The following is a 144179-nucleotide window of genomic DNA, read 5'->3' on the forward strand; positions in this document are numbered from 1 at the left end:
AATGTTATTTTACATCTCCACCCAAGGCAAGGGGTCGAGAGGGAACACGCTGGTTTAATATTGGCATGAACACCACGAAGTAGGAATGCCTCTTTAGGAAACCCTTTGTTCCCTGTAGAGATAGCTGAAATTTGTTGAGAAATATAGCAAGTAATAAGAAGACTGGGGACACGGGCTTAAGTGCATATAGTATCCCCTACAGCTCACATGAGACTAACCTCTCAAAACATTCCAACACTGGGTGATATAAATGACACTAATATCACTGATGTGCAAGAGAAAGCATAAGCCACCACGCAGCCAATTCTAAAGCAGCATATACAAGATTCATGCTAAAATCACAAATCAAACAGAAGAAAGCCTTAGGAAAATAGCACTGTTTGCAAACTGAGATGCTGATTGCCAGCGTTTTGTAACATTTTCCCTTACAAATTCAAGCATAATTTAAAAATAAAAACATAAAACCCCAAAGCTTCTCACTGATTCTATACTCACCACTAGGCCAGCTCTTAAGAATCACATATGTCTATAAAAAATGGTGAGTCAAGTAGCAACTTAGGAAAACTCAGCGTTAGATTGGATATAATTTCATAAAAGACAGAACTCAAAATTAAAGCACTTTTTTTCAGAAAGATTTTTTAAAAAAAAAGGTCTAGTCAAAGTAACTTAACCAGAATTATAAAACCCTGATTTTTAAATTCTCGTGTGTTGGAGGGGGGAGGGTAGGAGGAGGTGTGGTGTGTTGGCATGTGGCCTGTGTGTGCACATACGGAGGCCAAGGATCAACTTCAGTTACCTTGATTATGTCTCTCTACCTTAATTTTTTTGAGACAAGGTCCTTCACTGACTAGAGCTTGCTGTTATGATTCGATGGCCATCAAGCCCTCAGAATCACCTTGTCACCATGCTCCACCTACTAATGCTGGGATTTCAGGTGTGCATCATCATACCCAGTTTTTGGATGGCTGCTGAGGATAAGAACTGGAACAATTGTGATTCTTGATTATATAACTACAGGTCCATGATTTATAACTTTTATACTCAGGTTCTCATCTTAAGCAAGAAAAAAAAAACTGTACATCAGAAACTCAAGCCAAATTCCACAGTTAAATTTGCCATTTCCAGCAGATTTTTGAGAGTAAAATGGAATGCTGTGACTGTTCAAAGCAACACCAAGAGAGTAAAAAGGGAAATCCATGTCTGGCCATTGAGTGACCATTACTTTTTTCTCACTTGCTCCTGCTCTGTGTCACCTGATACTGATGTTTGATATTTTTATTTATTTATTTATTTATTTATTTATTTGTTTGTTTATTTATTGTATGCTACTATAACATTCTTTGTGTCTGCATGGGTATTGCAGTGAACATATGAAGTGCTGTTGTAAGTCACACCTGATTTACACTAAACATCCACTTAACGAACTTCACTGAAGTGGAACAAAACTCACTTCACAGAGTCGCTGGAAAGATTTAATGCGATGATGATCTTGAGATGTTCTTAGGCACAGGATCACACTACATAGTGAGTCCCATGGTTTCATGGCATGGTGGGAGTCTGTTACTAAAGCATTTGCGAAGGTAACTGACGGAAACAAAAGTGAGTATGTTAATCCTGAATGAGATTACCCAGGAAGAAAGATTAATGCCTGAAGATATGTAACTAGAAAACACGCTTTTGAAAATACTGTATTTCAGGTCATAAAAAAAAAAGGCAGACTTTTATGAATGAATGCATCCATCTTTCAGAAAATTAGGAAGACAGGCCTGAGCATTTGTCTTATGTATCTTTGGTAAAGGTTATTATTTTTTCCCTTTAAAGGAAAATATTTAACTAAGTTCTATAATGGCAATCTTTTGTAGTATTGAGAAACATAAAAGGTGATTAATTAACAATGAATAATGATCCAGTAAAAGTCCTCTTTCCTCCATGTTGTAAGACGCTAAGTGGCACCAGGACACTGGTCATTACCTTGACTGATAAGGAAGCCCAAAATAAGGACTTACCTATGAATCCTTGCATCCCAGGACTTCCATAGTGTGAAAAACAAAACTTAAAAGAAGGAGGGGAAGAAGATTTAAACACTTACTTGGTTACAGATAATAACAGCTCAATGAGGGAGTTAATCTTTCCCTTCTTCCAAAAGAGAAGGGACTCTCACCTCACTAAGTGTTCCCCTCCCATGATGCCAGCATTGGGTTTGAGATTTCTTTTTTTTTTTTAACTTAAAAATCACAAGTGGCCTCTTTTTTATTCAGGACAATGCACAACAGAGTGTACTACATCGTTGGTGACAGGATGGTGTGTTGTTAGTGCAAGGGAAAAGATCCTCTGTGTTTATAGGATTTTAAATGATGTCATGGTCCCTCCAGAACCTCATTTATGTTATAAGACTCAAGAGTAGAAGTCTTCTGAGCTCAAGGAGTGATTCAACACTTATTACACAACGGTTCAATAAGGAAGATAATCCCTAGAGAAATTGACAAAGAGTGTGTGAACCCCTTGTGACCACCCCACTTTCTCTTCTGTGTAAATGCCTCATTGGACCACCTGTTCCCAGGGAACCTCTGCAAGTTGCTATGCCAAATCTATTGTTTTTCAAGTTTGCATCATTCCCTAATCTCTTGTGGCCTCTAATTTCCTTTGGATTTTGACTTGTTATTGATATCATAACAGTTCTAGGACAGGCTAGTAATGTTAAAATAGATAGCTGTGGACTTGGCCCCACTTAGGTTTTCTTTCATTATAACTCTCAATCTTGAAAGCATATATACATGAAGCTTTATACAGACTGAGCAGACTGTATTTATGTATTTAGGGACATATATGAATATACATATAAGCATATATATTTATATGCATGTACTAACAATGAAAAAGAAGCCATGAATTTGAAAGAGGGTGGTTCACAGGATAATGACATATTATAAATGGTGACTGAAGTTTATTTTCTGCTGTTTTTATCTTTTTCCTGATACACAGAGAAGGGGTGCCTTAGTACAAACATTTACATTTGTTTTTTCAAACCATTATAGATCCTCACACTTCAAGTCCCCTTACCATCTATGTACATGCTATGTGAAATTAGACATACAATTTAAAAGAGAAAAATTAAAGGAGAACACACAAATTAAAAGAATGGTCAGGATGCCCATGGTAACAAAGTTTCTACACTCTGAATGAGCTACTTCCCCAAAATGTCTGCTCCGTTATTATTATCACAGATACAGACCAAGAACCACTTGAAGGAGACTCTTCAAAACTCAGCTGTCTTGCAGTTTTCTTTTCCTTAGAGATAATACATTTGGGGGAGCAGACAGCAGAAGAGATTTGTTCAAGTCCTCTATTTTTGGATAGCAGCCCAAATTCACTGTTTACAATATAAGACTTGTAACCTTATACCCCACTGAAACAGAGTGACCTCTAGTTAAGCAAAGCTGCCTTGTACATCTTGGCTTACACCAGCTGCCTGCAGGCAGTGCCTGGACCCTAGATCTGCCTGCCATTCTAACTGAAACCTGCTGTACTACCCTTGTTTTAGTCAGTGTCCTATCACTGTGAAAAAAAAAGCCACCATGGTAACAACAACTCTTATATAGGAAAGCATTTAATTGGGGCTTGCTTACAGTTTCAGAGGCTTAGTCCATTATCATTGTTATTGATGACATATAGATGAAATTAACTTGTATTAAATAGAAAATGAGATTATCTCTAAACAACATTGAACATGGAATTAATGGACTAACTACTGGGAGATGTGGTAAGGCTTATATCCATCAGTGGGGAAACTGAGATCTTCTGCTTTTATTTTTTTTCTACCTGACTGTCTTAGCAAAAAAATTAAGAATTATTGTGCTTAGCTAGAAAGTGGTGATACACACTGTAATCCCAGTACTCAGGAGGCAGAGACTGGTTGATCTTCGTGAGTTCAAGACCAGCCTAATTTACAGAGCAAGTACCAAGACAGATTCCAAAGCACAGAGAAACTCTCTAGAAAAACCAACCCCTCTCAAAAAAGTAATATTGAGCTTAATTCTACCAGATGCTGTTCTGGGAACTTACCTGGCTTTAGCTTATTTGTTTCAAATTTCTATTATCTAAGGTAGGTTCTACTCTTGTTGCTATTAGTGTATTATTAATAATACTATTCAGTGTATTAGTGACTTTCCTACTGCTGTGATAAAGCACCACGAGTAATCTGTGGAAGAAAGAATTTATTTAGGGTGTATGGTTTCAGAGGGTGAGAGTACAGGAGGCCGAAACAGAGCTAGCGAGCAGCAGATGGCTGCAGAAGCAGTTGAAGACTCACATCTCAGACAGGATGCAGAGATAAGATTCAAAATAGGTATCAGTAGTTTAGACCTCAAATTCCAGCTCAGTGACTTGTTTCCTTCAGCAAATCTTTGTCTTCCAATTTTCCCCAAAGAGCCACCAACTGGGTACCAACTATTCAAATGCCCAAGACTTATTGTGGATCACATATTCCAATACATTGTGGTACAGAATGTGCGTTATTATTCCAAAAGAAAGGAATGGGGATATAGTGAGGAATACTGGACCAAAGGAAGATTGAAAACAGCTGGGCAGATTCCATTTCTAGTAAATGTAACCACAAGCAAGTTCTTAGGAGGGTAGAAAGCAGCTATAACCTTTGATGAAATATTACAATGGGGTGGTCTCCATCCAAATATTAATATTGTTCTCCTCTGATACCACTTGTTCTGGGCCTCCATATTCCACATAGCTCAAAGCACTACGGTCTTCCAAGATCCTGGTATATGTTGAGTTAAGCATTTATAACTTAATTCTTACAGCATTCAACCATATTTTAAACCCAAAGTCACAAAATCTACATTTCTTTAAAAAAAAAGATATCTGTCACGGCAATAGCCCACTTCCTGGAACCAACTTCTGTATTAGTAACTTTTTCATTGCTGAAATAAAACACCATGCTCAAGGCAGTATAGAAAACAAAGCATTTGTTTGGAGCTCACAGTTCCAGAGAGTGAGAATCCAAGATGGCAGAGCAGAAGTAGCAGTTGCCTGGAGTAGTAGCTGAGAGCTCAGACCTCAAACCACAAACAAGAAGCAAAGAGTGGGCTCAAACTCATGCTAGTCTTATGAAATTTCAAATTTTGTTGTTAATGATGTACTTCCCCCAGCAAGATTGCTCCTTCCAATCTTCCCCCAAACAGTCACCAAATGAGAACCAAGTAATCAAATTACTGAGATTTATGGGAGACATTAAAACTACCATAGCGGTCTATACATGGAAATTCTGAAGCTTTTGGATGATTAGCACTGTGGCTGCATCAGTCAGCACCGAGTTAGATTCAATGCTAGTAAAACCTGTCTCCAGAGCCTCCAAAACAACTCTATTCTTTCTTTTTATAGTAGAAGATATAGACTTAAGAAAGTTATTGAAGTCAGGAATGGAAAACCAGGAATGAGAAACATGTGTTTATTTCAAGTATCTTCAAACCAAATTCCAAATATTAAGGGCATTCATTGACTCTTTTAATATTTGTGGGAAAAATTGTTCAGTACAAGACAGGTACCAAATCATGAAGAACAAATGTTGAATTATTCAAATGTGAAACGCGATAAATTGACCTGAGGACTTTTTTATTGAAAATAAGTTTTTCATAGAGTATATAGATCCCTTTTATCATTTCCTCCTCAAACATCCTACTTTTGTTTTCTTTGTATCTCTCTTTAGGAAGAAAAAAGGGAAACAAAATAAGAACCAGAATAAAACAAAACAAACAGAATAAAAAGAAGCATGGAAAACATAAGAAACATGTGCACGAAGAGACATACATTCACACATACACAAAATCATTAAAAAACCCAAATCAGAAAATACAGTATATGTATGAAAAGATCAGTAAAAATTAAAAATATCCAACTAGAGCATTGTGAGATGAAAATAAAAATTCTCTAAAACTACTATTGTGTTTGTTTTGTGTTGGCCAACTACTGCTGGACATGTGGCCTGCCCTTAACTATGGTTTGTAGACTCTGTGAGACTTCTCTAGAAAAAACTGTTTTTTGCTTTTGTTTTTTGTGAGCAATTGAAAATTGGAGAAAGCTTCTATGTCACAGATGGATGCTCGTGTCCACTTCTCCCCTCAGTACTGGGAATCCATCTGGCTTAGATCTGTGAAGACTCTGTGAATGCTGCCGTGGTTTCTGAAAGTTTGTATGTCCATCAGTCCCATTGTGTCTGAAGGCAATGTTTTCTTGGTGCCATCTGATCCCACCAGCTCTTGCAATCTTTTTGTCTCCTCTTTCACATAACGCCCTGAAGCACCATGGAAAGGACTTGTAGAGACATGCCATTTAGGATTGAATGTTCGAAGGTCTCTCACTTTCTGCACATTGTACAATCCTGGGTCCCTGCATTAATTTCCACCTCCTGTAGATAGAATTTTCTCTGATGATGGCTGAAAAGGACACAGATTTATGTAAAAGACTATTAGTAGTCATTTCATTGCTACCTTTCTTTAGCAATTTGATTTTCCCTCAGATCCACGTTCCCTCTAGTCTCAGATATTTGGCCAAAAGAGCAGTGTCAAGAGTGCGTTTCATCTACTGATCAGATAGTAGTTGGTTATTCCTATAACATTTGTGTTACTCCTATACATTACAGGAATGTATCACACACAAAGGTAATTACTGAATATCAAAAAGGTTTGCAGCTTGATTGGTATTTACAATTCTCCTCTGATAGCTAGCAGAGTTGCTTCCAATACCACGAATATTAGTCTGTACTTAAGAAGTTAGGCACTGGCAGGACTTCTCCAAGATCAGTTAGATATGTAGATGTTGTCTTCAGAAACAGGGACTTACTATCAATAAATACGAAGTCAATAAATAATATTGGCAATAACCCGAATTGTTTGGGGGTGTCCATGGAGCCTCTTTGGCAAACAATAAAATTAGATAGAACCCATTCCTGGCACTAGAAGTTTACTTGGTGTTGAGATATGTACTGCTGGAGCTTTGTTGTCCTCAATATTTGGTGATTTCATGTAGTTTTATTCCACAGATGTGTATATTTCAAGGAGCTTGTATTGTAGCAGGTTTCCATATAACCTCACAGATGGTGCTTAGTTTTAGTTTTCCCTCTCTTTATTCCCTTCATCATTCGGCTTCTGGCCCCTTGTTTCTTTAATCCTTTTATTTTGGTGCCCCTCCTGTCTCTTCATAAGTATACATTCTATTTCTCCTTCTTTGAGCGATACTTCCCTCCCCCATCTTCCCTTTCTTTGTACCTCACCTCTGTGGGCATGTGGATTATAGCATGCCTACCAAAGCCTTAAAGGTTATTATTCATATAAAATGTAATTTATACAATATTTGCCTTTTGGCATCGTGATTACCTCATTCCATATGATTTTTTTTTCTTAGAACCAACCATTTACGTGGGATTTTATGATTTCAGTATGTTTGGTTTTTCTTAAACAGATGAATAATATTTCATTGTGTAAATGCAGTATATTTTATTACCAATTCATGTTGTTTATAGTATCTGACTGTTATATTTTTAATATGTTGATTCCATTAATCCATGGGTATAAGAGATCTTCTCATCTTCTGATATCTTCTCCAATTTTGGCGTTTAAAGACTTGATGATTTACTATACAAGTTTTTCACTTGCTTAGAGTTACCACAAGGTATTTTATATTATTTGAGGCTATTGTAAAGGGTTTTGTTTCCCTGATTTCTTTCTTAGTCCATTTGTCATTTGTATATAGGACGGCTTCTGATTTTATTTATTTAATTTTTAGTTAAACTTGTATCTAACCATTTTGATGAAAGTGTTTATCAGCTATATGAGTTCCCCACTGGAATTTCTAGTGTCACTCATGCATACAAAAGCAATCTCCAGATAAAGGAAATCCCCATCAAAATTCCAACACATTTTTTTTTTACATTCCTTGAAAGGACAATTCTTAACTTCATATGAAAAAACAAAGAACCCAATCCTGAACAATAAAAGAACTGCTGGAGGTATCATGATCCCTGATTTGTAGTTGTACTACAGAGCTATAAAAATAAAACTCACAGAGTATTGACATGAAAAAGAACATGTTGGCAAATGGAATCTAATTGAAAGGCCAGACATAAATCCGTATACCAATAGAGACATGGCTTTTGATAAAGAGGCCAGTAACATACACTGGACAAAAAGGAAAGAGAAGAACAATTCCACAGGCACTAATATCAAAATTAATAAATGAAACTCATGAGACAATTAATAAATGGGACCTCAGAAAACTGAAAATCATCTATAAAGCAAAGGACAGTGCCAATTGGAAAGAGACGACCTTTGGAATGGGAAAAGATTTTGACCAACTCCATATCTGGAGGTCTAATATCCAAAATATATAAATAATTCAAGAAACTAGATATTAAAAACCAAATAATCTAATTAAAAATGGAATACAGATCTAAGGAATAGTTAAACAGAGGAATATCAAATCACTGAGAAACAGAGAAATGTTCAACATCCTTAGCCATCAGGGAAATGAAAATTAGAACTATCTTTAAGATTCTACCTTAAACCTGTCAGAATGGCTAAGATCAATAACATAAGTGACAGCTTGTGTTGAAAAGAATGTAGAGCAAGGGAAATTGGGGCATCTCATTGAAGACGGTGAGGAACAACTGTAAGATTTAAAGGGGATGAAGGGCACCAAGGAAACATGGCCGTACTGAATCAACTAAGCAATGCTCACATGGGCTCACAAAGGCGGAACCTGCAAGCCGAGGGACTGCAATGTTCTGCAGTTGGTCGTCTAGGTATATGTTATGGCTGATAGCTTGGTGTTTTTGTGGGACTCCTATCAGTGGGAAAGGGTGTGTCTCTGGCTTTTTTGTCTATTCTTCAGATTGTTTTCCTCCTATTGGATTGACTTGTCCAGCCTTGATAAGAGAGTTTTTTACTTGTATTGTATCTTGATTTGATCTTTTGGGCTGCTATCTCTTGGAGTTCTGTCCCTTTCTGAAGAGGGAAACAGAAGAGGAATTGATCTGGGAGCGGAAAGAAGGAGTGGAGGGAAGGAAAACTCTGATTGGAATGTATTTTAAGAGAGAATAATCTATTTTAAATTTGAAAGGGGGTCTTAATATACTTTTTTTCTCTAGCCACTGCCAGGAAAGGAGACTTTCATATATAGTGAATGAGAATGATTAGAAACAATACCTGGGAAACACATATGTACAAATGCTTCATGACTATGTTAAAATGATACCCTGAACTGATAGAGGAAAAATAAAGAATATGCTTGCATTTACAGGCACAGCAAAGGACTTTCTGAACAGGGCCCTGGCACCAAGGAATTAAAATGTGTCAAATGGGACCAAAAGAAACTAAAAAGCATTGATAAAGCAAAGGATGCGATCATTTAAGTTAAGAGGCAGTGTCTCAGTTGAAGTTTCCACTGCTGAGATGAAACAAAACGACCAACAGAAACCTGGGGAGGGAAGGGTTTATTGCACTTACACTCCCATCCCACCTTTAAAACTAGAGACAGACAGGGCAGGGACTCCAGCAGGGCAGGAACTTGGAGATAGGGGTTGATGCAAGGTCAGAGAGGATAGCTGCTTTCTGGCTTTTGGCCATAGCTTGCTGAAACTGCTATTATGTGGCAATAGAAGTCACCACTCTGGGGCTGACAGCACCCAAGACTGTCAGGGCCCTCATACATCAATCACTAATAAACAGCAAACCTCTAGGCTTGCCTAAGCTGAGGAAGGCATTTTCTCAAATGAGATTCTCTCCCCTCAGATGTCTCTAGCTTGTGTTGAAGTTAACATAAAAACTAGCCAACACAGGCATCATGAGAAAAATGAAAACACTTTAGCAATTCTACCGCTGAGAGAGGATTAGTATCAAGAACATACTTAGAATTAAAATCATTGCCTAAACATCAATAAAACAAATGAAAAACAAAAGAACGTAACTAAATAATGAGGCATAGAATTATACAGAGAGGCCCCAAGGCTTGAAATACAAATGGCTGAAAATTATTTTTTAAAATACTCAGTCATCAGGGAAATACAAATTTGAACTTTTTACAATGATTAACTCAGTAAGAATGATGTAAAATATAAACAAATGAAACAAAACAACAGCAAAAATCCCAAAACAACATGAACAAAATGATTAAAAATGCTAATTCAGTTGTGAGGGAAGAGGACATTTACCCATTGCTATTGGTGCAGCCACTGTGGCAGCCAGTGTTGAGGTTTCTCACAAGTAGAAATAGATCTAGCACAGGAGCAACCTATAGCATTCTTGAACATATACCCAAAGGACTCTGTGTCCTACAACAGGGACACTTGCTCATCCATGCTTATTACAGCTTTTTTTCACAAGAAAGAGGGATAGCCTAGATATCTGTCATTGAATGAATAATGGAAAGTAAGATGTGATACATTGAAAACAATGAAGAATTATTCAGATATTTAAAAGTTATAAAATTAGCAGTTAAATAAAAATATCTCGTAACAATTATTCAGTGAGAGATAATTCAAACACAGAAAGAAGATTGCCATGTTTTCTCTCATCTGTGAATGTTAGCTTTGAGTCTTTAGATAGGTATGTAGGATGTATGCTAGAAAATTCATAAGGGGTCATGAGTGGGGACTTTCAAGGGAGAGAAAAAAGAAAACAGTGGAATAAAGGGGAAAGGGGAAATAATGGATCAAGAAAAAGTCAAGTGCAATAGGGGCGGGATTTACAGGGTAAAAGAGGGAATGCAAGGAGGGTTAACTAACACTAATACAGGCCTATTCTAATGATTGCTTAGCTGCTTGATTTTCCCAACTGACCTCACAGTTATCAAACACCAGGACTTCTTTAACCTTTCTCTTTCTAGTTAAGCATGAAGTTACTTATCAAATGGCATCTCTCTGAGTTTATTCTTTTAAAGAAGCAAGACCCCATCTTTTATTCCTTTTTATTTTATTTAATTTAACATTTCTCATTCATTTCACATCCTGATGGCAGTTTCCCTTCCCTTCTCTCCTTCCATCCCCTCCCCGTACTTTATAGTTTCCCCTCCCCATCTACTCCTTCTTCGTCTTTATTCAGAAAGAGGCAGGCCTCCCATGTGCTTGAACAAAGCATGACACATCAAACTGTGGCAGGACCAGGCTCCTCCCCTTGCATCATAGATTGTTATGACTGTCTGAGCAGCTAAGACTAGACATTGGAGAAATGGAAGAGCAGATCCTGAGAACATTGAGGTCGGCTTGCCATGGACTAAACAAATAATATGAAACCTCTTTAGTCTCTTGTTTATTTGAAAACAGCATTAAAAGAGAGTGTTAAGGAGCTTGAGATTAGGACCCTGCAAAAGCTGCTCTGCTTTCCGGGAACTCTTGCCAAAGTAGCTTCAAGGTCTTCAAACAAAGATAGAGTTGCTGGATTAGCCTGGTAGGTTCTGTGCCTATTCTCTGACTCTGACAGAAGCAAGCAGAAGACAATTGTCTCTCTGTGCTCCTTTGTCTTCTGTCACCTTCTTACCTGTGTTTTTCTCTTTTCTTTGCCATTGTTAGAATGAGCAACACAGCTGCTTTATTCCCATTGCATATAATCAAGTTGCTAATGAATTCAGTCATACAACTAGTAGCTTGTTAGACCGAATAGCATATGTCTCATTAGCAGTTCATTTTATCTGAAAACAAAATTAAAATGCTAGATGGTAGACCAAAGTCAACCCCTAAGTCCAAGTAGGTACAAGCTGAAAAGTATAGAAGTGATACTTTCCTTGATTTTAACCATAAGGTTTGCTTAACCATTCCTTTAAGCCCTGTTTTAATGCAATGTCATTTGGTTCAATGTAACATGATTACTGACAAATAAAATCACTTCTCTCAACCTTTAGTAGCCCTTAAGTGAATAAATTGATTAAATATCTAATGCTATTCAAAAGTAGGATGGAAAGAAAAGTGGACAAGTGGCAGGCTCACATTGTTCTGTCTACAGAAGGAGTGCTCACTCTCACCTGCAATGTTCACTTGAGAATACAGGTAGATCTGAGTCAGGTACCTGGTCCTGGAGGGTTAATTCACCACATCTCTCTAGATGCCAATTCTTTGCAACTTAGTCTGTAATCGTGTAAATTTAAGATAGTAATATCCATGTTCTTAAACACAAAATAGTTTCAAGTAGTCTCTAAATCTATTCCATTAAAGCTGAAGGATACCTAAGTACTCACTACTGATGTTTCTTTACAATTGTTCAGGTATGAAGCACCGTGGGTGTAAAAGAGTCCACAGTGATGATTTTACCTCCTTATTCCGGAGGCTGTAGATCAATGGATTTAGCATAGGGGTGACCAGGTTGTTTAGGACCTGAATGGTTGCATCCAGCCAAGGGCTTGGTGTTGGCCTTAGATATATAAAAATCACTGGCATGTAAAAGAGCAAGATGGCAGTGAGGTGAGCACAGCAGGTGGAGAAGGCTCTGTGTCGGCCCTCAGTGGAGCGGATCTGTAGGATGGAGCAGACTATACAGCTGTAGGAGGTGAGGATGAAGAAGAAGCAACTAAGGGGCATGAGACCCACACTGATGAATCCCACCATCTCCAGGGCTGATGTGTCTGCACAAGCCAATTTCATCACCACAGGGATATCACAGAAATAATAGTCCACCTCTTTGGGGCCACAATAGGGTAGCTGGAAGGTGAGAATAGTTAGAAATGTTGAATGAATACAGCCAAAAATTGATGTTCCCATAGCCAGAAAGGCACATACTCTGTTGCTCATAATGATTGAGTAGCGTAGAGGGTAGCATATGGCAACAAAGCGGTCATAGGCCATCACAGTGTATAAGAAACACTCAGTGCCACCCAGGAAATGGTAGAAGAAGAGCTGGGAAGCACAGCCTGCATAGGAGATGACTCGGCTATTTCCTGAAAGGTAAAATAGCATCTTGGGAGAACTCACAGAAGGGAAAAATATGTCACACACAGAGAGCTGGCAGAGGAAGAAGTACATGGGAGTGTGAAGCCGAGTGGAGAAGGCAATTGCAAGGAGTATGAGTAGATTCCCCACCAGGGTGAAGATGTAGAAAGACAAAAACAGGACAAAGAGTATGGTCTCCAGACCCTCTGTGTGTGGGATGCCAAGAAGGATAAACTGAGTCACCACTGAAAGGTTCTTCATACTTTGAGAATGTTTGACCTTGTAAAGATTAAAAGTCAGCAGTCTGGTCATTGATATCCATTAAGAAACTGTTTCTTATGAGAGCTTTGAGTATGCTTTAAGAAGCAGCAAATTGTTTTCTACTGATGTGCAAAAACAAGATTTCTATAAAAGTACCAGTTACTATAGATTCATATTTGAAAGTTGATCTACCAAGCCTTTAGAAGAGATGCTTCATGAATATCAATGATTGTCTTCTATTCCAAGAGCTGAAGTTACAAAACCTGGTCAAATATTCTCAAATTAGACACTGCTTTACGTAAGTCTATATTCTGAGAACATGTCTGTTGAATCTTGATGGTGTGTGTAAGTAACCTGCTGTCACTATTCATTATCCTCTGCAAAGCAATAAGAAAAAATTGTTTGAGAAATTATGACATTTAATAGGAATCCTGACTTTGATTCTTCTTAGCTGTAGTAACTGAGACAGTTTACACAATGTGTTTTACAGTCATTTACAAAGTATAAGACATACATAGTCTAATAGCAATATGTCAACATCAATGTGTTCTTATATGATGATAAAATTTCTAAATTGTCTGAAAGTTCCCAGAAAACTATTATTAAACTTTAAGGTAAGGTCATCCTTAACTTTATGAAGCTACACCTTCTGGGAATGTTAAGAAAGAAGAGATGGGATGAAAAAAACCCTCTTTACAAATGTTGAGTGTGGCTGCCTCCCATGTACACAGCAGAGGGACTGTCTCTAAGGCAAGCTCTTTCTTGTGTTAAAGAAGGTCAGCATGAGCCCCAGTAATAACAAGAAATGTGACATACCTGAGGATGAGATATCGACTGTAGATAACCCCAAATTCCACCACTAGGGTACTTGTTTTTAAATATTCATTGTCAATCTTCTCCAAAGAGATAAGAGGTACAAAATTCAAAAGGAAGGGGACTGAAAAATCCCCAAGCTTCTTGTAATTCATTTTCATGCATTGGTCATTAAATAAGAATTAAATATCTAAACATGGCTTAAAACTAAGAACTAAGATAAGCCTATGACAGTGTCTGTATACTGGTCGTAGCTGTAAAGTATAAAACTGATAACAGAACATGTAAATAGCTGTTCCTTCCAGACCCAAAGATAAGAGAGAAAGAGGGAAAGCTGACAGCAATAAATGTGGTTATTCTTTTCAGTCACATATACTTCCTAAGTTCTGGACCACACAAAATAACTCAAAGCTGACTACAAACTCAAACAAGAGAATATTAATGTTAAATATTTCTCTCAAGAAACATGAAAGGATGAGTATTGCTTTCTTGACCAAAGCCCATACCACTGTGGAAAAAAGGCAATTTTGTATCTCCTACAATAAAAACCGTAAATAAAAAAGGCCCTGAGCACCCAGTTCTTACTCTCCTGATCTGCTCACCTTGTCTTTTTGTTATGCTTCTTCTTACTTTAATTCTCCTTTAATGAAAGTGAAACTTTTTATTAACCCTTCTTTGATTCTCTCTCTCTCTCCCTCCCTCCCTCCCTTTCTCCCTCCCTCCCTCCCTCTCTTTCTCCCTCCCTCCCTCTCTCTATCCACACCTTTCTCTCTCACTCTCTCTTCCTCAATAAATGGTCTTAAAGTTCTCCTCAGTGTCCATTAATATTTTCTTTTGTCAATGAGAGCAAAAACTTGTCAGGGTGACTGTTCTGAATGGGATACAATTTAGTTTTTAAGTGTTTTCCATTAGTACTGGTTTTCTATAATTATTTGCAAACTTTGTTTTTTACCAACTTAGGTCTTTTCTTTTCAAGAAAAACAAAGGAATGCCAAACAAGATCCTATATAAATAATAATTAAATGATATCGACAAATTCAAATATAAAAACCTAGTAGCTCTGTTTAGTATGCATAAACTATAAATAAAAAGAGAATCCCAAGGCTCCCATATTACTAACTTATTAAATCAATTGCTTTGTACAGATACTATGAATAAGACAAAATACTCATCAACTCAGTGGCAATTCATATGCTTTCAAAACTCAAATCTTCTTGTAAAATATTTTTTTGAATTCTATTGTTGCACTGTAATGCACTGGATTCTTGTTGCAGATGTACACACGATGCTATTGACTAACTTTAGAGAAAGAAGGTAGATATATAGGACAGAATATCCACTAGCTTTTCTAATTGTTTCATGTTAGATATGAACAAGAATTCATTTTTTATCTGTATCCTCAAGGCAGGATCTCACTACATAGCCCTGGTTGACTTGACTCTTATGTAGTTAAGTTTCGTCTCAGACTCACAGGGATCCTTTTACTTTTGTCCCTTGAATGCTGACATTAAAGGCAAACATTGTCATGCCCAAACCCTTATCCATTTTAAAATGACAATTATTGGAATTGCTACAGAAGAAAGGATAATTTAATATAATGCATGGGATATGTTTCTCTCTAATTTATATTTATTCCTCTGAAAGGTCAAACTTGGTAGCTAGTGCCACCACTGTTGGCAATACACCTTTTTATTATTTCTCTTATTTTTAAATCATAATATAATAGCATCATTTCCCTTTCCCCCTTTCTCCTCCAAAACCATCCCATTAACCCCTCTTTGCTCTAATTCAAATTCATAGCATCTTTTTTACATTGTTGTTTCATGCATATATGTATACACATACAAAATACAAAGTATTCATTCTATATCATGTTACACGTATGTGCTTTCAGAGCTGACTGTTTGGTACTAGATAGCCATATGGTGTGTTCTTCCCCAAGGAAGTCTATTTCTTCCACTCTCTACTCATTCCTTAATTTTACTATATAAAAGGAGTATGTGTACTTATATCACCTCCTCCTTAAATTACGTCACTGCAGATTTGAAAACTAGAGTGCTGAGAGAAGGTCCCCAGACCTAACAGAACTTCTGTGCTCTTTACTCTTGGCCTTTATCTGTTCTAAATGGAAATAAGGCAACTCAAGTATTACCCAAAGATAGAGTAAAAGCAAGATACATATAAAAGGTAAGGTACTGTGTTGAAATGGATAATACAATGCTTTGTGTTAAGTAAAGACACGGGACAGACTGGCAGGAGAGAGTAATGTAAGTCAAAATCAGAGTAGACAACTTAGGAGACTGAGAACCTTTCCACTCACTACGCCATTAGTAATGAAAGTAACAACACTGGTCATTGCATATGCAGTCACATACCATGTCGTAGATACTTACTGTTTTCCAAGGACTGGTAAGTCATTAATAAAACCTGATTATTTTAAAAAATATTTACCCATAAATATTTCTATTGTAAACCAGATCTGCAGATAGAAAGTTGACTTTCAAATACACCAAATATAGCCCTTTTATTTTTTTATTCCATATCTGTTCTTGTAATCTTTAGTAAGATCTGTTCTCTTTTTGTCTCTGCTTCCTGAGAAAGCCTTTTCTATCACTTGGAATTGAAGCACTTCCTATAGGACTTTTATGGTCGCCTTATACAAAAGTGAAGAAGACTTTATGTCTCATTCTTCCCCAGTAATTTTCAGCATTTTTATTTTAAAATCGTGTGCCTATGTGTGTATGTGCATGCATGTGTGCATGTGTTGTGTGTGTTTGCATGTACACACACACATGCACATATGCATGCACCTACCATGGTGCCATGTGTTGATCAAAGGACAATTTATTGGAGTTATCTTTCTCTCTCTCCACTCTATTGTTTTCAGGGATTGAATTCAGGTGATCAGGTAGGCATCTTTACTGGCTGATTCACTGCCGTGGTCCTCATTTTCTATCTTAATTTTAGATTAAACTGAAAAGTTGTTTCAACTTAGAAATCACATAATATACATTTTTTCCTTTCAAACATTATATCTTGATATAAACTCAAACACAGGAACTTTTGATCTAAAGTTCATAAAAATTCTAGACAGGCTGAAAGCAGAGCTGCTAAAAGAATATCACTAAAGATAGGAGCCAGACTAACAAGGATCAACACATTCCACTGAGTAAAATTTAGACTGTAAGGAGAGACACAGTAACATTCTGAAGAGAGGCTGAGGGCACTTATCTTTCACAAATGCTATTCATATCGAAAAAGTTCCAATTCCAGTGACCCCTCCAAATCCTTCCTTGGCTAAGGAAAGACCTTCAAAGTTTCTGGTCTTTATTTATGCTCAGAGACCATGATGTTCTGTGACTCCATAGGCTCATTGGATTTTCCTATTGATTTAAGGGAAATGCATTCCCAAAGGATCAGGAAGTGTTGTGTGTTACCTGTTAGTGTGAAAAGCAAAGGCTGATATTGAGACCTTGGCAAAAGTTCAAGTACTTGTTCTGTAAACCTGGAAGCATGATGCCATTTTACTAAGTGCAATGACTAGAACTTACATTTTCTATTTATGATCAGAACAGTGAACTCGAGTCAAGGAGCTTCTGTACCCAATTATGAATCAGGTCTCCTGAGGCTTATGCAATCAATATCAGAATACTCACCCTAGATTGCGAGCTCATAGTGTTCTTTTTTCTTTAAAAAAAAAACACTTAAGTCTTATGTGGAGTTCAGGGATAGCTCTGAGGGAACAATTAGTTTGTCAACTCTATTCGTCATGTGTACATGAAATTATCGTGATGATATCATTGTAAACAGATGTTCCAAAATGGGAAACGTGGTCTTCCAATATTATTTACACTGTAAATAACATTCCAAAATTTTAAGAGTAAAGGTAATGACTTTAGATTATAGAAAGGATTTTACATTGAAATGGTCTTCTATGGAAAAAGGTTGTTCCAAAATGGAAATAAAGATTAGGATACAATCAAAATGTTAAAGTATGTCACAAAAAATGTTTGTAGAGGCTAAAACTTTAAAAAAGTATATTTATAAAAGTCTTCTTAAACAGAAAGGATTTTTTCCTTTTACCAGAACAATTGCTTATTGTCTCTCCTGAGTTTCTAGTTAGGAAACTTAGTCTCAACAGAGGCAAGGATCATTTCCAATTTGTCCTTGTTGGGCTTCAGCTAAGTGTTACACATCAGCTAAATTTTAAACCACACGTTATTATTCAATTCTGGTGTAACTGACCTTCTGGGTGTTTGACAATCACATTTGATTGTTGAAAAGCCAAAATCAATGAGCATCTACTGTGAAAAGTCAATGTTTTAGGAGTTGCCCCTACAGCAGCTAGATTTCAGGGAAAGATGAGACATCTTCGAATATAGCCTGAAACTGTGAGAAGTCACCTTCTCAAAAAAATGTCTTGATCAGAGAGGCCATATAGACCCCAGAAATAGGACTTTACTCTGCGCAAATTCCTCAAAGGTCTAGAGGGTGAATATAGAAGCAAGTATCTTTAGTGCTTCCAAGGGAAGCAGCATTGTTGACAAGACCCTGATTCACCCCACCCAGTTGATGGCCTAATTTGGAGAAGTAGTGTGAGTAACAAGAGGCAGCCACAACTGACTTTAGGAACAAAAGGGATGTAGTTAAGATATCAAAAACAACCTGGCCTCAATGAATGAATGGAGAGCCAACAGCACAATGATGTCTAGTAACACTTACCAATAACAATCTGAAAACCCCAAAACTAGACTAGACTTGAGAAAGGGAGGATAAATGACACAATGAATCAGAGCTTACAGACATTCTTACAAAACTCTTAGTATAGGCTACTGATAAGCACACAAGGCAATCACAGCCACACCAAATGTAACATAAAGATAAATTCCATTATTTAAGTTGTCAGAGGCTATAAACTTAGTTTATATTTTATGTTCTTTTTTCCTTTGGGGGATACTCTTGTTACTTAATGGTTATAACCTCATACTATCTCATTTTAATATATTCCTGTTGACAGAGGTTTCTGTCATGCCCGGTCCCGCAGCTGTTTAGTCCCAAAGAAAACACAAAGGCCTACATTAATTAAGAAACTGGTTGGCCTATTACCTATGCTTTCTTATTAACTAAATCTTTCATCTTAAATTAACCTATAATTCTTGCCAGTGTTAATCATGTGGTTTGGTACCTTTTATCAGTGAGGCATTCTCATCTTGCTTCCTTCACATCTGGGTGAGGACTGTAAACTGAACCTTTCCTCTTCCTAGAATTCCTGTTCTGGTTGCTCTGCCTATACATCCTGCCTGGCTACTGTCCAATCAGCATTTTATTAAACCAATACAAGTGACAAATCTTTACAGAGTACAAGACCATTGTCCCACAGCATATTCCATCATTGAATTTTACCTCAAAATCATTCACTTTTATGCTACTATACTCTTTTTTTGCTATAACAGTTTAATAAAGCACATAATGAATTTGATCATTTTCATTTTCTCCCAGCTATCCCGTTCTCTCTTGCTGAAACTCTTCCTCTCAGCAGTCCTCTTCTTCCTACTTTTATATTACTTTTTTGTGTGACCCACTAAATTTAACTATGGCTGCTTGCATCAGCATATGTGGAAGGTGATTCTTTGTGTTCATACAGCAATAGACAACAGTGACTACAGAACTGAAGAAAACCATGCCTTATTTCCTATGACCCATTGACTATTCATAGTCCCTTAGGTAAGTGTAAGACCTCATGAAATTTCCCATATTCATGATTTAATGTTGAAAAGTACAGTCTTGTACAAATATCAAGTTCTAATGAGTTCATGAGTGTCAGGTTATATTGAGAAGATATGTTTTACAGTATTCCTTCCCATCTTATGAGTATTATATATTTTCTGTTTCTTCTTCTGAAGTGTTCACTGAGCTTTATTGAGGATGATCCAGAGGGCCTGCATATGGCCCAACACTCATTTTTATCCTCAGACCTTTAGCTACATGAAATCTCTGCATTACATACCATTCACAGTCAAAAGAACACCTGATTTTTGACAAAGAATCTAAAATTATACAATGGAAGAATGGAATCATCTTCAACAACTAGTGCTGGAATAACTGGATGACAACATGTAGAAGAATGAAAATAGACCCATATCTATCCTCATACACAAAACTCAAGTCCAAATGGATTAAAGACCTCAATATAAATATAACCACACTGAACCTGATAGAAGAGAAAGTAGGAAGTAGCCTTCAATGCATGGACACAGGAGACCACTTCCTAAATATAACCCCAGTAGCACAGACACTGAGAGCAACAATAAATAAATGGGACCTCTTGAAACTGAGGTAAAGCAAAGAAAAGAGTCAGTAAGACAAAAAGGCAGCCTACTGAACGGGAAAAGATTTTCACCAACCTCACATCAGACAGAGGACTGAACTCCAAAAAATATAAAGAACTCAAGAAATTAGACATTAAAATATCAAATAATCTAATTTAAAAAAATAGGGTACAGATCTAAACAAAGAATTTTCAATAGAAGAAACTCAAATGTCTGAAAGACCACTTAAGGAAATGTTCAATATCTTTAGCCATCAGGGAAATGCAAATCAAAACGACTCTGAGATTCCATCTTACATCTATCAGAATATCTAAAATCAAAACACCAATGATAGCTTATGCTGAAGAGGATAAAGAACAAGGGGAATGCACCTTGTGGCAAGTCAGTATGGTGGTTTCTCAGAAAATTGGGAATTAAAGGACCTCAAGCACAGCATATACCCAAAAGATGCTCAATCATACTACAAGGACATTTGCTAACTATGTTCATAGAAATATTTTTTATAATAGCCAAAACATGGAAACAATCTAGATGCCCCTGTCTGAAGAATGGATAAAGAAAATGGGATACATTTACACAATGGAGTACTACTCAGTGGTAAAAATCACTGACATCTTGAAATTTGTATGCAAATGGATGGAACTAGAAAAAAAATTCTGAGTGAGGCAACCCAGAAAGATGAGCACGGTATGTAATTACTAATATGTGGATACCAGCTGTAAAGCAAAAGATAATGAGCCTAGAGATTACAACCACAGAGAAACTCAGTAACAAGGAGAACCCTTAGAGAAACATATATAGATTCCCTCTGGGAAGGGGAAATAAACAAGTCCTCTTGAGAAAAATGGGAGCATGTAGGTAGGGGGAGAATGGAGTACAGAAAGGACAGAAGATGGGAGAAGGGGACGGGGAGAAGATCTTGAAGAAATGGGATAGTGATGATGAGGGAAGAACAAAGATGGAGAGCAAAGGAAGAGATATCTTTGTGAGGGAGCCATATGAGGTTAGCAAGAAACTTAGCACTAGAGAAATTCACAAGAATCCACAAGAATGACCCTAAGCAATGGTGGAGGGGTACCCACACTGGCCTTGCCCTGCATTCAGATAGACAAATATATTAAATGTCATCATAGAACCTTTATTCAGCAACTGATAGAAGCAGAGGCAGAGATCCACAGCAGAGCACTGGGTAGAGCTCCAAAACTCCAGTCGAAGAGTGGGAGAAATGAGATTATGATCAAAGAGTCAAGACCATTATAGGGATACACACTGAAACAGCTCACCACTGCAGCCTGACAGTGAAGGAACCAGCATAGGACCAAACTAGGCCCTCTGAATATGGGTGATAGTTGCATGGCTGAGGCAGACTGCCGGGCCACTGGCAATGGGAGCAGGATTTATCCCTACTGCTTTTACTGACGTTTTGGAAGCCATTCTCTTTGGAGATATAGTAGACAGGGCCTTGGTCCTTCCTCAGAGCAACGTGCTTGAGTTTGTTGACTTCCCATGGGAAGCCTTACTCTCTCTGAGGAGTAGATGTGGGGGAAGGTGTAAGATGTAAAAGGAGGAGAGGGAGTGGGAACTGGCATTGGTATGTAAAAGGAGAAAAGATAGATTTTTTAAAAAATATAATATAAAGATTTAAAAAAAGACAAGATGGTCAGCCCTTGTCTCACAGTTGACTCCTGTCCTCCAAGACGCCTTGTCCAAGAGCAGTCTAGGCTCCTGAGGCTGAGACAAACACAGAAAAAGGAAGAAAAGAAAACAGCTACGGGTACTAAGAACAATGAACATGAGAGAATAGTTATATTGTAAATCATTTTCTATCAGGGTTACTATTCTTTAGCCCATGATATAAAAATTCCAGAAGTGTGAAGGAGACACTGGAAGCTCTTTGATATAATGGTCTCCTGGGAACATTTGGATCAGGAACTATACCCTAACATTCATCACGGCCTCTCAGGTCCTTCCTATCAGATATTGTAAACACCTAAGTTGATGATGTTTTTCTGTCTATCTGATACTTTGAATTTGATTTTTTACTTACCATTCTCAACCACGGGGCGGCTGTGTTGTGCCTAGGAATCTAGGTCAGGAACTCTGGTAGGCCTCATCAACTAGGCTCACCTAGTCACATCTGAGGAACATTGTAAGTTCCAGATTTGATGATATTTTGCTGCCTACCTGCTGTCTGCTAACTTTTCCTTTACTTTCACCTCTTGAAGACTTACTAAATTCATTCATTTGCAATCTACAGCACAGCTATCATAAATAACTGCTAAGGAAAGAATGGAAATCTCCTTCTATCACTTCCACCTTACTTGGGAGACAGTTTCTGTAACACAAAAAATAAAAACCCAGAGAAAAATATTGAGGTTCAAGTTGGAGATCAGAAAAGCAAAGCAGTCAAGCCAATAGAGAGGTCTCACCTCTACAAATACTCAGACCAAAGGAGTAATCCACCAAACCTCCTACTGCACTGCTCTCCCAAAAGAACTGAGACTGAAACCCTGAGATTCTGTCATCCCATCGTCTATTCCTTTCTAATGCTGGGATTAAAAGTGTGCCCCACCACCTCCTGGCCTATATGGCTGACTAGTGTGGCTTGCTTTGCACTCTGATATTTATGCAAACTTTATTTTAATAAACACAAATAATATACCATTATAAGGTTCTCACTGAGCTTGGAGATTACCCATTATCTAGACAGGCTGGCCAGTGAGCTTCAGGAATATTCTCTCTGAGTCTGTAAATGCAGAGATTAGAGGCAGATCTACCATATCCATTTTATTATATAGACTCCAAGAATCTACATTCGGGTCCTCAGATTTTCATGTTTGTAATTTACCCAGCAGGTCATCCCCCATCCAAAATCTTTTCTACCATGAGTTAATTTTCTCAAATATTTTGTCACAGTGACAAAGAAGAAGAAAGAACACTTATTGGCATGATAATTTTAAATCCTAGCTATTCTTTATTTTCAACCATAGCAAATGTTCTTTTCTAACACTTGCCTTGAGCCTGGCTAGGAATCTCATAGCACAGTCTAACTCTGAGGACTCACAGCCAACTTACAAGGTGTTTAGAGTTTATGTAGAAACACTAATCTCATAGTATTAGTTAAACCAAAATACTTAGGAAACAGAAATAAAGACATGTAATATAGTCGAAAACATAAACGAAATCAATTCACAATCTTCATTGCAGTTCTGAAATGGGCAATATATGACTTTGGTCTGTCTCTTTGTTATATTGCTGTATTTGTTGTATTGATATTGATTTTCAACTTTCATCCAATTCCTGCTCTTGTGAACATAAACGTTACTACTATGATCCTCAATAATAAAAGAACAAAACTGAGTGGATAACAATAATGCAGATTATTAATTTAAGCATTGCCCAGAATTAATGCTACAGGGCTACTCAAGACTATGCCACCTATTTAATTGTAATTTCTCTGGAAAAATTCAAATGTCATTCTGCATATGAATAAAATAAAAGATGTATTGAAGAAAACATGTTAGGGGACCATAATAACTTCTCGCAGAGTAAGGGATGAGGGCAGAAGATCAGATCCAAAGGTGCTTGAAATAGATAAGCAAGGTTGTGGGGAAGTCCTTTAATGTTATGGCAAGAAAAAAGAAGGTAAAAATAGAACCCAAAGCTATCTCAGCCAAAGAGAAAGTGAGGGAATTGGTAGTAGCTAGGAAACATGCTTGATCATGGGTGGCATCCTCAGAAGCCAAAGACAGCTGGGGTCACAGGTAACTTCAGGAGATTACTGCCAGCTTGCACGAGCATCGGGATGGAGGAACCTGTGAGGAGGGGAAACAAGAGTCAGATCTACGGGACAGGAAAGAGAGGGTTTTCTTCAGCTTTCCTTAACTATTCCTTTAATCCCCTTCAGCCCTGATTTACCTTCCTGCACTACCCCTGGCCTTTCCCCTTTCTTGTTCTGATTCTCCTTTAGTCTATCCTGTCCACAGGAACAGGGCAATAAGGATACAATAAACATCCAGGAATACTGGTTATATCTGTAGGGTTAATTTTGCTTGGCTAAGTATGTACATCTATGTTCCTTCCCTTTGCTCAGCTTGTTCCATCCACTAAATACATATTTCATCCTAATCTTGAAAAGGAAGGATTATCACAGGGAACAGACAATGCTCTAAGATAGGATGGTAGGGGCAACAATGTGGTCTCTCTAGCACTCACCCTCTGCTACACATACAGACATAGTTCTTAAGACACATCTGGGAAAGAGGGGAAAGTTAGGAGGGGGATGTGCTCCTACCTGCATGGTCATGAAGCCAGGCCACAGCCTTCTTTTCCAGAAGCTCCCACTCACACTTCAAGTCCTTGCCATTGCCATGCAGCCAGAGGACAGCCAGTACTGTGGCCCACACTGATGGGTCTCCATCCTTCAAAAGAGACAGAAACTTTTGTAATGCTCCAGGCATTATAGCAATCCACTCAAGAGAAAGTAGATTTACTATCAACTTCCTCATCAATTTAATCTGATATATATAATTCCCTACCCCCTCCTTACCACACAGACTAATAAAGCCTCAGGATTACATTCCATACCACTTAGAAAAGTACTAGGTGTGTGGTGTTTCTGTATCTGTCTTAGTCACCCTGCCTCTCTCTCTTCATGTGTGTGTGTGTGTGTGTGTGTGCGCGCGCACGCGTATGCGTGTGTTGATAGGACGATATCAAAACCATGGTAATGCATTCTAGACTACTGCTACAACCTGCTCTTTGAGACATTTCAAACACTTATTATTTTACTCTACACAGTCTCATTACATGTCAATTTTCCCACTTGCTTTAACCTGTTTCATAAGAAAAACACTTAAGCCAGGGGCATAAAACTTCAAAAATATGTTTCTAAGGACTAGATGCAAAAATCATACTGATTTTTAAAATATATTTTCTTTTTTCCCCCAACATAATATTTATATTTATTATTTGGGTTTTTTTTTTACATATACACCTCTGATGTGGCATTCCCCTCAGTATGTTGTGAATATCATTGGTTAATAAAGGACTGTCTTGGGCCTGGGCAGGGCAGAATAGAAGTAGGCAGAGAAAACTAAACTGAATACTGGAAAAAAGAAGGCAGAGTCAAAGGGATGCCATGTAGCTGTCGCCTACAACAGACTAGCCCGAAACTCCTGGCAAACCATAGTCATGTGGTGATACACAGATTAATAGAAATGGGTTAAGTTAAGAAGTAAGAGCCAACAAATAAGAAGCTAGAGATAGTAGGCCAAGCAGTTATTTAATTAATACAGTTCCTGTATGGATATTTTAGGGCTGAGCAGCTGGGAATAAACAAGCAGCCTCCTATCACATTAACTTCAAAATCCTCCCATGTCTGCTCTCCCACTCTTGTGATATCACCACCAAAAGAAAATAAAGAAGTCCAATTCCTGTTGCCTGTATACTCACTGGAACACGGTTCCATTTCCAGTGGCTAGTCCTTTAAAGAAAACTGAGTCCTTTCCCACTGCCACTGTCAGAAGCCATCAATTATGGAGAGCTACACATCAGCCTCCTTATTACAATTTTTTCTTATTCTTTTTTATTTTTACTTTTAAAACAACCTTATTTTATAAGCCAATCCCAGTTCCCCCTCTCTCCAGTTCTCCTACTCCTCTCACCTTCTCTCCACGCACTCCCATCTACTCCTCAGAGACAGTAATTCCTCATTTGGAGAGTCAACAAAGTCTGTCACATCACTAGAAGAAGAACCAAGGTATCTAAGCTGAGCAAGGTATCCCTTCTTCGGGAATGGGCTCCAAGGAACCAGTTGATGCACTAAAGATAAGTACTGGTTCCAGTGCTAGTGGTTCCACAAACAGTTCTTCTCAATGGCATCCTGTCAAAGCTGTTTCTTTTTGTTTGGGTTGGGGGAGGAAGAGACTTTGTCACAGAAGTTTTCTGTGTTTTTCATTCTCAACTGTGAGTCTGCAGTAATCAATACCACTGTAAAAGGAGCTCCTTTGCCCTTTACAGTCAGCTGGAGCATAAGGCATGGATTTCCACATGATTTCTGGTGACAGCACCAACCACTGACATTCACATGGTCTCAGACTTTAGAAGGTGCCACAGACTTCAGTGTGGATATCAATATGGCCTCAGGGAAAGATGGGCCACAGACACTAATATGGCCCCTGGAGGCAACCATACCCATGGACATCAGAATTGATTTAGGTGGCAGCACAAACCATGGATATCCACATGGCCTTCAGTGGTAACATGGGCCACAGATTTCAACAGGACCCCCTGCAGGACCAAGGAACCCAACCTGACCTTAAACACACTGGCACCAGAAAAACCTCCCTCAACAGAACACAAACCATGTGGGCACTAAAACTGGAAATTAAAAAAATGGGATCTCCTGATACTGAAAAGCTTCTGTAAGGCAAAGGACACTGTAAATAAGACAAAACAGCAGCCTATGGAATAGGAAAAGATCTTTCCCAGCCTCATATCTGACAAAGGGTAGATTTCCAAAATATATAAAGAACTCAAGAAATGAGAAATCAACAAACAAAATAATCCATTTAAAAAATAGGTACAGATCTGAATAGAGAATTCTCAACACAGGAATTTCAAATGGCTGAGAAACACTTTTAAAATGTTCAACATCCCTAGCCACCATGGTAAAACAAATCAAAACTGCTCGGAGATTCCAACTTATACATGTTAGAATGGCTAAGACCAAAAACACAAGTGACAGCTTATGCTAAAGAGGATGTGGACCAAGGGAAATACTCCACCATTACTGATGAGAGTGCAAAACTGTACAGCCACTTTGGAAGTCAATATGGCATTTTCTCAGAAAAAGAATGGGAATCGATCTACCTCAAGATCCAGCTATACCACTCTTTGCATATATGCAGAGGATGCTGCATACCATAGTGATACTTGCTCAGCTATGATCATAGCAGCTTTATTCATAATAACAAGAAACTGGAAATGACCTAGATGACCCTCAAGCAAAGAATGGATAAAGAAAGTGTACATTTACACTATGGAGTATTATTTAGCTGTTAAAAACAATCACATCAAGAAACTTGCTGGCAAATGGATTGAACTAGGAAAAAAAATCATCTGGTGTGAGGCAACCCAGACCCAGAAAGACAAATAGGATTTGTACTCACTCATAAGTGGATATTAGATATAATGAAAAGAAAAACCATTATATAACTCATGGACTCAGAGATGCTAAGTATCTGGGGACACTTTGGTCTCCCTGGGAAGGGGAAATAGAATAGATTATTTCATAGGTGTACTGGGGGCAGGTGGGAGTGAGAACAAGAAGGAACAGGAGGGATATGGTATGGGTAGAGGGGAAAAGTACTAAAAGGGATTACTGAAAAGGGGGAGCATTTTGGAGTCAGGTCAAAACTTGGTACAAGAGAAATTCCCAGGAATCTACAAGGGTAACCCTAGCTAAGACTCCTAGCAATAAGGGATATGTAGCCTGAACTGTAACCAGTCAAAACTTCCGGTGGATGGATTGTGACACCACACAACCTTCAACCTACTGTTTGTCCTGCCTACAAGATATGCTAGAGCAAAGGTGGCACTGAAATTGTGGGAGTGGCCAACGAATGACTGATACAGCCTGAGACCAATGCCATGAGTGTGATCTCACCCCTGACACTGCCTGGAATGCCAGGACCCAGAGTCAAACTACCCGAAGACCTAGGATAGAACCAAACAGGACTGGAAAAAAAGACAATGTAATGATGCCTAATGATATTCTGCTATGCTCACAGATTGGTGACTTCCCCAATTGTCATCAGAGAGGCTTCATCCAGCAACTGATGAAAATAGGTGCAGAGATAAACAGCCATATATTAGACAGAGCTTGGAGAATCCTTCCAAAGACTGGAAAGAAGATTTTTTTTTTTTGAGTCAAAGGAGTCAAACCCACAGAATTAACTAACCTGTCCCCACCAGTCCCCGGGTACACCCACACACTGAGACAATAGGGATGTTCTATCGGGAACTCACCAAGGCCAGCTGGCCTGGGTCTGAAAAGGCCTGGGATAAAACCGGACTCGTTGAACACAGCGGACAATGAGGACTACTGAGAACTCAAAAACAGTGGCAATGGGTTTTTGATCCTACTGCACGTACTGGCTTTGTGGGAGCCTAGGCAGTTTGGATGCTCACCTTACTAGATCTGGATGGAGGTGGGTGGTCCTTGGACTTCCCACAGGGCAGGGAACCCTGATTGCTCTTTGGGCTGACAAGGGATGGGGACTTGATTGGGGGAGGGGGAGGGAAATGGGAGGAGGTGGCGGGGAGGAGACAGAAATCTTTAATAAATAAATAAATAAAAGAATCAACTAACCTGGAATCATAGGAGCTTACAGAGACTGAACTGACATCTAGGGAGCCAGCATGGGATTGATTGACATAGGACTACAAGCTAATATATGTGACAGTTATATAGCTTGATCTTCAGTGGGAGCAGAGGCTGTCTCTGGTTCTTTTGCCAGCTCTTAGGGCCCTATTTCTCATACTGATTTGTCATATGAAGCCTTAATAGGATGGGAGGTGCCTAAGTCTTATTACAACTTGATATGCCATATTTTCTCTAAATAGAAACTGAGGAGGAGTGGATGGAGAGGGTCAGAGGAGAGGAAGGGGAAGAACTGGGATCAAGGAGGGAGGAGATTCAGTGGCCAGAGTGTAAAATAGTAAAAATAATAAAAAATAGAAATCATTTTCAAATTTTCAATTGAACTTTAGATAACATGTGATATTTTCCTACTTTACTATATGATTTTATTGAATTGAATTCATGGCCTCCTGTATGCTTGAACTGAGTTTTTCTTAGTGATCTACTTATCTAAGTATTAGAAGATTTTTTATTGTTAAAACAGACATCATTTTGACAAGAAGTTAGCATGAAATAATTTTGAAGAAATATTCCTATATTTTTACACTAAATATTTAAGTCAGTTTGTATTTTCCAGCATAGATGCCTCTATTGAACAACAAATTCATATCTCATTTGTATTATCTATATTTCATAGACTCGATAGCCATCTATGACTAAAAGATAGTGTACAAGTAGTATGTCCATAGAATGTGTGAAGTTTAATTAATTGCGTTTCATACTTTAATAATTCAGAAGTATATTTATTTTTTTATTGCTTGGCATCTGCCTTTTATCGAGGAGATTTTTTTTCAAATAGTATTAGAAGATCCAGAGGGCAATCTTAAAATTCTAAAGAAGGAGTACTTTATCCAGCTTATTTGAGAACACAAATACAACAATATTATATTAGGGCTGTTATTGGAATCTCCAAAGAGAGGGCATTTTAACATTGACTCTAGTTCTGCACTCACTGGTGCAGAGAGAGTTCAGCTTCTTAATGTTCGATTTCTTCATCTATACATAGCTTCAAAATTAGAACCTGCCTTAATTAACTGCAATAAGGAAAAATAAGTATAATAATAATAATGAGTGTTTAAAAACTGTCTGGTATAGTGTGAAGATAAAAATGTTTATTTTTCAACTATGTCTCGGGGAATATGATTAACACAGAAGACCATTTACTTTCCCTTTGACATCATGAGTCTGACCATGCCTTCCTGCAGCTAGGCCATTAATTCCATGTTTCTTATGCTCTGGCTTAAGTGGAAATAATTGCATCTTCTATATATCACACATTCATTTCAATTTGCATTATCTGTATTGTTTATTTCTTATTTTGCAGCCTGACCCTCGTTAATTCTGATCCCTATTATGATCCTACCATCCCAAAGCTCAAACTGTTTCTTTTGTTCCACTTTGCATCTCACCTTGGCAGGGTTTGCAGCCTGGATGTCTTCCAAATTAGTGCCCAAAATCTTGGTCAAATTCTCGCCCAGCTCCCAGGAGCCATTTGCCTTTTGAAGTGAAATCAGCTGCAGAACAACACTTTCTTCAAAACCTTTGTAAAAGAAATGAAAGAGAGATGGCATGGGGACTTATGGATCACAGCCCACTGGAGGAAGTCTCCGGAAATAAGAGGCTGTAGAGAGATTTCTGCAAGAAGTCCACCAAGTATTTCTAATCTGTGATGGGTGGCTGGTTGATCTGGGTTCTAAACACAATGGTAGCAGAATCTGTTGGGGTCTGGCCCTGATGACTGGTGGACTGTGTAGGCAGAGATTGCCAAGGGGACACAAAGAGGTTGCTTGACTACAGAACGTTTAAAGCTATGGAATGTTATTGTAAATTAATGAAGCTAGGTTCTTTCTGGCAAAAATATGGCAATATCATATCTCATGTCCCGCATGCTGCCTCTAATAAGTCACCCCCTATGTAAAGAAAGTTCCAGAATGAAGAGCACCTTCAGGAACACAATCTGAGGAGATTTGAACAGTAGTTTTCTTGGTAGAAGAATATGAATTTTTCATCATTCTGGCAGAACCTTCACTGATCTCGAATGATAGACAAGATCCATAATCTGTGACAAAAAAAAATTACAGAGAAGAAAGAAACTCCATCAAACTGTAGAAGTATCTAATAAATCACCCCCTAGGTAAAGAAAGTTTCAGAATGAAGGGCACCTTGAGGGAGACAGTCTGAAGACATTTCAAAGATAGTTTCCCTGGTAGAACATGACTTAAACCTCATTTCGGCAGGATTTTTAAGACTCAAGAATCGTCGACAAAATGCAGGAACTGTGACAAACAAATATTACAGAGAATTTTTTTCAAGAAAGAAATTCCATCAAACTGTAGAAGTGTATCTTCATAGAACTCTAGGGATGCTAACCATTCAGTCCAAGTCGTCGATGTGAGGCTTTTGATGTACCCAGGTCAGGTAGACCGAAACCTAAAATACACAAAGCACAATGGAGACTGAAACATCCGCTGTGTTTTCCAGCAAGCAAATTTTGTAAAAAGAAAAATGTATTTCAGACATATACCCTTCTCTCCATATCAGTCTCACTCACTAACCTCAATGAGCCATTCTCCTGTGTGGTCTCCTCCAATTCAGACAGACACTCACCCTCAGAGCCCTCTTTGTACTTCCTATTGAGTTTCTGAAACCCCTTATTTGTATGTCATACCTTCAATGCTGAAGGATTCTTCCAGATATTCCTCAATTTGAAAAGATCTTTTTCTGTATCACAAAGCTATTTTACATCTGTCTCTTTCAAAATAAGCACAACTGTTCCCTAAGCGTCCAGGTTCAAGATTAGATTGCAAATCTTCTCAGCTCAAGAATATTGTCTTCTCTCTCACCTTGGTTATCTTCTACATGTCCTCACTACTATCAACTCTTGACTACTAAGTCACCTCCTACCAGTACCCAAAGTACCCAAAGACACACTATGTGCTGACAGTGCACTCCAAGCTCTTCCATAAATGTGAAAACTTTAATCTTATGTAGTAGCCTATGCAACATCTTAATGCATAGATCTTGCCTTCCTCATATTCAGTGATTATGGCTCTAATAGAACCCCCCTCTCTCTCTTGCCCTCGAGTCATTGGTAGCATTCAGAATTATTTTCTATCAGAAATATTTTAATCTTACTTTTAAAATATAACACCCATGTTTATAGTGCTTTGACTTGGGGTTTCTTGTTTTAAAACCATTCTTTTTGGCAGGACCTGCACTTTCTAAGTCCCCAATTCTTCATTTTGTTCAAATACATCAGCATCCTTCAAACTTTATATTTCATTTAACTTAATCTTCAATCAAGCAAATTCTTCCATCATAAATATCTGCAATCACACCCATAATTTCTAATCATGAGAAATATATCAAAATCCTACATTAGAAATCACTTCAACCCTCTACCTACTTCATTCTTAAGCCAATGTTGATGAACCTGCTGCAAATTATTCAAAAAACCCAATATTCTAATTCAGAGCGTCTGCCTGCTGAAAAAAGGCACCAAATGCAACTGGACCCTCTGCAATCCCAGAAAAATGATGCTATAATTTTGTGTATTTTGCTTTGTTGTTTTGCATTTCCTAAAAATCCCCTTTATCTCCTTCAGATCTCCTCCTTTCTTAAATCCCCTCTTCTACCACTAATATCATCAGATGCAATATAGTCACTCTCTGTGTGGCTACTCACTAACCATCAAAACAGAAGTCAGATTCAAATTAAAAGATTTGATTATTCAATATTTATGATGTTTCTGCATTGTAACATGTTCTGATATTCTTCCGCATGTCTATTGTAAATCTCTGTCCCAGTTGGACACAATCTATTTCTCTAGAATATTTAAGGCAGTGTAAATCCTAGGTGTAGAAGGAAGAAGAAAACAACAAATTTAAGAAATGTTATTAAATTTAAATGTATGAGTTTCTAAAACTTATCCTTGTTTCTATAATGTACTTTTATATCTGATAATCATTATAAATGAGTTTAAATTTGGGTAAAACTTACGAGACCTAACTGTACATCCCATTGTAGGCAAAGAATCACACAAACCTGGTGTTGGAATCACTCTGGGAGACAGAGGCCCCTGCACTGGCTGATTGAGCTCCTTGTTTATGGCAATGAAAGCTGTGAAGGAGCTGAGGACCCCAGACTGAATGCTGATATTCACCACATCCTTCTCTTCTCCTTTTGAAGTCTTATGGGAGCCCAAGTCCTTGATCTGAATCAATGATTTTGCAGCCAACCGATGAATGGTGAAACTGAAAGAAGACACTGGAGAAAATTAAAGAAAAGCAACTGCAAATCAAGTACTAAGGACTCTTAATAGCTAGTGACTGTATATAGCAGGGATGGCTAGAAGATTTCAGATGAAGGAATGAGGAAGACAAGAGCTTAGAGGATACAGAAGACTTCAGTGAGAGGAGTGACAGAAACATCATGAATGGCAGAGAAAAAAAATAAAGCGAGTATGGTGGTTTGAATAGAAATGACCCCATAGACTCAGGTGTTTGAATGCTTGGCCAATAGGGAGGTGTGGTCTTCTTGTTGGTGTGGCTTTGCTGGTGGAAGTGTGTCACTATGTTTGTGGTCTTTGAGCTCTCAGATGCTCAAGACCATGTAAGCAACCTATGCAACATCTTATTTAATCCAGTGTGGCATTCATTCCCTGCTGCCTCAGATCAAGATGTAAAAGTCTTGGCTCTTCCAACTCCATGTCTGCCTTCATGCCACCATGCTTCCTGTTATGACAATAACAGGCTAAACCTCTGAACTGTAAGACAGAACTATTAAATGTTTTCCTTTATAAGAAAAGCTAGGACATCATGCCATGATCAAGGTCCCTTCACCACAATAGAAAATCTAATCAAGTCAGTACATGAAAGGAGAAGAAGAGAAGAGAAGGGAGAGGTGGGGATGTATTGAGATTGAGAAGCAAAGCTTAATTCTTACCTAGTATTTGCCTTGGGCTGTAGGGAAAATGTCACCCTGTTTTTAAGAACCTTGCCTTGAAGGGTATACTTGAGGCATACTTCTCCTGAGCTCTCCACTTTCTACAAATAAGAGACAAGCAGGAGTGACAAAACAGACATACAATCAGGAAAATGGTGAGCACTAGGAAAGCTTCTAAGCTCAAAGCAATGCCACACTAAGAATCAAGCAGTACAGGGGATAATATAGACTTGGCATGAAGGAGACAATGAGACACTGGCTGCCTGCAAACTGATATTGCTTGCTAAAACCTCAAGCAATCATTGGTGTTAATAAAACTGCTGACATAGTGTTTCACTTAGTAAAGGAATGAACAAGAATAGTTACTCACAGGCATTGTCCCAGTCAATTGGGCATAGATGATTAACCTCTGACCCCTAAAGATGACAGTCTGCTTTGGGGAAAGCATGTTAGCTGACAGGCCAGCTGGCAAATCCCATTTTAGAGAGATGTCGTTCACTGAAGAGTTTAGAGCAAACTTCAGAGACCCAAGAGCCTGTTGGAAGACAGAGGAGTCAGAATTATACACAAGAAAGATAATAATGGTGGTCATCCATTGAGTATTTAGCAGGATCAGGATGTCTTATCAAGTCACAAGTGGTGAAAGAAAAATGCAATTCTTTCTCTAATTATATGTATGGTAAAGTAACATTTGAGAGATATAAAAGTGTAAGTGGAAATGAGGGCAACAATTAAGAAAGAAGACTTCTGCAAAAGTCAGTCAGAAGAGGGATAGGAACAACATGGAAAGAGAAGCTTAGAAATATCAGAAATATAGTGCTTTTCATATACTAACCAAGGAATGTGAACTTATACCTTTGAGTCTATCACTCTCACACCTGCCTATCTTTTCCTTTCTGTCTTTTTCTTTTTTTAATTCTTTTTTTATTTTTTAATTTATTTATTAAAGATTTCTGTCACTTCCCTGCCACCGCCTCCCATTTCCCTCCCCCTCCCCCAATCAAGTCCCCCTGCTCCTCAGCCCAAAGAGCAATCAGGGTTCCCTGCCCTGTGGGAAGTCAAAGGAACCCCCACCTCCATCCAGGTCTAGTAAGGTGAGCATCCAAACTGCCTAGGCTCCTACAAAGCCAGTACGTGCAGTAGGGTCAGAAACCCATTGCCATTGTTCTTGAGTTCTCAGTAGTCCTCATCGTCCACTATGTGCAGCGAGTCCGGTTTTATCCCAGGCTTTTTCAGACCCAGGCCAGCTGGCCTTGGTGAGTTCCCAATAGAACATCCCCATTGTCTCAGTGTGTGGGTGCACCCCTTGCGGTCCTGAGTTCCTTGCTCATGCTCTCTCTCCTTCTGCTCCTGATTTGGACCTTGAGATTTCTGTCCGGTGCTCCAATATGGGTCTCTGTCTCTGTCTCCTTTCATCGCCTGATGAAGGTTAATATTCAGGAGGATGCCTATATGTTTTTCTTTGGGTTCTCCTTATTTAGCTTCTCTAGGATCACTAACTATAGGCTCAATGTCCTTTGTTTATGGCTAGAAACCAAATATGAGTGAGTACATCCCATGCTCCTCTTTTTGGGTCTGGCTTACCTCACTCAGGATAGTGTTTTCTATTTCCATCCATTTGCATGCAAAATTCAAGAAGCCCTTGTTTTTTACTGCTGAGTAGTACTCTAATATGTATATATTCCATACTTACTTCATCCATTCTTCCATTGAAGGGCATCTAGGTTGTTTCCAGGTTCTGGCTATTACAAACAATGCTGCTATGAACATAGTAGAACATATATTTTTGTTGTATGATAAGGCCTCTCTTGGGTATATTCCCAAGAGTGGTATTGCTGGGTCTAGAGGTAAGTTGATCCCGAATTTCCTGAGAAACCGCCGCCACACTGCTTTCCAAAGTGGTTGCACAAGTTTGCATTCCCACCAGCAATGGATGAGTGTACAACCTCTCCAGCAAAGGCTATCATTGGTGTTTTTTATTTTAGCCGTTCTGACAGGTGTAAGATGTTATCTTAAAGTTGTCTTGATTTGCATTTCCCTGATCACTAAGGAAGTTGAGCATGACCTTAAGTGTCTTTTGGCCATTTGAACTTCTTCTGTTGAGAATTCTCTGTTCAGTTCAGTGCCCCATTTTATAATTGGGTTGATTTTCTGTCTTTTCCATGGAGAATAAATTTCTACCTGATCTATTCAGAGTATAGACTACAGACTCAGGCAGAGCAGCCAAAGCTTCCACCTTCTCTTTCTAGTCTTGAAAAGAAAAACCACAAACTCTTTATTTATCTTGTCTCTGGCTTTCCAGCTACCACAGTTAGATGCCAGTCTTTAGATGTTGTAATGAACCCTTTCTACCAAAGTACCAAGTAGATTCACTAGTGGATAGCCCCGAACTTATGAAAGTGTGTCCTCCAGAAGAGTGGAGCATCTGCCCTTGCAACAGGGTTCCTGTTGCGCCTCATACTCACTCTGGACATGCAACTCTGGACACTTGGCCAACTCTCACCTTGGTCTGCATCCTGTCCTTGCCTGTGATAAACTGTGCAGTGCCCCCTGATACCCGGGCAATGCTTTTGATTAAACTGGTGGAGGCTCCTTCTCCAATACCAAAAGAGAAACATCTGCAACATTGAAATGATGGTTAGAGACAGGTTTTCCATGGTAGAATTACCAGTTAACATGGACAAAAACTCAAGAAGACTAAAGATACTTACCTGAAAGTCAGTGCAAAGGCATATTTAGAAATCAGATCCTCTTTCTATGGGTTTTAATAAATGCTTAAATGAGTTATATAATTTAAAGTCACAAGTCTACTATGAAGAAAGGTTCTATTTCATTTGTTAATGAAGATCTGGAACTCAAAAACTTTGCAAAATCTGTCCTAAATCCTATTTATTTATCTTTTTAATCTATAAATTTCCTCTAGTAAAATATATAGTAGTCAAATAAATAAATGAAAATGTAAACATTTTAGAAAATATAAATAGTCAAGTAATGCACAGACACATTGGCTGATGCATTCAGTATCTGTGTGATTTTCTTTAATATCAGCCATCAGCCCCAAATTTCATGACATGGGGCATTAAAATTAGTGTTTTCAATATGTAAGCATGAGGGTCAAAGTTTATATTGTAGTTTTATTTCCTCTCAATAACTTATAATGCTGTCACTATTGGTTTTAGCATTTTTAATTTAATTGGTAAAATAGACAGATTAGTGGAATTTCCAAACATTTGTCACATGGAAGACCTAGAGGTGAAATATGTGGCTTCTTAAGAGATTCTGACATTAACGAACTCAGATACAAGGATCAAGTAAAAACATTGTGAATTATACTCACAGAAATACTAGACTAGGTTATTCAAGCCAGAGCGAACTAGAGACCTATAAACAGTAATTTTAAAAATTCATGTAGAAGCAGACAACTACCAAGACAGTAGCTCCAATTGCTGGTAAGAGAATATGAACTTATGAACCGCGACTTTGAAATGGAGAAAAGAAAAGGGAAATGAGTCTGTTTATGCTGTCCACTTACTAATCGAAGCATGTGGCAAGTGTGGATGGCTGAACACCTAAGCAGTTTCAGAGAAGGTACAAAATAGTAGAGTTTTGAACTTTGCCAGTAGAAGGTATTCTTGAAAACACCTGAGAACTTTTCATAGAACAATGCAGAAATACTAAAACTAAAGAGGTAGAGATATGCAAGAAATGGCCCAGGTATGAAATTCATCATACTCAATCAGGATTAAGTTTGTTGATTCTTTGTCTGAGCACCCATAGAAATCAAAGAGGAAGACCTATCAGAGGAAAATACCATTTAAATACCAAGAGTCCTAAAACATCTACTAAGTCCACTATGTCTGAATAGCAAGCACATTGTCCGTTTCTAATAATAAATTAAGACAGAAAATTTTCATAAGATAAGAAAAGTGGAGGTTTTCTATCTCATTTTTTTGATCCTAGAAGTACATGGGTAGAAAAACCTCACAATATAATTTGAAGTTCATGAGATTTCTTCTCATTGATAAATATTCAATGTCCCAAGCTACACAGGTCAAATGAATTCCAGAAGATGTGGCAAATATTGTTCATTAATAATGAGATGGGTTTGCCCAAAATTGCAAGGTGGTACTAAGATGTAACCATATTCACCGTTTCCACATAAAATAATAAAGAATAAAACCACCACCTACCTCAACATGTGGATAAAATTCATTTGTTGAATTCAATCATCATTTATTACTCAAATATACACACTCCATTAGTACATACATGTGCATAGTGAAATCATGACTAAGAAGAAAAGAATGGAAGGAAAGAAGGGAGAAAGGGAGGGAGGGAGAGTGAATGGACAGAAGGAAGAAAGGAAATCTTGATTATGAGCAGAATAGATGTTCTAGTGCACTGGAAATTAAGAATTACCAGAGAGATGATTAATTCACATGGTGTAGTCTTCGAATACATTCAGTGACAAAAAAAGAAAAAAACAATATAAGATTACCAAATATCTGTAGCAAAATAAACTGGAAGTATATTTTAGACACTCTAAAAGGAAGAAATTATAGATGCCAGTAGGTAATCCTAGATTATTGGGACTTAAACCAGGAAAAGTGGAAGTTCAAATCTTGTTTGGCAATAAAGAGTTCGAGGTAAGACTCTATCTCAACCTAGATGCTCTTCAATGGAAGAATGGATGAAGAAAGTGTGGAATATATACACATTAGAGTACTACTCAGCGGTAAAAAACAATGACATCTTGAATTTTGCTTCCAAATGGATGGAAATAGAAAACACTATCCTGAGTGTGGTAACCCAGACCCCAAAAGATGAACATGGGATGTACTCACTCATAATTGGTTTCTAGCCATAAATAAAGGACATTGAACCTATAATTTGTGATCCTAGAGAAGCTAAATAAGAAGGTGAACCCAAAGAAAAACATATAGTCATCCTCCTGGATATTGGAAGTAGACAAGACTGCCAGGCAAAAATGGGGACTTGGGGGTGGGGTGGGATGGGGGTAAGGGGAAATGGGGAGAGAAAAGTGAGCAGGGGAGGATGGGGAGAGCTTGGGAAATGGGATGATTGGGATAAAGGAAGGGTGGATATGGGAGCAGGGAAGTATATATCCTAATTAAGGGAGCCATCTTAGGGTTGGAAAGAGACTTGACTCTAGAGGGGCTCCCAGGTGTCCAGCGAAATGTCCCCAGTTAGTTCCTTGGGCAGCTGAGAAGAGGGATCCTGAAATGGCCCTATTGTATAGCCATACTGATGAATATCTTGTATATCACCATAGAAATTTCATCTGGTGATGGACAGAAATAGAGACAGAGACCCACATTAGAGCACCGGAATGAGCTCCCAAGGTCCAAATGAGGAGCAGAAGGAGGGAGAACGTGAGCAAGGAAGTCGGGACCAGGAGGGGTGTATCCACCCACTGAGATGGTGGGGCTGATCTATTGGGAGCTCACCAAGGCCAGCTGGACTGGAACTGAAAAAGCATGGGATAAAACCAGACTCTCTGTATATGGTGGACAATGAGGGCTGATGAGAAGCCAAGGACAATGGCACTGGGTTTTGATCCTACTGCATGTACTGGCTTTGTGGGAGCCTAGTCTGTTTGGATGCTCACCTTCCTAGACCTGAATGGAGGGGGGGGGGACCTTGGACTTCCCACAGGGCAGGGAACCCTGACTGCTTTTTGGACTGGAGAGGGAGGGTGAGAGGAGAGGGGGGAGGGTGAAAGAAATGGGAGGTGGGAAGGAGGCAGACATTTTTCATAAATAAATAAATAAAAATAAAATAAAACAAAATACAAACAGAGTTGAGTGCTGGGACAGAGCTCAGTACTGCAGGTGAATCTGATGCTGAGTTTCTTAATTTAAAACTGGAAGGGAGATAGTCTATGTGTCAGAAAAAGCTTCTCTTTGAAACTATGGGTTACTAAACAAAACCTGAAAGCTGAGAAATGTATAACTACTCATGAATTGTTGTTCAAGGAGGCCCAGACAACAGAAGAGAGTCTTGCCATTGCTCATGGTTGTCTACCTAAGACCCTAATGTTGAAGCCACCATACACCTTGGTTGTATGATATAGAGAAATCAAAAGATACTATAAAAGTTGCTGAGCCCTATGAACTATAATATTATTTGTCAGGACAATATACTCACTAAAGCAATAGTTGTATGACCTCTATGGGAATAACATCCTAAGTATCAGTGAGAGGGGTATTCATAGCCTTCATTTGTATATCCAAGGGTAAACCTGCCAGGATTCAATGGACAGCCCCAATCCAGTGGTAGTAGAGATGGCAATGATTAAACAAAATTGGTCACACTATAAAACAAAAAGACATAAACTAAAAAAAAAGAACAGGTAGAAAAGGGAAGATTGATGGAGATGTGGAGGAGATGGGAAAGGGAGAGAAGAGAGAGTAACTAGAATGTGTATTACATGTGTGGAACTAACAAAGAACCAAAATATAGAGTAAAATCATTTGAAAGGAAAGGTAAACTATCTACATAACTTGAATAGAAAAAAAAATAACTTTACAGAGCACATGCAAAATTCATAACTCCAAAGAGAAACTTAAGGGAATACAAATTAAAATGGCAATTATTTGAGTAAGGTGTGGTACCAGAAAATTAATTGAGTAAGGCTGCAACCCGAGAATTCTAGAAGAAAAGACAGGTGAAAACACACCCACTGAGGCCAGACTGATCTTACTAAAGACCAGTCAGAACTGCATAGGGAAGCCTCTTAGAAAACAAAGTAGAGGAATGGTCTTAATAGTGAAAATGTAAGCTACAGAGTAAGAAAATAGTCATTAATATATTCAACTATAAAATCAAATACATCTCAGTAAAAAAAAAGAAAATTTACTAGAGAAAATAATAACAGTAATATGGAGATTCAAAAGAATACCAAAATGACACTCTAAATATGAAATATTAAAAGTTGAATGAAGTAGAACTATCAGAAAAATAAAACTTTAAACCCTGAGCAACTTTAATTCCCATGCACAAAACTGGGTAAATTTTAAGAAAATAAACACTCAAATTGTGAGGTAATGAAGCAACTGGAATCCATTTGTAAAGCTGATTTGACTTAAATTACTACAGCATGTGAAATTGCCTTTCCACAAAAATTGGACAACTCTGTCTACTTAAAGAACAGTACAGTTCATGTGACTCTGCTTTGCTTTCTGTAGAGTTGGAGTCTAAGATCCCTTCTAAATACACAGTATCACGTGTCTTTAGCTAACTCATATTTTCCCATACAAATTAAATCTCCAGTTGATGGCTCATGATAGGTAATTCAGTCACTACAGAGACCAAAGAAAGTCCATCATTATGAGAATCAATATGAAATATTCTGAGCTACTTCATGGAAAAACACACTTATGTAACTTGAATATGATTGTGTGTACATATAAACAAACTGGTGAGATAAAGAAAGAAGAAGGTGAGGAATATGGAAAAACACACAAACCACAAAACTCAGTAGGATAGCAAATCAAGGAAATTTCACCTAATCCATACAAATTTTATTTGAGCTAGGTTTAAACAAGTGATTTGTGGAAAGAGCAAGAGAAGATTGATAACTGCCTAGCTCCAGACCTGTGATGGATGCACAGGGAGCACACTGTGATAACTAATCTGCCCAGATAACAATGATTTGAGTAACTTTCTATGTTCAATCACCAGTATCTTTATAATGAAAATGCAATCAATATATCCTTTAGAGATTTGCAAAAATGAGGAACACTGACATTGTGGTATCAGTGTTAAGTGGAAAACGTCTTTTTAAAATTTTATAGAAATTAAAGGATCAGCTAGTTAACTGGAAAGCCCTTGAGTCACTTGTCCCTTTAGAAGCATGAGATCCCATGATATCATGTGGAACATGCTATATATGGTGCTGCTTATGGTCCAGTCAGAAACTTAGAAACCACACTCTCCCCATACCTGTGCTTCTTGCTGTTTAACTGAACTGTTTTAATGACACTAAATGTGTCGTTAACTTCTCCATCTGTGAAGACAAAGAGCTGAAAAACAAAGAAAAAGATGCATTCATCAAGTTTCTGTTGAGTTCATCAGAGGACAACAGCATTGGTCCTCATGGTCCACAACTATTTCCAGTCCTTGTAACTTCTTCACACGGGGCTGGGGACCCTAGTGCTCCACTGTCATTTACATGTGGCCACAGACACTCTTTACTGGGAAGAGTTTCAAACCCTGGAAAGTTTCACATCCTCCCCATGGACTTTGCATCTTAAACTTTCGGGGTACCACAAAAGACTGTAGACTCCATGCCCTCAAGGAATAGAGGAAGAACACTGCCTCTGATCTGTTTTCTCTTCATTCTATGGCAGACGGTTTAAATTTACACACTATTTACACAATTATATTGGGAGAACTGGTTAGTGGAAAATTTCACAGTTTTTTCCTCTCAGCTTGGTTCTAAAGCTCACCTGTAAGGGATGTCCAGGAATGGAGGGAGCTTTGTAAATAGCGCAGAGTGGTTTCAAGATTTCAGTGCCTCCTAGGTTTGCTTTTAAATGCTTCACCCTTTGAACTGCCTCCTCCATTGTTTCCTGAGTGTACTTCACACTCTCCCTTAGAGAAACAAGCATGTCTAGTCACATGGCAATAGTGCACATTGCTATTCCTATTGCAAAATTACTATCACAAAAATTGTTCCTGAAACCCCCAGTGTTGAGAACTACTCTGCACTAGTCAGATTAAAATTATAGCCCCTCCTTTAATGTACACTATTTCACAATCCATAGTCTTCCCACAAACTTACGGAAAGAATTTTTCATAGGAAGATCCAAATCCATAGATGTTGAAATAACAACCCATAGGCAAACTCTTCAGCAACAGCAGCAGAGTTTCCTGAGTGTGAGAGAAGATGAGGAGATGGAGTGAGAGAAAGCTCTACCAAACATCCAAACCATGGTCTGATTCCTAATGGTATAAAAAGACATCATCTTTTGTCACCTTTCATTTCAAGGCTGAGATTAGAGTAGTCATGCTTGTTACTGCTCAGATGAAGAATGGACCTACAGCTATGACTTGACCATACACATGCCCTTTCCAACCATCCTCACATGGCACTGCTGAACAATGAACAATGAAGATTCTGGCTTTACCTTGGCAGCCTCTATGCGTAGCTGAGAATTTTGGTTGCTCATGGGACATCCCATACTTCCTGAGCAGTCCATGAGGAACACAAATTCTCCACAGGCCTTTGAGAGCTCCACTTCTGGGATGTCTGGGTAGAAGCTCACCATTGCAGAAGGAGCTCCCATCAAACTATCTGTATAGAAAGGAGAAAACCCTATGAGGTACAAGAAAATTCAGGTGCTCTAAAGTCTCCAAGAACCTTTTCATCAATTCAATACAGAACTGATAAAACTCACATACAAAGTTTATTCTTTTTGTGTACTGTGCAAGAGTAGCGTTATTTTGAATATGTAAAGAGCATTTCTCCCCACACTGAGAGACAGGTGGTTTTCATGACACTAGCATTCTTCTGAGAAGCCAGATGCTCGTGAGAATGATGGGAATGGATGTCCACACTATTTAGAACAGGGCTATGTAGGCAGTAGATAGTTCTCCATTTATAATGTAGGCTAGTTCTTTCAAACCAATCCAAATGGTTTCACTTCATAAGTCAGAGCTTCCTTGTTTATAATTGAGCACCTCTGCTTCTTGTCCCCAGTTTCATCTTCTGAAACAACAGGGTAGTAATTAGTACTATAGGGTTGTTGTAAGTTTGGTTGATACAATATGCTTACAGAATTCAAGGTAGGGCTTAACTGACACTGAGCTGTTAATTATAATTTTATACATTTTTCTTCTTTTAAATTTGTGCAATTTAATACCTTAAGTTTATCATATTATTTAGTTTAGAGTGCTATGTCTCATGTTGGTATCATATTAATGGTTTTACTGAGCCAAGCTGCCTCTTAAGCTTCTCTTGTATTTCCAAAGGGTATGAGAACAGGAATATACCTGGCAAAATACAAGCCCTGGGAAACAAGGTTTAGAAATCACAGATAGAAGAGATTATCAAGACTAAAATATGACCTGTTATGTCCCATGATAGCCTGTCTGGATACCGTATCACAGAAAAGAGTTGAAAAATCTTTATGAGACCAAGGGGATGGCAGCTATTAGATAGTAAGTCACAGAATCATGAGGTTCAATATCGTGGATTAAAACATTCCTGACTGAAGACCAACTCTGAGTTTAAATACTTCATGAGAATCCAAAACAGAGACCAAGAAAATCAACAGCAACAGATAGAGAAGAGCTACAGGGAGATGAGGAAGTTACAAAAATCCCAGGGAAGCTGGAATTCCCCTCAGTGACCTCAGAGAGATTTGGCCAAATAATGAGGGAAGTAGAAAAAGCCCCTATGTGTGGTTCAGTGTGAGGTCACCTTTACAAATATTGAAAATGTTATATGTTCAGTGGTTGGCTATGGAAACTCAGCTTCTTGGTAAAGTCCTCACAGGGCTTTGACAATTACAGCAGCATAAGCCCAAGCCCAGCTGTCACACTGTAAACACAACTGGCCCCCAATGAACTTCTATATATCCAACCTGCAAATAAAGATTTGCAGCAACTTTGTTGGGTTGTATGATGATGCCTGCACCCCAGTGCAGAATGGGTTAGAAAAATCAAAGAGATAAAACACCTACGTGGGCTGTGCCAGCTTTAATAAAAGATAAGTGCACTTATAAGGAAATGTTGTAAGTGACAAACACTAGATGTACATAAGAAACAAAACTCACTGACAAGCTAAATTAGGTCTATGAAAAATTCAAGAATGCCAAAAGAAAGAGTTTGAGCTGGATTCTTGTAATTTTTGCTTTTCAAAGTTCAATTTCTACTGGACACAGAGGACCTAAAAATAACTCTGTGTTTAATTTGATCATTCCTCTTATTACTAAGACAAAAATGAAAGAACTGGCAGCAAGATTACATCCAGGTGTGGTGAACTAAAGAATAAAACATAATTACTTAAAGTGAAATTATTATTTGTCTATGAAGAACTACCATTTGCATATTTTCTGCATTATAATACTGCTATTTTCCTAATCTAACTATTATTTTATAGTAATATTAGTCTTGAAAGCTACTTTCCTATCCCATTATTTTGAGACCTTCTATGTAAATTTTTCAATCTAAAGCTTTTGTTGTACATTATCATAGTAATGACATTATAACTCATTATATAATGGGTGGGATGACACAAGTAGTGACTGAATTACATTTTTCATCACTTAGTAATGTTGAATATAATATGATTATAATATCAGTCAATATCACCTGCATGTCAGATAGACATCTACATTTATTTGAGAAGAAATATTGTAAATATTAGAATTATCAAAATGAATATTATTATTTGCACACTAATTGTTTCAAATCAGTTGGAACAAACGGATTTGTTTCAATACCATTTGACACTGTAAACTCACCACAAAATGTAAAGCATGAGACTTCATGAGATTTGGACATCACTGATTCTCACATATGAGAAGTAGTCAAGAGATTATATTTATTTGTCATTTGTGTAAGAGCAGTCATTGCCACAGGGTAATAATGGGTTTTGTGTATTTTCTTGTGAATTATTTAGTCATATTTCCCTCTAGTTATCTAGTAATCTATGCAAATTAGCCTATGGTCCATAATCACCTGATTACCTGTGAAGCCCAATCATTATTCCATGTGAGAGAGAAAAGTCAATTATCTTAATGACTATATTCTGATCTTTCATAGAGGTAGAAAAACCCAGGCTAACTTGGAGTTACATCATAGAAAGGGACCAAAGTGGGAGACAGAAAATACCTGGCTTCATGTCCTGCATCCCCATCTCCACAGCTACACTGGGGCTGTGCACTTCATTGTAGTAAATCAGGAGTTCCACATCCCGGTCAAACTTGTGTCCTTCAGCCAAGGAAACCTGAGAAGGAGACCAGCAGAGAAGCCATGTTAGAACTGCCACTGGTCACTTCCTGAGATAAGGTTAGAATTTGGGCTACTTCCATCGGGAGCACAATCAGAAGTAACAGGAAAGACTGTGTGGAAAAGGGTCTACACTTTACCCAGAGCAGGGAAGGTAGATATTGCGTCTCTCCAAGCATGGTCAGAAGATGCAAGGAAGATGTGGGAAGAATGAATGATGACCAAGTCAACAATGAAGACAGAGGGGACTGACAATAGTGTTCTCTCTCTGTTCACCTGAGCAGACGTCTTGTCATCAGCCAGGTACTGCAAAGGATTCAAGGAACAGTTGGACTGGACCCTCTCAATGCCATGCTGGGAAGTGATGGTGGAAACCATGCTGAGTGTGTAGGGAATGTCCTCCAAAGGGACCATGGGAGTCTTTATATTCAAGCAACTCTCCACTGACTGTTCTATAAAAAAGTAGATTAAGTTTCCCAAGACAACAATTTCCAAGACAAACATAATTTTGTATATTCCCCCAGCCTTTCTATGTCTAGTTTTCAAAGGCAGAAATGACTTACCAGAGAGCTGGTATCTTGGATTCAAGATGGCTGGGAGCACATAGCGCAGGGCCCCATCTGTCTCCAGAGGCAGCTCCTGCACATACCTCAGGGTCACTGCCACTTTGGCCCCAGGCTGGAGGTTCCCCACATTGCAAGAAAAGACATCCCTGGAGTAGTCATCCTCTTCCAATAAGTAAGCTTGGTAGCCCTGGGAGAGGGCATCCTCATAGATGCTATGGGCCTAGAGCAAGGGCAAGGTAAGTTGAAATAAAATCACTAGGGTTCAAGAAAATACTAATTGTTCAGAGGGAGTGTCATGGATTCTATGCACTATGCACAATTTTTTTAGTAGCTTCTACCCGATTGTCTCTGTCTTATTGATTTAGACAAATCATAATTAGACATGATAGAAAGACAGAACAGTCAACATCAGTACTTATGAATTGTTTATAAAGATAGTAGTAGAAAAAAGATAATAGTAGAATGCAATTTGAAAGATGGAAGAGAAGAGATAACAAACTCATCCTTCAGACCTCCATCTTTTCCTGCAATTCAGCCACAATTTTCTTCCCATCCACCAAGGCTTCAAAGCTGTAGACAGCAGAGTCTTCATCCATGGGGAACACAAAGATTGCCTCCAAGGGGACTTTCTCCTCATTCTCATAATTTAAGGTTGCAGAGACACTAGCCACAAAGTCATTGATGGACAGGGTTACTGAGATGCTCTTCAGTGGCACTGAGGAAGATACAAATGTATAGGAGATCAGCAAACTTTACTATACTGGCACCATAGATGAGGAGTTTTGCTGGGTCCAGTGACCTCATCACTACGAGTCAGGCTTACCTGGTTCCTTGTTGCCAGTGATTAGACCACAGTGCTGCTCCATTGTGACTGCCTGTGTCTGTGGAAATGACACATCTTTAAGAGAATTTTGATAGAGTTACAGCAACAATAATACAGCTTCTGTTCTCTCTTGTAGGAGCAGCTTCAAATTCTTAGTGTTGGAATAAGGATACATGGAGGGGAGATTCTTGTGGTGACTCTCCTGATTAATGTTTCTCAGGTGGGGAGGCTCTAAGTGTCCACTAACAGGAAATCACCAAAATCACCTCAAATCACCTTATAGTGCTACAAACACCATTCTATATTTACAAACAGTGTTAAGTGAACTGTCCACAGGAACCTGGACAGGTCCGATAATTTAACCTCAGCATTCTTAATCCAGTATAAGAGGCATTTCTAATATTTTATTTACTCTTATGTTGTATGTAAGAGTGTTTTCCTGCACTTCTGTGCATCATGCGCAGGAAGATACTCTTACACATAACATATTACACAAAGCAGAGGTCAGAAGAAGATATTGAATCCTTGCAGACTGGATTTACAGATGGTTATGAGCTGGCATGTAGAACCTAGGAGCTGCAGTTTGGTTCTACAGACGAGAAAACAGAGCTCTTAAAGACGGAGTAATCTCTTCAGTACCCATTCCCTGTCCTTCCCATGAATAACTGTGTGATCCAAACGGCACTCTATATTATGCTTCTCTTAGTCACTTTTCTTTAAGTCTTAGTAGTGAAACTAACCACTCTTTTGTTTTTTAGTCCAACACAGAGAGTAAATAAGTGGCATGGTGTCATCTGTATCATCCTTTCTGCCCCCCAACACCTTTCACATTGCAACCAGTGCTCAGAGAACAGGGAGAAGTTTCAGTAAGTTTCTAAGAGCCCAAGGTCAAGGAGGACTACTGCAAGTTGGTGTCTTCTGCCCATGACAGGGCCACTGTAATCATAAACTCAAAGCAGGTTTTCTTACCTGCATAAGACATATACCATCAATCCAGTGAATATTTCTGCAGAGATCTGGGAGGGGTGCATGCAATCCAGTCCTTACCTGAAGAGGTTTGTGTTTGATACTACTTGGAATGGGGCAGTCATTTTTCTCCAGGGACTTGGTCCATGGTAGGTAGCCCATACTCCAGTTGATGACCCTGCACTCATGTACATATTGGGAACATTATGGGATTCAATAGGTTGAGAAAAATAAAAGAATAGGATTTTGGAAGAGGGACTTTTTACTGGTCAGGAGAAGCCGGAAGGTGAGACTCAAGGGGATATAAAAAAATATATTGTATACACCTATAAAATTTTCAAAAGATAAATGGAAAATATTCATTTTAAAAGATATTCTAAGATATAAAAAGAACATATGTACAATATTTTTCTCTCTTTTAAAACAGACTTTCCTAAATATTTTTCATGAATTATGGTTTTATACAAATCTTGAATTCAATATGAAGAAAAAGAGATGGATTAATTTTACCAGGTTATGATTTACACGATTATTTTATCCACAGAGTCTAGAGATTGGGATAATCTGAATTATAGTCCAAAATAAATCTGGAAGCTGTTATGGGCCTTTCTAAACCTGGCCCCTTGCTAGTTTGATTCTCCCTGTTGTCACTGTATGTGACCACAGTGGCCAACAGTAAGAAGGGTGGTTTCCCCTGGAAATTTGTCCTAAGGACCCTAAATGCACAACAAGGAGCACACATCATTCTTGTTCAGATGCCAAGGACGAGTCCCCTAGAACTCCAGGCTTCTCTTTCAGATCTACAGGCTGGAAAACTTTCTGGAAGGATTAACTTTCCATCCCTGGTAATCCCAATCAGCAATTCTGAAAGATGTGCAGGGCTGTTGCTAGGTCCTTCAGGTTGAGCCTAATGACTATTTAAGTCTCTCAATCTGTGGTTATGGTTCAGTGCAAAAGAAAATTGTCAGCTTGTACAACATCCTGAGTTCCATAGCTAAGCCTTAGGTCAGGCTGAAGGCTCGGGACACCTCCTTAGTCTCTCTATAAACTAACCCTCTGATATCAGAGGTGTTTCCTAGAGATTTCCTATATACTTCAGTCAAAGAATGGGCTGTTTTCTACATCTGCTATTTTGAGCTATTGGAAGTGTCTGACCGCATTAGAAAGGCTCAGATCTGGTCATTAGTACAGAGGCAGCAGCTAAGCAAGAAAGAGGAGGACAGCAAGCCCTGGGAAGTACTTTCCCTGGGAACCTGTAGGTGGGCCTGGAGCAGGGGGAGAAGAATTTCTACTGACAGCAGCAGGAAGCTTACAACAGGACACTCACTGAGAAGCAGCTCAGCTTCAGGATGGACTGTGTCTGAGAGCAGAGATCTCAGGCTGGCAGTGACCTCTAGAGGAGACCGAGAGGGGAGAGAGGAGGACCAGGGTCCCCTACAATGAAACACTGATTTCCGAATCCAACCTCAGAACAAATTTCCCTCTCTGAGTCTTTCACCCTCTCCCAACCATTTCCTTCGTCTGCAAATTGTGGCAAGTGTTCCAAGGCCTTGAGAAAAAGAAAGACAGGCTCCAGAGGTGACTAAAGCTACAGTTCTAAACTAGGTGCCTCTATAGAGCTCAGTCAGTACCAGCTCAAGTACAGGCAGGGGTGAGTCACCCGGCCACACCCTGCATATTCTGACTGTTTACTGCTTTTGGGAGTGAGGAAATTTGTGCTTTAAATCCAGAAAACTGATTACCGTAGCCTCTCTATCCAGGCCTTCTGTGACAGATATTCACAAAAGGCACACGTTCCACCACTTGGATGTGAATAGAGAAGGTTCATGGCCTGCAATGCATCGGGTGGGTGGAGAAGGAAAGCTCCACATCCTTAGGACAAACATACCTAAAACTGAGAAGAAAAACAAAAACAAACAAACAGACAGACAACAAAGACCTATTTTGTGAGGTAGAGGAAGAGGGATTAAGGGAGAAGAGAAAGAAAGAGATGCAGTGGAGGGCGTGAATCTGAAATTAAGATCATTTATATGTTATCAACTTAGAAAAATCTCCAGGTATCACAAAGCAGGATGAGTTTCTGGAAGGCATTTACAGTTCTTTGTGGGGTTGCCTAGAATACGAGGCTCTTACCTTGTAGATGCAGCAGGTAGGGTTCTCTCCAGAGAGCAGAGCAGAGTCTGCACCCACTTCCTCAAATCTCCTCTGCTTATAGCAGCTTGTAAAAGAAAGTGAAAGCAGCTACTGTCAAACTTCCAGGAAGACCTGCCCCCTTCTAGGGACTAGCTATAAAGTTTCAATTGTACGATAAAGGGATGGACTGAAAATTCTCAGCCTAGTATTAGGTTTCTGCTTCTGTGTTGATGAAAGTGTTTTGCTGAAAATTTAGGGAAATTGCTTCAAACTAGTATCAATCAGAAGAGATGGAGAGGCACATTTTTTTTTTATCTATACAAAGATCGTGTTTATTCTCACTCTGTGACAGTTTCTCGTGATCCTGTGCTGTACAAGAAGGCTGTGTCTGACGACAACAACAAATGGGAACCAAAAACGATAGGAGGGAAAGAGCTGGCCGTCCGCTAGTGAGAACAGTGATTCTAATGATGGAAGAGAGGCACATTTTATACTCATAAGAGGAACAATTCATCAGGATGAAGTCTCAATCCTGAATATCTATGCCCCTAATATAAAAGCGCCCACTTATGTAAAAGAAACATTACTAAAACTCAAGGCAGTCATCAAACCACACACACTAATAGTAGGAAATTTCAACACTCCTCTCTAACCAATGGACAGGTCAATCAGACAGAAACCTAACAGAGAAATAAGAAAATTAAGGGATGCAATGAATCAAATGGACTTAACAGACATCTATAGATCATTCCACCCAAGTAGGAAAGAGTATACCTTCTTCTCTGCAGCTCATGGAACCTTCTCGAAAATTGACCACATACTCAGTAACAAAGCAAACTTACACAGTTACAAAAAAAATTATTAACCACATGTGTCTTATCAGATCACCATGGATTAAAGTTAGAATTCAACAACAATGCTACCCCCAGAAAGCCTACAAACTCATGGAACTGAACAGTCAACTACTGAACCACACCTGGATCAAGGAAGAAATAAAGAAAGAAATTAACGTCTTCCTTGAATTCAATGAAAATAGACTCAACATACTCAAACCTATGGGACACTATGAAAGCAGTGCTAAGAGGAAAGTTCATAGCACTAATGCCCACTTAAGAAAACGCAGAGAGCACAAGTTGGAGACTTAACAGCCCACCTGAAAGCTCTAGAAAAAAAAGAAGCAGACTCACCTAGGAGGAGTAGAAGACTGGAAATAATCAAACTAAGGGCTGAAATCAACAAAATAGAAACAACAGAAAACAATCCAAAGAATCAATGAAACAAAAAGCTGGTTCCTGGAGAAAATCAACAAGATTGATAAACCCCTATCGAAGCTAATGAAACGGCAGAGAGAGAATATACAAATTAATAAGATCAGAAATGAAAAGGGGGACATAAGCACAGACACAGGGGAAATTCAGGGAATCATTATATCTTACTACAAAAGCCTGTATGCTACAAAATTGGAAAATGTAAAAGAAATGGACACTTTTTTAGATAAATACCATATACCAAAGTTAAACCAAAACCAGGTGAACAATCTAAACAGACCTGTCAGTCGCGAAGAATTAGAAGCTGTTATCAAAAATCTCCCTACCAAAAATATCCCAGGACCAGATGGTTTCAATGCAGAATTCTACCAGAACTTTCAGAAAGACATACTCCTTAATGTATTTCACAATATAGAAACAGAAGAGTCATTGCCAATTACTTTTATGGAGCTACAGTTACCCTGATACTAAAACCACACAAAGAGTCAACCAAGAAAGAGAATTACAGGCCAATCTCACTCATGAACATCGAGGCAAAAAACCTCAGTAAAATACTGGCAAACCAAATCCAAGAACACATCCAAAAAATTATCCATTATGATCAAGTAGGCTTCATCCCAGAGAGGCAGGGCTGGTTCAACACATGAAAATCTATCAATGTAGTTAAATTTTAAAACTGAAAACAGAATTTGCAATTGTTCTTATAACACCTTCTGTGATTTTGTTGATATTTAATATGAAAGATGGTGTTTCATTCATTGCCAAGACAAAATCTTAGGGATTATTTGGTCAATGATTACCAAAATTCATAACAGAAGTAGGGAGACTTGAGAAATGGGAATCCAGAAAGGATTTATGTAACAAGTCACATCGTGTAGGACTCAACTTTGAAATGTTTTCAAAGTCTCAGTCCATGCATATATTGATTAATAATTTATAATTCAATTTCAAATATAACTTTCTGACATTATAAAGCAAAACAGTGTTAACTTATAATCCAATGCATATAAACTACCCTCTTAAAAATTTAATTTCATGAATTCAAAAAATACCCAGTATTTACTTTTCACCAGATAGTATTTTATATTCCATGAGCAAAAAAACTGTGAACTTACCCAGACAAATTGTTGAACAATGTTACATTGACATTTGAAACATAAAAAGTATTAAGCAAAAATACAGAATGTTATACAAATTTATTACTGTGATAGGTAGTTCAGTCAGTACATTGTGTCCTGTACATATGGAATTGATTCATTTTTTTTTGTGTTCAGTAATCACAGAAAACATAAACTCTATGAGGATGAGTAATAATGATGCCAACAATGTTAGAATTTCAATTGACACCTGTGAGAAAGTATATTCTGATGAATGTCATTCTTTGTACCTGTTTCTTTATCAAAAAGAGTTCAAAGATCATTACATTATAAATGATTCATTGAAAACCAAAAAAAAAGAAAATCTATCAATGTAATCCATCATATAAATAAACTGAAAGAAAAAAATATGATCATCTAATTAGATGCTGAAAAAGCATTTGACAAAATTCAACACCCCTTTGTGAAAAAGGTATTGGAGAGATTAGGGATACAGGGTCATACCTAAATTTAATAAAAGCTATTTACAGCAAGCCTACAGCTAACATCAAATTAAACAGAGAGAAACTCAAAGCCATCCCACTAAAATCAGGAACATGACAACGCTGTCCACTCTCTCCATACCTCTTCAATATAGTGCTTGAAGTTCTAGCAATAGCAATAAGACAACATGAGGGGATCAAGGGGATTCGAATTGGAAAGGAAGAAGTTAAACTTTCATTATTTCCAGATGATATGATAGTGTACATATGCGACCCCAAAAACTCCACCAAAGAACTCCTACAGCTGATAAACACCTTTAGTAACATGGCAGGATACAAGATCAACTTCAAAAAATCAGTTGCCCTCCTATACACAAAGGATAAGGAAGCAGAAAGGGAAATCAGAGAAGCATCACCTTTCACAATAGCCACAAATAGAATAAAATATCTTGGGGTAACTCTAACCAAGAAAGAGAAGGATCTATTTGACAAGAACTTTAAGTCTTTGAAGAAAGAAATCGAAGAGGAAATCAGAAAATGGAAGGATCTCACTTGCTCTTGGATTGGGAAGACTAACATAATAAAAATGGCAATTCTACCAAAGGAAATTTATAGATTCAATGCAATCCCATCAAGGTCCCATAAAATTCTTCACAGATCTTAAGAGGACAATAATCAACTTTATACTGAAAAACAATAACCCAGGATAGCCAAAACAATCTTATACAATAAAGGAACTTCTGGAGGCATTACCACCCCTGATATCAAACTCTATTACAGAGGTACAGTATTGAAAACAGCATTGTATTGTCATAAAAACAAAGAAGTCAACCAATGGAATCGAATAGAAGATTTAAACTTACATACTATGAACACATGATTTTCGATAAAGGAGCTAAAAGTATACAATGGAAGAAAGAGAGCATCTTCAACAAATGGTGCTGGTACAACTGGATGTCAACCTGTAGAAAAATGAAAATAAATGATATCTATCACCATGCACAAAACTCAAGTGCAAATGGATCAACGACCTCCATATCAATCTGAACACACTGAACCTGATAGAAGAGAAAGTGGGAAGTACTCTACAACATACGAGCACAGGAAATCGCTTCCTATGTATAACCCCAGCAGCACAGACAATAATGGCAACATTGAATAAATGGGACCTCCTGAAACTGAGAAGGTTCTGTAAAGCAAAGGACACTGTCATTAAGACAAAAAGGCAACCCACTGACTAGGATAAGATCTTCACCAACCCCGCAACTGACATAAGTCTGATCTCCAAAATATATAGAGAACTCAAGAAACTGGACTTTAAAAGGCTAATTAATCCAATTAAAAAATGGGGCTCTGATCTGAACAGAGATTTCTCAACAGAAGAAGTTCAAATGGCCAAAAGACACTTACGGTCATGCTCAACCTCCTTAGCCATCAGGGAAATGCAAATCAAAACAACTTTGAGATATCATCTTACACCTGTCACATTGGCTAAAATCAAAAATACCAATGATATCCTTGCTGCAGAGGTTGTGGAATAAGGTGTACACTCATCCATTGCTGGTAAGAATGCAAACTTGTGCAACCACGTTGGAAATCAGTATGGCGCTTTCTCAGGATATTCAGGATCAACCTACACCAGGACCCAGCAATACAACTCTTCAGAATATACCCAAGAAATGCCCTATCATATTACAAAACATTTGTTCAACCATGTTCATAGCAGCATTATTTGTAATAGCCAAAACCTGGAGACAACCTAGATGCCCTTCAATGGAAGAATGGATGAAAAAAGTGTGGAATATATACATATTAGAGTCCAACTCAGCGGTAAAAAACATCTTGAACTTTGCATGCAAATGGATGGAAATAGAAAACATTATCCTGAGTGAGATAACCCAGACCCAAAAAGATGAATATGGGATGTACTCACTCATAATTGGTTTCTAGCCATAAATAAAGGAAATTGAGCCTATAATTTGTGATACTAGAGAAGCTAAATAAGAAAGTGAACCCAAAGAAAAACATTTCGTTATCCTCCCATATATTGGAAGTAGACAAGATTTCTGGGCAAAAATTGGGATCTTGGGGATGGGGTGGAAAGGTGGTAAGGAAAGATGGGGAGAGAAAAGTGAGAAGCAGAGGATAGGGGGCACTTGGGGGAATGGGATGGTTGGGATAAAGAAAGGGTGGATAAGGGAGCAGGGAAGCATATATCCTAATTAAGGGAGCCATCTTAGGGTTGGCAAGAGACTTGACCCTAGAGGGGCTCGCAAGTGTCCAGGGAGATGTCCCCAGTTAGTTCCTTGGGCAGCTGAGAAGAGGGAGCCTGAAATGGCCCTATCTTATAGCCATACTGATGAATATTTTGCATATCACCATAGAACCTTCATCTGGCGATTGATGGATATAGAGACAGAGACCGACATTGGGGTACCGGACTGAGCTCCCAATGTCCTAATGAGGAACAGAAGGAGGGAGAACATGAGCAAGGAAGTCAGGACCACAAGGGGTGTGTCCACCCACTGAGAAGGTGGGGTTGATCTATTGGGAGTTCACCAAGGCCAGCTGGACTAGGACTGAAAAAGCATGGGATAAAACTGGACTCTCTGTACATGGTGGACAATGAGGGCTGCTGAGAAGCCAAGAAAAATGGCACTGGGTTTTGATCCTACTGCCTGTACTGACTTTGTGGGAGCCCAACCAGTTTGGATGCTCACCTTCCTAAACCTGGGTGGGGGAGAGGGACCTTGGACTTCCCACAGGGCAGGGAACCCTGACTGCTCTTCTGAGAGGAGTAGGGAGAAAGGATGGGGGAAGGTGAGGGAAATGGGAGGCTGAGAGGAGGTGGAAATTTTTTTCAATTAAAAAAAATTTTAAAAATTAAAAACAAGAAACCCATGAAACGGTTACACCATCAAACATGGCAGCTCATGTGTTTCTCTCTTGCAGCTCACACAGCAGTGTAGAGAGTAAATAAATGACTGTGGTGTGATTATCTTAGTGACCCCTGTATCATCCTGTCTGCCACCCAACACCTATCACATTGCAACCAATGCTCACAGAACAGAGAAAAGTGTCTGAGAGTTTCTAAGAGCCAGAGGTCAGGGAGGACTACTGTAAGTCGGTGTCTTCTGTCCATAACAAAGCCACTGTAATCATGAACTCAAAGCAGGTTTTGTTACCTGTACAAGACATGCACCATCAATCCAGTCAATATTTCAGCACAGATCTGGAAGGGGCACATACAGTACAACCCATACCTGAACAGCTCTGCAATTGAAAGTCACTTAAAGCGGGAGAGTCATTTTTCATCAGGGAAATGGTCCCTGGTAGATTGCCCATGCTCCAAAATATGACCCTGAATCTATGCAACAAATATCTATTTTTGTGAGGAAGGTGAGAAGAAGAGGGAGAGGGAAGAAGGGAGAGAGAGAGAAAGAGAGAGAGAGGGAGAGAGAATCTGAACCTGAAATAGAGATCATTTATGAACTTTTAACCTAGAGAAATCTTCAGGCATCACACACCAGGACCATTTCCCACCATTACCACCCCAGACTCTAGGGCTTCCAGCTAAAATGCATTTAAATTCCTTGTGGGCTTGGCTATAATAAGGAGCTCTTACCCTTTATATGCAGCAGGTAGGGTTCTTCCCAGAAAGACGAACAGAGTCTTCACCTACTTCCTCAAGTCCTCTCTACTTATAGCAGCTGGAAAAAAAAAAAAAAAAGGCAGCTACAGTCAAACTTCCAGAAAGACCCGCCCCCTTCTAGAAACCAGTTGTAAAGTTACTATTGTGTCAGGAAGGGATGGAATTTCTCTTTTTTTCCCTCTGCAGGGTCTACCCAGATAAATACCTGAAGATAGTCAGAGGCAGTGAATTTGTTTTTTTGAAATTGATTACTACAACTGTACTATCTAAAAATGATGTAAAATGCTATGCAGGTTTGTAACAAGCTTACTCAGTTTCCCACAGGTCAGGGAACCCTGATTGCTCTTCGAGCAGATGAGGGAGGGGGAATTGATCGGGGGAGGGGGAGGGAAATGGGAAGCGGTTGTGGGGACGAGGCAGAAATCCTTAATAAATAAATAAATTTAAAAAAAAAAAGAAAAAGACAAAAAAAAAAAAAAGAAATAGCATCCTCATTGCTAAACCTGATTTTTGTTCTTGTGTCTATACAATTAGGGTAAAGTTATAAGTACCTCCTGGACTGTATTAAGTTATAATAGATTAAAATGGATATGAAGCTTACACACACATGTGCAAATATATAGTACAGCTCAGTGTGAACATAGATTCTCTTTTATAAGCAATGGAAATGTGTTTCTGTGTCAGTCTGATTGTAAAAGAGAAGGACTCTGTGTAGCAGTCTTACCCTGTGCTGTTCCCTCTCTTCACTCTAACTGATCTCTGTTGTCTGCTGTATCTGTGTACTGAAGTCAGATGGTAGCAAGGCTGGCAGAGCACATACTCTGGTTTGGTGGAATCAAAGTTTAGAACTTGAAGTTGACTGCAGAGCAGATATGAAGGTTTGCTTGGAACCCAGAGAATTAGGAAACACATCTAGGATTCTAGTTAAGGATAATGACATAAAATAAAAGTCTACATGAAATTATGAGAACTTTTACATTTATTAAAGCATGAACCAATTTTATTCTTGTGCTTATTTGTGTTGATTTTTATGGTGTTCATTGTGAAAACAAAGTTTAATCTCTTCCTATAAAATACTTGATAAGTTAAATAATCAAGGGTTTTGTGGAGAAACATGCAATTCATTCTTTGGTGATGTATTTGGCAGTGAAACTGGATAGAAAAGAACAAGCTCTTGGTTTCTTAACCATGGACCTCTTCCAAGAAGCAGCAATTATTTGCACAGAAGCAAATGGTATTCATTATATCAACCACTTAAATTCAGCTCTTGGTGCAATCAAAAGACATAGTAACACAAGGGGAATCAAACCAGTGTTGGAGAATCTTTTTCTCATTTAAAGTATTTCTTCTTCTAGACATGCTTCATAGTTAGAGCAATATCACTATGGAAATGAGGTGGATGTCTGGCTGTAGCTGTCTCCTCAGAGGGAACACATGCTATATGTAGTACTCATGTATGGTATTAGTCATGTAGGTACTAGAGGCAAATTACTTTTACATAAATCTTCATTTTTTGAATAATTATTTTATGGGTGATAAATCATCAGTTTTTAAAGATTATTAGTTCATAGATATTGCTTTTTGATGGACATATATATTTTGAACATGAAAACGGCTACACTAAATCCTTGTTAATGATATTGTACAGCTTTTTACTCATTGTTTAAGTCTTAAGTTTCTTTTTAAAAGCTTTAATTGACACAAATCAGAACTAGCATTGTTACAGTTGTTTTCCTGAAGACCTGCCCAATCAAGGTGCATATTCCATTGTCTAGTTGGTCTTACTGTTGCCTACATTTGTAATATTCTAAAGACTGATGATTCTATACTATTAATTCCCACAGCAACATTTTTTACTGAAATCAGCATTAAATATTTTAGTATTGGTTCACGTTCATAACAAATAATACCTTTTTATCACCATATACATATTCATTGTTACTTTTCATATCTTTCAGATTAACCTCTAGAATTGTCTAGCCCAAGTAACTCACAGAATGCTTTGATTCAAGGCAAGAAGAAACACAAATTGCCATGGGTTTCTAAAGCTATGACTGACTAGTTAAGATTCTCCCTAAGTTCACATATTTTTGAGGCATTATTTTCTATTTTCAAATACAGTGAAATATTTTATCATGTATCTGCAAAAGACTTAGGAAATTTTTTTCAAGATAATGTGGTCTGTCCATTTGTTTAATACTCTAGTATAAATGTGATGAAACAAATGTTCTTGATTGATATTATAATTCCCATGGCAATTTTGAATTGTCACCACACTTTTAATAACTGGCATAATTTTCTTTTATATAAAGAAAATCTTCTAATTTCAAACAAAGTAAATGAAACTGAGTGAATCTTGAGTTTAAAAAAGGCAGTCCCAAATGTACAAATCCCAAATGAGTCTACTTATAGAATAGAAGGATTTTAAAAGAGTTAAGTCCATGGAAGAAAAAAAAAACAAAAACAAACAAAAAAAAGCAACCCAGCAATGGTTACTAAAGTGGGAATTTAATAGAGACAAAGTGGAGTTCTTCAATTGGTCTTTAGCAATGTTGATTGGTAAGCAAGGGATATATTCTGTACATTATGGTGCATATAAGGAAAGATGTGATACTGCTCACTAAGAGCTTTAGAAGGCAGATCTCATGTTAAACATTCTGTTAAGAAAACAAAGGGACATAAGAAAAACTTGAGAAGTGATACATGTACTAACTATGTTAATCTTGATGGTATTGTCATGAGTGTTTATATATATCTATTTCCAAACTGCTCAAATTACATTTCATTAAATATATGGAACTCACCTTACAGCTATTGTACTTCATAAAAAGCACCAACAACTAAAAACTTCATTCTGTAATCATTTTGGTATTTTACTGATGACTCGTCATCTCTAGTGTGGGTTAGACAAAGCTCAGACAGCTGAAAGGGGAAAGGTTGCTTGGAATTCTAGAAAAAGGTCAAAGGCATGCAAATATAAAGGTGGCTAGAACAGGAAGCAGTAGTATTTCAAAGTATTTGTCAGAATCAGACTTCAGGAGATGACATTGGTCATGTAAGGTAGGTCAGGGCTTCACCAGTGTTGGCAAAGCCACAATGACTAAGCAAGAGAAAAGAGCTTTACTGATAAGAACCAGTGTTCTTGATATAGCCAGTGATATAAAAGAAAAGCAGAGTAAATGGTCACCTGGCCAGTAAAGAGTCAAAAATACTAGAGGGTATGTATGTTAGGTTTTTTTTTTAATGTAAGTACAAGAATTCTAGGAAATTTATAAGGATCAGATATTATTTGGCTAAGTCTTTGAAGGCAGGAGCATCTAAGATAAAAAGTTCACATATAATATGAGCCTTTTACCATAATAGAATCTGATGGGAAAATTGTTCCCACACTGGAGATGGAAGACAACAGAATTTATCCTTAGTCTGGGATTACACAAAAAAATAACTAGTGTCATAACTGCATCATTCCACTGCTCTCATGACCATTGTGCTTCAAAGATTCCATACCTCATTATTCTTGTGTTAAAGATGTGATTTCCAACACATGAAATTCTTGGGATGTATCTTATCCACAACAATATGGAAGCTCAGTTTCGTTAATTGGAGTAAAAGAAGGATGTACATTAAGAAAATAAGGAATGTTTTCTATAAAATAAGCAGTAAAATTGTCAGTTTTGAGGCCGGAAACTTCTGCTTCAATCTGCTTATCTATATCTAGACATTCTTTAAGCTTTTCTAGTAAGGTATACATCTGACCGAGGATTAAGGATGGTTGCCCTGAGTAGAATTAGAAGAATTCATAATTAGAAGAAAACAGATGTCAGTCAGGAAGTCTGTAAAGACCTAACTTGAGTGTCTTTTCAATTTATGGATGATGTCTTCTAAAATATAGTTTTTACTATAATATTTAAAATAATTTTGAAGAATTTTATCTATGAAAACTATTTATTGATTATATTCAGCACCGAAGACTCCCTCTACCTCTGTCCAAATAAACTTCCTACCTAATCTTTTCCTCCTTCCAACTTAGTATCCTCTTTATAATGTTTTGTATGTTCCACTGAGTTTAATTTGTGTTGACAATAAACCCATGGTTGTGTGGTCATACACTGGAACTTGATCAACTTTCCAATGTCCATACCCTTAAAGAAAACTAACTCTACCTTTACCAGAAGCTCTTAACTGTTTATAGTTCCTCAGTTATGAGTCAGGGCTCATGATCTCCTCCCCCATCCTTCTGAAATGTTTACTGATTTGACTTCCTGTTAACACTGTGCAGGCAACCACAGCTGCTCTGAATTCCTGAGCACTGAGGTCTTGTGACATCTAGAAAAACTTTTTGTCCTAGTTTTCCTTGATGGATGCCTCCTAGAATCACTTTGCAACTTCTTCCATGATGGTCCTGAGCTTTGGGAGAGGATTTGTGACATAGAAGTTCCATTTGTACCTGAGTACTCCACAGACTCGCCCTCTCTACATTTAAACAGTTGTGAGTTTCTGTGTTAACCACCTTCTGCTACACAAGGAACCATCTCTAATGAGAACTGAAGACTGCACCTATTCTACAGGTACAGAGTTAGGAATTTATATGGTAGTTTGATATTTTTTTTTTGCAAAAATATAGTAAGAGGCTTACTACTGAGGCAGATTGCATTACCAAGAATGTGTTTTTTACTAGAGAACAGGGCTTAAATCCAATCATAAAGCACTTGATTACTCCCATAGCACCCATGTAACTAAGAAATCTATGGACATATCTTTCCATGGCAGTTATTATTATAGTTCACAGCTATGTCAAACTACTGAAGGCCATTCTACATGTGCTGGCTAGTTTTATGTCAACTTGAGATGTAAAAGAAAGTGAAAGCAGCTACTGTCAAACTTCCAGGAAGACCTGCCCCCTTCTAGGGACCAGCTATAGAGTTTCAATTGCATGATAAAGGGATGGACTGAAAATTCTCAGCCTAGTATTAGATTTCTGCTTCTGTGTTGATGAAAGTGTTTTGCTGAAAGTTTAGGGAAATTGCTTTTTTTCCCCTGCATGGTCTACCCAGAGAAACATTTGAAGATAGTCAGAGGGTGGGGTTTTGTTTCTCAAGGTTGAATACTGCTGCCTTAATATCGAAAATTGATAAAAATGCTGTACAGCTTCTTAACAAGCTTGTTCACCAAAAGCATACTCTCTATTACTTCTGACTAACAGGAAAATTATGAGCACTATATTATATCATTGGCTTTGGTCAATAGGCAATACCTGAGGACAGGACAAACATCTGTTAACAAATACTTTTTTTTCTCCTAAATTGTGAGTTCTTGTATCTATAAAATTAGTATAAATTTATAATTATCTCCTGGACTGTTTTAAGTAATGATAAAACAAAATGCGTACAAAGCTCACACACATTTCTGCAAATGCATAGTATATTCCAGTGTCCTCACAGATTATCTTTTATGAGTAATGAAAAAATTTTTCATATGTCAGTCTGATTGTAAAAGAGAATGAGTCTGTGTAGCAGTCTTATTCTGTGCTGTTCCCTCTCTTCACTCTGTTATATACTGTTGTCTGTAGTATCTGGGTAGCAACATCAGATGCTAACAAGGCTGGCGGAGCTCATACTCAGGTTTGGTGGAATCAAATTCTCGGACCTGAAGTCAGCTTCAGAGCAGATATGAGGCTTTGCCTGGGAGCTACTTAGCACATCTAGGATTCTGGTTATCCATAGGATAATTAGATATTTTTTAAAAGGAATATACAAAAGTATAGAGACTTTTATTAAGGCATCAATGAACTTCATTTAAATGTTAATGTTATGTTTGAATAGAAGGACAGTTTATTCCTTTCTTATAAAATATTCAGTAAATTAAATAACGAAGAATTTTATGGAAAAACTTGCAATTCATTCTTTGGCATTATATCTGACAGTGAAACTGTTTGAATGGACTGTTATAGTGTTCTGGATTTCTTTTCTTTTTAATAAATAGTTACATCTACCTATCTATCTATCTATCTATCTATCTATTTTACATTCCTACCACAGCTGTTCCTCCCTCCACTCCTCCAGACCCTTTACTTACCCCCACCCCTGTTCTTCCACCCCTCAATCCACTCCTTCTCTGTTTCTAATTAGGAAAAGACCAGTCTCCCATGACTATCAACACAACATGGCATATCAAGTTTCAATAAGACAAGCAACTTCTATGTATTAAGGCTGGGGAAGATAGCCCTGAATGAATATTATCTCATATGGATATAAGGATAATGGATAATCCTTACACCCATACGATGATTATCTCCTGTAGATAATGAGATAATATGAGGAGTAGGGTCCCCAAAGCCAGTGAAAGTCAGAGGCAGACCCTGTTTCCACTATTGGGTGTTCCACAAGAGAACCAAGCTACACTCTTGTGGAGATCATTTAAACTGTGTTGCATTAACATGTTTATGCCCCCAGAATATTACTTTAACTGTGTACAGATGAGTTACAGTTGTTTAATTATGAAAACCTGTTAACCTTGCCTGCCTAAGGCATCTGAGTAGCCTAATCAAGAGATGTACCAATAGCTGGGCAGTGAAAGGATAGAGAGGACTAGCATGCAGAGAGAGTAAATAGAAAAAGGAATCTAGGCTGGAGAACAAAAGGAGAAGGACGGAGGACAAGGAGACAGAGGCTCTAGGGGTCAGACAAACAGATAGATATTGAAATAGCGGGAAAGTAATGCATACAAAAGGAAAGGAAGGTAAAAAGCCCTGAGGCAAAATGTAGATTAGAGAGAAACAGGATTATTTAAATTAGAAAAGCAGGCAAGGAATTAGCTGATCTGAGGTCAGATATTCATATATAATAATAAATTTCCAGTCTTCATTTGATAAGTTTCCAGTTTTCATTTGGGAACTGACTGGGCTGCAGATGGAAAAAAAAGGTTGGCTAAGCTACTCAGCCGTCACTTATATGCACAGGGCCCAAGTCAGTCCCATGCAGGCTTTCTGGTTGTCATTTCAGTCTGTGTGAGCACCTATCAGCTCTGGTTAACTGATTCTATGAGTTTTCTGGTGGTGTCGTTGAGCCCTCTGGCTCATATAATCTTTCTTTCCCCTCTGCTGCAGGATTCCTGAGCTCTGCCTAATGATTAACTAGGGATGTTTACATCAGCACATATGGAGGGGTGTGGTTTGCACTCCAGCTCTTTAATATGGAATCTTCTGGAACAAACATGACCATTCATTCACTGGTTCTTATGCTTTGGTTTTCAGGGAGTCATTAATTCCTGTAACCACGTTTCTCTGCTTTAGAACTGCTATCTTTAATCTGTTAAACTTGATTTTATAGGTCACATGGCAGTTTCAAATTAAGCTCTTTGTGATACAGAGATCTCAGGCAAGTTCCTACACAGAAAATTCAGAGTCTTCTCTCCCTAATAGATGGAGATAGAGAGTATTGTGGTACATCTCAGACAGGGGAAGCATCCTTCATCAATATGTAAGTAACGGAAAACTGATCATCACCTTTCAACTCTTTCAAAAGATTTCTGATGGGAAGTTGAGGCAGGGGAGTGGAGTTGAGGAGACTGGCAAAAGTATCCACATATTAAAGCAGAAAGACTGGATATCATTTTATACCAAAGCTATATATAAGGGACACAATATACATAAGGATTCCTGGTGCTACGTAAATGTTTTATACAGACTCAGAACTACCCCTGTGGCTTATACTGAGCAGCTGTCTTTTTCCAGCTCACTAGCTTACTTCCACTCCTGGAGTACCCCTTGCCTTTTTATTTATTTATTCATTCATTCATTCATTCATGTAAACAAACTGCCTTTATTTCTATCACAATTCATCTAGCCCTAATCCAATTCCTTCCCTAGCAGAGGAACCTAGAAATATCAACTAGCACCCCAATATTCTGATCTATGCCTCTAATGGCCTTGAAACTTATAAATTAACTCCCCCACATCAGTCTTTCCTTTTTCTTTGTGGCTACACACACCTCTGTGTCGGGGCTAGGGGTTCTATGGATCTGTGTCTGTGTGTCTGTGTGTAGGTGGTACATGTTTACAAGTTGAGAGTGGATGCTGGGTATTATAGTGTAAATTTTATTGGTAAATTGTCATGTGTTGTTTGTGCTTGCTGAGAGCAAGCCTTGTGAACAAAATGGATTGATTTTGTCCCACAGATGACACTGTTTATTCCCAGTCCTCCAAGACTCCTTGTCCAAGAGTAGGCTAGTACACTGGGACTGAGGCAGAGAAAAATGAAAAACAACAAACAGCTAAGGGTTCTAAAAACAATGGACTTCTGAGAACAGCTATGGGAAAAACCATTTCCTACCAGGGTTACTATTCCTTATTCCATGCAAAAGAAATGCCCACAGTGAGAAGTAGACACTGGGAGCTCTTACATATAGATGGTCTCCTAGGAAACGTCTGCATCAGGAACTCCAGCATGACTTCCAGCAAGGCTTCTCCAGTCATTTCTTTTAGATGCTGCGAACACCCAAGTTAATGATGTTTTTCTGTCTATCTGATACTTTGAATTTGATCTTTTACTTAGCAGCCTTACAGAAAATCTCTGTCTAAGATGCTATGTCAGGAACTCCAGTAGGTCTTCTCAACAAGGCTTGGCTAGTCACTTCGGAAGGATGTTATAAGTTCCAGATTTGATGACATTTTGTTGTCCATGTGCTGTCTGCTAATTGTTCCTTTACTTTCACCTCTTGTAGACTTACTAAACTCATTCATTTGCAATCTACAGCACAGTTATCAGAGAAGATGCTGAGGAAAGAATGAGTGTTCCCTCTATCACTTCCACCTTGCTTGGGAGACAGTTTCTAACTGAGCTTGGAGCTCACCATTGTCTAGATGGGCTTCTCAATGAGCTCTTGGAATCTTCTGACTGTGTCTACCATATCCATCTTATTATACAAACTCTGAGGATCCCTATGGGGAACCTCAGGCTTGCGTGTTTGCAGTTCACCCACTGATCAACCCCCATCCAACATCTTTCTTCCTTTTGTTAATTTTCCCAAATATTTTATTATAGTGAGAGAAAAGAATAGAGGAAAAACACTGATTGACACAGTCATTTCAAATCCTAGCTATTCTTTATTTTTTGTAATCCAAGCTATTCTTTAACATTTGCATTGAGCCTGGTTAAGAACTTCATAGCATAGGCTAGGTCAGAGGACTTGCAGCCATCTCACAAGGTGTTTAGAGATTAAGTAGAAACACTTATCTCCTAGTATTATTTAATGTAAGGAAGTTAGGAAATGGAAATAAAGACCTGTAATATAGTTCAAAAATATAAATGGAACCAATTCACAATCTCCATAGCAGTTCTGAAATGGGCAATGTATGGCCTTGGTCTCTCTTTGTTTTATTGCTCTATTTGTTGTATTGATTTTTATTTTTAGCTTTCATTCAATTCCTGTTCTCGTGAACAGAAACCTTACTAGTATGATCTTCAATCATGCAAGAACAAAACTGAGTATATGACAATAATACAGATTATTAATTCAGGCATTGTCCAGAATCTAGGCTACAATTTTTACTCAAGATTCCATCCACCCATTTTATTGTAATTTCTCTGGAAAACTTCAGGTGTCATTCTGCATATGCATAAAATAAAAGTTGCACTGAAGAAAACATGTAAAGGACCATGATAACTTCTCACAGAGGAAGTAATGGGGTCAGAAGATCAGATCCAAAGGGACTTGGAATAGATAAGCAAGGTTGCGGGGGAAGCCCTTTAATGTGAAGAAGAAGGAGGAGGAGGAGGAGGAGGAGTAGGAGGAGGAGGAGGAGGAGGTAAAGATAGAACCCAAAAGCTATCTCAGCCAAAGAGAAAGTGAGGGAATTGGTAGTAGCCAGGAAACACTCTTGACCATGGGTGGCATCCTCAAAAGCCAAAGACAGCTGGGGTCACAGGTAACTTCAGGAGATTACTGCCAGCGTGCAAGAGCATGGGGATGGAGGAACCTGTGAGGAGGGGAAACAAGAGTCAGAACTGCAGGACAGGGGAAGAGAGAGAGGATTTTCTTCAGTTTTTCTTAACTATTTCTTTCATCCCCTTCAGCCCTGATTTACTTTCCTGCACTACCCCTGGTCTTTCCCCTTTCTTGTTCTGATTCTCCTTTAGTCTATCCTGTCCACAGGAATAGGGCAGCAAGGATACAATTAACATCCAGGCATACTGGCTTCATGTCTAGGGTTAGTCTTACTCAGGTAAACATCCACATCTCTGGTCCTTCCCTCTGCTCAGCTTGTTCCAACCACCAAGTTCTTATTTTTATCTTATCTTGAAAAGGAAGGATTAGCACAGGGAACAGACAATGCTCTGAGATAGGATGGTAGGGCCAACAATGCGATCTCTCTAGTACTCACCCTCTGCCACACACACACAGGCATAGCTCTTGAGACACTGATGGAAAAAGAGAAAGGGAGAGAGGGGGTTGTGCTCCTACCTGCATGGTCATGAAGCCAGGCCACAGCCTTCCTTTCCAGAAGCTCCCACTCACTCTTCAAGTCCTTGCTGTTGGCATGTAGCCAGAGTACAGCCAGTACTGTGGCCCAGGTTGAGGGGTCCCCATCCTGCAAGAGAAACAAAAGCTTCTGTCATGCTCCATGCAGGGCAGAAAGCTACTCAAGAGAAAGCAGATTTACTATCTATTTCCTTCCTCATCACTCCCTAACCTGCTGCTACATGGAACTTCTTGGCCCATCCTTACCATACACACTGACAGAGCCTCAAGACAACATTCCATTACCACTTAGAAAAGGGCAGAAGTTGTAAATCCTGTGCACCCATCACCACATTTTATAAGACACCCCAAACACCCAGTGCATGGATAATTAGACTGTACTCAGAAGAGAAATTGTATATTTGACTTCTTTTAAGGTATTGTGCTCATGAGTTTTTCTTTGTATTTAGGCTTGCCAAAAAACAAACAAACAAAAAAAAAACTGTCATAGGAAGAATCAATAACACATTTCAAAAGATAAACACGAGCAGGGCAGGGGTGGCGCACGCCCTTAATCCCAGCACTGAGGAGGCAAAGGCAAGTGGATCTCTTTGAGTCTGAGATCAGCCTGGTCTATAAGAACTAGCTCCAGAACTGGCCCCAAAAAATCCTGTCTCAAAAAAACCCAATATATCATATATATGTGCGTGTGTAATACAAAAGTGAAAAGATTTGTTCAACGTTGGTTGTCTAGTAATGAAGGATGCTGGAATTAAGCCAGCTATTAGACACTAATATTTCTAAGACCTAAGTCACAGAGAAGAAAATTGTCACCTATGTATTTCTAGTGGCTGCCTTTTGGAGGGAAAATGGAAAATTCCTCTTTAACAACATGACCTCTCTCTCTCTTTCTCTCTCTCTCTCTCTCTCTCTCTCTCTCTCTCTCTCTCTCTGTGTGTGTGTGTGTGTGTGTGTGTGTGTGTGTGTGTGTGTTGGTAGCAAGCTATGAAATCCAGAGAAAGCATTATAAACAAGTATTGCAACCTTGCTATTGACGACATTTTAGAGTTGCAATTACTTATCATGTTACCCTGCACAGTCTCATTACATGCCAGTTTTCCCACGTGCTTTAGTCTGTTTCATAAGAGGAACACTTAAGCCAAGGGAGTAAGACTTCAAAAGAATGTTGCTCAGGACTAGATGCAAAAATCATGCTGATTTTTAAAATGCACTTCCTTTTTTTCCCCAACATAACATTTTCATTTATTATTTGGAATTTCTCATAATGCACCCTGATTACACTAACTTCAAAATCCTACTATACTACTTCTGCTCTCCCAACCCTTGAGACATCCCCACAAAAAGAAAGTGAGCAAATTCAATTTGTGTTGCCTACGTATTTACTGGAGCATGATTCCACTTCCAGTGGCGAACATCTTTAAGAAAACTGAGTCCTTTCCTGCTCCCACCCCTGCCAGAAGCCATCAGTTATGGAGAGTTTCACATCAGCCTCCTTATCACAATTTTAAGAGTTCTTGTCAATGGCCTCCTATCAAGGCTGTTTCTTTTTGTTTGGGTAGAGTTTGTCACAGAAGCCATTTTTGTTTCTCATTCTCAACTGTGATGAGTCTGCAGTCATCAACGTCACAACAAAAAGAGCTCCTTTGCTGTTTACGGATTTCCACATGGTTTCTGATGATATCATGGATCACTGACATTCACATTTAGCAGTTGTCACAGACTTCAGTACAGACTGCAGACAACAACATGGCCTCTGAGCCACAGACACCAATATGGTCTCTGAAGGCAACCCTGCCCATTGATATCAACATGGCTTCAGATATCCAAAATATATAAAGAACTCAAAAAAACCAGAAATCAACCAACCAAATAATTCACTTAAAAATGGGTATATATCTGAATAGAGAGTTCTCAACAGAAGACTCTCAGTTAGCTGAGAAACACTTAAAGAAATAGTCAACATCCTTAGCTACCAGTGAAATGCAAATCAGAGCTACTCCATGCTTTGTTGATAACCATGGGAGGCCTGCCCTTCTATGAATATGAACTGAGGAGGAGTGAATGAGGGATCAAGGGGAGGAGAAGAGAAGACTTGGGATGGGAGGAGGGAGAAGAAACTGTGGTCAGGATTTAAAATACTAATAAATTTTTTTTCAACTTTTCAATTGAACATCAGATCACAACATATGTTGTTTAGTCTATTTTACTATATGTTTTACTGAATTGAATTTCTGACCTCCTGTATGCTAGAGTTGAATTTTCTTGGTGATCTACTTCTCTAACTAGTAGCCGATCTTTATTTTTTAATGTTAAAACAGACTTACCATTCTGACAAGCAGCCAATATAAAATAATTTTGACATAGGAATATTTTACCCCAAATATTTGTCAGTTTCTATTTTATAACATAGACGCCTCTATTGATTAAAAAATTTACATCTCATTTGTATTAACTACATTTCATAGATTCAATAGCCAGGAATGACTGGAAGATAGAGTATGGGTAACATAACTATGGAATATGAAAAGGTTATTTCATTGTGTTTCAATTTATTTTAATTCCCTTTAATAACTCAGAACTCAATTTGTTCTTCATTGTTTGATATATGTCTTTTATTGAAGTTTTTTTTTCAAATAGTATTAGAAGACACAGAAGGTAATCATAAAATTCTAAAGAAGGTGTACTCTATCCAGTCTATTTGAGAACATAAATACAGCAATATTAGGTCTGTTACTGGAGTCTCTGAAGACAGGGCATCATAGTAATGAATCTAGTTATACACTCATTGATGCAGAGTTCAGTTTCTTAATGTTCAATTTCTTCATCTACACATGAATAGGACCTGCCTTAATTAACTGAAATGAGGACAAATAGATATATTAATATTAAGTGTTTAAAAATCTGTCCGATACAGTGTAAAATAAAAATTTTATTTGTAACTATGCCTATGGGTATATTATCAACCCAGACAAGATTTTATTTTCCATTTGATCATGCCCTTCTATATCTGGGCCATTAATTCCATGTTCTTTAGGGTCTATCTGAAGTAGAAATAATATCATCTTCTATACATTACACATTAATTTCACTTCTGCATTACCTGCATTCTTTTTTTCTTTATATTATTATTATTACTACAAATTTTCACCTCCTCCCACTTCCATTCCCCTCCCCCCATTTCCTTCCCCCTCCTTCTCCAGTCCAAAGAGCAGTCAGGGTTCCCTGCCCTGTGGGAAGTCCAAGGTCCTCCCCTCTCCATCCAGGTCTAGGAAGGTGAGTATCCAAACAGATTAGACTCCCACAAAGCCAGTACATGGAGTACTTTACCTGCATTCTTATTTCAACTCTGTTTATGTTCGTACCATGATGAAATATGCTCTTTCTTTTGTTCCACTTTGTGCCTCACCTTGACAGGGTTTGCAGTCATGATGTCTTCCAAGTTAGTGAGCAGGATCTTGGCCAGATTCTCATCCAGTTCCCAGGACCCATTTCCTTTTTGGCGTGAAATCAGTTGCATAAAAAGATTCTCTCTAAAACCTTTGTGAGAAATGAAATAATTAAGTCATGAAAAGCTATGGACTCACTGGGATCATCACCCACCTGAGGAAGTCTCCTGAACTAGGAGACTGTAGGGAGATTTCTGCAGCAAGTCTACTGACTATTTCTAATCTGTGATGGGTGACCAGTTGCTCTGGGTTCTGAACAGAATGGCAGCAGAGTCTGCTGGGGTCTGGCCCTGATGTCAGGTGGACTGTGTAGGCAGAAATTGCCAAGGGGACTCAAAGAACTAGAGCACTCAGTTACAATAGATTAGAAGGCATTAAGTGCTGTATTGTAGATTAATGAAGCTAGAATATTTCTGGCAACTATATGGCAATGTCATATCTTACTTCCTGCCTGCTGCCTCAAGTAAGCCACCCCACAAGTAGAGAAAGCTTCAAGATGAAGAACATGGAAGGTTAGTTTGTGACTGCCATATGTCAAAACCACAATGAGAGGGACATTTCACCTTTATCCTCATTTTTCTTGGTGGAAGAATATGACTTTTCTGTCACGCTCAAGGACTCTGTGTTTTTCTTCCCAGGACTTGAAAATTCGGGTTCACCAAGTCTAAGATCTGTGACAAACAAACATTTCTGAGAAAACTTTCCTTAGAATGAAACCCCCTCAGACTGTAGAAGTTTATCTTTATGACCGCTAGGGATGCTCACCAGCTGCTGTACATTGCCGTAACATTCTCCTGACTGAGCCTTTCCTGCCACCTGCAAAACATAAATGTACAATGAGACTACAGAATCCATCCCACACTGCAACAAACAAAGATTAAAAAGTGTGAGGACTGGAGATATCCCTTTTCCTATCCACATCAGCTTCACTCACTAACCACAATGTGCCATTCTCCTGAGTGGCCTCCAATATAGACACTCAACCTCTGAGCCTTCTAATTCCTACTGAGTCTTTCAAAACCCCTGACACGTGCTGAAGCATCACAGTTGCATCTTACCTTCAATACTTGCTCTCGCACCTAGGATGTCGTCCACATGTTTTCACTACAATCTATGCTCTACTACTAAATTCACCTCCTGCCAGGACCCAAAAGCCACACCACAGGTTTGCAGTACACTTCAAACTCTTCCATAAATGTAAGAATTTTTATCATTCATGTAAGTAGCCTATGCTATATCTTAATGTAAAGATCTTACCTTCCTCAGATCCAGTGACTGTGGCTCTAACACACCTCTCCCATGCCCTCAACTCTTTAGTATCATAAACATTGTTTGATTTGTCAAAAATATCTTACTTTAAAATGCAATGTTCATATTCCCAGTGTTTTATCTCAGGGTTTCATGTTGTTGTTTTTTTTTTTTTTTTAAAAAAATGATCTTTGATTTGAGTTGTACCTTCTAAGTCCCAAATTATCTAAGTTCCCAAATCTTCTATTTTTTCTTCTATGTTACCTTCCTTTAATCTTTCTTTTATTTTTCATCCTTCCTAAATTTTAATCAAACAAATTAACACCCTTATCAGTACCTTCAATCCCAGAGCCGTAATTTCTAATCACTAAGATGACAAAATTTGAGACCAGGAATCAATCCAGCCCTTTACCCACTTCATTCTTAAGTTGAAGTTCCTGACCCCTGCAACAAATGATTCACAAAATCCAGGACTCTAATTCAGGACTAAAAAAGATTCACCAAATCCATCTGGACCTTCAGCCATCCAACAAAAATGATGCCATTTTTGTTTTCATTTCCTAATAATCTTCTATAGTTCTTTCGGATCTCCACCATTTTCTTAAATGCTCTTTTTAACCACTAACAATATCAGATGCAGTCTAGTCATCTGCTCTCTGTGTGACCATTAACTAATTATCAACAATAACAGTTATATTCAGTGTTTATAGATGCTTCTGTGATGTGGGATGTCTCTCTGTATGCTGTGAATATGTTTTATTACCATTAGTTAATAAAGAAGCTGATTTAACCAATAGCCAGGCAAGATAGCACTAGGCAGGAAATCTAAATAGAGATACTGGGAGAAAAAGGGCAGGGTGAGAGAAATACCAGCAACTGCCAGAGAAGTCAGATGCCAGAGAGTTATTGATAAGCCCTGGGGCACGCAGTGATACACTGACTAATAGAAAAGGGTTCATTTATATATAGAGTTACCTAGCAAGGGACCTGAGCTAATAGGTCAAACAGTTTGTAATTAATCTTAAACTGCTGAGTGATTATTCGGGAACTGGCCGGCAGGAGAGAAACCACCAGCTCCATGTCTGCATTGTAATATGTCTTTGTGTCCATCTATATTTCTATATTAAATCTCTCTTCCAGTCAGACTTAATCTACTTCTTGAGAAAGCTTAAGGGAAGCCTTAAATCCTAGGTGTTGAAAGATGAAGAAAACACAGGAAAACTAAGAAATTAAATTTAAATTTAAAAAATTCTGAAACTTATCATTGTGTAAATGATGTGCTTGGACATCTGAGACTCATTATGCATAAGTTTGAATTGGGATAAAACTTACAAAGCTTAACTTTATATGAATGATGTGATGTAGACATGACAGGCCTTGGAATCTCCCTTTGAGCGACCGGCCCCTGTACTGGCTGGTTGAGCTCCTTGTTTATGGTGAGGAAAGCTGTGAAGGAGCTGAGGACTCCAGACTGAATGCTGATGCTTGCCACATCCTTTTTCACTCTTTCTGAAGTCTCATGGAAGCCCAAGTCCTTGGTCTGGATCAACGACTTTGCAGCCAACCGATGAATGGTGAAGCTGAAAGAAGACACTGGCAAAAATTAAAGAAAAGTAACTGCAAATCAAGTAGCCAAGACTTTTAAAGCTAGTGATTGTAGGAAGAAGAGAACGGAAAGAACACTTCAGATGAACAAATAAGGATGAGAAGAGCTTAGAGGAAAAAGCAGATCATTGACAGGTGTGACTGCACCATCCATGATGCAGAGAAAAAGAAAGAGGCAAGAAGAAGGAAAGGGAAGGGAGAGGTGGGGAAGGGAGGAGATGGAGAAGCAAAGCTGAATTCTTACCTGACATTTGTCTTGGGTTGTAAGGAAAATGTCACCCTGTTTTCAAGACTCCTACCCTTGAAGGTATACTTGAAGCACACTTCTCCTGAGCTCTCTTCTTGCTACAAACAAGAGACAGACAGGAATGACAAAATGGACACACAATCAGGAATGTGGCGAGCACTAGGGAAGTTTCTCTGCTCCAATGCAATGTCACACTAAGGATCAGGTAGTACAGGATAATATAGACATGGTATGAAGGAGAGGATGGGAGGCTGAGTGCCTGGCACGTGAACATATGTTGCTGTCTTCCAAAGCAATCCTCACTGTTAATAAATCTGCTGATACAGTGTCTCACTCTGGAAAGAAATAAACAATAAAAGGTACTCACAGGCATAGTCCCAGTTAGTTGGGCATAGATGATTAACCTCTGACCCCTACAAATGGCAGTCTGCTCTGGAGAAAGTATGCAAGCTGACAGACTAGGAGGCAAATCCCAGCTCAGAGAAATGTCATCCACTGAACTATTCAGAGCTAATTTCAGAGACCCAAGAGCCTGTTGGAGAAGAAAAGAGCCAGGATGATTTATAAGAAAGACAATATGATAGTCATCAATTGAGTACTTATCAGGACCAAGGATGAATGCATGCCAGGTCTATTTACTGTTGCTAAGTGAGAAATACAATTCTTTCTCTACTTGTATGTATACTAAAGCTACATTTGAGAGATGTAAAAGTGTAGATTTGAATGAGGTAAACATTTAAGCAAAGAGACCTCTGCAGAAAAGAAATGGTAACAACACACACAACCTACATCATTGGTTTTGTGTGTTTTGCATGTGTGGTTTCTAGCCAATCTACTGAAATGACAGACTGTAATCTCAAACAGAGCAGTCAAAGCTTTCACCCTCTTTCTCTCTGGTCTTGAAATCAAAAGTCACAATCTTTTTATCTCCTCTCTGGATTTCCAGTTGCCACAGTCAGATGCAGGTCTTTATATATTAGAATGGAACCATTTTTAACAAAGCATTAAGTAGAGTTACTGAGTGTATGGCCTGAGACTCATGAAAGTGTGTCCTCCAGGAGAGTGGACCATCTGCCTTTGCAGCAGGGTCCCTTCCTTTCCTCTACTCACTCTGGTCTTGCTACTTAGGATGATCCCCCAGCTCTCACCTTGGTCTGCATCCTGTCCTTGCCTATAATAAACTCTGCGGTGCCCCCTGTTACCCGGGCAATGCCTTTGATTAAACTGGTGGAGGCTCCTTCTCCAATACCAAATGAGAAGCATCTGCAACAGTGAAATGATGGTTAGAGGTGGGTTCTACATAGCAGAATTATCAGTTAACATGCACCGGTCAAAAAAATCATAAAGAGATAATGTACTTACATTGAAGTAAGTGCGAAAATATCATTTAGAAATCATATTTTATCTCTTTTGGATGTAATAAATGCTTTCTGTATTAAAATTTAATGTCATGAATCTTCTATGAAAAAAGACTCTGTTTCACCTTGCAGATGAAGATCTAGGACCCAGAATTATCAAAATCTGCTGTAAGTCCTTTCCCCACTACAGTATACAGAAGCTATGATAAGGAAATGAGGGAATTATTAAAATTGTTAAAAGTAGGGTTCTCAGCAGGGAGGAAGACATTAAGAGAAAACATCCTATATGATTACCTTAGAAATTGGGGAATCAGTAAAATTTGTAATATTTTGTTTAAACTTTGTCATTCTTTATCTTAAATAAATTATAATCAATCACATGCCTTAGTCAGGAGCCAGACATAACTTACATGCTGGGATTTGTTTAATCTAAGGAGAAAGACTGCTTATGGAAATAACGTGGTCCAAGGTCGAAATCTATGGGCAAGTATAAAATATTCTATAGCACACAAAGAATAAATTTGTTACAAAGTATAAAAGAACATAAAAATATGAGTGCCCTAAACACTAAAACAAATTATATAGCTAGATATATCAGAAAGTAATGCAAGGACCTGGGAGTACACATGGATAAACAGAGAGGGAGAGGAGGGAAAAATGAACATGAAATGTTCTCCTGTCAGTGAGCTGCAAACAATGAGTTTTCAAAACACTATGTGGACGGGAGATGCAGCTCTGACTACTGCTGTGCAGGACTCTACATCAAATCCCTAGCACCATAGCAGAAGAAGGACAAGAAGAGGAGGAGGAGGAGGACAAGGCTGAGGAGGAGGAGTCAGTCATCATTTTGTTTCTATATAAGTAATTACTGATTTGGGGTAATTGTGTGTGAAAATTTAAGGATACTGGGTAAACATTAGTTAAGAACACATGCCCACAATGAAAATCAGTCTATCAGATGCTGACCTTAAGTCATCAAAGTAACGTCATCAGGCACATTGGTGATTTTGAAATATTTTTGTTGAAAATATCCAGTATTATCTAAATACGAAGTAAATTGGGATTCTATAAAAATAATTCTACTTCTCCTTCAAAATACAATGGAAATATTCATGCAAAAAGGTTAACAGTAAAACAGGAATGAAATACTCTCTCATAATTATTTCACGGAACATAAACAAAAGTAAACAACTAGCAATAAAATATTTTATGGAAAAAATTGAAATGTAGATTCCATTTTGATATGCTCTAATCTGAACATTAAATGTAATGCAATGAGTGAGGTTGTTTTAGTGTGATTATTCAACAGAATGTCTTTATCTTTTGAAGATGAGTGCATATTCCTTATCTTGTTTTTATTCATTCCAACACAAGATATTTTACTTAGATTATACACAATTAATATAATTGAGAATGGACAATCTAACTCTGAAAGAAAACTACAAAAAAAGTATAACGAAAACAATCTTGAAAGAGTGGTATGGTGATTCACACCTCTAATCCCAGCACTCAGGATGCAGAGGAAGGCAGATCTGTACGAGTTTGAGGACAGTTTGATATGCGTGAGTTCCAGGCCAGTCATGGACTGCCTAATGAGACCACAACTAGAAATTAAGGAAGGGAGGGGGGAGGGAGGGAGGGAGGGAGGAAGGAAGGAAAGAAGGGAGGGAGGGAGGGAGGGAGGAAGGAAGGAAAGAAGGGAGGGAGGGAGGGAGGAAAGAAGGGAGGGAGGGAGGGAGGGAGGAAAGAAGGGAGGGACAAAGAAAGAAAATAAATCTTGAAAATGAGTATTGTGAATGCTCTAGTGCACTAGAAATCAAGAAATACCTGGAACACAATGAATTTGTATGGTGTGGTCTTGAAATACATTTGTGTCAATGAGCCAATGGAATGGAACAGATGACTCAGAAACAATCTGCACATGTCTAAATATTCACCATGAGAGCCAAAGCACAAAATTTCAGAGAGGAAATAACCAGTAATAGATCTACCCAAAGATAGATCTTTCTTCCTAATGTAAGGAAAGTAAATTTGAATATAATTTAGATACATCAAAAGAAATTGAAGAGGCAGGCAGATAAAATCCAGATACTTGGGATCCTAAACCAGGAAGACTGAAAGTTCTGATCCTCTCTGGGATTCAGAGCTCACAGTTAGTCAAAATAACTTACACTGTGTCTCAAAATAGAACATGAAGAAAGGCTTAGGGTAGAGATCAGTACTGGAGGTGATATGAAATGTACTGTGCAGCATTTCCTAACTTAAAATTGGAAGGAAGACAGTCTAATATTTGGAAAAAGATTCTCCCTGAGACTATGGTGGACCAGACCAGGAAAATTGATAGAGTCACTGTATCTATGGGAAACAAGAGAATGAAGTGGTTGTTTTCTGGAAGCACTAAGACCTTGAAGAAATCATTGTAGAAAAAACAGAGCTGTTTTTCTGAAGGAGATTCACAGCTTCTGCATGGCTTTAGTCACAAAACATTTCTGTCAAACCTGGGATGTTTTGTATTATTGAATATTGCAAACAGTGCACAATAAGAGCTAAAATTGCAAAGGTGATGCATTCATTCAAGAAACACATAGATTAGATCTGGGTTTCGTATGAGGAACTTGTTTTACTTTAAAAATATCTTTTGTGTGACAATCAATAAACATGTTTTTACACAGCTGTTCAGAGACTGTTCCTTCCTGCTTCTGTGGGTCCTGATTACATATTGGAGCAGCTCTTTCTGTATCATTCCGAGTAACTCAGTTTACCAACACTATGAGTTATCAAACAGAATCCCAGTGACAGGAAAGGGATAGCTGTTTATTATGTGTTGGTCAAGGAGGCTCAGAAAAAACATAGGACCTAGCAAACACTCCTGGTTGCCTTCCAAATAGAGATGTTATGATACGACTAACACTGACGCTACAACACACCTTGGTGGTATGGCACAGAGAAATCAAGAGATGCTATACAGGCTGATGAGGGAGAAAAGATGTCAATGTTCTTCACCACCTGTGCGACCGACAAACTATAATATCGTCTGTCAGGCAAAAATCTACTCACTGATGCAATATTTGCCTGTTAGAGGAATAACCCCTATTGATGGATTCAGAGAAAAAGGGAATCATGGCCTCAGTTGCACACCCACTGGGAAGTAAACAAGGATCCAATGGATAACCCCAGTCCTGTAATCATTGAGATGGCCCTGATTACACAAAATAGGTAACAGTATGGAACAAAACGTCAGAAACTTGTGAAAAGAACAGAAAAAGAAAGACTGAAGGACGAGGGGAGAGATAGAAAAGGTGAGAGGAAATCATAAGTAGAATGTATTACGTACATACATGAATTTGTTAAAGAACCAATACATATAGACAGAAAAGTCCCCTGAAAGAAAAAGTAGAATACCTGTATAGCTAAAATAGAAATATACCCTAACTGGGCACACAAAAGTAGCAATATTAAAAAGAAACTTCAGAGACTAGAAATTGAAATGACAGTTACTCAAATAACATGACTACAATACCACCACTCTAGAGGCAGAGGCAGGTAGACCCATATCCATTGAGGCCAGCCTGGTTTAGTAAAGGAGTTACAGACCACTCAGGACTGCATAGAGAAGCTTATCTTAAAAAAAAAAAAAGCAAAGAAAACAATTTGATAGTGAAAATGTAAGCTACAGTGTAAGAAAATAACCATCAACATATTCATATTCAAAACCTAAAATGAAATACATATCAGTAAAAAAATCTGCTACATAAAGGAATATCAGTGGCAAAGAGATGCGAATGACTACCTAATGGACATCCAATGTTAAAGGGTGTATGAAGTAGAGATACAGGGGAAATAAAAATCAAAAGCTTGAAGCACCAATGGTCCCATTCACAAAACTGACAAAGGTTGAACAACAGAAATGATTGATTTGGTTAGAAAATGAAGCAACTTCAATTTGTAAAGTTGATCTGTGTTAAATTAGTACAGCTTGTGAAACTGCCATTCCACAGATATTGGAGAATGCCATCTACTGAAAAAATGGTTCGTGTGGATTTATATGCTCATATGTCTGTGCTTTGCTTTCTGTAGAGTTGAGTTTGAGAACCTCATGTGAATGACAACAACTAAGATGCTCAGGTCCCTCAGCATGCATATATATACTTCCATATTAATTAAATCTCCAGTAGATTGCTTATGATATATAATACAATCACTTCAAAGCCCAAAGAAAGCCCATCATTATGAACAACAATATGAACTATATTGATCCACTTCATGTGAAAACTTACACTAAAGTAACTTGACAATGGCTGTATGCATATTAACGCTACATCTCAACAAACTAGTGAGACAAAGTTTAAAAGTGATGTACCCACAGAGAGACACATCTCTTGAAACTCAGTATGATAGCAATGCAACGAAATTCTCATAATCTACAAGAATTATACTTGAGCCAGGTTTAAACTGGAGAGTGGCAGAAAGAGAGCAGGAAAAGACTGGTACCTGCCTATCTCTAGACCTGTGGTGGATACACAGGGTGCATGCTGTGACAGCTCATCTGCCCAGATAATGATGACTTGAGTAACTTTCTATCTTTAATTGTCCATACCTTTATAATGAAAAGATAAATCAATATGTCTTTCAGAGCTTCAGTAAAATAAGGAACAATGACTTTGTGGTATCAAAGGTAAGTAGAAAATACTTTTAACTTTTTTTTAGAAAATAAGTGATCAGCCTATTAACTGAAAGAAAAGTCCTTGAGTCACTCTGTGCCTTCAGACTCGTGGGAACCACTAGTATCATGTGGAAAAAGTCATATGTGGTAGCCATTGTGTCTAGTCAACACAAGAGAAACCAAACTCGCCTCATACCTGTGCTTTTTGCTGTTAAATAGAACTTCATTAATGACAGTAAATGTGTCACTAACTTCCCCATCAGTGAAGACAAACAGCTGTAAAAGAAAGAATGCATTCATTGAGCTTCTGTTGCACTCATTTGAAGACAACAGCATTGGTCTTCAGAGATAACAACTGCTTCCACTCCTTAAAGCTTTTGCATCCAGGAGTGGGACCCTAGTGCTCCACGCTGGCATAGAGACTCTTCAGATACCTGGGAATTTTCACACCCTACCCATGCTGCTTTCATCTGAAATTTTTGTGGTACCCCAAAAGAGGGCTGACTGCCTATCCCACAGAAAAGAGGAAGACCACTGCCTCTGGTCTTATTTCTCTTCACTGTAAGGTAGATAACTCAACTCTACACATTGTTTATTCAGTTATATATGGGAGCACTGGCAACCAGGTTAGTAGAAAATTTCACTGTCATAGCTACCCCACGGAAAAGAGGAAGACCACTGCCTCTGGTCTTATTTATCTTCACTGTAAGGTAGACAACTCTACACATTGTTTACTCAGTTATATATGGGAGAACTGGCCACCAGCTTAGTGGAAAATTTCACTATCTTAGCTAGATTCCAAAGCTTACCTGTAATGGATGGCCAGGAATAGAGGGTGCCTTGTAAATCTTGCGTAGTGGTTTCAAGATTTCAGTTCCCCCTAAGTCTGCTTCTAGGTCCTTAACTCTTTCCACTGCCTCCTCCATTGTTTCTTGAGTGTACTTCACACTCTCCCTTAGAGAAACAATCACATCTAGTCATGTAACAGTAGCACACATTGGCACTGTAATAATGCTATCACAAGTTTTTTTCCCAACAACCCAATGTTCAGGTAAACTCCACAATAGCCATTTTACCAATAAGGTTCTTCTTTAAAATACATTCTTTCATAGCTCATGGTCTTCCCAGAAACTTACGGAAAGAATTTTTCAAAGGAAGATCCAAATCCGTAGATGTTAAAATAACAACCCATAGGTAAACTCTTCAGCAACAGCAACAGAGTTTCCTGAAGGTCAGAGAAGATGAGAAAATGGAGTGAGTCAGAGCTTTACCAAACATCCAGACCTCAATCTAGTTCCTAATGGTACAAAAAGTCACCATCTGATGTCAGCTTTTATTTCAAAACTGAGATTAGAGTAGTCATGCTTGCCATTGCTCGGATGGAGAACAAACCTACAGCTATAAATGGGTCCTACTCCTGCCCTTTCCAACCATCCTCACATGGCACTGTTTAATAATGAAGAATCTGGCTTTACCTTGGCAGCTTCTATACGTAACTGAGAATCTTTCTGGTTGTTCATCGGGGATTCCATACTTCCAGAGCGGTCCATGAGGAACACAAATTCTCCACAGGCCTTTGTGGCCTCTACTTCTGGGACATCTGGATAAAAGCTCACCATTGCAGAAGGAGCTCCCATTAAACTATCTATACAGAAAGGAGAAGAACCCTTTAAGTTACAAGGAAACTCAGTTGTCCTAGAGTTCCCAAAAACCAATCATCGATACAATAGAGAACTGAGAAAACTTGAATATAAAGCCCCCAGTTTGTTCTTTCTGTTCTGTGTGCACAGGAGTAAATGTGTCTTGTCAGTATAAAAAAGAAAGAAGCAGAACAGAGAGGAGAGAAAGGGAAACAGTATAATAGAATATAGCATAGCAGAATCTGTTGTGAAAATTCTAGACTAATATATTAACAACTGAATAGGATACATTATCTTAGCATGAGATGAAGACACAGTGGAGATTCCTAACAGAGGTAAATCTCTTCAAATCTTATTAATGAGAAAGTGATCAAATGGATCACTGATTGCATTAATTGGAACCTTGGGGGAAAAGGGTGTTCATATGCATAATTCTTAAAATGACAAATTCCAAGAGCAGGCTTCTCAGAAAAGTTGTCCTAGAAAACTGGGTGAAAACATTGTAAATATGACCCAGATACAGATATACAGCATTAGCTATACAGCTCAGGTAAGAGCAGCAAATCTTGAATGTGTAAAATAGATATCTCCCCACCCTGAGAGACAGATTGTTATCCCGACACAAACACTCTTCTGAGAAGCCAGACACCCATGAGAATGATGGACATGAATATCCACACTGTTTAGAACAAGGTCATGAAGACAGTAGTCAGCTATGCATGTATGATATCTGCTAGTTCTTTCAAATTAAGTGATATCTCATCATTAATCATAGCTTCCTTGTTTATAAAAGAGCACTTCTCCTTCTTAGCCGCAGTTTCCTCACCTAAAGTACCAAGGAGGTAATTCCTACTATAGGATTATTGTAAGGTTAGTTGATACAATATGCTTACAGATTTCAGGGTAGGGCTTAACTGACACTGAGATGTTAATTATAATTTTATACATTTTTCTTCTTTTAAATTTGTGAATTTAACACTTTAAGTTTGTCATATTATTTAGTTTATAGTGCTATGTCTCATGTCGGTATCATATTAAGGGTTTTACTTAAGCTGCCTCTTGAGCTTCTCTTGTGTTTCTAAAGAGTATGGAAACAGAAGCCGGGCAGTGGTGGCGCACGCCTTTAATCCCAGCACTTGGGAGGCAGAGGCAGGTGGATCTTTGTGAGTTCGAGACCAGCCTGGTTTACAAGAGTTAGTTCCAGGACAGGCTCCAAAACCACAGAGAAATCCTGTCTCGAAAAACCAAAAAAAAAAAAGAGTATGGAAACAGGAATATGCCTGGCAAAATACATGCTTTGGGAAACAAGGATTAGAAATCACAGGTGGAAGAGATTATCAAGACTAAGATATGACCAACTATGTCCCCTGATAGCCTGCTTGGACACCTTATAGCAGAAAAGAGATGAAAAATCTTCATGAAACCAAGGAGATGGCAGCTATTACATAGTAAGTCACAGCGTCATGAGGTTCTATACCATGGATTAAAACATTTCTGACTGAAGATAAAGTCTGAATTTAAGTAATTCATTATTTTACAAAATGAAGACCAAAAAAAAAAATCAACAGCAGCAGATAGAGAATAGAGCTACAGAGAGACGAGACAGTTACAAGAATCCCAGGGAAGCAGGGATTCCCCTCAGTGACCTCAGAGAGAAGTGGTCAGTGTGATGTCACCTTTAAAAATACTGAAAATGTTATATGTGCTGTGGTTGGGTATTGAAAGTCAGCTTCTTGGTAAAGTCCTCACAGGACTTTGACAATTACAGTAGCATAAGCCCAAGCCCAGCTGTCTCACTGCGAACACAACTGGCCCCCAATGAACTTCTATATATCCAACCTACAAATAAAGATTTCCAGCAACTTTGTTGGGTTGTGTGATGATCGCTGCACCCCAGTGCAGAATGGTTTGGAAAAGTCAAAGATATAAAAAACCCATGTGGGCTTGCCAGCTTTAATAAAAGATAAATGCACCTATAAGGAAATGTTCTAAGTGAAGAACACTAGATGTACATTAGAAACAAAACTCACTGACAAGCTGAATTAGGTCTATGAGAAATTCAAGTATGTCAAAAAAAAAGAGATTGAGTTGGATTCTTGTGATTTTTATTTTTCAAAGTTCAATTTCTACAGGACACAGAGGACCTAAAATTAACTCTGTGTTTAATTTGGTCATTCCTATTATTACTAAGACAAAAATGAAAGAACCAGCAACAAGATTACATCCAGGTGTGGTGATCTAAAGAATTAAACATGATTACTTAAAGTGGAATTATTATTTGTCTAAGAAGAACTACTATTTGCATATTGTCTGGATCATAATACTGCTATTTTCCTAATCCAACTATTATTTTATAGTGATATTAGGAATTAAAGCTACTTTTCCTACCCCATTATTTGGATAACTCTATGTAAATTTTTCAATCTAAAGTTTTTGTTGTACATTGTCATAGTAATGACTTTATAACTCATTATATAATCGATGGGATGACACAAGTAGTGACTGAATTACATTTTTTACACTTACATTTTTAACACTTACAAATGTTAGATATAATACATTTATATTAGTCAATATCAGATAGAAATTTACATTTTTTGAGAAGAAATATTATAAACATAAGAAATATCAAAATAAATATTTGCGTTATTATTTGCACACTAATTCTTTTAAACCAGTTGGAACAAACGGACTTGCTTCAACACCATTTGACACTGTAAACTCACCACAGGACATAGTGCATGAGACTTCATCAGATTTGGTCATTACTGATTCTCTCATATAAGAATTAGTCACAAGCTTATTTTTTATTTGTCATTTTTGTAAGACCAGTCATTGTCACATAAGAATACTGGTTTGTGTATTTTCTTGTGAATTATTTAGTCATAGTTCCCTCTAATTATCTAGTTATCTATGCAAATTGGCCTATAGGACATAATCACCTGATTACCTGTGAAGCCCAATAATTATTCAAGTGAGAATGAAAAGTCACTAGCTCAAAGGCCACATTCTGACCCTGTGTAGAGGTAGAAAACCCAGGATAACTTGGAGTTACATCATAGAAAGGGACCAAAGTGGGAGACAGAAAATACCTGGCTTCATGTCCTGCATCCCCATCTCCACAGCTACACTGGGGCTGTGCACTTCATTGTAGTAAATCAGGAGTTCCACATCCCGGTCAAACTTGTGTCCTTCAGCCAAGGAAACCTGAGAAGGAGACCAGCAGAGAAGCCATGTTAGAACTGCCACTGGTCACTTCCTGAGATAAGGTTAGAATTTGGGCTACTTCCATCGGGAGCACAATCAGAAGTAACAGGAAAGACTGTGTGGAAAAGGGTCTACACTTTACCCAGAGCAGGGAAGGTAGATATTGTGTCTCTCCAAGCATGGTCAGAAGATGCAAGGAAGATGTGGGAAGAATGAATGATGACCAAGTCAACAATGAAGACAGAGGGGACTGACAATAGTGTTCTCTCTCTGTTCACCTGAGCAGACGTCTTGTCATCAGCCAGGTACTGCAAAGGATTCAAGGAGCAGTTGGACTGGACCCTCTCAATGCCATGCTGGGAAGTGATGGTGGCAACCATGCTGAGTGTGTAGGGAATGTCCTCCAAAGGGACCATGGGAGTCTTTATATTCAAGCAACTCTCCACTGACTGTTCTATAAAAAAGTAGATTAAGTTTCCCAAGACAACAATTTCCAAGACAAACATAATTTTGTATATTCCCCCAGCCTTTCTATGTCTAGTTTTCAAAGGCAGAAATGACTTACCAGAGAGCTGGTATCTTGGATTCAAGATGGCTGGGAGCACATAGCGCAGGGCCCCATCTGTCTCCAGAGGCAGCTCCTGCACATACCTCAGGGTCACTGCCACTTTGGCCCCAGGCTGGAGGTTCCCCACATTGCAAGAAAAGACATCCCTGGAGTAGTCATCCTCTTCCAATAAGTAAGATTGGTAGCCCTGGGAGAGGGCATCCTCATAGATGCTATGGGCCTAGAGCAAGGGCAAGGTAAGTTGAAATAAAATCACTAGGGTTCAAAAAAATACTAATTGTTCAGAGGGAGTGTCATGGATTCTATGCACTATGCACAATTTTTTTAGTAGCTTCTACCCGATTGTCTCTGTCTTATTGATTTAGACAAATCATAATTAGACATGATAGAAAGACAGAACAGTCAACATCAGTACTTATGAATTGTTGATAAAAATAATAATAGAATGCAATTTGAAAGATGGAAGAGACGAGATAACAAACTCATCCTTCAGACCTCCATCTTTTCCTGCAATTCAGCCACAATTTTCTTCCCATCCACCAAGGCTTCAAAGCTGTAGATAGCAGAGTCTTCATCCATGGGGAACACAAAGATTGCCTCCAAGGGGACTTTCTCCTCATTCTCATAATTTAAGGTTGCAGACACACTAGCCACAAAGTCATTGATGGACAGGGTTACTGAGATGCTCTTCAGTGGCACTGGGGAAGATTCAAATGTTTAGGAGATCAACAAACTTTAGAGGAGTGACACTATAGATGAGGAGTTTTGCTGGGTCCCATGATCTCGTCACTATGAGTTGTAAGTCAGGCTTACCTGACTCCTTGTTGCCAGTGATTAAACCACAGTACTGCTCCATGGTGACTGCACGTTTCTGTGGAAATGACACATCATTAAGAAATCTAAGATACGGTTACACCATCAAACATGGCAGCTCATGTGTTCCTCTCTGGCAGCTCACACAGCAGTGTAGAGAGTAAATAAATGACTGTGGCGTGATTATCTAAGTGACCACCAGTATCATCCTGTCTGACACCCAACACCTACCACATTGCACCCAATGCTCACAGAACAGAGAAAAGTGTCAGAGAGTTTCTAAGAGCCAGAGGTCAGGGAGGACTACTGTAAGTCGGTGTCTTCTGTCCATGACAGGGCCACTGTAATCATGAACTTAAAGCAGGTTTTGTTACCTGTACAAGACATGCACCATCAATCCAGTCAATATTTCAGCACAGATCTGGAAGGGACACATACAGTACAACCCATACCTGAGAGGTCTGCAATTGAAAGTCACTAGGAGTGGGAGAGTCATTTTTCATCAGGGAAATGGTCCCTGGTAGATTGCCCATGCTCCAAAATATGACCCTGAAGCTATGCACGTATAAACAGCACTAATGGATGCCCATAGATTAAGAAAAAGTTTAAAAATATAAAATAAAGGGATATACTGTTAGGAAGCTGCCGGTGCATGGTCCCGCAGCTAGGTAATAGTGATCTCAATGGCATGCAGGAAGCAGGCTGAGTCAGCAGGCCATATCCTGCAGGTCATAGCTTCAGGGAGAGGGATAATCTGTGCTTCAGACCCAGAGAAGCGATTGCAGTGTTGTGTGGAGTGCCTTTAATAAAAATAGTTTTTAAAATTATAGACTTTCTATCTAAGACATTCAGTGCTAGATATTTACAACAGGCAAAAATTCCATCTATCAGATGTGAATAGAGAAGGGTTCTTTGGCCTCAATGGATGGAGAATGAAAGGTCTGTTTCCTTAGGACAAACTCACTTAAAACTGAGAAGAGAAGAAAAAACCAAAAAGCAGCAAATATCTATTTTTGTGAGGAAGGTGAAAAGGAGAGGGAGAGAGAGGGAGGGAGGGAGGGAAAGACAGAGGGAGAGAGAGAGAGAGAGAGAGAGAGAGAGAGAGAGAGAGAGAGAGAATCTGAACCTGTAATAGAGATCATTTATGAACTTTTAACCTAGAGAAGTCTTTAGGCATCGCACACCAGGATCATTTCCCACCACTACCACCCCCAGACTCTTGGGCTTCCAGCTAAAACGCATTTAAACTCCTTGTGGGCTTGGCTATAATAAGGAGCCCTTATCCTTTAGATGCAGCAGGTAGGGTTCTTCCCAGAAATCTGAACAGAGTCTTCACCTACTTCCTCAAGTCCTCTCTACTTATAGCAGCTGAAAAAAAAAAAAAAAAAAAAGGCAGCTACAGTCAAACTTCCAGAAAGACCCGCCCCCTTCTAGAAACCAGTTGTAAAGTTACTATTGTATCAGGAAGGGATGGACTGAAAATTCTCAATGAAGTAATGAATTTCTGCTTCTGTGTTGATGGAAGGATAAAGGTTTTATTTAAAATTCAGAGCAATTTCTCCTTTGTTCCCTCTTCAGGGTCTACCCAGATAAATACCTGAAGATAGTCAGAGGCAGTGAATTTGTTTTTTTGAAATTGATTACTACAACTGTACTATGTAAAAATGATGTAAAATGCTATGCAGGTTTGTAACAAGCTTACTCAGAAATAGCATCCTCATCGCTAAACCTGATTTTTGTTCTTGTGTCTATAAAATTAGGGTAAAAGTTATAATTACCTCCTGGACTGTTTTACGTTATAATAGATTAAAATGGATATGAAGCTTACACACAAATGTGCAAATATATAGTACAGCTCAGTGTGAACATAGATTCTCTTTTATAAGCAATGGAAATGATTTTCTGTGTCAGTCTGATTGTAAAAGAGAAGGACTCTGTGTAGCAGTTTTACCCTGTGCTGTTCCCTCTCTTCACTCTAACTGATCTCTGTTGTCTGCAGTATCTGGGTACTAAAGTCAGATGGTAGCAAGGCTGGCAGAGCACATACTCTGGTCTGGTGGAATCAAAGTTTAGAACTTGAAGTTGGCTGCAGAGCAGATATGAAGGTTTGCTTGGAACCCAGAGAATTAGGAAGCACATCTAGGATTCTAGTTAAGGATAATGACATAAAATAAAAGTCTACATAAAATTATGAGAACTTTTACATTTATTAAAGCATGAACATTTTACGACCACCTCAACCAGCAAGGAAGACACAACACCGGACTCTTCTTTCAGCAGTTTAATCAGGAACCTTGAACATTTTTCGAATACCCAGGGAAAGCCAACCCACAGATAAAGTAGCCCCTGGTTAGCCAGCCCTAGCAAGTTACGTGGGAAATGCGGATAAGTCTAGGTACACGAAAGCAAGCCACATTCTCAGTTTAGGCCATATGTGGAATGGTATGTAAGTTAGACCACCTTATCAGTGTTAGCCATGATGTATGGGATAGTACATGACTTAGAGCACATTCTCATGAGGGGGTGATGGGCAGAAACCAGCACCACCCTCATGGCACTGCACAATGAAGCTCTCCACAGTTTCCCCTTTTTTTTTTTTTGTTTTAACGCTACAGGTAAGAGTAGTGGCCTGCTCTCTGTGAACCAAGAGCCTTGCACTGATTCTCCCTGAGTGTCTTCCACACAGAGAGTACCAGATCAGCTCGATGCCATTTTCCAGAGGTGGGGTCTTGGGCATCAACCCACATGCAGCAGGCATGCTCTTCTCAAGGTTGGTGGACAGCCATCCTTGAGTGCAGTGCCTTGCCTCGCACCCTGAATGCGTCAAATTAATATTTCATGGTAGCTAACCCATGGGGAGACTGGCCAGCCTCTAGGGCTGTAAAGGCTTGAAAGAATATGGCTGCATCATGACTCTGAGAACTTCTAATCCGACAAATACACCACAGACAAGCCAAGGAGACTATCACCATGAGACCAGCTAATGCTCCTAAACCCACCCACTCCTTCAAATGGTTCATCGCTGTGGAGATCCAGGTAGAAAGTCCTTCAGCCATTCCGGCATCCACTTGGGTAGAATTCACGGTGACAATGGCTACCCTGAGCTGTTCCATCATGGCATCAAATTCTCCAGTCCAATTACCTAAAAGATAACTAGATAACTGTTTAGACAAATTTGCAGCATGGGTAAAATTCTCGTATTGTATGCTAGTCACACAAAGCCCTGCATATTTCCATTGGCAGCCCAGTTGAGCCAATTGCCAAAGAACATCAGTTTGCTCCTGTACCAAATCAATTCTTTGATTAATTACCATCAATCCTCCTTTTAATTGTGCATTAATGCCTTTTTGAACATCTAGGGCCAATGCAACATTGGCTGAAAGATTATTTAAAGTCTGTGCAGTCTGCACAGTATGGCTCATGGCAATCGCTGCCATGGCAGCTCCAGCTGCCGCCAAGGAAATGGCAGTTATGATGGCAGTGGTAATTCCAAAATCTCTTTTTTGTCTGAATAAAGTCATGGCGTGAGGAGCATCCACGGGAACGGGTACCCACCGTGGCATACGGGTGACAATCGCGTATTTAAACTGACTGGCATTCCAACATTGGGTATAAAAGCAACTATCATTATCACAATAAGTTGGCTCTGCTCTGCTTACAATAAACAGAAAAGGGGGATAAACACAAACAGGGGTGGAATTATAAGTAATATTATGAGCTGCTCTGGCTCCTTCACTCGAACAGCCCATTTGTATTGAATATACGGCAGTAACTCCTTCTGGGGTCATGACTGTTTGGAGTTGAGGGGACTTAGGGCTGCCAGGCCCCCATGGGTGAGAAGTGCTCCAGGTAAACTGGCTAACACCATGAACCCCTCCACCAATCACAATCATGGGTTCTAAATTCATGCAGCTACCATTAATTCCACACAGTAGCCAATTATCAAAAGGATTAGACACATAGCTTTGAAAAGGATTTTGATCACTAAAATTAGACCCTGGAAAACTTTTATTAAACCCGGTGCTAATCCCGGGGGAAAAGGAAAAACGTTGTGCTTTATCGACCCAAGTTACTGTGTGGGACTGACAACCAGTCCAAGGCCAGATTGCTCCCCAATTTACTCCCCAGCAATAGGGATCCCACTTCGGTTGGCGTGGAGGAATACTATCGCTCATTTTAGCAGGCCACCATCCTGATACCCAGGTGGCATTCGCTGAATGACAGGGGCCACCGGAATCCGGGGGTAAGTCAAACCAACCAGCTGTTTGGTTATACAAGGGAATGCAGGAAGATGCTTCAGAAATATTATGGACTATATAAAAACATAAGGTCCCTTCTAAGTTAAAGGACCTATTTTCTCCTATGGGAGCTAAATCTGCTTCTAATGGCAAATAGGGAACATCAAGACTTCTATTACTACTAAACAGACGGGGAAACAACTTAGCATCATGACGAACTGGCATTGGTCGTGGAAACACGGAAAGAATCCCCCATCTCAGCTCCGTCTGTCCGTTCGGAATCATCAGTAGGATGAGCCATAGTATAATCAGCGCCAGTCTCCTGATCCTCATTGTTCTGGACTTGCCTGATCAGTTGTTCAGGGATCCACACGGGGTCCTGCCGGTCCTGGGGAAAAACACAAAAAGAGCTTCGGGTGCCCACGTCAGCACGGGATCAGGCCCATGCCAGAACCCTGTTAGGATATCTTTCCATTTTACCATCCCTTGTACAGGACTGTGAGGGTCCTGATGTCTATCAGCTGCAGAGCGACCGTGAGCATCCAAATTTAAAAAAAATAATGGTAAATAAAGCAAGGGAGATTCTCTCCTTTGGGGTATGGCCGTGGCCTATTCCACCTTTTTGTTTTAGCAGACACTCCTTGAGTGTACGATGAGCACGCTCCACAATGCCTTGACCTTGAGGATTATAAGGTAGGCCATGAGTAAGCTGCACCTCCATTAGGCGGCAAAAGGAGGAGAAACCTTGACCTGTGTAAGCAGGTCCATTATCAGTCTTTAATTGGGAAGGTTTGCCCCAAGCTGCCCATGCCTCTGGGCAGTGGGTAATCACATTACGTGACTTTTCTCCTGTGAGAGGCGTGGCATGTATCACACCTGAGGAGGTATCCACCGAAACATGCACGTATTTAAGATTGCCAAATTCAGAAATATGCGTTACATCCATCTGCCAGATCTTAAGAGGTAGAAGACCTCGGGGATTTACCCCGATGCTAAGTGAATGCAAATGAATCACACATTGAGGGCAGTCAAAAACCACTTGTCGAGCATCTGCTCGAGAAAGACAAAATTTTTGTTGTAAAGCTTTTGCATTAACATGAAAAGTCCTGTGAAAAGCTTTTGCTTTCTCCAGAGTGGAACTCAGGAATATACATTCCCTCCTAGTCCACAGGTCCACTAGATTGTTCCCCTCATACAGGGGACCTGGTAGGCCTGTATGGGTTCTAATATGTTGAACGTAAAAACAATTTTTTTCTTTGCCAAATTAGATCCTGCAATTGTTGAAACAGAAGGCAGACTGCACTGGAGCTTTTGATAGGACCAGCTACTTCTAGAATCTTGAGGGCATTTACCACGTAAGCAGAATCTGATATTAAATTAGAGGCAGGGCTGGTTCAACATATGAAAATTATCAATGTAATCCATCATATAAATAAACTGAAAGAAAAAAAGATGATCATCTAATTAGATGCTGAAAAAGCATTTGACAAAATTCAACACCCCTTTGTGAAAAAGGTATTGGAGAGATTAGGGATACAAGGGTCATACCTAAATATAATAAAAGCTATTTACAGCAAGCCTACAGCTAACATCAAATTAAACAGAGAGAAACTCAAAGACATCCCACTAAAATCAGGAACATGACAAGGCTGTCTACTCTCTCCATACCTCTTCAATATAGTGCTTGAAGTTCTAGCAATAGCAATAAGACAACATAATGGGATCAAGGGGATTCGAATGGGAAAGGAAGAAGTTAAACTTTCATTATTTCCAGATGATATGATAGTATACATAAGTGAGCCCAAAAACACCACCAAAGAACTCCTACAGTTGATAAACACCTTTAGTAACATGGCAGGATACAAGATCAACTTCAAAAAATCAGTTGCCCTCCTGTACACAAAGGATAAGGGAGTAGAAAGGGAAATCAGAGAAGCATCACCTTTCACAATAGCCACAAATAGCATAAAATATCTTGGGGTAACTCTAACCAAGAAAGAGAAGGATCTATTTGACAAGAACTTTAAGTCTTTGAAGAAAGAAATTGAAGAGGATACCGGAAAATGGAAGGATCTCCCTTGCTCTTGGATTGGGAAGACTAACATAATAAAAATGGCAATTCTACCAAAGGAAATTTATAGATTCAATGCAATCCCATCAAGGTCCCATAAACTTCTACAAAGATCTTAAGAGGACAATAATCAACTTTATAAAGAAAGACAAAAACCCAGGATAGCCAAAACAATCTTATACAATAAAGGAACTTCTGGAGGCATTACCATCCCTGACTTCGAACTCTATTATAAAGCTACAGTATTGAAAACAGCATAGTATTGGCATAAAAACAGAGAAGTCAACCAACGGAATCGAATAGAAGACCCGATTTTAACCTACATCCTATGAACACCTGATTTTCGATAAAGGAGCTAAAAGTATACAATGGAAGAAAGAAAGCATCTTCAACAAATGGTGCTGGCACAACTGGATGTCAACCTGTAGAAAAATGAAAATAGATCCATATCTATCACCATGCACAAAACTCAAGTGCAAATGGATCAAAGACCTCAACATCAGTCTGAACACACTGAACCTGATAGAAGAGAAAGTGGGAAGTACTCTATAACATATGGGCACAGGAGATCGCTTCCTATGTATAACCCCAGCAGCACATTCATTAAGAGCAATAATGAATAAATGGGACCTCCTGAAACAGAAACTTCTGTAAAGCAAAGGACACTGTCACTAAGACAAAAAGGCAACCCACTGACTGGGAGAAGATCTTCACCAACCCCGCAACTGACATAAGTCTGATCTCCAAAATATATAAAGAACTCAAGAAACTAGATTTTAAAATGCTAATTAACCCCATTAAAAAATGGGGCACTGAACTAAACAGAGAATTCTCAACAGAAGAAGTTCAAATGGACAAAAGACAATTAAGGTCATGCTCAACCTTCTTAGCAATCAGGGAAATGCAAATCAAAACAACTTTGAGATATCATCTTACACCTGTCAGATTGGCTAAAATCAAAAATACCAATGATAGCCTTTGCTGGAGAGGCTGTGGAGGAAGGGGTATTCTCATCCATTGCTGGTGGGATTGCAACTTGTGCAACCACGTTGGAAATCAGTATGGCTCTTTCTCAGGATATTTGTGATCAACCTACCCCTGGACCCAGCAATACCACTCTTGGGAATATACCCAAGAAATGCCCTATCATATTACAAAACATTTGTTCAACTATGTTCATAGCAGCATTATTTGTAATAGCCAGAACCTGGAGAACAACCTAGATGCCCTTAAATGGAAGAATGGATGAAGAAAGTGTGGAATATATACATATTAGAGTACTACTCAGTGGTTAAAAACACCTTGAATTTTGCATTCAAATGGATGGAAGTAGAAAACATTATCCTGAGTGAGATAACCCAGACCCAAAAAGATGAATATGGGATGTACTCACTCATAATTGGTTTCTAGCCATAAATAAAGGACATTGAGCCTATAATTTGTGAAATTAGAGAAGCTAAGTAAGAAGGTGAACCCAAAGAAAAACATGTAGTTATCCTCCCGAATATGGGAAGTAGACAAGATTGCTGGGCAAAAATTGGGATCTTGGGGGTGGGGTGGGATGTTGGTAAGGGGAGATGGGGAGAGAAAAGTGAGAAGCGGGGGATGGGGGCACTTGGGGGAATGGGATGGTTGGGATAAAGAAAGGGTGGATATGGGAGCAGGGAAGGATATCTCCTAATTAAGGGAGCTATCTTAGGGTTGGCAAGAGACTTGACCCTAGAGGGGCTCCCAGGTGTCCAGGGAGATGTCCCCAGTTAGTTCCTTGGGCAGCTGAGAAGAGGGAGCCTGAAATGGCCCTATCTTATAGCCATACTGATGAATATCTTGCATATCACCATAGAACCTTCATCTGGCCATGGAGGAGATAGAGACAGAGACCCACATTGGAGTACTAGACTGAGCTCCCAAGGTCCAAATGAGGAGCAGAAGGAGGGAGAACATGAGCAAGGAAGTCAGGACCACAAGGGGTGTGTCCACCCACTGAGATGGTGGAGCTGATCTATTGGGAGCTCACCAAGGCCAGCTGGACTGGGACTGAAAAAGCATGGGATAAAACTGGACTCTCTGAACATGGTGGACAATGAGGGCTGCTGAGAAACCAAGGACAATGACAATGGGTTTTGATCCTACATCATGTAATGACTTTGTGGGAGCCCAACCAGTTTGGATGCTCACCTTCCTAAACCTGGATGGAGGGGGGTGGGGACCTTGGACTTCCCACAGGGCAGGGTACCCTGACTGCTCTTCTGAGGGTGCAAGGGAGAAAGGATGGGGGGAAGGTGAGGGAAATGGGAGGATGGGAGGAGGTGGAAATTTTTTTCAATTAAAAAAATTAAAAAAAAGAAATCCATGAAACGGTTATACCATCAAACTTGGCAGATCATGTGTTTCTCTCTTGCAGCTCACACAGCAGTGTAGAGAGTAAATAAATGACTGTGGTATGATTATCTTAGTGACCCCCCCCCCGTATCATCCTGTCTGACACCCAACACCTATCACATTTCAACCATTGCTCACAGAACAGAGAAAAGTGTCTGAGAGTTTCTAAGAGCCAGAGGTCAGGGAGGACTACTGTAAGTCGGTGTCTTCTGTCCATGACAGGGCCACTGTAATCATGAACTTAAAGCAGGTTTTGTTACCTGTACAAGACATGCACCATCAATCCAGTCAATATTTCAGCACAGATCTGGAAGAAGCACATACAGTACAACCCATACCTGAGAGGTCTGCAATTGAAAGTCACTAGGAGTGGGAGAGTCATTTTTCATCAGGGAAATGGTCCCTGGTAGATTGCCCATGCTCCAAAATATGACCCTGAAGCTATGCACGTATAAACAGCACTAATGGATGCCCATAGATTAAGAAAATGTTTAAAACAATAAAATAAAGGGATATACTGTTAGGAAGCTGCCGGTGCATGGTCCCGCAGCTAGGTAATAGTGATCTCAATGGCATGCAGGAAGCAGGCTGAGTCAGCAGGCCATATCCTGCAGGTCATAGCTTCAGGGAGAGGGATAATCTGTGCTTCAGACCCAGAGAAGCGATTGCAGTGTTGTGTGGAGTGCCTTTAATAAAAATAGTTTTTAAAATTATAGACTTTCTATCTAAGACATTCAGTGCTAGATATTTACAACAGGCAAAAATTCCATCTATCAGATGTGAATAGAGAAGGGTTCTTTGGCCTCAATGGATGGAGAATGAAAGGTCTGTTTCCTTAGGACAAACTCACTTAAAACTGAGAAGAGAAGAAAAAACCAAAAAGCAGCAAATATCTATTTTTGTGAGGAAGGTGAAAAGGAGAGGGAGAGAGAGGGAGGGAGGGAGGGAAAGACAGAGGGAGAGAGAGAGAGAGAGAGAGAGAGAGAGAGAGAGAGAGAATCTGAACCTGTAATAGAGATCATTTATGAACTTTTAACCTAGAGAAGTCTTTAGGCATCGCACACCAGGATCATTTCCCACCACTACCACCCCCAGACTCTTGGGCTTCCAGCTAAAACGCATTTAAACTCCTTGTGGGCTTGGCTATAATAAGGAGCCCTTACCCTTTAGATGCAGCAGGTAGGGTTCTTCCCAGAAAGCCGAACAGAGTCTTCACCTACTTCCTCAAGTCCTCTCTACTTATAGCAGCTGAAAAAAAAAAAAAAAAAAAAAAAAAAAAAAAAGGCAGCTACATTCAAACTTCCAGAAAGACCCGCCCCCTTCTAGAAACCAGTTGTAAAGTTACTCTTGTATCAGGAAGGGATGGACTGAAAATTCTCAATGAAGTAATGAATTTCTGCTTCTGTGTTGATGGAAGGATAAAGGTTTTATTTAAAATTCAGAGCAATTTCTCTTTTGTTCCCTCTGCAGGGTCTACCCAGATAAATACCTGAAGATAGTCAGAGGCAGTGAATTTGTTTTTTTTTTAAATTGATTACTACAACTGTACTATGTAAAAATGATGTAAAATGCTATGCAGGTTTGTAACAAGCTTACTCAGAAATGGCATCCTCATCGCTAAACCTGATTTTTGTTCTTGTGTCTATAAAGTTAGGGTAAAAGTTATAATTACCTCCTGGACTGTTTTACGTTATAATAGATTAAAATGTATATGAAGCTTACACACACATGCACAAATATATAGTACAGCTCAGTGTGAACATAGATTCTCTTTTATAAGCAATGGAAATGTTTTTCTGTGTCAGTCTGGGTGTAAAAGAGAAGGACTCTGTGCTTCTTACCCTGTGCTGTTCCCTCTCTTCACTCTAACTGATCTCTGTTGTCTGCAGTATCTGGGTACTGAAGTCGGATGGTAGCAAGGCTGGCAGAGCTCATACTCTGGTTTGGTGGAATCAAAGTTTAGAACTTGAAGTTGGCTGCAGAGCAGATATGAAGGTTTGCTTGGAACCCAGAGAATCAGGAAGCACATCTAGGATTCTATTTAAGGATAATGACATAAAATAAAAGTCTACATGAAATTATGAGAACTTTTACATTTATTCATGTGTTTATTTGTATTGATTTTATTTATGGTGTTCATTGTGTAAACATAGTTTACTCTTCTATAAAGTACTTGATAAATTAAATAATCAAGGATTTTGTGGAGAAACATGTAATTCATTCTTTGACAATGTATTTGGCAGTGAAACTAAATAGAGAAGAACGTGATCTTGGTTTCTTAATTTTATGTCATTATCCTTAAGTTATGAGTCAGGGCTCATGATCCCCTCCCCCATCCTTCTGAAATGTTTACTGATTTGACCTCCTGTTAACACTGTGCAGGCAACCACAGCTGCTCTGAATTGCTGAGAGGTCATGTGACATCTAGAAAAACTTTTTGTCCCTGTTTTCCTTGATGGATTCCTCCTAGAATCATTTTGCAACTTCTTCCATGATGGTCCTGAGCTTTGGGAGAGGATTTGTGACATAGAAGTTCCATTTGTACCTGAGTACTCCACAGACTCGCCCTCTCTACGTTTAAACAGTTGTGAGTTTCTGTGTTAACCACCTTCTGCTACACAAGGAACCATCTCTAATGAGGACTGAGGACTGCACCTTTTCTACAGGTACCGAGTTAGAAATTTATATGGTAGTTTGATATTTGTTTTTTTGCAAAAATATAGTAAGAGGCTTACTACTGAGGCAGATTGCAGTACCAAGAATGTGTTTTCTACTAGAGAACAGGGCTTAAATCCAATCATAAAGCACTTGATTACTCCCATAGCATCCATGTAACTAAGAAATCTATGGACATATCTTTCCATGGCAGTTATTATTATAGTTCACAGCTATGTCAAACTACTGATGGCAATTCTACCTGTGCTGGCTAGTTTTATGTCAACTTGACATAAGCTAGAGTCAACTGAGAAAGTTTCCACATCAGATTGACTTTTGGGGCAAACCTGTTATCCATTTTATAGACTGATGATAGATTTGGGAGGTCACAGCTCACTGTAGGTTATGTTATTCATGGCCCAATAGTCCTAGGAACTATAAAAAGAAAAAGCTGCTGAGAAGCAACATGGGAAAAGTCAGCAAATAGCATTTTTTTCATGACATCTTCTCTAGTTCACATCCAAATCCCTGTCCTGATTTTCTTCTCTCACTTCCCTAGATAGTAGACTTAAAAGCTGTAAAATGAAGTAAGCTATTAGTTATGGCATTTAGCACAGCAATAGGAACACTCCACAATCCATCAACACAGTATATCCTAATAGTATGAGAGCTAACCTGTAAAAAGAAGGCTTTCTGTTCAGTATTGACTATTTCTCCATGATATTGGACCAAAGTGTGTGATGTCTTCAGAAATAAAGTCTTACTATCAAGTATTGGTATGCAATTAAGAGAAATGGCAATAGCCTCTATTATTCAAGAGGTTAATGTACATTTTTAAAGCATTTTTTATGTATTCCCTTTACTATTTCATACAGCAAATTTGGTTTTTGGCATCCTATCTAAGAAGGATCACTAACTCAAATCTTGTGGTCATTTACTCTTGTGCTTTTTCACAGTGTCTTCAAGGCTTTAGCATTTATATCTGCTTCTAGGATTAATCTTGAAATAATTTGGTTTTTGGTAACATTTCTTGCCACTTTCAACATTATGCTCAATCCAATAAGTCTGCCTCTAAAGAAGAAACACATCATTGTATCACTCATATGAGATCTCCAAAATAGTAAATCTTAACAGGAAAACATAGAACAGTGTCTCTAAGCCAAAGAGGTAGTGAGAAGTATGAAGTGCTTGTATAAATATATAGTTGTAACTGAAGATATGAATGTAGTCTAGGTGTCACTTGTATGACAACGCTATAGCGCTTATGGTTAAAAATACAGTGTGCTATTAGATAAAGATTTTTCTTATCACAAACAAATGAGGAAACAGATAAGCAAAAAGAAAATAATGAAATAAATAGACAATCTTAAATCAGGGATGCATAAATTCTTTTTTCTAATTGCTCCATTTATTTGAAGGAAAAAATTTAGATAAATGAGTCTTTCTGAATTATTGATCTGTCTGCTACCCTTACTCATTTATATAAACCCACTGGATTCATGCTTACTATTTTTTTTGCTATTTCCTACTATAAACATATTTGTTTTATAACAATGCTTGCTGCAACTTGACTCCTGGAGACACCTTTCTCTTAAATCTATGTCCCTCTTACATACTCAAACATTTTATTTCAGCTTTCCTTTGTTTCCTGCCACAAACACATGATCTAAACATGTTGGTTCATTTTTCAAAGGCCTAGTGTTATCCATTTCTTCAAACTGCTCTAGTCTTTTATTAAGAAGGGAGAAGGCGTCCTAATTCTTGGCTTGGTGTCATGGCTTCTGCTCATCTGAGAAGAAGGAAGTAGAAGACTTGTATATATTATCACCTTCTATAGAGAAATACTTACACATTTATTTTCTTTCTTTCTTTTTTCTTTCTTCCTTTCCTTCCTTCCTTCTTTTTTACTTCTTCTTTTTCTCTTTTCTTTTTGAAAGTCTAACCAGAAAAATAAATCCTTTTTGCTTCTCTCAGTTGCTGTAGGACCAGGGACCCAGACAAGGCACTTAGCAGTATCCCAGGCCAGACATTACAATGACCCCAGTTGGCATGTAGGCCCCCAACATCAGCCTACTTTTCACTGCCTTTATTTCCTCATTTCTCCGTCTTTCGACAACACGTAAACCACTCTGATTCTCTTTCTCTCCCATTTTTCCTCCACATATATGCTCATCATCATGGGACCCATCTACCTGCACCACAAGGCACCGGGCCGGAATTCATGGGAGAGAGGACGTGGATTTCTTCCCACCAGCCATGGCTTCGAGAAAGTTGGTTGACCTGTGGCTTGCTGGCCCCTTCTTGAGCAGAACTGCAGCGATGGAGGGGGGCATGGATGCCTTTCCTCTGGCTAGGTTATTGAGGACACCAGTGACCTGCGATTGTCTAGTCCCTACTTGAGGCAACATTTTCTACAGACACATTTTAAATCACGTATCAATAATTCATTTCTGTGTTGATAACAAGCTAAACACAATTCACACAGACATTTTCTATGCTTATTTACTACTGTACAGTTTACTTCACAAGCCACTTTGCTTATCCTTAACTCTCCAATTCAAAAAACTAGTTACCATTCTTCATTGTGTATTGTTTTCTTGGTGCATTTATAGTCTCTGCTTATAGAGCATTCAGAATCTTCATCCTGTACCATTGTGGAAAGTAATTTATCATGTACCCTAAAATAATTTCAAAAACTCATTGTGTATTTATTCCTGAATCTCCATTTATTTCCAGATTTACTAAAATCAGCATGTTCTCTTAACCCTTCACTGAGCTCCTTTAACCTTAAAAACATAAATAGACATGAAAGAAACAGAGTTTAATAAAAATTATGTCATATTTCCCCAAGCAGAAACACACCAACATGCCTTCAATTATTTCAGAAACTGTTTTCAGTTTGAAAGTCAGTGTTATGTGTGCTTTATACAGACATGTCCACTAGGGCTTAGTTTCTAGCATTAACCAAAATATTGCTACTATTTCACAGCAGAGAGAATGGCACACTGGGGAGATAATAAGAGTGCCACATGGGGATAGAATAGGAAATTTTAATTACTCTTACCCCACCCATTACCTACACAGCTCATCCTAATGATAGAAAGTCTTGAGAGAGTTTCTTTGTGTTATGGATTTGTGTGTGTGTGTGTGTGTGTGTGTGTGTGTGTGTGTGTGTGTGTATGTGTGTGTCATATATTTATGATATCTGTATTTACTTATCTGACACCTATTATATGTCAAAACTACCTTAACTTTATTCGAATCAGAGGTTTGGGAAGATAGGGCATGAATCATGGCACTTGATTTATAATGTGTGAATTGTTTAGAACTTGAACGCTGTGTCCTGATTCCCTGCAAAAACGAGAGTGGGGGGGGGGATATTTTGAATTATCATCACCTACTACAGAGCTATTTCATGTGACGTTCACTGGCTCTAAAGCAGACTGAGACAGAAGTTTCCATGTAGGAAAAAGGTGAGCACCTGAATTTAAAGTTTCCTAGCACCGTTTCACATCGGAACAAGACAGATTTTCTGAAATCCAATCTCTAAACACTATAGGAAGTAGCTGAAAATGGTCACTCCTATTTTGATGAGACATATCAGAAGAGAGCAAAAACAAGACCTTTAAACCTAAAACTTTCCATCTATGGTTAGTGGTCCACTTTGTTTTTATGTTAACAAAAAGTGTATTTAAATGGCTGTACTATATCTTTGGAAGGAACATAATAAATGCAAGCCTCTTTGTGCTACTGGTCAGGTAGATACTAGTTATAACTAACTTTAAAATAAACATTCTATTTGCCTCGATATGTTTAACAAATAATGCTCTATCTAAAACACCCCTGAAAATTAGCACAAGGTACTAAGAAAATCTATATTTTATATTCCTAGCTCTTCCCTTGTTTACACACCTTGTTTTCATCAATCAAACATGTAAATTCTTTATACACTTTGATGTTTTTACAGAACCACTTTTTATGCTTTTTTGTTTTTGTTTTTGGAAACAGGGTTTCTCTGTAGCTTTGGAGCCTGTCCTGGAACTAGCTCTTGTAGACCAGGCTGGCCTTGAACTCAGAGATCCATCAGCCTCTGCCTCCCAAGTGTTGGGAATAAAGGCATTAGCCACTCTTGCCTGACTCAATAGAACCATATATTTTGAACATGAAAAGTGCAGTTTCAACACTTGAATATTAAGCAATCAGACTGACTCCCTCTCTCCCCTTCTAGACTGTAGAAGTCTGAGGAGGAGCAGGGCTCTGTGTCATGCCTTTCTCTGTACTGAGTACTGGAAACATCATTTCTGTTTGTCACTTTTGAATGTGACAATATCTTCTTGAGGCAGCATCATCCTCATAGTATTCATATTTATTTTCTATAAATTTTTATAATAGTTCCCAGGTGGCTATCATCTACCATTGTGATAAAATGCTTTTGTTCAAGACAAGCTTCCAACTCTAGATCAAATTCTCGAAGTTCCCTGGGTCCCTACAACTGTGATGTGTTTTCCTCTGTTTTCAGACACAAAGCATAAGTGGTTAGTGCAGCCAGGATGACTACAGAGATTACACAGATTTCGTCAAGTTAATGCAGAACTATGGAAACATTTTTTTCTAGATGAATTTGTTGAAATATAGTAAAAATTTAATGTGCAGATGTAGTTTAGTGATTATATTGTTGTTGTGCAGCATTACTTAATACTTTTAAATAAGATAATTTTGTTTTATTTTCCAAAAGAATTCTTACATTGGAATGAACATGGACAAATGAGGAAGATACTGTACAAACTGAACTAAGCCAGGCACAAAAGGAAAAGCATTAAATTATTCTACTTAAATACGGTAAGGATTACAGTAAAATCCATAGAAAAGCATACAAAAAATCTACTATAGAATGGATGACAGAGAGACAGGAAAATTAATGTAAAAGTCTTACCAAAGTTGGGAAGGTAAATTATAAATGCATTTTGTTAATGCAATGCCTCGGGTTAACAATTTGACATTTGCACAATAAAAACTTGAGTGGATATGTCTCAAATTAAACACCATAAACTATAAAAACATACAAAGAACCATTTGAAAATGCTGCATATATTCATTACCTTGAATATTATAGTGTCATGAGTGTTTGAATGTGTACAATCTGAACAAATTAAATACTTTAAGCTTGTTGTATGTCATTTCTGCTTCAGTAACACTAAGATACAAGCAATGCTGGTGACTCACACATTGCTAAAATGTATCAGATAAAGTGAGGCTAAGACAATTGATAGGGGACAGTGTTTATGATCCTCCCCCATGGTCACAGGAATTAAAACATAAAGGTAGCATTAGAGGATCAGGAAGCAGCAGAATTTATGAGAATGTGGTAGACTTCAGGGCAATTAGTCAGTTGGGATGGACCAGACACTCATGACTAATATCAAGTCTACAATGACGCAGGAGCTTGTGTGATAAGAACCTTTGCTTTCCAGCACATCACTGCCAGAGGCAGGGAACAGAGGAAGACTGGTCACATGGCCAATGAAAACAGCCTGAGTCATTTGTTTTAGGACACGACTTAATGTGTGTCATGCAGCAATGACAGAACCACATTGTATAATCATTAGTGCATAGGCCGCAGAAGTTTATTTGGCTCAAATCTGTTCCTTGAATTTATTATTTGGATTTTTCCCATACTGTGTGTCTTTTCTTCAGACTTTTCATAATGTTCAATTTACTGATTTTTTTTGATATCTCCTGATTTGGGTTCTTACCTAGGAAATATTACTAATTCTAAAATTGTAAAAATGTGGTTGTGTTTTCCATCAGTATGGATGTAGCTTTGCCTGCTATATTTAGTTGCAATAGCCCATTTTGAATTGAGTCTGATTGAATGGTGTGTGAAAGTATCTATCTAAGTATTAATAACAAGGATCTATCTAATTATCCTAGTACCATATGATAAAAAAAGTATTTTCATTTGATTGGTCATAATAAACCCTTATATCCACAGCTTATAGATATAAGCTTGCTTCTGGAATGTCAAACTCATTGCACTAATTGCCACATCTTTCTATAATACGTACTACATGAAGCAAAATATTACAATATTATAGTGAGATTCAAGACAGGGAGTTTTAGGGTTTCATTCTCTTGTTTTAAGTATGTTATCATTTTTTTTAGTCAGTTATTTTCACGGAGGTATAATGATACCTCTGCAAGTAAATTACATTAAAATCATGAAATTGATAAGGACATTGTCAAGTTTAAATCTGGAAAGTGTATCCACTGTCACAAGGTTATTTTCACTGATTTATTAAAAATAAATTTTTTCTGTATATCTTTAAATTCCTTCCACATATCTTTACAAGTCTCAGTGAAATGTTTTATATTTCTTTCACTCAATGTATGTATTAGTAAACTATAATATTTATTAAATTACTAATGAGTTTAGTGGTTGTTTCCTTTACATTTTCTATACTGCTGTTTGCTGATCATTTAAATATTTTTTGAAATTTCTTCATATATTAACTAAGATTTCTATACAGAGCATTATGTTATTAACCAGTAGAGAAAGTCTCATTTCTTCCTTTATAATTAGAGGTGCACTATATTCAGTGTCTTGTTTAATTTATTGTACCTAGAATCTATTTTACAATACTAAATAAATATTTTAAGATTCATTTAGTTATTAAATTATAGCAAAAGTTTTTCAAAGATATTGTTTGAGAGTTTTCCAGAATGATGCTGATATTTTAATATAAAACAGTATTTATGGGCTGTACACATGGCTTGGTGGTTAAGAGCACTGAGTGTTCTTCCAGAGGGCCCAGATTCAATTCCCAGCATCTACATGGCAGCTCACAACTGTCTGTAATCCCAATTCTAGGGGACTTGACAGCCATGACAAAACGCCATTGCACATTAAATAAGAATAAAGGAATAAATAAACAATACTTACAAGATAGATATGCTAAATTGCACAGCTCCATAGAATTTATCAGTTTTGGGGGTATTCATGGAATACAGGTAGATATGAATATACTAGATATTTATTTGTATGTTTCACATTAAAGTCTTTAAATAAAAACACGCATGAAGAGCTGTTAGAAATGGGAGACACCAGAGCAAAAAGACTTGAATTCAATGTCACACTCCAGTGCACAGTGATAAACAACCTTTTTCTAACCTCCTACAAAGAACTTCCAGGAGGAAATGTCTGAAGGCAATCACTCCAGAGTGGCTGAGTTCATTCTAAAGGGCTTAACAGATCAACCAGAGCTGCAGCTGCCCCTGTTCTTCCTGTTCCTTGGAATCTACCTGCTCACAGTGCTGGGGAACCTGGGAATGATCATCCTGATTGTGCTCAGCTCCCACCTTCACACCCCCATGTACTTCTTCCTCAGCAGTCTGTCCTTCATTGACCTCTGTTACTCCACTGTCATCACTCCCAAAATGCTGGTGAACTTTGTGACAGTAAGGAATGTCATAACCTACCCTGAATGCATGATTCAGCTCTACTTCTTCTTAATCTTTGTTATATCTGAGTGTTACATGTTGTCTGCCATGGCATATGACCGCTATGTTGCTATCTGTAACCCCTTGATGTACAATGTCACCATGTCCTACCAAGTCTGTTCCTGGATGATAGGTGGGGTGTATGGTATGGGTGTCATCGAAGCCACAATTCACACTGTTTGCATGCTGCGGGTGCTTTTCTGCAAGGCTAATGTAGTAAACCATTTCTTCTGTGATATTATTCCATTGCTGCAACTTTCTTGCTCTAGTACATTTGTCAATGAGGTAGTAATTCTGTGCCTCAGTACATTCAATTTCTGTGTTCCAACCCTGACCATCTTGAGCTCTTACAGTTTTATCATTGCTCGAATCATCTGCATGAAATCCACTGAGAGCAGGTTCAAAGCCTTCAGCACCTGCAGCTCCCACTTCTCTGCTGTGACTGTCTTCTTTGGCTCCCACTGAGAGCAGGTTCAAAGCCTTCAGCACCTGCAGCTCCCACTTCTCTGCTCTGACTGTCTTCTTTGGCTCCCACTGAGAGCAGGTTCAAAGCCTTCAGCACCTGCAGCTCCCACTTCTCTGCTGTGACTGTCTTCTTTGGCTCCTTAGCAGCTGTGTACTTTCAGCCATCATCAGTCAGCTCCAAAGAGCAAGGGAAAGTGTTCTCTCTGTTTTATACTACAGTAGTGCCCATGCTGAACCCGCTAATCTACAGCCTGAGGAATAAGGATGTCAAGCTTGCTTTAAATAAGTTGCTTCAAAAGAAGGCAATTCAGATGTAAAATGATATTTTACATTAGCAAAAATGCCTTATATCTATAGTTTTGATAAGAAAAAATACCTTGAGACAACAATGCATGTCAAATCCTGAAATTTTTATTAGTACATGGTTATTTTCTTTTTTTTTTTGTTTCATCTTTTATTTTTTTCTTTCTTTTTTAAAAATTTATTTTTAAAAAATATATTTTCTCATTTTACTGGCAAAATGTCAAATCCATTTTCCACTCCCTCCTTCCTCCTGCTCCCTTCACATTGCCCCCTCTCACACCCATCCCATCCCCCAACCACGCTTAAGAAAGGGTAAGGCTTCCCGTGAGGAGTCAAAAAAGTCTAAGACATTGCTTTGAGGAAGTACCATGTCCACTATATATAGACTGAATAAGGTATCCTTCCAGAGGAAGTGAGTTCCAGAAATCTAGAACAAGCAGTATGTATAAATCCTGGTCTCACTGCAAGTGGCCCCGAAGTCTTCCCCAACCATACAAATTCATCCACAGTTTGAGGGTCTAGTTGATCCTATGCTGGTTCCTTCTCTGTCAGCCTGGAGTTGGAAGGTTTCCATTAGCTCAGGTTCATGGTCACGATCTCTTTGCTTGTATTCTCACTTCTGCCTCTCTTCACCTGAACTTTGGGAGAGAAAAAATATCAGGAATTATTGGACCCAAGTTATTTAGATAAGTGAAAGAAGCATTTTGGGATTCCGTGGAGCCTATCAACATGTAGTTAACTAGCCACACCTCTAATTATGTTTCAAAACAATCCCAAAGTCTTCTTATAGTTCATTATGCTTTATGTGTGTGGAACATGGCTCTTTTGGGGTGATATTAATGTCTCTCACTGAAGGGAATAAATACATATAGTAGAAAAGCTTCTATTATTTGGCTTTTGTATATCAAACCCTTCTCAATTAAGTGTATTACTAACTATATCTGAAAGAGTGATCTCTAAAATAAGTGGATTAAGCAAAAATGACTCAAAGCATCACTTCTAAATCTTTCTTAGCATGTAGAACTGTATTGTGGACTATAAAACATATTAAAAATAATATTGCTCCTACTGTCAATGAAATAATACTAAAAACATTGAATAAAACTGTACAACTGCTCAAATACTCTTGACATAGGTATTGATCCAGTTTTAGGACTTTGCCAGCTTCTTTGTTTTTCTGAAATTTTAATGTATTGTTTTCTAATTGAAATAACTACTGTACTTTCCTAAGACTGCATTTTAGAATATCCGTTTCAGAAGTGATGTCTCTAACAAGTGTATTGTTGTGCTATTTTTCATATAGAAAAAATTAAAATTTGAAATTTTTTGGTCTAATAACATATAGTATTCATACCACCCAAACTAACTATTCCTATCAGTCCCTGACCTGCATGAAAGAAACTTTTAACCAATAAGTTTTATTTTTCAGCCATTATCCAATTAAAATCCAAACAATAAACTTTGCTTCTGTGTCAGATGGCATCGCCCACATCAGAAAGTCTCAGTATCTCCTGGTTGCCTTCATCTTTCACATCTCCTGGAGATGTCAGGAGCAGCAGCATGGCTTTTCTTGTATGCCTAGAATAAATTCCCATTTATTCTATTCACTTCCTTATTGATTTAGAAACCTCTATACTTCGTGATTCCTGGGAGCACCAAAGCCTTTAAACATGTTGCATTACAAAGACAAGCACGGAGATTTCCAAATAGCACACGGTACCCTGCTCACTGTAATTTGTGTCCAGAAGCACAGCACTGGAACTTTTATTTTTATTCCCAGCATTGGCTTTTAAACCTATTGCCTTCCATTTGTCATTTCAGTTGAATCATGTAGTAGGCACTGAACTCTGGTGGGTTTGTCTTCAGCTTTCCTTCAAATATGTGACAAGACACCTCCTTTCATGTCTTCTTATAGTATAACAACAAAAGTAGAAACAAGAGAACATTGTATTTTGAAAATCAGAATAAAGGTCCTTGGTTTCCTCTTACCCTTGACTTCTATTCAGCTTGTCTCTTCTGTTATTCCACAAAAGTCTCTTTGTATTCCTATTGTACTTGTTTGTATATATTATATGACATGTGGGTCACTTACCACATATGAATTGATCATATTGTAGATAATAAATATTTACCACCCACTTTATAGCATTTTTACTTTAATATTAAGAGATCATCAAATAAAAGTTCATTCCATGAAATTATTTGGCATTTTGCTGATGAGACTCCATCTCTAAGAGGTATCAGTGATTAATATACAAGAAACAATTCTTGAAATTCCCTATCATGCCAAAATCATGCAAACACATAGGCAGTTAGCAGGAACCAGGAAGCATCTGCCTTTAGAGAATGTGTTTTGTAAGTTGGTCATAAAGGAAGCTGTATATTTCTGTATTATATTAAAGCTACATTCAAATGATATCCCTGCTAACTTCTTTAGTCTTCGAAGTCTAAAGAATCAAGTGATGGAGGAAGGTCATTGGCTAATAAAGGAACTGCCTTGGCCCATTTTATTGGTTAGAAGATAGGTGGGAGGAGTAAACAGAACGGAACGCTGGGAGGAAGAGGAAGTGAGCTCAGACTCCACAGCTCTCCTCTCGGGAGCAGACGCCTCAGAGAGACGCCATGCCCTGCTCCTGGGCAGACACACGCCATGAAGCTCCGACCCAGGATGGACCAGGCTAGAATCTTCCAGGTAAGACCGGTTCTCACAGATTATTAGAGATGGGTTGATCGGGATGTGAGTATTAGCCTGTAAGTGCTAGAGCTAAAGGGCCAAGCAGTGTTTAAAAGAATACAGTGTCCGTGTAATTATTTCGGGGCATAAGCTAGCCGAGCAGGCAGCCTGGGTGCTGGGGACTCAGCCCCGCCGCTCTTATTACTACAATCAAGGATGAAAGTAGAGGCGTCTCCAAGTAGCACCATGCTTACCCTGTGTTGCACTGTGTCCACAACACAGCATTGGCCTCCTTTTCCCTCGTTACCCAGCTTCACTCTAATTTATTAACAGGTATAGAGCAGTACTTGACTTCTGTTTAGCTTGCTTCAAATACATAATGGGGACATGTTGTGTCATCTTTGCTTCACTGTACACCATCAAAAATTGTTATGACACAAAGTAGTTTATTCCCCTATTTGAACATTAGAAGAAGTACCCTTCCTGATTTTCTATACACAAATAAGCTCTTCCTCTTATACCCCTCTCTTATCCCACCAAATTATACAAATTAAGATTTATATGTCTATGAGTGTTTATTATATATTTATAAATAAATATAGATATAGAGGGATAGATATATCATAAACATATGTGCAATTAAATATAGTTACAGAATAATAAATATCAAAGTACTAATGATTAAAAGAAGCCTAACATCCTATCATGAAACACTGTGGTAATTTGGGGTAATAAACTCATGCAGAGTTTGTCATTTATTTCTCTGATACAAAATTTCTTGACATTACACTAGCAAAATGGGTCACTATCAGAGCCTTCCTGAAGGCAAAAAGCAAGACAAAAAGTGACTAGGAACAATACAGTCCCAAAGGACCATTCTGCTATGACCTATTACCTCCAGCTGCACCCCACCTTCCAAAATTTCCAGAACCTCACAAAACAAGCAGTGACCATGACAACTTAATCAGGACATTAGCTGTAGGAGACATTTCCAATTAAAATCATAATACATAATAAAAATTGTACCTGTGATGATTGTTCCTTTCACATATATTGGGAAGAAAGAGGGATGCCATTCAGCAAGGCAAATCTAAAACACCAAGCTCTACATAAAAACAATGGATGTTCTGTGTACAGTGAAGTGATCTCAGCCTCATCTTCTAAAATGCAACCGTGATTATGACCTTGAAAGTAGAAGTGATTTTCATACACTATTGAACTACAAAAATCTTAAGCTCGATAGGTAGAATACTGCAAATATTTCAATTTACAAATTGTGTGTCTGACTTCTTTTGGTAGACTGACTATAGAAATATTTTGACAACAGTTTTATTTTAAGAAAAAGTCTTAGTTTATTTCTAGGCATCCTGTAAACTAATTCTCTACTCCAGACTGTTTCCATGTGCACAGCACCTATTATTCATCCTTCTAATAGGACATCTTAGAGGCATGTGTCTCCATGACCAATCACAAATTTCTTTAGTTTGTGATCATTTTCAGTAAAACATTGAAATTTCAGAGGGGCTTGAGATACCGCAATTGATAAGAGGAATTGATGCACAGGCGAGTAGATCTGAGTTCATTACCCAAGTTTAGAAAAGGTGAGAGCGGCAGTACATCTGTAATTCTGACGCAGGGAGAGGAGAGACAGGAGGACGACCAGGGCTAAATATCCAGCCACCCTAGCCAAAATCTTATACAATCCCAAGCTTCAGATTCAGTGAGAGATCCTGACTTAAAGAAATGGAAGACAGCAATAGAAGTCATTGGTGCCCTCTGACCTCTACAAGTGCATGTTTGGGTGTGTACACATGCCCACAGATATAAACACTTATCAATACAATACATACATTCATAGAAAAAATACACATTTTTTGACATCTACGTGCTTGAGAGAAATTATAATATATATAAATTTCTTGTTAATTTGCAAATGGATTATAAATGCGCTATAAATAATTAAATTATTCAATTATGGGCCAATAAAAAGCATAATGATTAAAAAGAATTATCTATAGTTGTAGAGACACAGAAAATATGGAATAATGGTCTAAGACTTTTTCTTCTTTTCCCGCTTCCTTCTTTCCTTTGTTATTTCATTCCTTCCTTTCTTCCTTCCCTTCAAGAAAAAAGGCCAAATGTTCTGGTATTCAATTTTATTTCAGAATATTTTTATACTTATGGAATTATTGACAATAATATTAAGATATCTCCTATGTACATGATACCCTGTCTTAACTCTTGCTACCACCTAAATGCCACACTTATCAAAGCTAAGAATACATTAATTGGTGTATCTCTCAGCATCAGATGCAGTAGATGTTGAAGCACACTGAGACCGACAGTAGTTGGGGTGTAGAAAGTCAGGGATTGCAGAGTCCTCAGCCCTAAATAGAACAACTATAGCATGAATTCTAATTGATCCTCATAATAAAAATTCATAGTGATTTTTTTTTTTACCTCTACTGAATCCTCAACCAAAGGGGGCAAAAATCCTGTCTTCACAAATCCTCAGACAAAATTGCTTGAGCTCATGTGTCCTCCCACCTTATAAAACTCTCTGCACCCAGCCATATTTTCTCCTGTCTCCGCCTTCCTAGTGCTGGGATTAAAGTCATGAGAGATCACTGCCTGGCTGTTTCTCTTTTAGGTTGGATCAATCTTTTTTTTAATTTTTTTTTATTAAAAATTTCTGCCTCCTTCCGCCTCCCTTTTCCCTCCCTCTCCCCCCACTCCCCACTCCCCATTCCCCTCCCCCTCCCTCTCCTGTCCAAAGAGCAGTCAGGGTTCCCTGCCCTGTGGAAAGTCCAAGGTCCTCCCCGCTCCATCCAGGTTTAGGAAGGTGAGCATCCAAACAGGCTAGGCTCCCACAAAGCCAATACATGCGATAGGATCAAAACTCAGTGCCATTGTCCTTGGCTTCTCAGTAGTCCTCATTGTCCACCATATTCAGAGAGTCCGGTTTTATCCCATTCTTTTTCAGTCCCAGTCCAGCTGGCCTTGGTGAGCTCCCAATAGATCAGCCCCACCATCTCAGTGGGTGGGTGCCCCCCTCGCGGTCTTGACTTCCTTGCTCATGTTCTCCCTCCTTCTGTTCCTCATTTTTGGACCTTGGGAGCTCAGTCCATTGCTCCAATGTGGGTCCTGTCTCTATCTCCATCCATCGCCAGATGAAGGTCCTATGGTGATATGCAAGATATTCATTAGTATGGCTATAGGATTGGGCCATTTCAGGCTCTTCTCTCTCCTCAGCTGCCCAAGGACCTAGTTAGGGACATCTCTTTTGTAGCACAAGGTGACCTTGAACTCAAAGAGATCTCCGCCTCTGTCTCCGTCTCCCAAGTGCTGGGATTAAAAATGTGTGCCATCTCTGCCTTGCTTCTATGGCTAACCTAGTGGCTTAGCTCTGCTCTCTGATCTCCAGTCAAGCTTTATTTGCTGCTAGATAACAAAGAAAGAAAGTATCACCACACACAACAATAGTGAAAAACCCTCCAAATGTTCAGCTATCACATCAGAAATAAACATGGTAAGAGTGAAAGAGCCAGATGTGGTGAATGACTGTAAGGAAACAGCCTTTGAAGGACATTTGTATATAGGAAACCATAGAAATTATGACAGCTTGTACAACACCTACACAAGCTCAAGTCACAGAAAATCCCAGCACTGGTGGAGAGTACACAGAATCCTACCCCTAGCTGAGAAGCTATTGCAATTGTTGGTTGCTGGAGAGGGAGATTTTTCTTTAGAATCAGCCATGCTTCTGTGGTTGGTCCACAAACAAGAGTGACCATACAAGTAGCACAAATTGCACTCAATGAATTTTAAAATCTGAATGAGGTCACAAAGTTGAGTGAGGATGGCATAGCAAAGTGGATTAAGAGAAGCTTGGAAAGAGAAATTAATATTTACAAATACAATGCATGAAAACACCAAAAGATCAACAAAATACCTTAAAAAACCCAAACAGCCAATATTAACTTTATTGTTTATTATTGTAATTTTGGCCCTATGCTTTATGTAGTTTCTATTAAGTTTTCGCATGAAAATTTTTGTTCTTGAAAATTTTATCCTAGTTATTTAATAGAAGTTAATTTCCATAGCATCCTGTGCTCCTGTCTACTGTCTAGTTTTCAGTTATAGTACATTAGTTACCGATGTTTCAAACAGTATCCTTATGAAAACAACCCTTTCAACTATTATCTATAGTGATTTTACTTTAATCCTACACTTGATACTCATTCCAGCTTACATTAGCATGTTTATTTCTTGCACTTTCTCTGTGGTTATATTTTTAAATGTCAAAAAATAAGAAAATATGTGAGTAACAATATATAATGTTTTTAAAATGGTTTTTTTTTAAGATTTTATTTTACTTCAATTATGTTTCTATGTCTCTGTGTGCACTGAATTAATGTATGGGTGCCCAAAGAGGCCAGAGAGGGCATGAGATTTTCTGGAGCCTGAGTGAGAGGCAGCTGGGAGATGCCTGACATGGGTGCTAGGAAGTGAACTCAGTTCTGCTGCAAGAGCAGTATGCTGTCTTAGCTGCTGAGTCATGGATCCAGCCCTAGTTAGCAACATTTAATAACAATTACAAATCATTATGTATTTCTCCAAGCCTTAATAAAACTGAAAAAGACCAGATTCTGGTTCTCCAGTATTTCAGAAACTATTTTCAAATTGGAAACTGTTGTAAAAGTCTCTGACAACCGTATCTCAAGACCTTGGGTTCTAGTCCTTAACTTAAGTGTTGTTCAACTTCAACAAAAAAGAAAGAACTGTACACATGGGAATCAATGGGAATGTTATAAAAAGGATGCTAAAGGAAACTTTAATTGTTTTTGTCTCACAGCAACTTATCCCTTGTGGAAAGAAATCTTGAGAGAATTTCCTTTACATATATTTTAATGAAAACTCACTACGAGATGCTATGTGACAATAACATCATTCAGGTAAGTGCCTTGGGAAGCTGTGGGGCAATCAGGATGGTGGATTTGTATGAGCATGTGAAATACTCAGAATTAGCGATTTGTATTCTGATCCCTTAAAAGTAGAAAACTTATGCTTTTCCTTTGGATTATCAGCATCACCAAATGAAGAGCAAATTCACAAAAGAGAACGGAGCCTCCAGTTCACATTTCACAGTGAGATGGGTTTCCAAGTAAAGAAAGGTGAACATATGCATTGCGTTCTCCTCACTCTAGTTTGGCTCAGAATTTCAGAGGCCCACCATGAACTCTAGATCCCAGATATCACAATTTCTTCATGCTGTCGGATGGTGATCACTCATATTTCCCAATAACACACAAATATATAGGAATGACCTGACCATTTTCACCTTTCTACCTATACTTATTCCATTTGTATGAACTTTAATGTTAGCAAAATAGCATTCAAAGTAACATACAATAAATGTAACAATAATTTGTTACTGATATATAGATACAAGTTACAAGTTACATCTATTTGACTGTTTTTACTGGACAATTTCAATTTATAAAGAACTGTTATTAAATACACATATGAAACAACATGATTCATCCACTGCTGTTTAACTTGTGTGCCTATATTTGTCATGTTGGATCTCCTATTTCTTTAAATAAATCATTTGAAATGATTAATTTATTTACCATGCTATTCTTATAAATATATGCATTAACTCAAAACCCTCTTACACTTGTTATCCCTGAAAATTGTGTCGACCTAGTCTACTGGTAATCCTTCTAGCTTCGTTTCCATTTGAAAAGCATCCATTGAACCCCTTCTAGGCAGACCATAGCAGCCACACTGCTTTGGACCTGCCATCATGGTGTACTGACTTCCTGTTTCCCCTCAAACTTCTATATTAGAACATTTGAGGAGCATATGCCACCAATATATTTCTAGCCTGAATTCTCAGAACAGTATTTCTGCTTATCACCATTAAATTATTTTAGTGTCAGTTCACATTCATGCCCAAGTAATACTTCTTAAAATAGTAATTAGGTGTTTGTTCATTATTATAGTCTATAAATTTCATAATAAAATTTGTGAATGATATCAGCTAAGTTGTTAATAAAATGTATTTTCAAGGCAAACTTAGATATAAATTCTTACCTAATAATAACTCATATTTTCTAACCCTAAGACACAGTTTTAGATGTTTCCAGGGTTCATATAACTAGGAGATGCTGTTTTTTATTTCTATGGACAGATACAACTGTGCCATGTACATTAGTACATATTCAGTACTAAGTAGATTTATCAACTACTGAATAATATATTGCAGAATTGTTTAAACCTTTTACTGCATTAACCTAGCAAGACCATAGTGAAACAAAGAACTGAATATGTCTTACCAATCACGTGTTTGTCATGAGAGAAAAATAACACAATGTTTATTTTCCAAAGGAAATTTAATTTGAAATGGCATGGATAAACTCAGAAGACACCATGCAAAGTGAAATAATCCAGTAAAAAAGAAGAAATGAGGAGTTATTTACTTATGTAAGGTAAGCATAAAAGTCAAATCCAAAGAAAATAATATAAAGGTGATTCCTGCAATGATATGTGGGGCACATAGGGAGGGCATGTGCAATTAGTACTAAATCTTACTAATTTTACCTGAATACAGTATGATTCTCTGTATAGTATACTTCTGGTAGTTTATAGTAAGGTATTACACTTAGAACCTAAGGCAGATTTCCTCTTAATAAGCATTCTAAACACATTTAAAGAAAGCAAACAACCAGGAGGTAGTGGTGAATGCCTTAATCCCAGCCTTCAAGAGGCAGAGGCAAGCAGATTTCTGGGGTTTGAGACCAGCCTGGTCTACAGAGTAAGTTCCATGACAGCCTGTTTGAACAGCCAGAAGAAAAAGAGAGAGAGAGAGAGAGAGAGAGAGACAGAGAGAGAGACAGAGAGAGAGAGAGTGGAAAAAAGTCATGCGTGTAAAAATTTGGTAGAGGATATGTATATGATTACCAAAATTGTTGTGACAGTGTTGCAAGACTGTTATAAGCATTAAATTACGTATATTTTATAGTCACTATTCACTACTCAATAGTATTAAGATAATATAACTAACATTTCATTTCATTAAACCATTAAGGCATTTTGCTGATGACCTAGTCATCTCTAAAGTGGATAGTTTCAGGTTAGACTAATCGACTGATTCAGTGGAGGATGGTTCTCTGTCAAGTTCCAAGGCATGCAACTGGACAGATGGCATTAGCAGAGTAGAACACAAAGCTGCAGGATGGGACTAAAATATTATATAAGAAACAGACTCAAGTTAACTTAGTTAACTGTTAGGAGTCAGGATTCCTGACTGCTGCCAAAGACACAAAGACTTTGCAAGAGAAAATGCAGATCTTGTGATGAGGACTAGTGTTTGCTGAGACAGCTTATGAGAGGCAGGGGTGGCAGAAAAACCACTGATCTGGCTTGTGAAATCCTCAGAATTGTATAATGATATGTTTCAGTATCTTGTCTGCTGATTAACACAGTACCACATTCTAAAATAGGCAATTGGTAATGATCCGAAATTCATTTATCTCTAATCCCTGGATGCTTGGAAGTCCAGTGTCAGAGGGATCCTCGCGTCGTGGAAGACAAGGAAGAAAAGTGATACATACACTATAGCACTAGAGTCCAAACTCATTCTTATGTTAGGCACCTATAATATGACAACTAACTTACTTTCATCTTGTAAAGTCTCCTCTAAGGTTCCACTTCTTCACACTGTCGCATTAGAGATTAAATTCCTAACAGAACTTTGGGGACATGTTCAATGCATACCTATGTGTGTGTATGTAAGCTCTTTTATAGAGGTAAACCCATCTGATTATTAAAACTGGTAAAGGTTCATGAATGAAGACAACACACTACTCAGAACATTAAGCTTTTATGAAACAATAACATTAATTTCTAGACATTCTTCAAGCTAACATTGGAGATGGTAATCATTGGCAGTAGATGGTCGTTCAGGCAGTTAGAAAAGAATAGATGTGAGGTAAGTTATTAAGGACCTCATCTGAATTTTTTTTTGAAAATCTCTTCAGCTATCTTTGTTACTGGACCCACTTAATAGTTCCTCTGTTTTGTTTTGCTTTTGTCCTTTTTTGCCCCTCTCATAAAATACCATAGGAGAAACTTTTTCAATTATGTATCTTGTGTCCTGTGTTTTGAACTCATTATCAGTTAATAGTTTCAAAGGCCTGGGTTTGAGAGTACTCTGTAGTGGGTAGACGAACTTGCTACATAAGCCTGAAGAATTGAGTAAGGATCCCAAGAACCCACTAAAAAACATCCTTAAATAATAATAGCCAATTGCAACATCTCATTGGGGAAAAAAAAGGAGACAGAGAAAGAAGAAACTACAGAGGCTAATGGGACCAGTTAGCCTTGGATGGTCTAGCCAAAGAGACCTTGTCTTGAGAAAGGCAAGGAACCATGTCTAAAGATTGAGCTCTATAAGCACATTATGACCTACACATGCCTGCACACACACACACACACACACACACACACACACACACAGAGAGAGAGAGAGAGAGAGAGAGAGAGAGAGAGACAGACAGACAGACAGACAGACACAGAGAGAGATTAACACAAGAGCTTATGTTTTCTTCTTTATATTTTAGAAAGAACAAAATACTCAGCAATTGTGCTAGCATATGAATCATCAAAGCACTTTTAGTTACTTACAAGAGAGGGATGTCATAGCCTAGAGAAAACTTAAATGGGTATATTTGACATGAGGCAAAGTCTTTATGGAAATAGCTCCCAGGAGGGTAACAAAGCAGCAGGATATAGTAGACAGTATAAGTCAGTGTCAAATTGCTACCTCACTATTATAATACATACATTATGATGCATATATGTATCATGTATCTATTAAATACATATTTTCCACTGTACAATTCAATGTGTTTAGTATTATCAAGGAGCTATACAGGTATTATCATGTTCCATGACAGAACATTTTTTATTATCATCCCAACTAAGGCCTCATTATCACAAGTGGTCATGACAGTCTCCTTTCCCATAGCACCTGGCAGACAGCTCTTTCAATCCATATGGATAACCAATTCTTGACACTGATAATTGTGTCCTATAATATTTGGTTACCCATGCCTGGTTAATTTCAAGTGGCATGCTTCAGTCTCACAACGAGACAACTCTCATGATTTCAGGCATACTTACTGAGTGCCCCATTTTATAGTCAAAGTACACCATACCTGTCCATTCATTATTGAATGACACTTGAATGGATTCCAACCATGGACTATCATAAGTGCCCCATTTTATGGTCAAAGTACACCATACCTGTCCATTCATTGTTGAATGACATTTGAATGGATTCCAACCATGGACTATCATAAGCACTTTTCTATATACTAATATACAAATTTTTATGTAAGAACATTTTTAGTTCATGAGGGTATGTATTTATCACTGAAATTATTAGGTACATATTAATGCAACTGGTTTTTTTATTTAAAGCAATGCCACTTTCTAAATACTGTGCATCATTTTAAAATTCCAGGAGAAATGTGTAAGAATGAATATTTTTTTTACTCCCTCAACTACACTTACTATCTTTTTATTGTAAATTTTCCAATTGGTGTGAAATATTTTTTCCATTATGGTTTTGATTTGAAGTTCCTTAATAAGCAGTGATAACACAGAGATTTTCAGGTGGTTGTTGGCCGTGTGTGCATCGCATAGAGAACCTTAATATCTTCTGAGCACTACAAATGACATCATTTGTCATTTTAATAGTTATGTTGTGTGAGTTCTTTATGTACACTACCTATAACTTCTCAAAATATAATCCTTGAACTTCTTTGCATTTCATGTGTCAAGTTATATGTTATGTCTTTCAAAGCACCTTTTAATTTTTAATAATTCTCAGCTTATTAATTTTGTATGATTGTTTTTGCTTTGCCATTTTATTTAAGAACTATCATCAATTCTAACCTTGCAAAATTTTGGCTTGTGTTTTTTTTATTATTATTGTTATAATTGCTATAAATTTGGCTGTTATATTTATTCCAGTACACATTTTTGAATAATTTTATTGATTAAAAGGAGTTATGTATTATTTCGGTGCCATATGTTGAAATAAAATTACTATCTCTGCTTAAATGTCATAAAATAGTTATACTAAACTATTTTTTTAAAAGATGTTCATTTTGAGACCAGTAATTTCATTTCATAGTGCACCTGTGTTTAAGTCAATATGATACTACCTTGATATTGTAACACTTAAAAAATTTCCAAGTAGGAAAAAGTAAAATCTCCCGCTTTATTCCTGTCTTTCAAAGTCTCTCTGATTTTCCTGGGCCACATGTATTCTCTAGGCATTCTATTGTCTGTATGTCAGTATCTACAATAACACAGTTTTGATTTCACAAGTATTGCACTGAATTTATATGACATTTTAGAATTGTTTTTCCATTTTTTATAATGTTGAATCTTTGAATTCCATTTACTTAGCTGTTTAATTCCTCTAAATCCCTCTCACTTACTCATAAGAATTTTACAGGTTTATGATAGTTCTATAATTCTTGAGTTTTCATATTGATCTTGTCTTCCACAACATCATTGACTTCATACACCAGTTCAATAGAAATATTACTGGGTTAGAATTGTCTGTATAGGACATCATTGTTAATATGAATATGCAACTTCATATTTGATTTCCACATAAAAGGGTCTTCTTTCTATTTCCTTGATTAATTAACAGAAATAAAACTTCTGAATCAATGCTAAATGAAAGTACAAAAAGCTTTTATATTACTTGTATATGTTACCATGGCAGACTTCCAGCTGTATTGGTTAGGTTCTCTTGTAGATGTTATACATATCTGAATATGAAAGCTCCATAGAGCATGATATTAGTAAGGTATATAGAGTACAGAGGAAATAAAATGAAAGTAATCATACATACTCTCCAGAGATTTGGGACCAATTATAAACATACTGTTCTGTGATACAGCAATGATGGATGTAGATGTTTACCTGCTGGTTATTTGCCTGTTTTTGGAGTCACAAACTTTTTTTGCCATCCAACACGCACAAGATTTGTCAGAGAAATTGAAATATCTGTCCCAAAAGATTTAAATTCTATATTACACTTCAATGTAAGGAAAAACAACAAATATATAATTCCTTTTTTTTTCACTTCTTAAATAGAACTCTCAGGAAAAAAATGGCAGAAGGCAATCAATCCATAGTGACAGAGTTCATCCTTGCTGGGTTAACAGAAAAACCAGAGCTGCAAGTTCCCCTGTTCCTCCTCTTCCTTGGAATTTACCTACTCACAGTGCTGGGGAACCTGGGGATGATCATCCTGATCGTGCTCAGCTCCCACCTGCACACCCCCATGTACTTCTTCCTCAGCAGTCTGTCCTTCATTGACCTCTGTTACTCCACTATCATCACCCCCAAAATGCTGGTGAACTTTGTGGCAAAGAAGAATGTCATCTCCTACCAGGAATGTATGACTCAGCTCTATTTCTTCATTGCTTTTGTTATTTCTGAATGTCATATGTTGGCTGCCATGGCATATGACCGCTATGTTGCCATTTGTAATCCCTTGCTCTACAATGTCACTATGTCTTACCAAGTCTGTTCCTGGATAGTTGGTGGAGTGTATGGTATGGGCTTCATCGGTGCAGCAGTTCATACTCTCTGCATGCTAAGAGTGGTTTTCTGTAACACTAATATAATAAACCATTACTTTTGTGATCTTTTCCCATTGATGGAGATTGCCTGCACCAGTACATTTATCAATGAAGTAGTACTTCTATGTCTCAGTGCTTTCAATATCTTTATTCCAACACTGACCATCTTGGGTTCTTACATCTTCATCATAGTTAGCATCCTCCGTATCAAATCCACTGAGGGCAGATTCAAAGCCTTCAGCACTTGCAGCTCCCACTTCTCTGCTGTTGCTGTCTTCTTTGGTTCCCTGGCATTCATGTACCTACAGCCCTTCTCAGTCAGCTCCAAAGACAAAGGCAAAGTATCCTCTGTGTTTTATACGACTGTTGTGCCCATGCTGAATCCCATGATCTACAGCCTGAGGAACAGGGATGTCAAAGTTGCTCTAAATAAGTTATTTCAAAAAAAGAAGTTCCATATATGAAGAAATATTCATCATAACAAAAACATACCATATCTAGGAGTTTTGTTCAGAAAGGAGTCCAGAGACAATAACATGTGTCTATCCATGAGTGTACTATTAGTATGTGATTGTTTGGCTATGAAAAAGAAGGTGATTCAGGGAGAAATGGATTTATAACTCCTTACACATGGAAAAGGCAATTCTTGAATGTTACATAGTTCACCTACAGAGCGTAACCTTTAAGACCTATAAATATATTTTTAATCCATCAAAGCATTTTATGATTCATTTTGCTTTATATGTATAGAATGTGTTCTTTTAGCTAAGATTCTTTATTTTGTGAATAAATTCATTTGGTCATTTCTTTTTATGTTCTCAATATCTTGACTATCTAAAATTTTTCAATGAAGTGTACTGCCCAACCACTGAAAGTTTGATCTCTATAATAAATAATTTTAACAAAAACACAAGGCTTGATACTTTAGTCTTATTAGTTGTTTAGATCTATATTAGAAATTATAGGAAAATAAAGGTATGTAATTTTTCTTAGTGAGAATTAAATAATATAAGTGTGACAGACTCACATTACATATTATTGGCTGGATAAATTGACACATATTTGTCCAGATTCCTCAATACAAGTTTGATGCTAGGATAAATAAATGGCCAACACAACGCAAACTCTATGATATTTTTGGAAATCTTTTGTCTCAGATTGCTTTGTTTAGGCATTTTTTTTTTACCTTACTGACATTTGATTGTATATTATCATTTCCTATTTTGTGATTTTAAGGGGTTTTTATATGTGCATTTATGTGTGTCTCCATAAATGTTTCTCCTGCTGTGTCTTTTCTTTGTTTTTGTTCTCTTCTGGTTAGTTTCTTTGTTTTATTTCACTGTTTTTTTTTTAGACATGGAGAGAAAAGGTGTGAGATTGAAAGCCTGGGGAGGTGGGGAAGGTCTGGGGAAAGGATGAGGAGGAGAAAAGCCTGATCAGAATATATAGTATGAAAAAATGTTTTTTCAATCAAAAATCTGTTCCCTGATAATTTAATACTAATTTTTCTTATGACCAAGAGATAGTTATTTTTCTTTTTTTTATACTCCCAAAATTGTATTTATTCATTTACTTTTTTATTTGAGATAGGGTCTCACTATATAGCCCTGGCTGACCCGAATCTAGGTAGGCCAGGTTAGCCTCAAACTCACAGAGATAGGTCTGCACCTGCCTCTCAGGTGCTGGTATTAAAGTTGTGCACTGCCCTGCCAAGCAAGTTCTACTTCTTTTTTTTTAATTTTTTAATTTATTTATTAAAGATTTCTGTCTCTTCCCCGCCACCGCCTCCCATTTCCCTCCCCCTCCCCCAATTAAGTCCCCCCCCCCCCCCCCTCAGCCCGAAAAGCAATCAGGGTTCCCTGGACTGTGGGAAGTCCAAAGAACCCCCACCTCCATCCAGGTCTAGTAAGTTGAGCATCCAAACTGCCTAGGCTCCCACAAAGCCAGTGCATGCAGTAGGATCAGAAACCCATTGCCATTGTTCTTGAGTTCTCAGTAGTCCTCATTGTCTGCTATGTTCAGAGAGTCCGGTTTTATCTCAGGCTTTTCCAGACCCAGGCCAGCTGGTCTTGGCGAGTTCCCAGTAGAACATTCCCATTGTCTCAGTGTGTGGGTGCACCCCTTGTGGTCCTGAGTTCCTTGCTCATGCTCCATCTCCTTCTGCTCCTGATTTGGACCTTGAGATTTCAGTCCTGTGCTCCAATGTGGGTCTCTGTCTCTGTCTCCTTTCATCGCCTGATGAAGGTTAATATTCAGGAGGATGCCAATATGTTTTTCTTTGGGTTCTCCTTATTTAGCTTCTCTAGGATCACTAATTATAGGCTCAATGTCCTTGGTTTATGGCTAGAAACCGAATATGAGTGAGTACATCCCATGTTCCTCTTTTGGGGTCTGGCTTACCACACTCAGGATAGTGTTTTCTATTTCCATCCATTTGTATGCAAAATTCAAGAAGTCCTTGTTTCTTACTGCTGAGTAGTACTCTAATATGTATATATTCCATACTTTCTTCATCCATTCTTCCATTGAAGGGCATCTAGGTTGTTTCCAGGTTCTGGCTATCACAAACAATGCTGCTATGAACATTGTAGAGCATATACTTTTGTTGTATGATAAGGCCTCTCTTGGGTATATTCCCAAGAGTGGTATTGCTGGGTCCAGGGGTAAGTTGATCTCGAATTTCCTGAGAAACCGCCATACTGCTTTCCAAAGTGGTTGCACAAGTTTGCATTCCGACCAGCAATGGATGAGTGTACCCCTTTCTCCACAACCTCTACAACATAGGCTATCATTGGTGTTTTTTATTTTAGCCATTCTGACAGGTGTAAGATGGTATCTTAAAGTTGTCTTGATTTGCATTTCCCTGATCGCTAAGGAAGTTGAGCATGACCTTAAGTGTCTTTTGGCCATTTGAAGTTCTTCTGTTGAGAATTCTCTGTTCAGCTCAATGCCCCATTTTATAATTGGGTTGGTTAGCCTTTTACGGTCTAGTTTCTTGAGATCCTTATATACTTTGGAGATCAGATCTTTGTCAGTTGCGGGGTTGGTGAAGATCTTCTCCCAGTTAGTGGGTTGCCTTTGTGCCTTAGTGACAGTGTCCTTTGCTTTACAGAAGCTTCTCAGTCTCAGGAGGTCCCATTTATTCAATGAGGTCCTTAATGTCTGTGCTGCTGGGGTTGTATGTAAGAAGTGGTCTCCTGTGCCCATGTGTTGTAGAGTACTTCCCACTTTCTCTTCTATCAGGTTCAGTGTGTTCGGACTGATATTGAGGTCTTTAATCCATTTGGACTTGAGTTTTGTGCATGGTGATAGATATGGATCTATTTTCATTCTTCTACAGGTTGACATCCAGTTTTGCCAGCACAATTTGTTGAAGATGCTCTCTTTTTCCAGAGATAGTTATTTTTCAACCCACATTATAAAACCTCATATTTATGTAGAGCATTCTTTTTCGAATACAAACTTTGGGTTATTAATTAATATGAGTAAGTTAAACCATTGCTTTCTGACTAATGACAAGTAGTGCTCAAACTCCAAAACTGTCTATGAAAACAAACAATACTTTCTTCTAACAAATTCCTCTCTCTCCTTTCCTTTCTCTCTCTCTCTCTCTCTCTCTCTCTCTCTCTCTCTCACACACACACACACACACACACACACACACAAACTTGTGCTTTCAGAATTTTGTACAACATGTTTTTTTTAATCATATCCTCCTTACTCTTGCCATATCCACTTCGTTTCCTATGCATCCATCTTGTGTCCTTTAATTTGTTTTCAGAATGCAACAAAAGCAAATTGCGTTGCTTAGCTATTCTGTTGGAGCATGGTCCAATCACCAGGGACTACACTCTTAGAGTTAATGACTCTCTCCCATAAGCCATCAATTTCCAATAGCTTCCCAGCTAGGGGTGGAACTTCATCCCTACATCCCCGTCTGTGCTGGAGTTTGGTCTGGCAGGGCTTGCATCAGTTTTAGACATGTTGTTACAAACACAGCTTCCCTAATATATTCAGAAGATAAAGTTTCTCTGTAGTCAATCACCACCTCTGGCTCTTAAACTTTTCCTTTCTCCTCTTCTCAAGGATTTCTGTGCCTTGACAGAGGGGCAGAGTGTGTTTTATATGCTCCCCTGAGGGCTGAGCAGTCTCTTATTCTCACACCTTGTGAATCTCTGTTACAATCAGTCTGTACTATATATAGAAGCTTCTCTGCTGAGGATTGAAAGCTGATTTAATATAACAATGTAATGATAAGTCAATTGGGGTTGATTTAATACAATGTCAGTGTAGCAGAGTAATAGTAGTGGATTTTCCATTAGAGCCAAGAATCTGTCTAGTCATAGGTTGTTAGCCTGATAATTCAGTCACATATTGTGGAGGCCCAAAAATAAGATCCTATTTCCACCTTGTCTGATGGTTAAAGAGTTTGGAGTTTGCTTAAAACTGAGGACACTAATCAGGGCTACACATCCTAACTCAGGATGTGGAGACTTGGTCCTTTTGACATTAAGATGGCTCATACAGGTAGATGCATTCCAACCTGACAGATGGTCAGAATATTCAAGCATACTTTTGCTCCTTCTTTTGTAATAGCAGATTACCTGGGGAGTTGCTGCTTTAAGGATACTTGGTCTAAGGTAGTTTCACTCCATAATCAACAGAATGCTAATGACTTTATGCCTCAAAGTGTTAAAACAGTTAACTGTTGGAGTTGTCCTTCGTATTATGTTAAAGAACTCTTTTGCTGCCTTCTTACCCCTTTTGTATTGGGTGTAAAAGTGGTTGAAAAAATAAATGATTCTTCTTACCCCTTTTGTATTGGGTGTAAAAGTGGTTGAAAAAATAAATGATTTGAGTATTCACTGGAACTCTCTCCCCGTTTTTTGTTTTTTTTTGTTTTTGATTTTCAAGACAGGGTTTCTCTGTAACTTTGAAGCCTGTCCTGGAACTAGCACTTGTAGACCAGGCTGGCCTTGAACTCACAGAGATCTGCCTGCTTCTGCCTCCCTAGTGTTGGAATTAAAGTCCTGTGTCATTCTTGCCTGACTCAATAAAACCACATATTTTGGACATGAAAACTGTAATTTTAACACTTGAATATTAAGCAATCAGGCCGACTTCCTCTCTCTCCCCTTCTAGACTGTAGTGGTCTGAAGAGGAGCAGCGCTTCTGTTATGACTTTCTCTGTACTCAGCACTGGAAGCATCATTTCTGTTTGTCACTTTTGAATGCTTTTTACTATAGCATTTTACACTCACATCCAGACAATATCTTCTTGAAGTGAAATCATCCTCAAAATTTCCACTTCCTCCCCTCATCCCATTTCCCTCCCATTCTCTCACCCACCCCCTCCAGTCCTAAGAGAGGGATTATCTCACTCAGGGTAGTGTTTTCTATTTCCATCCATTTGCATGCAAAATTCAAGATGTCATTGTTTTTTTCCTGCTGAGTAGAACTCTAATGTGTATATGTGCCACACTTTCTTTATCCATTTTTCCATTGAGGGGCATCTAGGTTGTTTCCAGGTTCTGGCTATTACAAATAGTACTGCTATGAACATAGTTGAACAAATGCTTTTGTAGTATGATTGGGCATCTCTTGGGTATATTCTCAAGAGTAGAATTGATAGATCCTGAGGTGGGTTGACTCCCAATTTCCTGAGAAACTTCAACACTGATTTCCAATGTGGTTGCACAAGTTTGCATTCCCACCAACAATGGATGAGTGTTCTTCGTCTTCTTTTTTTTTTTAAAAAGATTTATTTATTTATTAAGTATACAGTGTTCTGTCTGTATGCATTCCTGCAGGCCAGAAGAGGGCACCAGATCTCATTACAGATGGCTGTGAGCCACCATGTGGTTGCTGGGAATTGAACTCAGGACCTTTGGAAGAGCAGGCAGTGCTCTTAACCACTGAGCCATCTCTCCAGCCCATGAGTGTTCTTCTTACTCCACATCCTCTCCAGCATAGGTTATCATTGGTGTTTTTGATTTTAGCCATTCTGACAGGTATAAGACGGTATCTCAAAGTTGTTTTGACTTGCATTTCCCTGATTGTTAAGGAAGTTGAACATTACCTTAAGTATCTTTTGGCAATTTGAACTTCTTCTGTTGAGAATTATCTGTTCAGTTCAGTACCCCATTTTTTAATGGCATTATTCAAAATTTTAATGTCTAGTTTCTTGAGTTTTTTATATATTTTTAAGATCAGACCTTTGATGCAAGGTTGGTGAAGACCTTCTCCCATTCAGTAGGTTGCCTTTCTGTCTTAATGACAATGTCTTTTGCTTTACTGAAGCTTCTCAGGTTTTGGCGGTCCCATTTATTCATTGTTGCTCTTATTGCCTGTGATACTGGATGATGGAGGAAGGTCATTGGTTAAGTAATAAAGAAACTGCTTGGCCTCATAGGTTAAAACATAGGTGGAAGGAGTAAACAGAACAGAATGCTGGGAGGAAGAGGAAGTGAGCTCAGATGCCACTGCCGCTGCTCCCTGGAGCAGACACGATGAAACTCCAACCCAGGATGGACGTAGGCTAGAATCTTCCCAGTAAGTGCACCTTGGGGTGCCACACACATTATTAGAAATGGGCTAGTCCAGGTGCGAGAGTTAGCCGAGAAGAGGCTAGATATAATGGGCCAAGCAGTGTTTAAAAGAATACAGTTTGTGTGTTGTTATTTCGGGGCATAAGCTAGCCAGGCAGCCGAGCTGGATAGCAGGAATGTAGCCCACAGCTCCTACAACAACTGGAGTTATATGTAGGAAGTAGTCTCCTGTGCCCATGTGTTGCAGACTACTTCCCACTTTCTCTTTTTTCAGGTTTGTTGTGTTACGAGCGGCAGGGCTGCGTCCCTGGCATGCGGCCGCCCGCATGGCTAGCTTTACCCGAAATAATTATACAGAAACTGTATTCTTTTAAACACTGCCTGACCCATTAGTTTCAGTTTCTTATTGGCTAGCTCTTACATATTGATCTAACCCATTTCTATTAATCTGTGTAGCCCACGAGCTGGCTTACCAGGAAAGATCTTAACCTGCGTCTGTCTGGAGTGGGAGAATCATGGCGACTCCCTGGCTCAGCTTCTTTCTCCCAGCACTCCGCTCTGTTTACTCCGCCCACCTAAGGGTTGGCCCATCAAATGGGTCTAGGCAGTTTCTTTATTAATAAGAAATCACTCCCACATCACAGGTTCTGTCTGTTCAGATTTATATTGAGGTCTTTAATACATTTGGACTTGAGTTTTGTGCATGGTGATAGATATGGATCTTTTTTCATTCTTCTACAGGTTGACATCCAGTTATGCCAGCACCATTTGTTGAAGGTGCTTTCTTTCTTCCATTGTATAATTTTAGCTCCTTGGTCAAAAATCAGGTATTCATAGGTTTGTGGATCTATCCGGGTCTTTGATTCAATTTCATTGGTCCACGTCTCTGTTTTTATGCCAATACCAAGCTGTTTTCATTGCTGTAGTTCTGTAATAGAGTTTGAAGTCAGAGATGGTAATGCCTCTGGAAGGACCCTATTGTATAGGATTATTTTGACTATAGTGGGTTTTTGTTTTTTCATATAAAGTTGATTATTGTCCTCTCAAGATCTGTGAGGAATTTTATGGGACCTTGATGGGCTTTTCTATTATTCCACAAAACTCTGTTTGTACATCCATTGCAATTGTTTGTTTATGTAGCATGGCATGTGGGTCACTTACCACATACCTTTATAAAACATCACATATCATCAACAATTTTGATAATTGAAGAGAACATATGTAGAAAAGAAGTTTCCAAGTTGAAAAGTGTGAGTACCTGAATTCCATTTCTCCTAGCACCTTTCCACCTAAGTGTTTGTCAGACCATCATGAACTCTAGTCTCTAGAAATTATAAGAATATATTCACAGTAGCTGAAAATAATCATTAATATTCTACAGTGATACCTCAGAAGATAGGAAATTATCCTTTTCCTATTTCAAGTTGGTTTTTTTTTTGTTCAAGGTATGCTTAATGATACCCTTATTATGAAGCTAACATAAAAATGAATCTCATTAGCTGTGTCTTCCTCTTCTCTTGTAGCTTGGAAAGAATGCATACTTGATTTGCATTGTACTTGTTTAGATATTATAAATAATTGAACTTCATGTAAACATTCAATATTCATGAATAATTTTTGTTTATAAACCTCTGTCATAGAATATACCCTCAAAGTAACAGAGTTCATCGGAAGTTATTTATCTAGTTTTCCTATTCTTTTTCTCATTTTAGATACCCTGTTTGTTTTAATAAATCATTTAAACTTATGTGTATGCTTTGGGGATTTTTGTAGAGCAACATATTTTCAAGGTAAAAAGGTTCTAACTTTGAATATTGTTCAGACTTGTTTGTATTTATCTTAAACTCATAGAAATCTTCCTTGACTATCCTCCAGTAATGCCATAACAACTGTGCTCCTATGAACCTGTCAGTCATGACATTTATCCTATGGTTTACCCTGCCATCTCTTTCTTGGTTGTACCATTACAAAGATCAGGGAATCTACATCATTTATTAGTCTATCCTGAATACCCACAATGCATTTCTTCTTGCCACCAGGAAATAATTTTACTTGACAATTTGATGAAGGGAATTAATCTCTAAAAGTTATCAGGAATCATGGATATTAGATCTACATGGGCAGTAGAAAATGACAAGTTCTCCTGAGTAAATTGGGAGATTGGGGACCATGGGAGAGGGTTTAAGGGGAGGGTAAAGGAAGGGAGGTGAGCAGAGAAAAATGTATAGCTTGATAAAATCAATAAAGAAAGAGTTATCAGCTATCAATATACAAGAGAGGATTTTGAAATTCCCTACCATGCCACAGGCACGCAAGCCTCAGCCAGTTAAGAGAAAACAGGAAGCATCTGCGTTTAGAGATAATGGTGTAGAAGAAGTTGGTTACCTAATTTTGGTCAGGTGAAAGACTACAAGAGAGAATGGAGCTTTTCTGGTTGAATCAGTTTCTTGAATCTTTTAAGAGGCAATAAACACAGAAAACCCAGTCAACTGATCATTAAAAACACTCAAAACTACAGTAGGATGTGTGTCTTTGTCTCTTTTATACAGCTGGAACAGAATATTATATTCTAAGTGAAGTACAATGATCAGGAACTTGTTTCAATCAGTTGAGGTGGAGGAATGTCCAGGGTCAATTGACCACATCTAGTATGTTCCTTCTGTCTGCACTGGGCTGTGGAGGAAGCTTAATGAACACTGGAGAATGTAGAGCAGTCTGGCCTCATCCTTGTTTTAGGAATTAACTTATGTGGCAGCATTATATTAGTACCCTTGTAATCTATTTTTCTTAGAAGACCCCCAACCTGTACACTAATATATTAGAAAGCAATTTTCTAACATAGACCTTCGGAGACATATCCCCAGTGTTATTACGTGCAATCTCAGCTTCTAGAAAAGAAATTAAGATAAAATATATATTGAATATAATAATGTGGTTTTTATTTAAAAAAATCCTAGGGTCAGTAAAGGACTTCACACTATGAATTAATAATTTCAACATCTAGATATTCCTTCTAATTTTTTAGTGAGATAGAATTGGCCCAGAATTTGAGATGGTTGTCCTAGGCAGAATAGAGTCAGCTGTAATTAAAATAGCACAGAGGTGTCAGGCAGTAAGTTTTAAGATTTTTTTTACAACTTCAATTATTAACAGTTTAAGTAATTTAAATTAACAGTTTAAGTCATTTAAATTATTTACATATTCATAATTTATGCTTTCTTCTCTCATAACAAGCATAAAATAATTTTTAGGTCACATGTCTGTATTGAGTCTCTTATTCAAGAGTTATGGTTGAACATTGTTTATGGTTTTATTTTTATATAGTGCAGATTAAAAAATCTATGGTAATATTTGCCCATGAGTTAATACAGCAGTTTCTGTTGTTCATGGAACAGAAAAATGCCACAGTGTTGAGAAAACTGTGATAGATGCACTTGGCATGAATGAAAAGGTACCAGCTGGATATTCCCTAGATGGGAAAGACTTCAAGAGTGTGGGAAAATGACAGGTTGTGATGGATTATTTTGTGTGATTCATGTGATGCCAGTATTCTTCTGGAGTGTTTTTAAATTTTTAAAATTTAATTTATTACTATGATGTGTTTTTGCATGTGTGCTTATGTTTCTGAAGGTGCACACTTATGTGGTGTGTGTGTGTGTGTGTGTGCGCACACGCGCGCGCATGTGGAGGTGAAAGGACAATGTTGCAGAGATTACTTTCTTCTTCATCTTTTAATTAGGCTATGTGAATTAAACTCAGGTCACCATGCTTGTCAGGTAGGTGCCTTTTGGTATAGAACCATGTTTGTTATGTTTACAACACATTTACTAAAGTAAATAATATATTTTAATATTCACATTTTCAATGTACATATAGGAATTTTGTATATTCCTGAGTTGTGCAAATGTCACCACGTTCTACTATAGATTATTATTGTTTTCCTATAAACTAAGGCCTTATAACTACACATGATCAAATGAGGATCTCCTGTCCTGTCACACCAGAAAGACACTCAGCTGCTTTCCATCTGTATGAACCTGTTCCTGACATTTCCTACACATGGTGCCTGGCAGCTTCAGGTCATTTGAAGATGTGATATATCTGATAACTGCAGAACATTATACTATACCCCAGGATGAGGTATACACATCACTGGATGGACACTTGTATGACTTTCAATTTTTGAATAGAAGTACTACTTCTGTTTTAACCACTCATGCATGAGTTTTCTTGATGTGCAAATTTTCAGTTTGTTGTCATTTTGCAGCACTAGAATTGCTGAGCCATGTATTAACTTGAATATTTTTATTTTTAAACACTTGAAAATTTCCATTATCTTCATATACTGAAGAGCTTATTGGCAGAAATGGATGTCAGCTCCTTCCCTAAGCCCATGACTCTGCTCTCTTCCTTCCTAATTGTTGTTACAATATGACATGTTGGATACAGTGGCATGTGAACATTATGTTGTATGCAAACCCTTGATACTACCAGTCTTATGATGTCTGTTCCCGAATGATAAGTAGAGAACATGCTATGGGCTTCACTAAAGCTACAATTCATACTCCGTACATGCTTAGAGTGCTTTTATGCAAGATTAAAGTAATAAACCATAACTTCTGTGATCTTATTCCATTGCGGCAGCTTGCTTGGTCCAGTACTTTTGTCAATAAATTAGCACGTTTTGGCCACAGTGATTCTAATTTCTGTGTTGTAATCCAGACCATCCTGGCCCTTTACATCATCATTGTGAGCATCCACTGAGGGCAGCTCCAAAGCCTTCAGCAGCTGCACATCCCACTCCTCTGCTGCTGCTGTCTTCTTTGTTCCCCTGGCTTCACATGTTCAGCCTTCATTAGTTTACTCCAAAAGAAAGGTAAAGCGTAATCTGCCTTGTCTTCAACTGTTGTATACATGCTGAACTCCCTGATCTACAGCCCGAGGAATAAACATGTCGGATTTACCCTGAATAAGCTTTTTCATAAACGTAAGTTGCATGTGTAAAGAATATTTTTGCAATAGTAAAGTTGTATCATATCTAGAATTTTGATAAGAACACAGTTCAGAGGCATCAATTCACGACTGATCATGATATCACTAGTAGGTGATTATTTGATTTTGAAAAAAAATGGTATAAGAAGTTATTGTATTCAAGGTCCCACACACACTGACCATGAGATCTGGGACTCCACTGTGTTCATCCACCCAGAGTTAACTGGGATCCCTCCAGACAGTTTAAACCCCTGCAAAGCCTTCTTTTTGTATCTGGAGCATGACTATTTTCAGGTAAGATGGGATTTTTGTTTATATAATTCGATAGTCTCACTATTTTGTTTACTTAGCTTTTTAAAATTAGGTCAATGGGAAACTATTTCTGAATGTCATATCTAAAATAAATTATTTTAGTAAAAGTTGGTATATCTGAAAATAATCCTTGATTCTTAGTAATACACTGATCTATAGTGGGGCCATGGAAACATGAGAAGTCTTCAGCTCCCCCAAGGAACTGTCTGTGAGACTTACAATGCTCAGTGTGACCACTTGCATTTCCCACAATCTCACACTGCACTGTTTTTCCAACCAGGTTTGGAGTTTGCTTTGCTAACTGTTCTGCATGACTCTATCCTGTTTCCAGAAATGAAAGCATTAGAAAACCAAATTTTAGAATCTCATATTCAGAAGTTGCCTTCTCAGCACAATTCTTTTGAGACACGGTCTCTGTGTATAGCCCTGACTGGTCTGTGACACAGGTTGTAGACACGGTTAACCTGTAACTCCAAGTGATCTCCTGCATCTGTATCCAGAGTTCTGGGTTAAATGTTTGTACCATCACATCTGGTTCTTTGTTTTGTTTTGTTTACGCTCTTGTTTTTTATGCAATACTTTACAAATGTGTTCATGTGGACTATTCAATCATACTAAAAGTTTAAATCTGCAATAAGTTTCTCACCAAACGGAAACAGCAATCATCCCCTAAGCTAACTGGCCATTCTGGAAAACAGGGAAAAAAGGGGCAAAGACCTCTAATAAAGATTTTCCTTTTCTAACCGTCAAGACATTAAGCTTGGAGGACCTGAAAACATTAACAGTAAAAGATTAGTTTCCCTGGATGTCCTCCTCGTCAAAGGGGCCCTGGTGTCAGAAGTACTTCTGTATATGTGTTGCTTTTATTGGTTAATGAACAAAGAAGCTTCTTTGGCCTATGGCATAGCAGAATATAGTCAGGCTGAAAAAGATATAGCAAGAAAGTAGGCAGAGTTAGGGAAATACCATGCAGCCGCCGAAGTAGACAAATGCCCAGGAACCTTACTAGCAAACTATGAGCCTAGGGTAAAATGCGAAAAATAGGAATGGGTTAATTTAAGATGTAAGAGTTATTTACCAAAATGCTTAAGCTAATAGACCAAGCAATGTTGTAATTAATATAGTTTCTATGTTGTTTTTTTTTTCAGTTCTAAGCAGCTGGGAATCAAACAAGCAGTCTCCACCTATAGGGCCTCACCATCTCTTTGGCATCTTCTTGTGCTCACCTCATGTGCCTTCTCCTCCTGGAGGCAGCAACACCTATGTGACTTTTCCCATATCTCTTTTCCTATGAAGAACTCTTGAATTTAATCATCATTAAATCTTTATTTGTTAAGGATTCTTTTATTTTTTAAATTACATATATGCATATAAAGCTTCTTGGTCATCTAGGAAGCTGTATATTTCTGTATTATATTAGGGCCACCTCAATGACAAATGATGTCCATGCTGACTTCTATAGGCTACAAAGCTTTCATAGCATAGCATTAAGGAGAAGCTCAAGTCATTGAAAGTCCCAATACTGGTGGAGGGCTCCCAGAATCCTACCCCTGGCTGAGGAGCTATGATAATTGAGAGCTCCTGAAGAAAGAGTGTTTTCTATAAAGTCAGCCATGCTACTCTGTATGGTCCACAGACAAGAGGGAGCATACGAGTAGCACTAATTGCAATCAATGAATTTTAAAAACTGAATGAGGTTCAAAGTTGCGTAAGTATGGAATGGGGAAGTGGATTAAGAGGAGATGGGAGAAGGAAATTAATAATACACAAATACTATGCATGAAATTTCAAAAAATTTAAAAATGCTTTTAAAAACTCAGTCAATATTAACTTTATTGTTTATTATTGTAAATTTGTACCCTATCCTTTATTTAGTTTTTCCTAATTTATTCTCATAACCATTTTTGTTCTTGAGAATTCCGTTATAGTTATCTAATTGAAGTTAGTTTCCATGCCATCTTAAGCTCCTGTCTACTGTCTAGTTTTCAGTTAGAGTACAGAAGTTACAGAAGTTTCTGCCTGTAGCCTTATGAAAACAACCCTTTCAACCATTTTCTAGAGTAACGTGATTATTATGCAGCTTATATTATATTTAATCCTACAGTTGATACTCATTTCCAACTTAATTTACATCAGCATATTCATTTATAAGCACTTTCACTGTGGTTACATTTTTAAATGTCACAAAATAATAAAAAATACATGAGTAACATTTTAAAATGTTTTCCTAAGATTTTACTTTATTTTAATTATGTTTCTAAGTCTGTGTGTATGTGTACCAATGTATGGGTGCCCAAGGAGGCCAGAAGAGGGCATGAGATTTTCTGGAGCTAGAGTGAGAGGCAGCTGTGAGATGCCCGACATGGGTGCTAGGAAGTGAACTCAGTTCTGCTGCAAGAGCAGTATGCTGTCTTAGCTGCTGAGTCATTCACCAGCCCCTAGTTAGCAACATTTAATAACAATCACAAATCATTGTGTATTTCTACAAACCTTAGTAAAACTGAAAAAGACCAGATTCATGTTCTTCAATATTTCAGAAACTATTTCAAATTGGAAACCATTGTAAAAGACTTCAACAACCATATCTCTAGGCCTTGGGTTCTATACCTTAACTTAATCCTTGCTGCAACTTTAGCAAAAAAAAAAAAAAAAGAAAGAAAGAAAGAAAAAGAAAAGAAATTGTGCTCATGGGAATCAATGGGAGTGTTTAAAAAGGATGCTAAAGGAAACTTTAATTGTTCTTGTCTCACAGCAACTCATCCCTTGTGGAAAGAAACCTTGAGAGAATTTCCTTTTACATATATTTGAATGAAAACTCACTATGAGACGACAATAACATCATTCAGGTAAGTGCCTTGGGAAGCTGTGGGGGAAATCAGAACAGTGGATTTGTATGAGCATGTAAAATACTCAGAATTATAGATTTGCCTATTGATCCATTAAAAATAGGAAAGCCTGTGGTTTTACTTTGAATTATCAACATCACCAAAAGGAAGAACAAATTCACGAAAGAAAACTGGGCCTCCAGTTCACATTTCACAGTGAGATGGGTTTCCAGGTAAAAAAAGGTGAACATGTCCATTGCGTTTCTCCTCACTCCATTCTAGCTCAGAATTTTAGAGGCCCACCATGAACTCTAGGCCACAGATGTTGTCAGAATATCTTCACGCTGGCTGTTGGTGATCACTCATATTTCTCAATAATACATCAAAAGACAGGAAGAACCTGGCCATTTTAATCTTTCTCCCTACACTTATTCCATTTGTGTGAGCTTTGATGTTAGCCAAACTGTATGTAAAGTATCATAAATAAATGTATATATATATATATATATATATACATACATATATATTTAATTTATATATATAATTTGTTACAGATTATACAAATACTAGGCACAAGTTACATTTATATGAACAATTTTAATGGATAATTTCAATTTACAAAGCACACATACAAATCAATATGGTTAATAAGGTGATTCCTGCAATGATACGTGGGGCACATAAGGAGGACTTCTGCAGTTAGCAATAATTCTTATAATTTTACATGAATAAAGTATGGTTCTCTGTATAGTATACTACTGATGATACATAGTAAGGCATTAAACTTAAAACCTAGGGTAGATTTCCTCTTAATAAGCATTCCAAACACATTTAAAGAAAGCAAGAAGTCAGGCAGTAGTGATGCTTGCCTTTAATCCCAGGGCTCAAGAGGCAGAGGCAGGCAGATTTCTGTGAGTTTAAGGCCAGCCTGATCTATAGAGCAAGTTCCATGACAGCCTGTCTTGAAAAACTAAAGGGAAGGAAGGAAGGAAGGAAGGAAGGAAGGAAGGAAGGAGAAAGAAGAAAGAAAGAAAGAAAGAAAGAAAGAAAGAAAGAAAGAAAAAGAGAAAAGGTCTAAAAACTTTTGGTAGAGGATATGTTAATGATTACATAGATTGTGGTGACAGTGTTGTAAGACTGGAATAGGCATGAACTGATCAAATTATGTATATTAGATAGTCATTGTTCACTCCTCAATAGCACTATTAAGATACATACAAAAAAACCCTTCATTTCATTAAACCATTTAGGTATTTTGCTATTCATCCCTAATGAATAGCAATGAATTTTAGAGATGGATAGGTCATCTCTAAATTCATCATTTGAAGTTAGACTAATCAACTGACTCAGCAAAGGTTGGTTCTCTGTCAAGTTCCGAGGCATGCAACTGGACAGATGGCATTAGCAGAGCAGAATACAAAGCTGCAGATAGGTCTAAGAGATTTTTGTTAGAAATGGACTCAGTTAATTTAATTAGCTGTTATGAGTCAGGATCCCTGACTGATAACAAAGTCAAAAAGGCTTTGCAAGAGATAAATCACATCTTGTGATGAAGACTAGTCTTTCCTGAGACAGCTTATGAGAGGCAGGGGTGGCAGATAAAGCACTCATCTGGTTGGTGAAACCCTCAGAATTGTATAATGACATGTTTTGGTATGTTGTCTGCTGATTAACACAGTACCACATTCTAAAACAGGAAATTGATAATGATCAGAAATTCATTTATCTCTAATCCCTGGATCCTTGGAAGTCCAATGTCAGAGGGATCCTCATGTTGTGGTAGACAAGGAAGAAAAGTGATACATACACTATAGCACTAGAGTCCAAATTCATTCTTATGTTAGTTACCTATAATACGACAACTAACTTACTTTCATCTTATTAAGCAGTGATCTTGTAATGTCTCCTCTAAGGTTCCACTTATTCACACTGTCACATTAGAGATTAAATTCCTAAAAGAACTTTGGGGATATGTTCAATCCATACCTATGTGTGTGTATGTAAGTTCTTTAATAGAGGTAAACCCACTTGATTACTAAATTTAGTAAAAGTTTGTAAATAAAGACAAAATTTCAGTTAGAACATTAAGCTTTTATGAACCAATAACATTAACTTCTAGACATTCTTCAAGCTAACAAAGGAGACGGTAATTGTTGACAAGAGATGGCCAACCAGGAAGTTAGAAGAGAATAGATATTCTATTGAGAATTTCATTTGACTTTTTTTTGACAAACTCTTCAACACTCTGTATTGTTGGCCCCACTTAACAGTTTCTTGTTTTTTGTTTTGTTTTTGTTATCTTTGCCCATTTCATAAAATAACATAGAAGAAATATTTTAAATTCTGTGTCTTGTGTCTTGAACTCATTGTCAGTTAATAGTTACAAAGGTCTGGATATGGGAGTATAGTGTAGATACAATTGCTACATAAGCCTGAAGACCTGAATAAGGAATCTCAGAAACCACTTTTAAAAAAGCCAGAAATAGTAATATGTCTAATGACAGTAACTCATTGGCAAACAGGAGACAGAGAAAGAAGAAACTAGATAGGCTGGTGGGACCAGTTAGCTTTGCATGGTCCAACCAAAGAGACATTGTCTTGAGAATATGGAAAGGCAAGGAACCACTCCTGAAGGTTGTTCTCTGAGGTCTACATACACATTATGGCCCACCCATGCTGATACACATACACACACACCCCACACACACACGGGGGGGGGGGTAAGGGCCTGAGTTTTATTCTTTAAATATTAGAAAGAACAAAACATTCAGTGATTGTACTAGTATGTGAGTCATCAAAGCATTCAACGAACTTTTAGTTAGTCATGAGAGAGAAATGTTACAGTCCAGAGAAAACTCTGATGGACATATTGGATATTAGCCAAGTCCCTGATGGAAATAACTTTAAGGAGGATAACAAAGAAGTAGGTTGTGGGGGACAGCATAAGTCAGTGTCAAATGGCTGTCTAACTCTTATATACATTATGATGTATTATATATTCATATATATATATATTAAAAACATATTTCTATGGTATAATTTAATGTGTTTAGTATATTTATGGCAGAAACTCTTTCTGTCCATATGAATTGGTCTTATCTTGACACTGATAATTGTGGCTATCCATGCCTGGTTAATTTCTTTAACATGCTTCAGACTCTATCTGCCACACTGCCCTTTGTCCCAGCATTCTGTTCTCTCGACTCCACCTACCTAATTTCTGCCCTATCAAAAGGCCAAGGCAGTTTCTTTATTCAACCAATAAAAGCAACACATAGACAGAAAACCTCCTGTACCAACTCACAATGAAAAACCTCTCATGACTTCAGGCATCTTTACTGAATGTCAAAGGAAATAGGGGTGCCTACCTTTGGTCCCAGCTGCTCTGCTAGCTTACATCCAAAATGATCACACAGAAACTGTATTCACTTAAACACTGTCTGTCCCATTATCTCTAGTCTCTTATTGGCTAACTCTCACATCTTGATCTAACCCATTTCTAATAATCTGTATGTCACCACGAAGTTGTGGCTTACTGGGAAAGATTCTAACCAATGTCCGTCTCAGGCAGGAAAACCATGGCATCTGCCAGACTGCCCTTCTTCCTACCATTTAGTTTGGTCTACTCCACCCACCTATCTGCCCTATCAAAAGGCCAAGGCAGTTTCTTTATTCAACCAATGAAAGCAACACATAAACAGAAGGAACTCCTACACCAACTGAGTGCCCCATTTTATGGACAAAGTACACCATCATCTTTGAATGGACACTTGGATGGCTTCCAACCATGGAACTTTTCAATATACTCATATACAAATTTTTTTCTGTCTGTCAGAATATTTTTAGTTCTTGAGTCTATGTATCCAGGATTGAAATTGTTAGGTACATGTTAAAACAACTTTTTTATTTTTAAAGCAATGTTGTTTTCTAAATATTACACATAATTTTAAAATTGTAGGAGAAAAAATGTGAGAATGATAATTTCTTTTCTCCCTTAATTATACTTACTGTCTTTTTATTGTAACTTTTCCACTTTATGTGAAATGTTTTTTCCATTATGGTTTTAATGTAAAGCTTCTTAACAACAGTAATAACACAGAGATTTTCAAGTGGTTATTAACCATGTGCATCACATGGAGGAATGACTATTCACAGTTTCTGACCATTATAAATAATATCATTTGTCATTTTAATAGTTACTCTGTGTGGATTCCTTATACACTTCCTATAATTTTTCACATATATATCTTGAGATGCTTAGCATTCCATGTGTCATTTTTTCAAGGTATATGTTGTGTCTTTTAAAGCACTTTTAAATTTTTAATAATTATCAGCTTATTAATATTGTATGGTTGTCTTTGCTTTGCCATCTTACGTAAGAACTATTATCAATTCCAAGCTTGCAAGGATTTAGTCTTATTATTATAAATTGGCTTTTATGTTTATTCCAGTACACATTTTGAAATAACTTTCTTGATTAAAAGGAATTATCTAATTATATCAGTACCATATGTTGAAAAATTGCTATCTCTGCTGAAATGTCATAAAATCTTTATACTGAATTATTCCTTTATAGATGTCTGCTTTTAGACATTAATTTCATTTCATAGTGCACCTGTGTTTCAGTCAATATGATACCATCTTGATACTGTAAGACTTAAACAATTTCCAAGTAGGAAAAATAAAATCTCCCACTTTATTTCCATCTTTCAAATTTGCTCTGGTGTTCCTGGGCCACATATATTCTCTAGGCATTGTGTGGTCTATGTATTAGTATCTACAATAACACAACTATCGCACTGAATTTATATGACATTTTAAACTAGTTTTTTTTTATTTTTATGATGCTTAAAGTTTGAACTCCATTTACTTAGTTCTATAATTCCTCTCAATCCCTTATGGTGCTAAGTATAATGTCTTACATTTCTATCACTTACTCATAAGAATTTTGTAAGGACATGAAAATTTTAAGAAACTATGCTTGATCAGCAGCAGGTTATGTCACTGGGTTCAATAACCCTTGCAATATCAAGAGCTAGTTGAAAACAGGAAGCTCTGCAAAAGTGTAAACCACAAAATGTTCCTAACAGCTAGCTCCCTGTCGAAACCCAGCTTTGTGGTCTAGACAAAAGCTCAAGGGAGGGCGGGGCATGCACAAAAGCAAAAGTAGCTGCTTACAGGGGGAAGATGTATGCAGAAGTAGTTCACCTCCTGTATCTAGCAAAACCAATCCCCTTGACCCTGACTTGACCCGGCTTGTGGTTTTGCCTTTATATGTCAACCCCAAATGAGGAACAGGGGATCTCCCTACTGCACTGCATCACATGGGGGACTGCTCATAGCTAGCTGGACCATATGCACAAAGAAATAAACCTTGCTTTTGCACTCTGGACTTGACTGGATTCCGGTGGTCTCTCTGGAGGTCTCAACTTGGGCACAACAAATTTTACAAGTTTTTAATAAGTTTTATGATTCTTGAGTTTTCTTACTGATCTTGTCTGCCACAGCCCATTGACTTTGTACACCAGTTTAACAGATATATGACTGGGTTAAAATTGTCTCTATAGACATTGTTGTTAATAAGAATCTGCAGCTTCACATTTGCTTTCCACATAAGACGGTTTTTTTTATTTCCTCGATTAATTGCCAGAAATAAAACTTCTGACTCAATATTGAATGAAAGTGCAAGAAACTTTCGTTTTACTTGGAAATTAAATTTACCATGGGAGACTTCCAGCTGTACTGGTTAGGTTCTCTTGTGGATGTTATACATATCTGAATGTAAAAGCTCCATAGAGTAGATGAGCATCTTATAAGTAAGGTATATAGAGTCCAGAGGAAACAAAATCAAAGTAATCATACCTACTCTTCAGAGATTTGTTTGCATGTTCCATATTTTTTAAGTTGATTTTATTGAGCTATGTATTTTTCTCTGTTTCCCTCTCTTCCTATCCCTCTCCTTCTACCTTCTACCATGGTCCCCTTGCTACCAATTTACTCAGAAGATCTTGTCTTTTCCTTCTTTCCATGTACATTAGATCCACGTATGCTTCTCTTAGGGTCCTCTTTGTTGTCTAGGTTTTCTGGGATTATGAATTGTCAACTGTTCTTTTTATTTATGTCTAAAAGCCACTTATGAATGAGTACATATGATATTTGTCTTTCTGGGTCTGGGTTATTTCACTCAATGTGATGTTTTCTAGATCCATCTGTTTGACCTCAAATTTCAAGTTGTCATTATTTTTTCTGCTGTCTAGTACTCCATTGTGTAAACATACCACATTTTCTTTATTCATTCTTCAGCCAAGGGGCATTAAAATTGTTTTCAGGTTCTGGCTTTGATGAACAATGCTGCTATGAAAAGAGTTGAGCACATGTCCTTGTGGTGCAATTGAACATCCTTTGGGTGTATAACCAAAAGTGGTATTGCTGGATTTTGAGGTAGGTAGAAAATTCCTAATTTTCTGAGAAATTGCCATACTGAAATCCAAAGCAGCTATACCAGTTTGCACTCCCATGAACAATGAAGGAGTGCCCTCTTTACCCCATATCCTTCCCAGGATAATTTGTCATCAGTGTTTTTAATCGTGGCCATTCTTAAAGGTGTAAGATGGAAACTCAGTTGTTTTGATTCGCATTTTTCTGATGATGGATAAGGATGTTGAGCATTTCCACAATTTTTTGGCCATTTAACATATATAAGTTATTGTCAGAGAACTTGAAATATCTGTCCCAAAAGATTTAAATTCTATATTACACTTCAATATATGGTAAGAGAATAAATGTATGACTCCAATTTTTTTCACTTCATAAATAAAACTCTCAGGAAGAAATGGCAGAAGACAATCAGTCCATAGTGACTGAGTTCACCCTTGCTGGATTAACAGACAAACCAGAATTACAACTTCCCCTGTTCCTGCTTTTTCTTGGAATCTACCTGCTCACAGTGCTGGGGAACCTGGGAATGATCATTCTCATCCTGCTCAGCTCCCACATGCACACCCCCATGTACTTCTTCCTCAGCAGTCTGTCTTTCATTGAACTCTGTTACTCCACTGTCATCACTCCCAAAATGTTGGTGAACTTTGTGGCAAAGAAGAATGTCATCTCCTACCAGGAATGTATGACTCAGCTCTATTTCTTCATTGCTTTCATTATTTCTGAGGGCCACATGTTGTCTGCAATGGCATATGACCGCTATGTTGCCATTTGTAATCCCTTGCTCTATAATGTTACTATGTCTTACCAAATCTGTTCCTGGATGGTAGGTGGAGTGTACAGCATGGGTTTCATCGGTGCAACAATTCATACTCTCTGCATGCTAAAAGTGGTTTTCTGTAAGGCTAATAAAATAAACCATTACTTCTGTGATCTTTTCCCATTGATGGAGATTGCCTGCTCCAGTACTTTTGTCAATGAAATAGTGCTAATATGCCTCAGTGCTTTCAATATCTTTATTCCATCCCTGACCATCCTGGGTTCTTACATCTTCATCATAGTTAGCATCCTCCGTATCAAATCCACTGAGGGCAGGTCCAAAGCCTTCAGCACCTGCAGCTCCCACATCTCTGCTGTCGCTGTCTTCTTTGGTTCTGCTGCATTTATGTACTTACAGCCATCATCAGTGAATTCAATGGACCAAGGCAAAGTGTCCTCTGTGTTTTATACGACTGTTGTGCCCACGCTGAATCCCATGATCTACAGCCTGAGAAACAGGGATGTCAAACTTGCTCTAAATAAGTTATTTCAAAAAAAGAAGTTCCATAAGTAGAAGAAAATTCACCATAACAAAAATATACCATATTTAGGGGTTTTGTTTAGGAAAGAATCCAGAGACAAGAATGTGTGTTCATACATGAGAGTACTGTTATTATGTGATTGTTTTGATGGGGGAAAAGGGGTGGTTTCAGGTAGGAATGGATTAATAACTTCTTATACTTGGACAAGATAATTCTTGAATATTCCAGAGTTTGCCTATAGAGAGTAACCTGTAAAATCTATAAATGTATTTTTCAATCCATCAAATCATTTTATGGTTCCCTTTGCTTTATATGTATGGAATGTGTTCTTTAGCTAAAATTGCTTATTTGGTGACTAAACATATTTGATCATACTTTTTATGCCCTCAGAATCTTGCTTATCTGGAATTTTTTATGAATTATACTGCCCAACTACTGAAAGTTTCACACACACACACATACACACACACACTAGTTATTTGAGAATTTTTATGTTTTAAAGATATCCTCCTTTGTATTGCCAGATCCACTATTTTCCCTATGCACCCAACTCTTGTCCTTTTATTTGTTTTAAAAATACATCAAACCAAATTGTGCTTGTTGACTGTTTAATTGGGGTATGGTTTGTTTACCAGGACTACACTTTCAGTTAACTGACTCCCTGAAGCAATCAATTTCCAATATTCCCTCAACTGGGGGTAGAGCTTCATCCCTACTCCCCTGTCTGTGCTAGGGTTTGGGCTGGCCTCGGTTTGCATGGGTTTTGTGCATGTTCTTACAAACACAGCTTCCCTGGTATATCCAAAAGTTAAAGTTTTCTTGTAGTCACCACATCTGGCTTTTACTATTTTTTCCCCGTGTCCTGTAAGGAATTCTGAGCCTTGATAGAGTGGCAGAGTGTGTTTTATATATTCCTTTGAAACGTGAACAGGCTCTTTATTCTCATACCTTGTGAGTTTCTATTTTAATCAGTATCTGCTACATATAGAAGTTTCTCTGCTGAAAATTGAAAGCTTGCTTAATATAATGGTTTAATGATAAGACAATTGGAGCTGATGCCAATGTAGCAGAATAATAGTATTAGATTATCATGAAATCTCAAGGTTCAAATCAGGAGCAGAAGGAGAGAGAGCACGAGCAAGGAACTCAGGACCGCGAGGGGTGCCCCCACACTCTGAGACAATGGGGATGTTCTATTGGGAACTCACCAAGGCCAGCTGGCCTGGGTCTGAAAAAGCAAGGGATAAAACCGGACTTGCTGAACATAGTGGACAATGAGGACTACTGAGAACTCAAGAACAATGGCAATGCGTTTTTGATCCTACTACACGTACTGGCTTTGGGGGATCCTAGGCAGTTTGGATGCTCACCTTACTAGACCTGGATGGAGGTGGGTGGTCCTTGGACTTCCCACAGGTCAGGGAACCCTGATTGCTTTTTGGGCTGATGAGGGAGGGGACTTGATCGGGGGGGGGGGGGGCACTTGATCTGGGGAGGGGAAGGGAAATGGGAGGCGGTGGCGGGAAGGAGGCAGAAATCTTAAATAAATAAATAAATAAATAAATATTATCATTATCAAAGCCAAGGATCTGTCTAGCCATAAGTTCGTTCTTAGCTTGATAATGCAACCAGGTAAGAGTTTCATTTTGTGGCATGATTGTTAAATCCAATAGGAAAGTGATTCACTACATCCATGATGTTCATGGTACTGTTGCTCCAAAGAGTATGTCTTGACAAGTCAAACAGGAATAACTGAATTTATAATTTGGCAGACTTTTACTGTTTGAAGATCTTTGGGAATTAGCTGGATAACAATTCCAAAAGATGTAACCTATCCTTGTCACTGGGTTTTTATTTGTTAATTTGTGA

At 38.2% G+C, this 144179-nt stretch overlaps 6 protein-coding genes across 6 annotated transcripts; 3 read left to right on the forward strand and 3 right to left on the reverse strand.

Moving 5' to 3' along the window:
- Positions 1–12247: 12247 nt before the first annotated feature.
- LOC121451831 (olfactory receptor 149) lies at positions 12248–13183 on the reverse strand. Its single transcript, XM_041657598.1, has one exon. The coding sequence runs from the start codon at positions 13181–13183 to the stop codon at positions 12248–12250; it is 936 nt and encodes a 311-aa protein (XP_041513532.1).
- A 9916-nt stretch (positions 13184–23099) lies between these two features.
- LOC121451555 (von Willebrand factor A domain-containing protein 5A-like) lies at positions 23100–50226 on the reverse strand. Its single transcript, XM_041657199.1, has 20 exons — positions 50162–50226; positions 47063–47120; positions 46752–46954; positions 46237–46459; positions 45950–46125; positions 45557–45671; positions 42847–43013; positions 42501–42589; positions 42166–42310; positions 41660–41739; positions 36198–36312; positions 34065–34229; positions 33695–33795; positions 32795–33003; positions 31121–31180; positions 30913–31026; positions 30693–30809; positions 30160–30290; positions 24620–24746; positions 23100–24140 (listed from the first exon to the last, which is right to left on the reverse strand). The coding sequence occupies exons 2-20, from the start codon at positions 47103–47105 to the stop codon at positions 24061–24063; spliced, it is 2460 nt and encodes an 819-aa protein (XP_041513133.1). The 5' UTR covers positions 47106–47120; positions 50162–50226; the 3' UTR covers positions 23100–24060.
- Positions 50227–66556: 16330 nt separating this feature from the next.
- Positions 66557–85977, reverse strand: LOC121451420 (von Willebrand factor A domain-containing protein 5A-like). The gene is made up of 18 exons (XM_041656869.1): positions 85935–85977; positions 85617–85819; positions 85119–85341; positions 84832–85007; positions 84439–84553; positions 81182–81351; positions 80843–80931; positions 80516–80660; positions 79903–79982; positions 74834–74948; positions 74053–74217; positions 73683–73783; positions 73166–73413; positions 71351–71446; positions 71149–71256; positions 70546–70676; positions 67122–67248; positions 66557–66636 (listed from the first exon to the last, which is right to left on the reverse strand). Exons 1-18 carry the CDS (start codon positions 85975–85977, stop codon positions 66557–66559), a joined length of 2415 nt encoding a protein of 804 aa, XP_041512803.1.
- An 18497-nt stretch (positions 85978–104474) lies between these two features.
- On the forward strand, positions 104475–105559 carry LOC121451623 (olfactory receptor 150-like). The gene is made up of 2 exons (XM_041657317.1): positions 104475–105175; positions 105322–105559. Exons 1-2 carry the CDS (start codon positions 104475–104477, stop codon positions 105557–105559), a joined length of 939 nt encoding a protein of 312 aa, XP_041513251.1.
- A 13851-nt stretch (positions 105560–119410) lies between these two features.
- Positions 119411–120358, forward strand: LOC121451612 (olfactory receptor 150). Its single transcript, XM_041657303.1, has one exon. It carries the CDS (start codon positions 119420–119422, stop codon positions 120356–120358), a length of 939 nt encoding a protein of 312 aa, XP_041513237.1. The 5' UTR covers positions 119411–119419.
- Positions 120359–141403: 21045 nt separating this feature from the next.
- LOC121451421 (olfactory receptor 150-like) lies at positions 141404–142342 on the forward strand. The gene has a single exon (XM_041656870.1). It carries the CDS (start codon positions 141404–141406, stop codon positions 142340–142342), a length of 939 nt encoding a protein of 312 aa, XP_041512804.1.
- Positions 142343–144179: the final 1837 nt, after the last annotated feature.

Source organism: Microtus oregoni, unplaced genomic scaffold (assembly GCF_018167655.1).
Source record: "Microtus oregoni isolate MIOR12 unplaced genomic scaffold, Mior012 000008F_ref0000371, whole genome shotgun sequence".
In the NCBI taxonomy this organism is placed as follows: domain Eukaryota; kingdom Metazoa; phylum Chordata; class Mammalia; order Rodentia; family Cricetidae; genus Microtus; species Microtus oregoni.

What these genes read in the sequence shown, in the direction of transcription:
- LOC121451831 (XM_041657598.1), bottom strand. Translation starts at nt 13,183, where the DNA reads ATGAAGAACCTTTCAGTGGTGACTCAGTTTATCCTTCTTGGCATCCCA.
- LOC121451555 (XM_041657199.1), bottom strand. Translation starts at nt 47,105, where the DNA reads ATGGAGCAGCACTGTGGTCTAATCACTGGCAACAAGGAACCAG. An exon ending in CACTGGCAACAAGGAACCAG is followed by an intron (nt 46,955 to 47,062) that starts GTAAGCCTGACT and finishes TATCTTCCTCAG; the next exon opens with TGCCACTGAAGAGCATCTCA. An exon ending in TACGCATAGAGGCTGCCAAG is followed by an intron (nt 42,590 to 42,846) that starts GTAAAGCCAGAA and finishes TCTCACACTCAG; the next exon opens with GAAACTCTGCTGCTGTTGCT.
- LOC121451420 (XM_041656869.1), bottom strand. Translation starts at nt 85,977, where the DNA reads ATGGAGCAGTACTGTGGTTTAATCACTGGCAACAAGGAGTCAG. An exon ending in AGGACAGGATGCAGACCAAG is followed by an intron (nt 74,218 to 74,833) that starts GTGAGAGCTGGG and finishes CTTCTCCAACAG; the next exon opens with GCTCTTGGGTCTCTGAAATT. An exon ending in AACTAACTGGGACTATGCCT is followed by an intron (nt 73,784 to 74,052) that starts GTGAGTACCTTT and finishes TCTTGTTTGTAG; the next exon opens with CAAGAAGAGAGCTCAGGAGA.
- LOC121451623 (XM_041657317.1), top strand. Translation starts at nt 104,475, where the DNA reads ATGTCTGAAGGCAATCACTCCAGAGTGGCTGAGTTCATTCTAAAGGGC. An exon ending in ATGAAATCCACTGAGAGCAG is followed by an intron (nt 105,176 to 105,321) that starts GTTCAAAGCCTT and finishes CACTGAGAGCAG; the next exon opens with GTTCAAAGCCTTCAGCACCT.
- LOC121451612 (XM_041657303.1), top strand. Translation starts at nt 119,420, where the DNA reads ATGGCAGAAGGCAATCAATCCATAGTGACAGAGTTCATCCTTGCTGGG.
- LOC121451421 (XM_041656870.1), top strand. Translation starts at nt 141,404, where the DNA reads ATGGCAGAAGACAATCAGTCCATAGTGACTGAGTTCACCCTTGCTGGA.